Below are 135,395 nucleotides of genomic sequence, written 5' to 3'. Positions count from 1 at the left end.
GACCTAACCCAGACCTAACCCAGACCTAACCCAGACCTAACCCAGACCTAACCCAGACCTAACCCAGACCTAACCCAGACCTAACCCAGACCTAACCCAGACCTAACCCAGACCTAACCCAGACCTAACCCAGACCTAACCCAGACCTAACCCAGACCTAACCCAGACCTAACCCAGACCTAACCCAGACCTAACCCAGACCTAACCCAGACCTAACCCAGACCTAACCCAGACCTAACCCAGACCTAACCCAGACCTAACCCAGACCTAACCCAGACCTAACAACCAGACCTAACCCAGACCTAACCCAGACCTAACCCAGACCTAACCCAGACCTAACCCAGACCTAACCCAGACCTAACCCAGACCTAACCCAGACCTAACCCAGACCTAACCCAGACCTAACCCAGACCTAACCCAGACCTAACCCAGACCTAACCCAGACCTAACCCAGACCTAACCCAGACCTAACCCAGACCTAACCCAGACCTAACCCAGACCTAACCCAGACCTAACCCAGACCTAACCCAGACCTAACCCAGACCTAACCCAGACCTAACCCAGACCTAACCCAGACCTAACCCAGACCTAACCCAGACCTAACCCAGACCTAACCCAGACCTAACCCAGACCTAACCCAGACCTAACCCAGACCTAACCCAGACCTAACCCAGACCTAACCCAGACCTAACCCAGACCTAACCCAGACCTAACCCAGACCTAACCCAGACCTAACCCAGACCTAACCCAGACCTAACCCAGACCTAACCCAGACCTAACCCAGACCTAACCCAGACCTAACCCAGACCTAACCCAGACCTAACCCAGACCTAACCCAGACCTAACCCAGACCTAACCCAGACCTAACCCAGACCTAACCCAGACCTAACCCAGACCTAACCCAGACCTAACCCAGACCTAACCCAGACCTAACCCAGACCTAACCCAGACCTAACCCAGACCTAACCCAGACCTAACCCAGACCTAACCCAGACCTAACCCAGACCTAACCCAGACCTAACCCAGACCTAACCCAGACCTAACCCAGACCTAACCCAGACCTAACCCAGACCTAACCCAGACCTAACCCAGACCTAACCCAGACCTAACCCAGACCTAACCCAGACCTAACCCAGACCTAACCCAGACCTAACCCAGACCTAACCCAGACCTAACCCAGACCTAACCCAGACCTAACCCAGACCTAACCCAGACCTAACCCAGACCTAACCCAGACCTAACCCAGACCTAACCCAGACCTAACCCAGACCTAACCCAGACCTAACCCAGACCTAACCCAGACCTAACCCAGACCTAACCCAGACCTAACCCAGACCTAACCCAGACCTAACCCAGACCTAACCCAGACCTAACCCAGACCTAACCCAGACCTAACCCAGACCTAACCCAGACCTAACCCAGACCTAACCCAGACCTAACCCAGACCTAACCCAGACCTAACCCAGACCTAACCCAGACCTAACCCAGACCTAACCCAGACCTAACCCAGACCTAACCCAGACCTAACCCAGACCTAACCCAGACCTAACCCAGACCTAACCCAGACCTAACCCAGACCTAACCCAGACCTAACCCAGACCTAACCCAGACCTAACCCAGACCTAACCCAGACCTAACCCAGACCTAACCCAGACCTAACCCAGACCTAACCCAGACCTAACCCAGACCTAACCCAGACCTAACCCAGACCTAACCCAGACCTAACCCAGACCTAACCCAGACCTAACCCAGACCTAACCCAGACCTAACCCAGACCTAACCCAGACCTAACCCAGACCTAACCCAGACCTAACCCAGACCTAACCCAGACCTAACCCAGACCTAACCCAGACCTAACCCAGACCTAACCCAGACCTAACCCAGACCTAACCCAGACCTAACCCAGACCTAACCCAGACCTAACCCAGACCTAACCCAGACCTAACCCAGACCTAACCCAGACCTAACCCAGACCTAACCCAGACCTAACCCAGACCTAACCCAGACCTAACCCAGACCTAACCCAGACCTAACCCAGACCTAACCCAGACCTAACCCAGACCTAACCCAGACCTAACCCAGACCTAACCCAGACCTAACCCAGACCTAACCCAGACCTAACCCAGACCTAACCCAGACCTAACCCAGACCTAACCCAGACCTAACCCAGACCTAACCCAGACCTAACCCAGACCTAACCCAGACCTAACCCAGACCTAACCCAGACCTAACCCAGACCTAACCCAGACCTAACCCAGACCTAACCCAGACCTAACCCAGACCTAACCCAGACCTAACCCAGACCTAACCCAGACCTAACCCAGACCTAACCCAGACCTAACCCAGACCTAACCCAGACCTAACCCAGACCTAACCCAGACCTAACCCAGACCTAACCCAGACCTAACCCAGACCTAACCCAGACCTAACCCAGACCTAACCCAGACCTAACCCAGACCTAACCCAGACCTAACCCAGACCTAACCCAGACCTAACCCAGACCTAACCCAGACCTAACCCAGACCTAACCCAGACCTAACCCAGACCTAACCCAGACCTAACCCAGACCTAACCCAGACCTAACCCAGACCTAACCCAGACCTAACCCAGACCTAACCCAGACCTAACCCAGACCTAACCCAGACCTAACCCAGACCTAACCCAGACCTAACCCAGACCTAACCCAGACCTAACCCAGACCTAACCCAGACCTAACCCAGACCTAACCCAGACCTAACCCAGACCTAACCCAGACCTAACCCAGACCTAACCCAGACCTAACCCAGACCTAACCCAGACCTAACCCAGACCTAACCCAGACCTAACCCAGACCTAACCCAGACCTAACCCAGACCTAACCCAGACCTAACCCAGACCTAACCCAGACCTAACCCAGACCTAACCCAGACCTAACCCAGACCTAACCCAGACCTAACCCAGACCTAACCCAGACCTAACCCAGACCTAACCCAGACCTAACCCAGACCTAACCCAGACCTAACCCAGACCTAACCCAGACCTAACCCAGACCTAACCCAGACCTAACCCAGACCTAACCCAGACCTAACCCAGACCTAACCCAGACCTAACCCAGACCTAACCCAGACCTAACCCAGACCTAACCCAGACCTAACCCAGACCTAACCCAGACCTAACCCAGACCTAACCCAGACCTAACCCAGACCTAACCCAGACCTAACCCAGACCTAACCCAGACCTAACCCAGACCTAACCCAGACCTAACCCAGACCTAACCCAGACCTAACCCAGACCTAACCCAGACCTAACCCAGACCTAACCCAGACCTAACCCAGACCTAACCCAGACCTAACCCAGACCTAACCCAGACCTAACCCAGACCTAACCCAGACCTAACCCAGACCTAACCCAGACCTAACCCAGACCTAACCCAGACCTAACCCAGACCTAACCCAGACCTAACCCAGACCTAACCCAGACCTAACCCAGACCTAACCCAGACCTAACCCAGACCTAACCCAGACCTAACCCAGACCTAACCCAGACCTAACCCAGACCTAACCCAGACCTAACCCAGACCTAACCCAGACCTAACCCAGACCTAACCCAGACCTAACCCAGACCTAACCCAGACCTAACCCAGACCTAACCCAGACCTAACCCAGACCTAACCCAGACCTAACCCAGACCTAACCCAGACCTAACCCAGACCTAACCCAGACCTAACCCAGACCTAACCCAGACCTAACCCAGACCTAACCCAGACCTAACCCAGACCTAACCCAGACCTAACCCAGACCTAACCCAGACCTAACCCAGACCTAACCCAGACCTAACCCAGACCTAACCCAGACCTAACCCAGACCTAACCCAGACCTAACCCAGACCTAACCCAGACCTAACCCAGACCTAACCCAGACCTAACCCAGACCTAACCCAGACCTAACCCAGACCTAACCCAGACCTAACCCAGACCTAACCCAGACCTAACCCAGACCTAACCCAGACCTAACCCAGACCTAACCCAGACCTAACCCAGACCTAACCCAGACCTAACCCAGACCTAACCCAGACCTAACCCAGACCTAACCCAGACCTAACCCAGACCTAACCCAGACCTAACCCAGACCTAACCCAGACCTAACCCAGACCTAACCCAGACCTAACCCAGACCTAACCCAGACCTAACCCAGACCTAACCCAGACCTAACCCAGACCTAACCCAGACCTAACCCAGACCTAACCCAGACCTAACCCAGACCTAACCCAGACCTAACCCAGACCTAACCCAGACCTAACCCAGACCTAACCCAGACCTAACCCAGACCTAACCCAGACCTAACCCAGACCTAACCCAGACCTAACCCAGACCTAACCCAGACCTAACCCAGACCTAACCCAGACCTAACCCAGACCTAACCCAGACCTAACCCAGACCTAACCCAGACCTAACCCAGACCTAACCCAGACCTAACCCAGACCTAACCCAGACCTAACCCAGACCTAACCCAGACCTAACCCAGACCTAACCCAGACCTAACCCAGACCTAACCCAGACCTAACCCAGACCTAACCCAGACCTAACCCAGACCTAACCCAGACCTAACCCAGACCTAACCCAGACCTAACCCAGACCTAACCCAGACCTAACCCAGACCTAACCCAGACCTAACCCAGACCTAACCCAGACCTAACCCAGACCTAACCCAGACCTAACCCAGACCTAACCCAGACCTAACCCAGACCTAACCCAGACCTAACCCAGACCTAACCCAGACCTAACCCAGACCTAACCCAGACCTAACCCAGACCTAACCCAGACCTAACCCAGACCTAACCCAGACCTAACCCAGACCTAACCCAGACCTAACCCAGACCTAACCCAGACCTAACCCAGACCTAACCCAGACCTAACCCAGACCTAACCCAGACCTAACCCAGACCTAACCCAGACCTAACCCAGACCTAACCCAGACCTAACCCAGACCTAACCCAGACCTAACCCAGACCTAACCCAGACCTAACCCAGACCTAACCCAGACCTAACCCAGACCTAACCCAGACCTAACCCAGACCTAACCCAGACCTAACCCAGACCTAACCCAGACCTAACCCAGACCTAACCCAGACCTAACCCAGACCTAACCCAGACCTAACCCAGACCTAACCCAGACCTAACCCAGACCTAACCCAGACCTAACCCAGACCTAACCCAGACCTAACCCAGACCTAACCCAGACCTAACCCAGACCTAACCCAGACCTAACCCAGACCTAACCCAGACCTAACCCAGACCTAACCCAGACCTAACCCAGACCTAACCCAGACCTAACCCAGACCTAACCCAGACCTAACCCAGACCTAACCCAGACCTAACCCAGACCTAACCCAGACCTAACCCAGACCTAACCCAGACCTAACCCAGACCTAACCCAGACCTAACCCAGACCTAACCCAGACCTAACCCAGACCTAACCCAGACCTAACCCAGACCTAACCCAGACCTAACCCAGACCTAACCCAGACCTAACCCAGACCTAACCCAGACCTAACCCAGACCTAACCCAGACCTAACCCAGACCTAACCCAGACCTAACCCAGACCTAACCCAGACCTAACCCAGACCTAACCCAGACCTAACCCAGACCTAACCCAGACCTAACCCAGACCTAACCCAGACCTAACCCAGACCTAACCCAGACCTAACCCAGACCTAACCCAGACCTAACCCAGACCTAACCCAGACCTAACCCAGACCTAACCCAGACCTAACCCAGACCTAACCCAGACCTAACCCAGACCTAACCCAGACCTAACCCAGACCTAACCCAGACCTAACCCAGACCTAACCCAGACCTAACCCAGACCTAACCCAGACCTAACCCAGACCTAACCCAGACCTAACCCAGACCTAACCCAGACCTAACCCAGACCTAACCCAGACCTAACCCAGACCTAACCCAGACCTAACCCAGACCTAACCCAGACCTAACCCAGACCTAACCCAGACCTAACCCAGACCTAACCCAGACCTAACCCAGACCTAACCCAGACCTAACCCAGACCTAACCCAGACCTAACCCAGACCTAACCCAGACCTAACCCAGACCTAACCCAGACCTAACCCAGACCTAACCCAGACCTAACCCAGACCTAACCCAGACCTAACCCAGACCTAACCCAGACCTAACCCAGACCTAACCCAGACCTAACCCAGACCTAACCCAGACCTAACCCAGACCTAACCCAGACCTAACCCAGACCTAACCCAGACCTAACCCAGACCTAACCCAGACCTAACCCAGACCTAACCCAGACCTAACCCAGACCTAACCCAGACCTAACCCAGACCTAACCCAGACCTAACCCAGACCTAACCCAGACCTAACCCAGACCTAACCCAGACCTAACCCAGACCTAACCCAGACCTAACCCAGACCTAACCCAGACCTAACCCAGACCTAACCCAGACCTAACCCAGACCTAACCCAGACCTAACCCAGACCTAACCCAGACCTAACCCAGACCTAACCCAGACCTAACCCAGACCTAACCCAGACCTAACCCAGACCTAACCCAGACCTAACCCAGACCTAACCCAGACCTAACCCAGACCTAACCCAGACCTAACCCAGACCTAACCCAGACCTAACCCAGACCTAACCCAGACCTAACCCAGACCTAACCCAGACCTAACCCAGACCTAACCCAGACCTAACCCAGACCTAACCCAGACCTAACCCAGACCTAACCCAGACCTAACCCAGACCTAACCCAGACCTAACCCAGACCTAACCCAGACCTAACCCAGACCTAACCCAGACCTAACCCAGACCTAACCCAGACCTAACCCAGACCTAACCCAGACCTAACCCAGACCTAACCCAGACCTAACCCAGACCTAACCCAGACCTAACCCAGACCTAACCCAGACCTAACCCAGACCTAACCCAGACCTAACCCAGACCTAACCCAGACCTAACCCAGACCTAACCCAGACCTAACCCAGACCTAACCCAGACCTAACCCAGACCTAACCCAGACCTAACCCAGACCTAACCCAGACCTAACCCAGACCTAACCCAGACCTAACCCAGACCTAACCCAGACCTAACCCAGACCTAACCCAGACCTAACCCAGACCTAACCCAGACCTAACCCAGACCTAACCCAGACCTAACCCAGACCTAACCCAGACCTAACCCAGACCTAACCCAGACCTAACCCAGACCTAACCCAGACCTAACCCAGACCTAACCCAGACCTAACCCAGACCTAACCCAGACCTAACCCAGACCTAACCCAGACCTAACCCAGACCTAACCCAGACCTAACCCAGACCTAACCCAGACCTAACCCAGACCTAACCCAGACCTAACCCAGACCTAACCCAGACCTAACCCAGACCTAACCCAGACCTAACCCAGACCTAACCCAGACCTAACCCAGACCTAACCCAGACCTAACCCAGACCTAACCCAGACCTAACCCAGACCTAACCCAGACCTAACCCAGACCTAACCCAGACCTAACCCAGACCTAACCCAGACCTAACCCAGACCTAACCCAGACCTAACCCAGACCTAACCCAGACCTAACCCAGACCTAACCCAGACCTAACCCAGACCTAACCCAGACCTAACCCAGACCTAACCCAGACCTAACCCAGACCTAACCCAGACCTAACCCAGACCTAACCCAGACCTAACCCAGACCTAACCCAGACCTAACCCAGACCTAACCCAGACCTAACCCAGACCTAACCCAGACCTAACCCAGACCTAACCCAGACCTAACCCAGACCTAACCCAGACCTAACCCAGACCTAACCCAGACCTAACCCAGACCTAACCCAGACCTAACCCAGACCTAACCCAGACCTAACCCAGACCTAACCCAGACCTAACCCAGACCTAACCCAGACCTAACCCAGACCTAACCCAGACCTAACCCAGACCTAACCCAGACCTAACCCAGACCTAACCCAGACCTAACCCAGACCTAACCCAGACCTAACCCAGACCTAACCCAGACCTAACCCAGACCTAACCCAGACCTAACCCAGACCTAACCCAGACCTAACCCAGACCTAACCCAGACCTAACCCAGACCTAACCCAGACCTAACCCAGACCTAACCCAGACCTAACCCAGACCTAACCCAGACCTAACCCAGACCTAACCCAGACCTAACCCAGACCTAACCCAGACCTAACCCAGACCTAACCCAGACCTAACCCAGACCTAACCCAGACCTAACCCAGACCTAACCCAGACCTAACCCAGACCTAACCCAGACCTAACCCAGACCTAACCCAGACCTAACCCAGACCTAACCCAGACCTAACCCAGACCTAACCCAGACCTAACCCAGACCTAACCCAGACCTAACCCAGACCTAACCCAGACCTAACCCAGACCTAACCCAGACCTAACCCAGACCTAACCCAGACCTAACCCAGACCTAACCCAGACCTAACCCAGACCTAACCCAGACCTAACCCAGACCTAACCCAGACCTAACCCAGACCTAACCCAGACCTAACCCAGACCTAACCCAGACCTAACCCAGACCTAACCCAGACCTAACCCAGACCTAACCCAGACCTAACCCAGACCTAACCCAGACCTAACCCAGACCTAACCCAGACCTAACCCAGACCTAACCCAGACCTAACCCAGACCTAACCCAGACCTAACCCAGACCTAACCCAGACCTAACCCAGACCTAACCCAGACCTAACCCAGACCTAACCCAGACCTAACCCAGACCTAACCCAGACCTAACCCAGACCTAACCCAGACCTAACCCAGACCTAACCCAGACCTAACCCAGACCTAACCCAGACCTAACCCAGACCTAACCCAGACCTAACCCAGACCTAACCCAGACCTAACCCAGACCTAACCCAGACCTAACCCAGACCTAACCCAGACCTAACCCAGACCTAACCCAGACCTAACCCAGACCTAACCCAGACCTAACCCAGACCTAACCCAGACCTAACCCAGACCTAACCCAGACCTAACCCAGACCTAACCCAGACCTAACCCAGACCTAACCCAGACCTAACCCAGACCTAACCCAGACCTAACCCAGACCTAACCCAGACCTAACCCAGACCTAACCCAGACCTAACCCAGACCTAACCCAGACCTAACCCAGACCTAACCCAGACCTAACCCAGACCTAACCCAGACCTAACCCAGACCTAACCCAGACCTAACCCAGACCTAACCCAGACCTAACCCAGACCTAACCCAGACCTAACCCAGACCTAACCCAGACCTAACCCAGACCTAACCCAGACCTAACCCAGACCTAACCCAGACCTAACCCAGACCTAACCCAGACCTAACCCAGACCTAACCCAGACCTAACCCAGACCTAACCCAGACCTAACCCAGACCTAACCCAGACCTAACCCAGACCTAACCCAGACCTAACCCAGACCTAACCCAGACCTAACCCAGACCTAACCCAGACCTAACCCAGACCTAACCCAGACCTAACCCAGACCTAACCCAGACCTAACCCAGACCTAACCCAGACCTAACCCAGACCTAACCCAGACCTAACCCAGACCTAACCCAGACCTAACCCAGACCTAACCCAGACCTAACCCAGACCTAACCCAGACCTAACCCAGACCTAACCCAGACCTAACCCAGACCTAACCCAGACCTAACCCAGACCTAACCCAGACCTAACCCAGACCTAACCCAGACCTAACCCAGACCTAACCCAGACCTAACCCAGACCTAACCCAGACCTAACCCAGACCTAACCCAGACCTAACCCAGACCTAACCCAGACCTAACCCAGACCTAACCCAGACCTAACCCAGACCTAACCCAGACCTAACCCAGACCTAACCCAGACCTAACCCAGACCTAACCCAGACCTAACCCAGACCTAACCCAGACCTAACCCAGACCTAACCCAGACCTAACCCAGACCTAACCCAGACCTAACCCAGACCTAACCCAGACCTAACCCAGACCTAACCCAGACCTAACCCAGACCTAACCCAGACCTAACCCAGACCTAACCCAGACCTAACCCAGACCTAACCCAGACCTAACCCAGACCTAACCCAGACCTAACCCAGACCTAACCCAGACCTAACCCAGACCTAACCCAGACCTAACCCAGACCTAACCCAGACCTAACCCAGACCTAACCCAGACCTAACCCAGACCTAACCCAGACCTAACCCAGACCTAACCCAGACCTAACCCAGACCTAACCCAGACCTAACCCAGACCTAACCCAGACCTAACCCAGACCTAACCCAGACCTAACCCAGACCTAACCCAGACCTAACCCAGACCTAACCCAGACCTAACCCAGACCTAACCCAGACCTAACCCAGACCTAACCCAGACCTAACCCAGACCTAACCCAGACCTAACCCAGACCTAACCCAGACCTAACCCAGACCTAACCCAGACCTAACCCAGACCTAACCCAGACCTAACCCAGACCTAACCCAGACCTAACCCAGACCTAACCCAGACCTAACCCAGACCTAACCCAGACCTAACCCAGACCTAACCCAGACCTAACCCAGACCTAACCCAGACCTAACCCAGACCTAACCCAGACCTAACCCAGACCTAACCCAGACCTAACCCAGACCTAACCCAGACCTAACCCAGACCTAACCCAGACCTAACCCAGACCTAACCCAGACCTAACCCAGACCTAACCCAGACCTAACCCAGACCTAACCCAGACCTAACCCAGACCTAACCCAGACCTAACCCAGACCTAACCCAGACCTAACCCAGACCTAACCCAGACCTAACCCAGACCTAACCCAGACCTAACCCAGACCTAACCCAGACCTAACCCAGACCTAACCCAGACCTAACCCAGACCTAACCCAGACCTAACCCAGACCTAACCCAGACCTAACCCAGACCTAACCCAGACCTAACCCAGACCTAACCCAGACCTAACCCAGACCTAACCCAGACCTAACCCAGACCTAACCCAGACCTAACCCAGACCTAACCCAGACCTAACCCAGACCTAACCCAGACCTAACCCAGACCTAACCCAGACCTAACCCAGACCTAACCCAGACCTAACCCAGACCTAACCCAGACCTAACCCAGACCTAACCCAGACCTAACCCAGACCTAACCCAGACCTAACCCAGACCTAACCCAGACCTAACCCAGACCTAACCCAGACCTAACCCAGACCTAACCCAGACCTAACCCAGACCTAACCCAGACCTAACCCAGACCTAACCCAGACCTAACCCAGACCTAACCCAGACCTAACCCAGACCTAACCCAGACCTAACCCAGACCTAACCCAGACCTAACCCAGACCTAACCCAGACCTAACCCAGACCTAACCCAGACCTAACCCAGACCTAACCCAGACCTAACCCAGACCTAACCCAGACCTAACCCAGACCTAACCCAGACCTAACCCAGACCTAACCCAGACCTAACCCAGACCTAACCCAGACCTAACCCAGACCTAACCCAGACCTAACCCAGACCTAACCCAGACCTAACCCAGACCTAACCCAGACCTAACCCAGACCTAACCCAGACCTAACCCAGACCTAACCCAGACCTAACCCAGACCTAACCCAGACCTAACCCAGACCTAACCCAGACCTAACCCAGACCTAACCCAGACCTAACCCAGACCTAACCCAGACCTAACCCAGACCTAACCCAGACCTAACCCAGACCTAACCCAGACCTAACCCAGACCTAACCCAGACCTAACCCAGACCTAACCCAGACCTAACCCAGACCTAACCCAGACCTAACCCAGACCTAACCCAGACCTAACCCAGACCTAACCCAGACCTAACCCAGACCTAACCCAGACCTAACCCAGACCTAACCCAGACCTAACCCCGAAGACCCTAACCCCGAAGACCCTAACCCCGAAGACCCTAACCCCGAAGACCCTAACCCCGAAGACCCTAACCCCGAAGACCCTAACCCCGAAGACCCTAACCCCGAAGACCCTAACCCCGAAGACCCTAACCCCGAAGACCCTAACCCCGAAGACCCTAACCCCGAAGACCCTAACCCCGAAGACCCTAACCCCGAAGACCCTAACCCCGAAGACCCTAACCCCGAAGACCCTAACCCCGAAGACCCTAACCCCGAAGACCCTAACCCCGAAGACCCTAACCCCGAAGACCCTAACCCCGAAGACCCTAACCCCGAAGACCCTAACCCCGAAGACCCTAACCCCGAAGACCCTAACCCCGAAGACCCTAACCCCGAAGACCCTAACCCCGAAGACCCTAACCCCGAAGACCCTAACCCCGAAGACCCTAACCCCGAAGACCCTAACCCCGAAGACCCTAACCCCGAAGACCCTAACCCCGAAGACCCTAACCCCGAAGACCCTAACCCCGAAGACCCTAACCCCGAAGACCCTAACCCCGAAGACCCTAACCCCGAAGACCCTAACCCCGAAGACCCTAACCCCGAAGACCCTAACCCCGAAGACCCTAACCCCGAAGACCCTAACCCCGAAGACCCTAACCCCGAAGACCCTAACCCCGAAGACCCTAACCCCGAAGACCCTAACCCCGAAGACCCTAACCCCGAAGACCCTAACCCCGAAGACCCTAACCCCGAAGACCCTAACCCCGAAGACCCTAACCCCGAAGACCCTAACCCCGAAGACCCTAACCGGCAATGTTCTCGTACTGGCCCGTTCTCGTACTGGCCCGTTCTCGTACTGGCCCGTTCTCGTACTGGCCCGTTCTCGTACTGGCCCGTTCTCGTACTGGCCCGTTCTCGTACTGGCCCGTTCTCGTACTGGCCCGTTCTCGTACTGGCCCGTTCTCGTACTGGCCCGTTCTCGTACTGGCCCGTTCTCGTACTGGCCCGTTCTCGTACTGGCCCGTTCTCGTACTGGCCCGTTCTCGTACTGGCCCGTTCTCGTACTGGCCCGTTCTCGTACTGGCCCGTTCTCGTACTGACCCGTTCTCGTACTGGCCCGTTCACCGAGTATAAATAAATAAATTAATGAAAGTACATTAAATGAATAAATAATTTAATAATTATCCGAACAAGCGCCACCTAAGTTGGTATGATTTAAATAAGAGTCCTATTGGCAGCCTTTCTGAATAGTGTCCAATCAGAGGCTTCAAACATTCCTCCCCATTTTTGATTCGTGCAGCGCCTTCGTTTTTTTTTTTTTTTTCTAACCACGCTGTTTGACACTTTAGCTTCCCCAAAAACCGTACACGACTCTGCCAAGTTCAGTTGGTTGGCTCGTAATCTAGGCTTTGTAATACATACCTTACTCACCATTCTTGATAATTATACACCTTATTTACGTGTTATGTCCCCTCCAAAAATGATACATCGTCGATATCCTTGTGATTGTGATTCAACATTGTCGACTTCTCGACTATTCATATCTTAAATAAAAATTTTGATTGTCAACCATGCGTTTTGGCGCCTCAACTTACGCCTTATTCTTATAGGGTTCTGCCAAGTTCAGTTGGTTCGAGACTATCCGTTGCTACCTCGATTAATCAGCGCTTTATGAACGATCAAACAGTTTGATTCTAGGTGTGACACCCGTGCAGTGATTCTCCTTCGTCCGAATGGTCAATTTCTTCATAAATAATCATACTCATTCATTTAGAAGCAACCGCGCAATTTGACACGTCTCCTTACGACAATTTCGTACTGAACTCTGCCAAGTTGAACTGGTTCGTACCTACACGTCTCTGGACAGCTTACTTACTATGAGGGGAAAAAAAAAAAAAAAAAAAAAAAAAGGACTGTGCCATGAAGACGTAGTTCACGGTTGTCCATTCCTTGGCTGCTTAAAACGTTATTTTAAGATATATAACCCTTTCGACACCTTTTTCTTTGTTTTTTACATATATATATATTTCCGTAACGATATGTAGGATATCTCTAAAGAATCTACATATCTGGTTGTGTTCGTCAAGGAAGGTAGTACTGATTCTTCGATTTAATTGTTCGGCAGCACTGCTAGATAGTGCCACCAGTGTCACGATTGCGTTCGTAGCCTTAGTGCAGCACCCTCTTTTATCGACTCGGAAGTAATTGATCCACTTAAAGCCGTTAGAGGGAAAAAAAAAGAAAAAAAAAAAAAAATGGAGGAGAGAGAAATGCATCTGCTAGGAAACAGAAAAACTAACAATTTTATTGCATTCTGTTGATACGCGATAAAAGTTTACAGATTTTACGATAGTTCTAATCGATGAAGTCGTTCTAAACCGCGCAAATAGATATCCATTGACGCAGTGCGTTCAATCGTGCGTGTGCGTATACGTGTACGTATGCATGTAGATACAAACTAGGGTTATGTATTGCTACGAAAGAATGCCAACTCCTAAATTTCACTTTATATCGACGGCTAATATCTACGTACGTACGAAGATTTAAGAGGACGTATATGCGTAAAAAAAAAATTTTTAGACAGTTTAGATAAATAAAAAGGATACTTAAATTATTATTCGGCGGGAATTTCTGCGAAAAAAAAAAAAAACAATGTGTTGTTCGTTTCCCGAAAGAACATACGTACTTACGTACGTACGTACGTCCGATGCTTATAAAGACTCGACGAATATGTATGTACTTGCAGCGCCGTGTCGACGACTCCGTAAAGAGTAAGATAATTGTTACGTTGCGAGACAACGCGCTGCTGCTTACGATCCGTCGAAAAATCTCCCGCGTACCTGTAGGTATAGTCTGAGAATTCACTGTTGCGTGGAGTAGCTGTTAGCTGGAACGAACGATCGCTAATAATTGTCGCATGTTGGCAAATTTACGACAAAGATCGAGCTAAGTTCCAGAACGGAAGCGAACGCCAAAAAGATAGCGTACGTGATGAGACATACGATCCCAACGGTTCGAGTTAATTTAAATTTTCCAATTACAAGGGACACGTAAAGAACGGTGAGGGTAGAGAATAATGATGTCGCACTGTACACGAAGCCTTGCGAATTGATTTTCACGTAATGTTCCTTAGGTGTTTTCGGAAAGAACGTTGCCTTTAGAAACCAAGGTAATCCGAGACAGAGCAACACGTCGAACACGTTCGAACCGATAGAATTGCTTATCCCCATGGCTCCGTGTCCTGAAAAAAAAAAAAAGAACAAAAAAAAAGATAGAAGAGAGACGGAAGAATGATGAACCGTTCGATGGATCCCAATTCCCCGGGGGTAATCCTCGAAGCGAAGGTGCGAAAGAACGCTTTATACATCTGCGTGTGTCGAAAATACGAACGCGCGCGAAGAGCGAAACCGCGTGAGTCGTATATCTATTAGGAACGAGAGGAAAAAAAAAAAAAAAAAAAAAAAAAATCCGAGGTTGAACGAATAATTGATAACACAATCGCGACGACGCCACGTGTCGAGTTGTCGCGAACCACTCTCTGCTTTTTTTTTTTTTTTCTTTTTTACGAGAGGGCAAATTATCGTTGATAGTTAGATACGTATCTAATATTCTACGATTACATCGTTTATAGATTGCTAATCTGATTGTCGCCGCGACGAGTCGCGACGAGCCTGTGTAGTCGTCGCGTCGTCCATCGTTTCGAGAGACGTACCCGAACGAGAATTCGTTTCGACCGATGTAAGTAGGGTAGGTATGTTTTGGCGTCGGTTAGCGGGACGAACGACGAGACGAACTCGATGTTCGGAAGGATCCGAAAAAAAACTACCCGCGGACCTACCTTGATTTGCAACGATAACGCTCGACACAGCTTCTGGTACGCTCATTCCTGCGGCGAGAAAGGTCAATCCCATTATGGAGTCAGGGATCCTAAGCGTATCGCCTGAAATAATAACGATCCATTGTCACGCAACGTAAGGAAACGATGACTAATTTCGACTGGCCGTGCGTGAACGTGTGAAAAAATAATGATACTCCGAGTGACGGGAACGTCGTTATAGGGAACGTCGAAATATTCGTTCTATTGCACAGTGTTGTTTCTGTGATACGATACGACGTACCGATTACGGTGATGACCCATCCCACTATGTAGGATGTTGTCGCGATCCACACTATGCACATCGTGAAAGTCAAAGGATACCACGATCTCAACGAGTCTCTTCTACAATCGGGAATCGTAACGAGAAGTACGAAATTAATCGGCCACGTCAACACCCACCATATTCTTTCGCACGCAGAATTCGGCCACTTGGTTATGTTTACGATGTCGGCTGAAACACATACGTTGATACGTTGTTTTACGAATACGTTTCGTGCAACTAGACAGATATACCTACGTACGTGTGTTTTCTGTTCGAACGCGTAACGTTTCTCCGCGTAATAGATCGGTATCTATGCGTACGTAGAGTACGTAGGTGGTAGGTAGGTACTTACACGACTCTTCTTCGCTCGAATCGAAAAATGATACGTCCGCGTTCTTAACGATATCTGAAACGGCAGAACGAATCTTCAGAATACGAAATTACGAATATTAAAGAACGTTAAAAGGTGGTACTTAGGATGAAACGGTTCGCGCGTTCGTACCGTTGGAAATCAAAGGACTCTCTTCGGAAATGTTTTTGTACTGGTTCCTCCTGATCGATAGACGTTGAAAGAACTTGTTGATGTGGCGATTGAAGCACATTGCTGAAACGATAAACGAGAGAGATTACGAAAAAAAAAAAAAAAAAAGAAAAAAAGAAAGTGTAACGAAACAACGGAAAATCCAAATTTTATCGAGAACTATTTTAATTCCTTTCGCGTAAATAGAGTTAGTAGTAGAACGAATTGGTCGATTCGACTGATCGATTAAATTAAAAGGATTGGATTAAAGTCGGTCGTGTACCTACCCAAAATGTAGAAAATATAGAAAATAACGAGAATTAGTGCTTCGTACCATTCGATACGACCGTCTCGCAAAGTTAAAATTAATAATGCCACCGTAATTGTGTACGCGATGGCATCTCTGGTCACGGGCCACCATTCCAACCGCAATACCTAGAAATTAATCTTATTCGTATGTTTTTTCTTTTTTTTTTGCTTTCTTTCTTTCTTTCTTTCTTGTGCCCTCGCGTAGCCCGTGCGAATGAAATGAAATGCGGTCTTTCTTTCGATGAACGTGAATAATGAAACATTGTCGATACGTGTTAAGAACGAAAGGTACGCAGGATCGGAAAGTAGTCTCTCACTTGATTAGCGAATAAACCGCAACAAGCAGGAACGGCTAATATGTTGAAGACGGCAGAACCAACGATCGTGCCGACTCCGAGATCTCCTTGCGTGACGAAAGTTCCTACGACGTTGATGAACAATTCCGGACTAGAACTGGCCGCAGCCATGATAGTCGCACCTGCGACATCCTCGGTTACGCTCATGTCTGTAAGTTGAACACGTGTACTCGTTTTCGCACCGTTCTCGCATCGGAAAGCCGCTTTCCGCGCTCTGCCGATTTTAATACGATTCGTATTGAATAACTGCGATAGTTGAGCTTACTGTCACAAATTCTTTTAAGCGATGGCACGAAGAAGTCGTCGCACACGATAGCGAGTAGTAGAAACATATAAATCGCTACTACAAAGTGCACGACGATAAATCCCGATTGCCTTTGCTCTCGCGTCAGGCCATCCGAAGGAAATTCTTCGATCGCTGCTGGTATACAATTCGTCTCGTTTTTTTCGGCTCCCGTGGAGGTCGATTCGAATTGTAAGAGTTTCCGAAGCCCTTAAAGATTGAAGAAGAATATGCGTCTACTAAATCCGTACACTACCGTGTCTGCGTGCACCCATTTTTTTTATTTTTTTTTTTTTTTTTTTTTTTTTTTTTTAGATCATGACGGTGCGTAATCTATGAGACTGTATTACTGTTTTTGTTTTGTTTCTTTTTTTTTTTTTGTTTCTTTTTTCGTCCTACTCCTCGTAGGTGCCACGTACGACCTACGCGCGTTGGATTTTCTCTACGCGTGTACGTCGTCGTACAGTTGTCGAACGATTTAGCGAAGACGTCTGACGACGACGTCGTCTCGACCATCGTTCGTCGCTGGTAATTAGCAACTGGCTGTTCGTTTAATAGAACGGAATGTAGGAAATTGTTTGCGAGCTGAAGTCGAAGAGGTATAGGTACGTGCCTGCGTCGCGTCGTACGTATGTGTAGGTACACAAGGCGCTTAATTTAATAATATCGAATGCTGCGAAAGTATCGTTTCGTTTTTGTTTCTGTAGACGATGAACCGAGGGAGGAAAAGTGAGAGGAAACGAAAGGAAAGCGTAACGTGCGGGACTGAAAAGACGAGACTTACGCGTGTCCATAGTGTTATTCGCAGTTGCAGTACTGTTCGGATCGAGTATCGCCAACGTATTTACAAACAACAAATACATCATCGAAATGGCGATCATCGAAAATATTTTGTAGCCCATCGTTCGCTTGTGTTTTCGCGCCATCGCAAAATCGATATCTCTCTGTTAGCTGAAGACGTGAGTTTCGTGGTGATCGAATCGAGACGATGCGACGACGTGCCGTTTCGTTAGGATACTGATTTCGATTCGCGGAGTCGAACGATATACCGCGTCGATATTTTTCATTTACGAACATTATCGGCTTTGACTTTACACAGATAAGATATTGTACGTGAAGCGAGCCAAGACACCCCGCTACTGATAATCTTTAGCAAAAGGAAAGTTCCTGCCACCGAAACGACGAATACGTACTTACCTGCTATTTAAATAGGTAAATACCCGTTGTATCGCCTTCGACGTCGTTCGTTGCGCACATACGCCAGTCTGATTGTTAGTTGCCAGAATGCCAGTACATGCGTACCCTATGTACCGATAGAGATAGATGATACCTACATACGTAGATATTGCCTATAGGTAAGCAATCTGTACCTATCTGTATGTATGTAGTATGTACCTACACGTATGTATGTATATGTACCTATATGTTCGCAGCTATGAAACGTCCTTTTTCCGACAACCGCGAACAGCCGAATCGGAATCGTTATTCTCCTTAACGGGTATCGGCTACACCTTCTTATGCCTATTAGGCACGTCTACCTATCTATTAGATATCGTACTGTTACGTGTACATAGGTAGAGACATTATTGCTTGTCGTTCGTCGTTTACGTTCTTGTTACGACTTGCAACGAGCTGCGGTTTCTCCACTGTTTTCGTTATCGTTCCTGTAATCGTTTTAAAGAGTCACGTGCGCAGATATTACATATTTTCAATCTTGCTCGCCTATCTCGTGCTCTTACCCACTGGTCTACTTTTATTCTCCTCGCATTCGCGTCGTTCCAACCACTGTTCCCATCCTTTTCGTTATTCGATCCTTCGGCTGTATCTATACACCTCCTACCTGTGCTAAGAAGATGTCCCCTTATCGTTTAGCTATCCACCTATTACCGCGTACCGTCTAGATACAGGAGTACAAGTAGGTACGTATAAACAAGTATAACGATATGTAGGTACTGTGAATGATGAGTCGAAATATCGAGAAGAAAGGAGGGAAAAAAACGTAAAATTACCGTGGGTACATCGTTTACTTATCGACGAGTAGGTACGATCCAAATATAGGCGACATCGCGTTCAATTTTCAAGGAAGTCGCAACGACGATTAGCGCAATGACGATTTCGCATTTTGACCGCGGTACGATTCAACAGGCGCGATGCGTGAGAGATGAGAAGAGAAGAGTTAGAGGGAGGGGCGATTCCAACAAACGCTGCCGGACTTCGGAGTAGTTGTTAATGTAGTATATGTGTGACAACGGGATTGACAACATGGATACGTCTGACTTAGGAGGAGGTTCGTTCGAATATATTCTCAGTATTATCGAAAATCAATGCGTTACACGATAAATCGGGATCGTTTGATATCGGAATAGTCGGGGGGTGTGTTTCGAGGATAGTGGCAGATTCAACTGGTTAATATTAAAGAATGGATATTGAAGAATCGAACGAGATGGAGGAGACGAGGAAAGAGAAGAAAGAGGAGGAGGAGGAGAAACAGGAGGTGAAGGAGGAGATAGAGGCGCAGGAGGAGGAGGAGGAGGAGGAGGAGGAGGAGGAGGCGGAGGCGGAGGAGAACAGGAGGTGGTGATGGAACACAGGGAGAGAAGGAGGAGGAGGTATAAGAGGAGGAAAAGGAGGAGATGGTATAAGAGGAGGAAAAGGAGAAGAAGGAGAAGGAGGAGGATCAGAAGGAAGAGAAGGAGGACTGAAGATGGTGGTGGGCAAGGGGGATGGAGGAGGAGCAGAATCGGAAGAAGAAGAAGAAGGAGGAGAAACACCAGGATGAACAGCATTAGCGTTGGCGGCAACTGCGGAAGAAAAAGTAGAAGATAAAAGTTAAGAAAATGCAAGAGAAGAAGGATAAGGAAGAACGAGAGGACGGGTAGGAGGACAGGTGGGTGAGGAGGGGGATGAGGAGGAGGAGGAGGAGGAGGAGGAGGAGGTGGAGAAGGAGGAGAAGGAGGAGAAGGCAGATTCAGATGGAAAGAAAAAAGACAAAAATGAGCAACAAGTTGCGAGATCGATTGAGTCAACAGGCAAGGGCACAAGGGTTGCCGAGAAATGGTGCATTTTAAATTTAAAAATAGATCGCACACAGGTGTGTCGTGTAGCGTTGCGTATCGTTAAACTGTGATTTAGTTGTTAGTGGTCATTGCGGAATACAAACACGAGGTTTCTGTTCGAAACGAATCAGATATGAGCTACCGACTACTAAAACGTAAAGCATCGCGAGAGACATCGATAGATGTTTGTAGAACATACATTGAACGATTGTCCGACTTTGCTTTTAAAGGACGATAGAATCTTCTACGCTTTGATTGGCACATATTAATGGCAATTTTTTAAAGCATCCTAAACGTTATAGACGAAATTCAATTTGATTCTTTAACCCCTATCTCGTTCTGTCTGTCTCTGTCTGTCTCTCTCTCTCTCTCTCTCTCTCTCTCTCTCTCTCTCTCTCTCTCTCTCTCTCTCTCTCTCTCTCTCTCCCCCTCAACACCCACCCAACCACCTTCTCCTCTCAATCCCTTCTTTTCCTACTACGACTCTCCTTCCTTCCATTCCTCGTCACGTTATTTCGAGTCGAGTTTTTTCTTTCTCGTGTAACGTATCCTAATTAACCGGTGATGAAGATCTTTCGATGCTCTTACGTTTAATAAATAGTAAATAGCTAAATGTACATGGCTGTTTAGCTACGTGGCGCGAGAATCGACGTGCATGCATCGTTCTTCTTACGTTCTACGCGCCTATATCTATCGATATAATCATTTTTCTAATGAAATGATTTTACTACTGAACGACAAACTCGACGCGCGACGAAGAAACAGACGTTCGGACGGTGAGAGTAAGAACCGTGTAACTTCCGTCCCAATTTGTCGTTTCTAAAAGTTTCGGAAGGTTTTCAGACTGATTTAACGTTAACTCTAGCGTTCAACGAAGCGTTAAATCTGACGTGAAAAATCACGAAGAGATGTGGATCGTACAGAACGCAACACTTGATTGGTAAATAACTAACTAGGTAGCAAGGATTAACGATTTTTCTGTGATCTGCTGCGAACGATGCTGCGTGTGAGAAAATTGCCAATTTATTGTTTAACGACCGAGTGATTCGTGCATAATCGAAAACTGAATCGATATCCGTCATTTGTTTTCAACGAAATGAAACTGTTCGACACCGAATAGCCGAGCCGCAAGTTATATCTAGTTTATACGACGTACATTAGACATGAATGGCATCTCCTCTGCCAACTTGAATGAGAGCAATTTAACTTCTTTAGGTTGCTTAATCGGTAGGAAGTCACATCAGCTATACAGCTGTGTAACCTGTGCGAGACACCAATACGTGCACCGTTACGTCGACGGTAAGAAATCATACGAGAAAAATCAACCGAATGCAAAAATGAGAACAATGTGCGGAACTATGGCAAGGTTGGTAAATCGAACTGAAATGATCGTTGCTTGAGAACGTATACATCTGTACTTGAGTATACGCATCCATACGATCCATCTGTGCATTTAAGCGAACGCATTTTTAATTGGCTTGTAGTTGTATACATCGTACGTACGTACGTACGTATGCGTGCGTTGTTCAGCGCGAGTTCGAACTTGAGAAAATCGAAAACTACGGATATACCTATCTATCGCGGTATACAATACACCGTATACCGAATTGTTCGATAGAGACGCATTTTACTCGAAGAAACGTCGATATTTGACGTTGGTAAGATACACTTGCTTCGGTAAAATGTACGCAGATTTAGGATTATTTGTACCGAAAAGCATCAACGAGCGCCGAGTCTCTCTGGTCGATGTGAACGTAAGACTCAACGTGGAATTTCGATGAACACTTAGCGATGGGAACGTGGAAATGTTTTTTGGTCAAAATTGAAACCGATATGGGCTACTTTAATCGATAAGGCCTTTTCTGTTTGTCCTACTTGTTGTAGGTATTATCTTATAGGTACGTATACATGTACATAAGTACATAGTACTGTATTGCGTGACGAAGGTTCCGTACGAACCGACTAGAGTGAGAATCGTGCGCGTCGTCCGTCTCGCTTTTTCTCGCCTCTCTGATCGATTGATTTCGACTGGTAACACCGTTTCGTCTCGATTACGCGCATGTAGGTACCTATCTACGCGCATATATAATGCGAAAAGAGAAAATGTTGCTACGCGTTTCCTCGATCTCGTTTTTCTCTTTCTTTCTCACAAGCATAAATGAATGTTCGATTACCTCTATCCCTCTTCGCGAATGAATCGGAGTTTTGATACGTGGGTTTGAAATTCTAGCGAAGAAGACAGGCGCCGTTCGACTGTTTAACGTGAAAGGTGTGCGCGGGGATGATGTATTGGAAACGACTGTACGTTTAGCAATTAATTGTACGTACTATATATACTACTAATGTCGATTCGAGAGTGTGGAACGTTAACGACGAACGAACACCTCCATACGTTATGTACGTCGTGTTCGTGTCCACTTCGAGCAGGTATTGCACGTATTGTAATCGCATCGATGAACTCGTACGATCAACGCCACCGGCCACCATCGTCACCGGTAACCTTTACCGTTCCGAACACGATGACGTCTGCTGTGCGGATCGAAAGAAAATTCTAAGGAAAAGAACAGATTCGCTGGATGGATAACGAAGGTCGGTGAACTCCATTCCAGTCTCTGCGTCGATCGTAGGTGGTCGAAACGAACGACTGTGCGAACGACTATCATGATTCGTCCGAGGCCAACGTATGTTTCACGTTTATTATGTTCGATCGTGCTGTAACGATTATGCAGCTTCGTTACGATGAATCTGTTGCGTGAGAGGAGATTCGTCCGAAATCGATTAACGATGAAACGCGAGATTACCGATCGAAGTAAAATCGTCCCTATCGATCTGGTGTTGGAAATACGAATTTTGTTACCACTGCATCGAAGAATGTGAAACGCGAAGTTCTAAGTCTTTCATTTATCTCGTGTTTGTTAATTTTGCCATCCTCGTTTGATGTGCAGCGACGCGGCATGATGCGACGCTAACCGTCGGCGACGTTAACGAAAATCGAAATTACAGATTACGTTAACGCACCGTTCGGGACGTGTTTTGTCCCCTCTCCGTCGACCAATTTAATCACCTTATCCGGTAGTGCTATCTGTATATTTTTCTTTTTAGAACCGACAGCTACGTCGAGAACCACTCGAGATCGATTGGGGTTTCCTTCTTGAACACGTTGCGCGGGTTCTCTGTATTTGGTACCCACTGATTATTATTATTACCATATTTCAGGTATAAATTGCACACCCCCAGCGATAGAAGATTTTCCTCACGACCTTTTCGATGAGCAGCAGAGACAAGGTGGAGCTGTTGTTGTACACATAATCGTTTCGCTTTATCTATTCATCGCGTTAGCAGTAGTATGCGACAAGTTTTTCGTTCCCGCGGTGGAGAAAATTTGTCACGGTAAGAATGATTCCAAAGAAGATTCTTAGCTACCTTGATCGGCATCATTTTCGAGTACGAGTCACGTACACCTACGAGATACTTAAACCACTCCTCTTTCTATTATTTTCTACCCATCCACTGTTACGGAATGAATCGCTGCATGTAAACTTGTTGTTGGTATACATAGTGGTACGTACATAGGTGCAATAGGGTATGTAGGTACCTACGTACGTTTCTTCGAATCTTCGAACTACTTCTTATTTTTTTGTTAATTTCAGCACTTTCGATGTCCAAGGACGTGGCGGGCGCTACCTTTATGGCAGCGGCAACGTCTGCACCGGAACTGTTCGTAAATGCGATTGGCACATTTATCACTGAAGGTGACATCGGTGTCGGAACAATAGTAGGCTCGGCTGTATTCAATATCCTCGCAGTACCGGCTTGTTGCGGTATTGGCGCTGGAATGGTATGTTTCAGAGTTGAACGCGATTCCGAACGCACCGTGCGTCGCGTATCGCGACACACGCGGTCCGATGCGTCAAGACGAACGTACGAAAATGTTCGTTTTCCATTGATTTTCGTTTCTAATAGGTTGTTCCGCTGGACTGGTGGCCGGTCAGCAGAGATTGTCTCGCTTATGGCGTCACGGTCGCTATCCTAATATGTATCATACACGACGAGCGAGTAGAATGGTACGAGGCATTAGCGCTTGTATTACTCTATATCGTCTACATTGCCGTCATGTATTGGGATAAATCGTTCCAGCGATGCACACGATTCCGTACGCATAATATTGATCAATCGTTATCGGACGATCACCGACTCGCAACAGGTGAAAATTTGATGTTTTTTTATCTTGAATACGTCTATACGTACCTACTCTGTTAAAAAAGAACGTACATGTATGCATACGTATATCTATTTTACCACGCAAGTTCGACTCAGTCGATTCCGTACCAATATTTTATTGCCGAATAGCTGCCTTTGCTCGGCAGCATCTCACCTGTACGAGTTAATGCCATTTGGGTAGCTTAATAGATCATCTCTTTTCAGAGACGAGTACTGAAATTCGTTTAACTCGAGCCGATAAAGTGCAACCCACCGGTGATCAAACTGAACACACGGATGTACCGTTACAAAACGGAGGAACGAAGACGCAAGAAGAGAATCCCGATCCTAGTAAGCGAAGAGTTTTCATTTTCAAAACTACCCTACCTACGTACTACCGATACGTACTTGTTTCTTCGATTGCTCTCGTTTCGTAGTAAACGCACATTAGTGAATGTATGTACATTACGTATGTACGAAATGTCTTTCTGTCCTACGTAGATTACGAATATGAGCTACTAGTTTGGCCTGCACGCGCAGGTTGGATAAGAAAGACTGCCTGGATCATGACTTGGCCGATTCATCTGATATTCATGTGCACGATACCGGACTGCGAAAAACCGCGATTCAAGAATTGGTTTCCGATTACCTTCCTGATGTGCATCATTTGGATCGGATCTTTGAGCTACGTTGTCGCATGGATGATCACCATAATTGGTAAAAAGCTAGAGATCTAGGGCATGGACAAATATTGACATTTCTTTTTTTCTATTTTTCTTTCTCCTTCTGTACAAGCGGTCAAGATTATTCCATTTTTATAGGCGACACGTTGAAGATACCGGATTCCGTGATGGGTATTACTTTTCTCGCAGCTGGCACCAGCGTTCCGGAAGCTGTATCGAGTGTAATAGTAGCGAAACAAGGTAAAGTAACGCATCGTCAGGAATAATGATAATAGTAATGATAATGACAATAACGGTAGATAACTACCGATAAACCGATAAGGAAGAATACTATCCGTGAATTGAGCTGATAACGTCGAATTCGCACACGATAATCGAATAATAATACATGAAATTTTACGATCGATTTGTTTTGTGTTAGGACACGGCTCAATGGGTATTAGCAACTCGATAGGATCGAACACTTTCGACATATTATTGTGCCTGGGTCTACCGTGGCTAATTAAATCTTCCTTCTCACCGACGCAACCTGGAAAACATTACATCAGTATCAATTCTGGTGGACTTGAATACAGCGCCATATCGCTGTTGTCAACGTTGATGTTACTATATATCGCTTTCGCCTCGAATAAGTTTCAACTCGATAGAAAAGTAGGCCGAGCCTGTTTGTGTATGTACGCTGTGTTCCTTATATTAGCGTCGCTGATAGAGCTCAATGTATTCTTTAGGGTAAATTTGCCCACGTGCCAGAGGACGGTCAAGTGATAGGAAATCGAAAGTAGAGAAAACGTTTAATAATATTCAGTACGGTTTAGTTGATCGTCGTTCGTTTTCTCGAACTTACGAGCGACACCGTGGACCGAGGAATACTGTTTTATATTACGCGAATCTACTTTTTCTTTCGTACTGCCTCTGCGAGATCTTCCACACCTCGAGGCTTTAATATATCGTACCGTTCCTTTTTTGGTAACCTAACCCAAACCGACGATGCATACTTTTGTATCTAAACCGATCGTTACTTTATACTTTTTCTCTTCATGTTTCTCCTTTACTATCGTTTTCCTGTCTATCTTTCTTTCTATTTTTCTATCTTCCTTCCTTTCTCTCCCTCTGCCCTCTTTCTCTTTCTCTGTCCATCTATCTGTCTATCAACCCCACCGCCCCCCCCCCCCCCTCACTACCCCTTTCCTGTTCTCACAATACAACAATCGACTTACTAACTTTCCAATCCTTAACTAATAGTTCAACTATTGTACATTTTCTCTTACGCTATTGTCTCGCCACTCTTGTTACAACGGACAACGCGTAACGTTTAAGAATGGGGAAAAAAGTGAAAAGCAAACGAAACATCACGAACGCGGAGATCTTGTCTTCTGGCAAAATTAAAGATATTCGTCGCGTCGCATTCGGATGCGTGTATACGCTTCTGTGTCAACGTAAAACATGTTCGTTTAACGGAAGAAAACTAATTGTGGAAAAGTAGTTGTACGAGAACAGAGTCTAAAATTTCGATGGAAAACACCGTGAACGTAGATACGATCGAAAACTGAACGTAACAAAAATGTCCGATCGTACGTACGATAGCGTGGAAAGACTGCCGCTTTTATAGACATGTTCTCTTATGTTCATACCTATGGTGGGCATGTCTACATACATGCATACATAGATACATAGATACGTAAATAAATAGATACATACATACGTACATACGTACATACGCACATACATACGTACATACGTACATACAAACATACATACATACGTGCATACATACGTGCATACATACGTGCATACATACGTGCATACATACGTGCATACATACGTACATAGGATACGTGCATACGTACATACTGTACACATGGTATAGCCAGATGCTTGCGTTCGACTCGAGTAAAATTTTGACGATCGTTGGCGGCAGTTGATTACGATGATTACGATGATATTGAAACATGAAAATTACTATTGAAGAATATAATACGAACATGATGCGCCGAATCGTTACTGAACAGATCATCACATTTGTTTGATAAAATACATTGCGTGTGCCGAAAACTCGCTGCAAAACGTATATTTAGGTAATCTATGAACTTAACAAGTTTAATAAAGTACTGTAATAAGTTATTAAAGGGAGAAATAATCTCGTTATTATTTTACCCGCAAAAGTATTGCAATAAAATTATTGTAGTCACCTACGCGTTCTACCGCGTATAATTTGATGAGACTCAGCGTATCTAGTCCACGAATTGCAGTGATTGCGATGTAGTCGAATGCTGGCAATCATAATCTATGTTTTCGCGACCTTTGGCAAGATTTCAACGAAGGAGAGAGTCTGTGCTAGAGAACCCGAGAAGTGAATACGATCGCTACCGGGTTGCAGATTCGCTCCAGCAAGGAACAGAAACGCTTCGGATCGTGGCTGAGTGAGTTTTGGTAGAGGTAAGTAAAGTAACAAACGCTAATCGTCGGTAGACTGCCTCGTTCCCCTGACAATTATGCATGCGTACGTATGTGTACCCTTGCATAGGTAGGTAAGTATGCATGTATGTGCGTACATTGTGTATATACATACATTCATACGTACGTACGTATGTTCATACATACATACTTGCATATGTCGCTTCTTCGTTCTTTTTTCTCGAACACGACAGCGACGCGATCGCGTTCTCTTTGATCTTCAACGAGGGTGTGTTCGTTTTTCCTACGAGAAGTTATGCGAAAATTGTGTTCGTGTAAATCGGTGTCGATTAGGTAGGTGTACGTACGTATACGAAAGTAACGAAAAACTTCGATCGGAGAAAGATTTGCTGGTCCGCAAGAATAATACGGCTAGTCGATATGCATATGTGCCACTTGCGCGTTGCGTGACTGACAGTGTTCAACGTGCGACAGAGGGTGAAGCGTGAAATGAAAGGGACTAGATCGGAACAGCTGGGTCCTCCTGGGTTGAGCGGCAGTAGGTCGAGCGCGCACTAGGTCGGTAGGTCGAACAACGTGGGCGGTCATAAACGGTTCAGGAAGGGGTCAGTTGCACGTCACCACGTTGGATCCGCAATGCGGCGTTGTCGCGGAAACTGTTACCGTTGCGTTTTCTATTCGCGAAACATTCCACGTTCCCTGTTATTTAATCCCATTACCCTCGCCGACTATACCCTACAGTCTGTATACAGGTATCTTACGAATGTTGAAACGAGCTCTCCCTCTGTTAGCTTGAATAGAAAAATTTAAAAACGTTTCTTTTCTTCTCGATAATAGGAGAAACTGTATCGATCGACAGTTGCGACGAATCGCATTTACGATCAGATTTAAGAGGAAAACGATGCGATCGGCTAACGACGAGATAGAGAGTTTTCTTCTCCTTGCATGATATCGTGTCGTATGGAAGAAAGAAGAGCGAACGTGGGCGCGTTGAGAGAAGAAAACACAGTTCTACCCTGCTGTTGAGAGTTAAGCAGAGGGGTGGTGAGAGGTGTATAGAGCAGAAGATATAACCCGAGGAGAGACTCGATGCGGCAAATGCGGCGTATGCGCTGAATGCGTTGAATGCGTTGAATGCGACGTACGTAACGTCATGCGCTCTGAAAGCACCCTGAACCGCAACCCTCTGTTAGGGGACGAAGTCGCGATCAAGGTGTACGGAGCGATGTTGGTGGTACTGCGCGAACGCGGAGGCGCGCGCGCGCGTGGTACTCGCTCGCTCGCTCGCTCACTCGCACGCATACTCGGAATCTCGCAGAGAAACGAAGACACGAAGCCACGAGGAATCACGCAAACTCGTGCTTGCTGCTGAGATGGAGGGAGTCGCAGTGTATCGAAGTTGTGCAGTGTTGCTTACCACGTAGGAGGTATAACACTCGCCGTCTCTACGATAGAATATCCCTACATTTTTACAAATTTTCCGTTTCGCGTTTCGGTGTTTTTCTTTTCCCAACATTCGTTACATTTCGTCTATCTTACTGTGATCCGAACACGTCAGGAGGATTATTTAAGGAAACATACTCGTGTCCGTGTTACGACTAGAGAGGATACCTAAGTATAGAAAATCATCGACCGAAAGAAGGATCATTTTTACGTCTATGCAATCACCGACGAAAATTGGTACTGGCACTTCCTCGAGTCGAGCTCAAGATCGAAAACGACGTTTCAGGAGAGATATCTGGTTCAAAGCAAAATCGAAGAGAAGAGATTCTTGAATATTCGAAGATCCAAATCCGAATTAACATCGTCGAGCTCTAAGGAAGGTTGAAGCTTCTTGAAGGTTTTCCCTTGCATCAATGAACATTCATAGAGAGGCATTTGGTGGCAATTGGTGAACGCTACGAACGTTTAATCCAGAGGCAATAATCGTCACGCCTGCTTCTCTTCCGCAAAGAATTGATCACATATCGAAACTCATCATATCGACCATATCGACGTTCGTTTGTACGCGATGAAATGTAGCTTTTAGAAAAGACGTTCCGTGTCACGTTTTGCGAACGGTACTGTGATCGAACCTAGTGAAACGGATCGGCAAACGTTTTTCTTATCACGTACCGGAATAGTTGCGAAAAGTATCTATTTACGTTCTTGACAGTGTGCCTAAATAACGTAACATAAATTTAACGAAAGAGAAAAAGGAAATTAGTGCCTATACATATAATGTATGCGCAATAAGAAAGATCGATTCTGAAACTGAATTGAACCACTTTAATGTAGATGTACGTTTAACGAGCAAGTGATACTTGTGCACGAGGGAGTCGATTCCTTTCTACTCTATCGAAATCTGATCGTACAAATATACTAATTGTTACGGTACAGACTTGTATTAAACCAATGTTGAGCGGAAAATGGAACAGTGTCCTTTCGATTCGATCGATGCCGTATTACGATGTATAGGATTTTGAAAACGCTATTAACGATGATGCTCATGCTCCTCGAATATGAGCATTAATCTTCTACCTACGCTCTGCTCGATCGATCCATCAGGTCTTTCTATAACCGCGTTTCTCGCAAAATTTCTCTTCCTTTGAACGCATTTGAAATCTTCTCGTAGAGAAATATTTCGAGATACACAATCATGTCTCGCTTAATGCTGTGCAATCTTGGCAATACCTCCGCAGCTGGAAATGATACGAATAACAACGCTAATACGAACAGTAGCATGGAAGATGAAGATTATTATCCGCTGCCAACTATTTATCGGTAAGCACTCGTTTATCGTTTCGATAACTCTTCGCTTTTCGTTTCTTTTCTTTTCTTTTCTCGCCTTCCCATCCTCCTTCTCGAAACAACGTCGATATCTACATATTATGTACACGATAGTTGCATCGAGATCCCTGAAGTCTCGAATAATTATCGCAGTGCATACGTATGTACCTATTTCGTTTCTACGATAACGAAATGTGCAATCGCATCTGTCTCGTATTGAGATGTTTGCGTACTACTTACGTCGTCGTGCCTACCTCTTGTTTCAAAGAGAACAAAGAGAATGAAATCATTATGCGATGCGATAATCACCGAGATCAAGACCGAGTACGCAGTCTTTACTCGCTATGACTTCGCCGCTCGTTATACCAGCAACGACACTATAGAATTAAGATGAACGTTTCGTTCGATTAAAACGATTGATGCGTAATTACGACTCCTTTCTAGTTATTCGAAAATGAAAGAAAGACTGAAAGAAAACGGAAAAATAGTTCAAAGAAATAGCAGAAATAGCGGCAAGTTTATAGCGAGCAGATACTATCGTTATTATAATTGTCACAGAAGCATTACCATCGATAGAGCGATAGGTAAATGGTATCTCTATTTCTTTATTTTGACAATTATTCACTTTTTCATTTTAAAAAGTCTATTTGTTTCGTTATGTCCGTACGCCTGTGTGTATGTAAGTACACACGAAGTGGAAGCCAATTTCACAACTTTTAGAGGAAAACAATTTCTTTCTTACTTGCGAATACTAATATCTCTACTACATCTACGTACATGTAACGTTGTGCGAATTAACTTTTACACGATAAACGCTCTTTAACGTAAACTAATATTAACTTACCTAACACTCGTTAAGGAACTTTTTTTTTTATTTATTTGCAGTCTATACTCGATACGAATATCTGTAGGTAAACGTGGACTTTAACGAGAAAGATATGCGACAAACTTATAGTTAGAAAGGTCTGCGTCGTTGTATCGAGCAATTCATCGATCGTAGCCTATTAATACATTGCATATTTTATATGCGCAGCTGCCGTGCACCTATAGCAAGTCTGGATTGTATGGAAGAATTCAACGGTGGTAGCGGTGGTGGTGGTGGTGGTGGTGGTGCTGGTGCTGGTGGTGGTGGTGCTGGTGCTGGTGGTGGTGGTGGCGGTGGTGGCGTCGGTGGCGGTGGCGGCGGCGGTGGTGGCGGTGGCGTGGATACTGGTGTGCATTGCAGCAATACTGCTGGAACGAAGGAACAGCTACTGACTAACTGCATTGCCGCACAAGCGCAACGCTTACAGCATCCTTCGCCAGGTATTCGCTACCGCAACTTGGGCAAAAGCGGTCTACGTGTTTCCAATGTTGGATTAGGTACGCTGAATGTTTTCCCCCACTTTTGTAGAATCAAACAGAATCACGGTTACCCATTCGTTTCGTTTCGTTTCGTTTCGTTTCGTTTCGTTTCGTTTCGTTTCGTTTCGTTTCGTTTCGTTTCGTTTTACACCTGCACCTATGTACCTATATGTGTATTTACCTCCTAAATATAATACTTCTCCAATTGTACGTCATACGTACCTGCTACACCTACTTACCCAGCTACTCACGAATCAAAACGAATCGTGAACCTAACGTTTTTCCCACGTTCCAGCGATAATCATACCCTCGCGCATTTTACCTTCTACATTTTTATCTACTTACATCGCTCTTTCCTTCGTTCTTTTGCGGGTGTACATATCCATATCCACATCCATAAATGCTTCGTTTTACATTGTGTTCTACCACTTGTAGGTATAGGTATGCATGTCAGCTTTTTTTATGTGCGTTTACGTCGTAACAAGGTCAGAGTTGACAAGGGATCATACAGAAATACCAAGGGCTAAGGGCCTAGAAACTATAATAATAACAAGTTACTTCGGCGCCGTCGTTTGATGTTGCAAGTTGAGTTTTGTAGAAATCCTAACGTCGATCTGCAACAGGTATACCGCGATTTGAAGCATTGGTTTAGAAAATTGATTTATTTCATATGCATATACCTACGTCTTCGCGTGTCGCTTTATGCGAATAAGAACGATCGAACACGGAAAAGAAAAGAAAACATAAAGATAGAGAAGAAAGGGACGTGTACAGCGAGAAAAGTACGGTAAATGGCAAGGAAGAAACGAAAGAGATATCCTATGTATAAACGGACAACGGTGTATGGCAAAAATGGTAAATAAAAACGACACGTGTTGGAAGAGAAAAAGTAATGTCAGAATGTGTGCTTTAGCGGAAGTAAATAGTAAGACATTTTGAAGATAATTGTATCGATCAAGTCGTAAAAGAATAGTATCGAGCGCATTGTCGAGCTGTGTCCATCTTGCATAACGGAACAGTGGAGCAGGTACTTAGAAACGAACGCAAGCTGTCGAAATCGGGACGCTGCGATCGTTGAAGAGATTGGAAAATTGTCTTTGTACGCATTTGTTGCGAGAAAAGAGGTCGTTTAATAATGTTACTTTACACGTGTAGGTACATGGACGACTTTCGGCATAGGAGGTTGCAGTAGCGAGGAAGCAGCCGAGGCTGTAGTCGCCCTTGCCTACGATAGTGGAATAAACGTGTTCGATCTGAGCGAAGCCCACAGTGGTCACAGAGCGGAAATCCAGTTTGGACGAATTTTATTACGACGTGCTTGGAATCGTTCGAGCTACGTCGTTACCACCAAGATATATTGGAACACCAAGTAAGTACGACTACATAAAAATTTATATTTCGTATCTATGTATGTATATGTATGTAAAAGGTAATGGGACTTTGATCGAGGTTCTAAGAAACGAAAATTGAACGAATGATCGTTAATATAATGTGTCCAAGCGACGGGGTGGTTAATATAATATAGCGCAGGTATATCAAACATACTAATAGAAATGAAACTTCCATAGAGCGGAGGGTCGTGGATTATCGCGCAAGCACATCATTGAATCGGTGCAAGCGTCTTTGGTTAGGCTGCAACTCTCCTATATCGACATAGTAATGATTCACAAAGTCGATCCAATGTGCCCAATGGAAGGTTTGTTCTTCGATCACAAAATTACACTAATTACCTAATCATTTATACGTACACGTTCCAGACGTTTATGCACGATCTTTCTTCTATTTTTCATTTTGTTATCCATTTCTTTCTCTTTCTTTTCTTTTCATCCTTCTCTTTCTCTTTCAGAAATAGTACGCGCTATGAATTACGTGATAAGCAAAGGATGGGTAATGTACTGGGGAACATCTCGATGGACTCCTGTCGAGATTATGGAAGCTTACTCGAATTGTCGTCAATTTAACTGTGTCACACCGATTGTAGAACAAGCCGAGTATCACTTATTTTACAGGGAAAAGCCAGAACTTTATATGCCGGAGTTGTACAACAAAATTGGTAATTGATGCAGCACTTTTTTTTAACGACATCGAATAGCGACACTCGGTGCAGTATTGAAAAATCCAACAGTCCTCCGCTAAGATAATTTGTCGTTGCAGGAGTTGGTCTGATGACATGGTCAACGGTTACCATTGGCATGGTTTCTGCGAAACCGGAAGACTATGGAGTCTCTTTTTTATCGAGATCGTCTTACAAGGTAACTCGCATTGAAATATTTGTAGAGTCGACAGCGATAACAGAATTTAAGCGTAACGCGCATTGCGAATAACATAGCAAGGAAAAGAGCGGAGAGTTTTTCCTGACAAATAACAATAACGTAACGATTACATTCGCAGAATAAATATTCGTCGTTCAGTTGGACGGAGGATGAAACGCAGTCCTTGTACAAAGAGGTAGGTGTTTAAATACCTACCTACTTATTCCGTATCGCATACCGTAATAAGTAGGCAGTGAGCAGGAAGAACGCATAGGTTTCCGAATACGTAGCAATTTGTAGTACTGGCGGGTTTTCTTCCGCGTGTTTCAGCAGGAATATGGCTGGAAAGAGAAATCTGCAGATGACGAGACACGAAAATATTCGGACAAATTGCGAGACGTTTGTGCTCTCGCCGAACGACTCGGTTGCTCTTTTGGACAACTAGCCATTGCATGGTCCCTAAAGAATGAAAGTGTTCAGTGCCTTCTCCTCGGTGCATCAAATATAGATCAACTGTACGAGAGTCTGCAAAGCTTGCAGGTACGTATGTAACTCGTATAAAATATCGTAACTATGCGTCTTGATTGGTAAAGCGAAACCTCTTGATTCAACTGTTTTCTTGCAGCTAATTCCAAAATTGAATGCTAACATAATGAACGAAATCGAAAGAATTCTTGACAACAAACCCTCACGACCTCCGATGATCTCCACCTTGGCACTCAGATGACAATCAATTTGCCCCCACGGAAGTGGTGGGGGCTCCTTAGAAGATGGAGGTAGTCCAAAGAGCGAAGGTGCTAATAGCCAAGATCAAGAGCAAACCAAAGAACTAACCGGCAAATTACCTTTTTGCGAGATACAATGAAAACGAATTAACACCTTCACGTACGTTGACACTTACCTTTTGATCTTGATCGAATCGATTTGGATTAGGCAGAACCAAACACGAGCAATTCCAAAGAAAAGAAACCGAGCCAGAAAGGAATAACCCGAGGATATCTGCCTTCGCGTTACTTGCTTTTCAACAGCTGTCGGTGTGAACGTTTATGCAGAAAAGAATCGACGACAATACTTATGGTTACGATTACGACTACGACTGCATTTATACAAACACATTCGATAAGTAATGACAAGTTGCGGGTATACAACAGATGTGATCGTCACTCACGCATACCGGATATATAACCGATATATACCGTTTTGCGACTTTCTTTTCAGATAACGTACATACATACATGCATACATGCACGCGCGCGCGCGCGCACACACACATACATAGATACATACATACACACGCGCGCACACATACATACATAGATACATACATACATACATACATACGTACGTACAATGAAGAGAAGGGACAAGAATGATGCTACGCGCGATTCGAGTATCGCGTTGCACTTGTACTTGTTCGTCGAAAAGAAACGATCTATCGAGATTTTCTACAAGTCTACGAGTTGAATCTTCACCCACGGTTCACTAAAGTCAAGTGTTCATTCAAGCTATACATATACATATAGTATGATGTAGCGCCTTCGTTGCGGCTGTAGAGAACGCTATATCACTGTACCTATTGTATACATACATACGTTCCTCAACTCTGGAAAATTCACTCTGCCGTTTATTGCCATTTACCACTCGAAACTCCAGACACGCTAAATTTGTTCTAGCGTACACGTTCTTGTTCACGTGCGAAGATAACCATTGTCCGAAATCGAATGGCACATTTCATTACTGCGTTCACCATGTGCGCGAAGCAACGAAGAATGATTTCAAGGTGTGGCATCGCGTCCCGTCGCGTCGCGACGAGTCAAGTTCAATTTCTTTCATATTTGTTCGAAAATGCATGTGTCGTCTACGATTTCTCTTTGATGATAATGTTAATGCGAACGTTTATCGTCGCACTTTTCCATCTCGTATCAAAAACATTTGATAGATCGTTTTTCCATGTACATAAGCACGTATGTATAGGTTTTGACGTGCCGTTCGTTATCGAAGATTGAGCAGCCAGTGAGTTAACTAGCTGGGAGGTTTGTCGCGCAACTACGTAGATAGATTACCTACGTAGACGGATAGATAGGTAAGTAGATAGCTACGCGTAGTCGAGGTTCATAGATAAGTATGTATGTACATAAGTAGATAGAGATAGGAAAGTATTAACGGTGGTAAGTGAAAAGAATGAGGCTGTACGTGAAACGGATAAATAGGAGTTATAACACAGCTATACATAAAGGGAATGAACGAATGGATAGCCAGGATAGTGTATATGAACATGTGAATTTCAGGAATTGTAAGTTTGAAATTCATCGATCGTACTGCTCTATCATCGTGTTACTCTACACTTATTTTTCGTATCGTCGTTTTTGTTTGTGAGCGTTTCTTTAAACGAGAACCGTCCTTACAGCAACCACGGTGCTGCGACACGTTTCGAGAAATCATCGGAATCGCTTACAAATATACACACATATACATTACGTACGTATGTAGTACGTACGTATCATTGCCGCACCGATTCGAATTTCAACTGAACGGCTTAAATTATAATGCGATAACCAGCGATTTATGTATTTACTACAAATCTTTCGTGAATCTTGAATCGGTGAACGGGCGAGGGGAATGGGGGGGGGGGGGGGGGGGGGGGGGGTGTAGAAAAACCGCGAGATGTGGAAGGAAGGAAGAAAGGAAGGAAGATAAAGAAGAAGAATATGAATGAAAATCAGTCAATGGTTAAACCTTCGAAGACAAGCGAAGAAGATTAAATAACTTTGAAGAATTTCGACGACTGATAATCGTACGATTGTAATTACGCCCGACTTCTTATATAGCAGGCGCGTGTCGCACAATGGATAAAATCTCGTCGAAACTATCTCGGATAATCCGATCGAAGTAAATGTCGACAGTAACCGATATTAAATGCGCATTACGTCCCAGTTGGACAAATTACTAATTCGCATGTCGCTGTGCTGCGTTACCGTTACAGTCGATACAATTTTCCACCAAAATTTTTATCAAAATGACGACAATGTGACGATAATACATACTTGCAAGTATGCAGTGTACAAGTATCGTTTATCATGTAAAGATGACGGAAAACCACGAAAAGCTATACGAGAGTTGAAAGGACAAAACGATTGAAAGAAATTAAACTGCTAAAACGTCGAGCGTTTTGTCGTTTGGTTATTGGTCCCGAAACGAACTTTGATTCGAATCAATGAAACCGTATTAACCGTCTTTTCTTCTCGTATCGATAATAATCTATTATATGTAATCTACTATGAACTAGGAATAATGAGAAAAGTGCTAAATGGAAGAGAGAAAAAGATGGAAGAAAAAAAGAGACGTAGCCCGAGGTAGGAAGAACCTAGTAAAGTAATAGATTTAATTGTGATAATACAAACATGTTACAAACATCTGCATTACCGTTTGGCGAACGGTGAATTCTCCGATTCCAATTCGCTGTGAATCTCTGTGACGAAAGGAAACGGAGTCCGTAAATTGACTTTCGAACGCTACCGCTGCATATTTGATCATCGGTTATCTTATCTAACGAAAGACATACGTGTTATTAACTGATTACCGTCTATCGTTTACGCGATTGATTGTTATCACACAAGTGTCGCAGGAAAGCACGTAAGCAATAGTCAACAGTAATCAATCGCAATAAAGTGCGATGGACGATCGATTGAAATCGCATAGAGTTTAGACACAGTTTACCGGATCGCATATCGATAGCCGAATTACACGCATACATTCCGTATTATTTATTATCTGTATAGTAATTCTTGTGTGCTTTCCCATTTGTACATTATCAAACTTCGTACGCATCTATTTACCGATACGTACGTAACACATATGCATGAATGTAGAACGATTCGCATATTGGTGGGACCATAGGCTTAAAATGGGACCGACCTCGTTCTTCTCTATTTTTTCTGCTGCAGGCGGCATGGCGCATACGGCGCGTATGTATATCAATGCAAGATCCTCGTTAATCACGCCGTCCAAACGATGCTTTAACAAACGAATAGGTCCGTTTCTATATCATCGTTGCAATAATACTGGCAATTGCGATAATACTTGCCATGTACCATCTCCTCCCCCCTTTTTTCTTCGTTTTCAAACGAAAACTCTTCCGTTGTCTTTTGCATCTGCTTAAGTACTTATATCGAAGGAGCCTATCTCGTGCACGAAAGCTATTTCGGAAACGGATAAGAAAGTAGGACAGATCGTTTAAATACGTTTCATCTTTTTCTACCCATGCGTTCTTGATCTTAATCATCGTAAGATTATCAATCAACGCGATTTACGTGCTCTCATCGTTTGATGATTGTCCGATTCTCACGCTGAAATATTCCTTTCTAATCAAGGTGCACTCGCCAAATGCAAAAATAAATTATTCTTTATTGAGAAGATAGACCTCGATGAAATTGAACCTTATAACGGATATTGATAGGTGTATGGCCTGCTCCTCGTTCGTAATTATGTTTTCTAAACTGTGAGAATTAAGCAAAAGTGATGCGAATTGTTTATTTTCCCTGTTACCCTTCCCCTGTTTTGTCTAACAAATAGTATCGAACTGACTCAACCGTGCGTCGTTTCACCGCTTCGATCACCACGCTCCGCTCGACTGATGCGAGCATTTCCTTTGGCAGCGTGCAAATACTAGGTGTACATGTACGTACATACATGCGTGCCAGTGAACATTTTTACAATATGTATATAGAATAAACGAACACGCGCTATATTCATGCGCAATCACGGAAGGAAGAAGACCGGCCTCCTGTTTTACATGTACGCAACGTTTAATCTGAATCTTCGCTTGGAGTATGTAAACTGTTCTTCCTTTACCGACTACATGCCATCGTGCCATACGTGCTTGCTGACGATTGCACGCTTACTTTGGTAAAAAAGTACTGAACGAGAACACAGTAGGATAAAGTAGGTGCGTAGTAATATGGAATGTGTATGCTCGTTACTGTTCGCACATAGGAGGATTAACGAAGAAGAAAACGTTTAGTTCGACAAGAATGGCAAACACTAAAAATATCGTGTATAACAAAAGGCAAATGAATCCTACTTTCTTGTTCAACTTAAAATGAAACATTGCTATCACAGCGTAAAGAATAATCGTGCACGCAATCATCGAAAGTACACTGTAAGACAAAGCTCCCGAAACGATCTTCACGTTTCCTTGCATCAGACATTTTATTGTCCATGGTAAACCGAGACAGAGTAAAATGTCAAGAATATTTGCTCCTAACGTGTTGCTCATCGCCATGTTTCCGTCACCTATGTACATGTCAGAGGACTCGTTGAACGATCAACAAACTTACTTCCACCATGATCGACTAGACTAGGTAGGTACTAAATAGGTGATGATATCGAACGAAACGAGAAAGAAGATGTGAGAGAAAGAAAGTTACCTTGTTTCGACAAAATTATGATAGATGCGACTTCTGGCATATTTCCACCGGCAGCCAAAAATGTGATACCCATTATGGAATCTGGTATTCCTATAGTGTCACCGATCACCGTCATCATCCAAGAGACTAAGTAGGAGGCTATCGCGATCCAAATCACGCACATTACGAACGTTACTGGATACCAATTCGACAATCGTTCGCGTCTAACATCCGGTATCGTTACGAAAAGTAAAAACTTCAAAGGCCATATCAAGACGAACCAAAATTTCCCAATGTTTGTCCTCTCCCTTGGCCATGCGAACAAATTTCCTGTAAACAAAGGAGAACGGATCTCTTCGACTCTTTTCTTCAACATCTTCGTTGCGTTAGAAACAAAGGACGATATACCCATGTAATATGTAGGTAGATGCATAGATGTCTATTTACCTACGTAGATAAAAAAACCAAGTACCTGACTTTTCCTCTTCCGCCCGTTCTTTTGAATTCCCAAAACTTTCTCCATTATTTGTATCAGTCTGCTGCCATTGCGATCCGTCAACATTCGAATTCCCCGTTGATTCAGTGACCGCGTTGCTACAGTTATTCGTCTTATACGACCCTTCGACCGACGATTTCTCGTCAATGCTGGAAACTAATTGGTCAGGGATACTTAGTTGCGTTATCTTTCGTTTGCTTTCTCTTCTCTGCCTTTTTCGTGTTCAAATTAGAAAACTGTTTAGAAGATTAGAAGAAAGGAGTTGGAAGAAAATGAATCAAGCTGCTTACGTTTTGCTGTGGAAATGGTGTGTCCATTGGAAGAGAAACAAGCAATTTTACCGCAACAGAGTGCGATTCGTCTACTACTGAACAATAAAAATAGGTAAATAACAAGCAACACCAGTAGAATTGTAGCTTCGTACCATACGATTATTCTATCCCACGTCACTATTACTAACGTTCCAACGGAAATCACATACATCGTACAATCTCGTGATAATATTCGCCATTCTAATGGTATTGCCTGTTAGAAATGATAAGAAAATTAAGGAAAAAAAAGAAAGCGTTTGAACGATGCGTCGGTGTTTCGACTAATTCTATTGTAAGTATTAAGAAAATAAGTATGTACGAAAGGTAAAGGGGAAAGCATCGCACAGCAGAGAATGAATAAAATCAAAATCGAGGACTGATATTTCGTTGATTATAATCGGTATAAGAAGAGTGGGCGTATGTATGTATGTATGTATGTACTTACATCGATGAACGAGAATTGCATGGTCTTTCCTTTAAATTCAAACGTATTTTCACAATGACAAGCCGATAGATGATGATTATTAACGACTATAAATCCGTATTTCCAATGTTTGTGCGCCGACATGTGTACATACATACATACGTACAATACATTTGGTACATTTGTTACTTACGTGAAGAGCCATTAATGCTCCACAAGCAGGAGTTGCAAACGTGTCAAATACAGCGCTACCGACAGCCGTACCGACTCCAAGATCCGATTCGGTTAGAAATGTCCCAATTATGTTTACGAATAGTTCAGGAAAACAGCTGGCCATTGCAAGAAATGTTGCTCCGGCGACGTCGGTGCTTATATTCATAGCAATGCATATGAAATCAAGCGATGGTAAAAGATAATCGTGGCAAACCATTGCTGTCAACACGAAACAATAGAAACCGAGAAACGCGTGCAATATCACAGCTCCGTATCGGCGTTGTTCATACGTGAAGAAATCTGTAGGAAAATCCTCGATCGAACGTGGAGTACAATTTGTTATTTCCTTCTTTTGCTCCGATTGCTCTGACTCGGTCATAAAATATTGTATTTTTTCATTTTCGACTCGGTACGAAAAGTTGTATCTTAACGGTCTTGCGTAATTACTATTATTGTACGGTGGAAGTATGCTGCTCGGCAAATGATCGTTCAGAAACAGCTCTAAAATGTAAAACAGTTAACTGTTTCAACGGATCGATGAAATGAAACTACATAATATGCGTATACATAATGCGAAGAAAAATAAAATGAGATAAAAAGAATACGCTGAATGTTAATAATGAAGGACAGCCGCAAATAATATCGTTGGATTATGCCACATTTCGTATCGAAATAAACTACTGCGCTACCATACAAATTCCTATCTTATCTCGTATTATTTACACTATCGATCTCTTCGTCTATGTATGTAAATGGGGAAAGGGATAAAAAAAAGTAGAATAATATTATAAATATGCATTTATATATCATTTCAATTACTGAAGTTTAGCACTCACCGTTCGCGAGGAGCGCGTAAGTACCCGAAAAGCACATTGATAACGCAACGATCCACAAAATACATTTGGAAAATCGTACGTATATACTCATGTTGGAACGGATTAGGATTTATAAAATATCGAACTTCGATCCGAGTACTTTAGTCAAATACGTTCTACTACTTCTTAAGAAGCAGTTTGCGCATTTATGGTACATTCAACTGATTACGCTCCCTTCCTAACGACTATCCACGCGTCGCTATTATCTACTTGACCATCGTCGATATAATCACCAACACGTTGATAACAATAACGAAATCAGATTTTAAAAATTTTTACACGAGACTACCACACGCCTCGTAATTGATAAGCTCTTAAGCATATTGTGTTACAATTTGTCCGTTCGTTCATTTCGTGTATTAAAACGCTCTACGGTTACAGTAACAAGTTATTCAAAAGTTATTTTAGTATGTGAGCGGAATACGTTCGATTACGTGTACAATAGTTCAATTTTCACTTTAATTTGCATTCATTGATTCATCCATAGCACGTATGTCAAAAACCACAATACTCTTTGTGCCATCTTGTATAGACTCGTACACGTTTCGTAATATACAGACAGACAGACAGACAGACAGACAGACATACAGACCTGAGAGACAGACAGACAAGCAAGCAGGCAGGTCGATAAACAGCAAACAGACGAAAACACATATAGACAGATAGGAAGATAGAAAGAGAGACGTAGACGTACGCTTCGAGACACAAATGGTATACATGATTTTTGCACGTACTCGATATTTGTACCTAGCTACAGATCTACACACGTTCCGCATATGCAGCATGATGAACAATGGAATGGAACTTTCCAAAGAATAAACTAGATAAGATTCTTTGATACATTTCTCGCGATTACAAAGTTGTATTATTGAAATGAAGGGTAACGTATCCGAAATATATGAATTTTGCCGAAATTACTGAACCTTTTCGTTCTTTCTTTTTCTCTTTCTTTGCCGAGCTATGTATTGAAATGCGAAATTACGTATCAAGGTACAAGATTTCCAACACCGCTGCAAGGTAATTCGCTATCCCACGTCTTAGCACGCTTTATTATCGTCAATTACTTTACTATATCTTTCTTGGAGGACTTGTCCTTACCATACATGGCATCTAAAAATAATCCTAAAAATACTGTACATGTACCTAACCATTGTCTAAAAGTTAAACTATTACCAAATATCAGTATAGATCCTAACACAGTAAAAAACTTTCTAGTCGTAGTTATAATGGAACATGGAAGTGGACCAAATTCGGCAATGGTAAGAAATATAAAGTATTGGCCGAACGCTCCTGCTACAGAAAACGTAGCTATATGCCACATAGTAGAGGGATATCTATGTAAAAACTGAATAAATTCGAAAAATTCTCCAGAAAGTAGAATAGCGATACCGCTAAATATTACAGACCATGCATTCATGTTCAGCATCATGTGGCCCGACTTAGAATTATGTTCTGCCTTCATTCGTTCCTGCACGGCACTAGTTAAACCATCCATTGTTAACGACATTAACAACAACAGTTCTCCGAACGCTGCTTGTCCCTCTGTTTGCTTCTTTGTTGGACCAATATCTTTGTACATAAATAAAGCCACGCCAATGACGACTAAGAAGATGAACAAGTATTTCTTAACAGGATAGACCTACAAAATAAAAAGTAATGCATCGTAAATTAGGAGAGAGAAAGAGAGAGAGAGAGAGAGAGAGAGAGAGAGAGAGAGAGAGAGAGAGAGAGAGAGAGAGAGAGAGAGAGAAGAAAGCAGGAGAAAGATATATACCTTGTTCCCTAGCAAAACTCCAAGCACCATCACAGGAATTGGTTTACCAGCTTTTCCAATTACTTGTGTTGGATAACTGACAAACTGAAGGGCCATGTTACTGCATACCATTGCTAGTAAATACGTGAGAGCAGATATCGCATAATACGTCGTCGGAGTAGTATCCTCGCCTTGTTTCATGATCGTCAACAAACCGGTCTTAGCGAATAGATAATTAATTAAACATTGAAAAAAGACTAATGTGAACATGTACGTGAACTTTTCACTGTTATTTTCATCTCCGTATTGTCCACGCGTTATTTTTTCCTGCAGTATGCCAAAATAAAAATAACATATAAAAATACCGACAGCACAAAGCAATAACTTGGAACGTTTCGAGGAAGCCATCGTAAATAAACACGCGTGGTGTATTAGACTAGTCACTATTTTTACTGTTCCAGTATTGTTTCGTTTCTAAATCGTGATATCACAACGACAATATCAATAGCGAGAACTTTCGAAACATCGTTCGTGAAATATACCCAAACAGAGCAGGGTTAGTACGTGGCAATTTACGGTAGGTTATGTTCCACGCGAATCACACGCGCCCACATCAAACGTTCACGACCATTGATGACGTATAGAACATAGACACATTACCTACTGTATTTTTTTATCCCCGGAGTACCCGGAGAGCTAACCCTTGTACATTTACCGTTTACCATTTATCATGTACAATATTGTTTCAGCTTTAGTACTTCTCGATTCTTCAAATTCAACGATATTGCACTAGGACCGTAAAGCCACGATCGGAAAAACAGTTTCGAACGTTGTGTGTGAAATTTATTAAATACCTGATCACTTACTCGCGTTTTGCACGAGCTGAAAACTCTTCTAATTTAATGCGTTTCAGCGACCTATGTGGCCGCTTTAAGAATTTTGTTCTTCGTACATGCTGAATTAATTTAACTTATACTTTTACTTATAGTCATTCGGTAGTTTCCGTTTTGTACGTTTTATAATTTGCCGCGGCACGGTATAGATGGCTAAGCTGGGTGTACGTAACATACATACGTATGTACCTCGCATATCCTACAAGTATGTACTATACTTACCTCGCATCTGCAATTCACTACAGTTGCAGTTTAGGCTTCGGCTCCGTTCTTTGCGTCTGTGAGGAAAACGAGGAAAACAGACGCGTAGAAAGATAACTAAACTCCGATTTTTCTGTTGCCACCGCAGACGAAACGTAAAATAGATTATATCTATGTACGTCTACCTATCTTATCCGATCTTACCTTCGTTCATTCGTTTTATTGACATTGATTAGTATCGTCTGCCACTCAGGCATTCGTTGTGTTAAATCATTAATTCTGTAGTGCTCGTATGTATCTATTATTAACGATAATTACTTATTCGCCATTGTTGTTACTGATCGATTGTAATTAGTTTGTCAGTTTTTCCTGGAAAATAGATTCAGTCGCAAAATGAAGAATTTGATGCTGTCGATTCTAAAGACTAGGTTAATAGCGCCATTTATTTATGCAAATATGATGTTTACGTTTTGTTGGTCTGACACGGCGGGAAGCTTTGAATCTTGTCAATGTGGTCGTGATTCGAACAGAGAGACAATGTACAAGGAACGAGCATCTGACTTTTGTTTATCGAACGATGTTTCCCACTTGTACGAAGCGAGAGATATTAATGATCTAAAGATAGATCGTCTAAAAAATATGGTAAAAATAGAAGCAGCTACCTTCACGATCGGAACAAATGATCCGGTTTTCGTTGCTGACGGTGAAGGTCCAAAACGACAAGTATATCTCGATAGTTATTATATGGACGAGTTGGAAGTAAGTAATCGCGAGTTTTCGATATTTGTCAATGCGACCGACTACCGAACGGAAGCTGAAACATTCGGAGATTCGTTTGTGTTCGGAGGCTTATTAAAAGAAGAATTTCAAGCAAATCTGCCAATTGCCGTCGCTCGAGCTCCTTGGTGGTTACAAATAAAAAATGCGAATTGGCAACACCCAGAGGGGTCTAATTCCGACATCATGCGTACGTATTTACGTGTATATATATATATATATATATATATATATATATATATATATATATATATATATATATGTATGTGTACATATATACATACAATAGATTCTTTCGATTGAAATATCAGTCATTCTCGGTCGCAAACGATGAATGACAATATCGTTGATTCAGATAGAATGGATCATCCTGTCGTTCATGTATCGTGGAACGATGCGGTAGCGTATTGCAAATGGTTAGGTAAAAGATTGCCTACCGAAGCAGAGTGGGAAGCAGCATGTCGTGGTGGATTATCGGACAGGTTGTATCCATGGGGTAATAAGTTGATGCCGAAGGATCAATATAGGTAAAAAAAAAACAAGTGTGAAACTTGATCGAATCATGATACGTAAAGCAGTGCGTCGATCACGTGACTAAATCACTAATTTCTCAATATGTATAATGCAACGAAATGAAATGATTTTAGAGCAAACATATGGCAGGGTGATTTTCCAAATAATAATTCTAAAGACGACGGCTATGAAGCTACTTCACCAGTTACAGCATTTCCCCCGAACAAATATGGATTGCGTAATATGGTAGGAAACGTTTGGGAATGGACGTCTGATTGGTGGACGGTTCAGGCGACACAGCGTGGCGGATACATGAATCCTGTATGCACTTACCTACCGTAGCATATGCATATCGTACACACATTATGTATGGTACACTGGTATGCGACCGTAGCACGACCATAAAACTTGGCGCACTATGCGATTTACCAGTAGTAATTCTGTCATTCTGTATTTTCGTAATCGATCTATACTTCCTATACATCGCATATATATAATAGCGTCTTATTTATAGAAATAAGTTCTTCTATTTCCTTCTTTTTCACCTTTCCTTTCGCAATATTTTTTTAATACGTAATAATATGTTTTTAGACCGGTCCGTCTCATGGAACAGACAAAGTGAAGAAAGGGGGTTCCTATCTTTGTCACAAAAGCTATTGCTTCAGGTACAGATGTGCTGCGCGAAGTCAAAATACTCCTGACACATCGGCTGGAAATCTTGGATTTAGATGTGCTTTGTCTGCGTGACTTTCATTACAAAAATATGACTCCTTTTTCAAGTACAAGAGTAATTGCATATTTCTCGTTTTATATTCTTTACCTTTCTCGAAATTATTTTACCTTATTTATTTTGGAAATAATACGATTTCTATGTTATTTGTCGGGCGTTCCATTGCATTACGATTTTTTTCAAATGGTTGAAAAAATAATGTCGTAACATCACTATTATGAATTTTATGATATACATAGAATTGTTGATTCATTATTGTTTATTGATTTAAAAAATGTTCGGGAGAGGGGCGAACACTGGCTTGCGTGTATGAATACAATACAGTCATGTCAGCATTTAAACGGTTATGTATATACTTGTAATCTCGTTGTGACATTTTTTACCGGTACACCTCCCTTGCCGACGTTTTAGAACACGAAGAAGCTCGTACCGTACCAGGCATGCTGGACCAGAATCCAATGAATTAACGAGAACACTAATGTACTTACAATTAGTATGTGTATACGTATATATGTACTTTCATTGCACGTATGTGCATATTTCGGGTTTATTCGACTCTTATCGTGACATTTACCGATTTCTTTGTCGCCTCGGTTAGTTTAAAATCGTCGCATCGGGCGTCGGGCGTTGTCGGGCGTCGGCTTGTGATGGACGTAACGTAGTAACGTTAAAATTTGACGCGAGCGTATAGCCAAGGATTCATATCTATGAGTACTCGTGTTTTCAAACTCGAAAAATATATCGTTTTTAATTCCCCCGTGCAATTGCAGTTATCTAGACAATTCAGTTTGGTACAGTATTGCGGATAGTATTCGATGCAAACGATATTGTGAAATACTTCCGGTGAAAAGGCCAAAAGCGACATTCTTATGACTTAACCTATTTCCAAAGCATTGCAATAATTAAATACGTACATACGTATAAGAGTGGTAAACGATGTTTGAATCGAGTAGATGTACAACTCTACGGATGATGAAGCGATTAAGAGCATAAGAAGATACGATTGAAGTTCAAGGAAACACAAAAGTCGAAGTTGACTGGAATTGCACAGATTTGAATTACTACGCTCGATTAAGAGAAAAGAGAGCATACTGTCAACAAAGTAGAATGAATTACGGAAAGAAATCTCCTAGTATGGGCACGCCTTCAGTGTATTCGCACGTTACTACACGTAGCAGTGCGAATTTAAGATCGTCACGATCAGTACGTAGCGTCAAAACACCATGGTATCAAAAACCAATCTTGACTCACGTTTATATATTAAACATTCAAAGAGGCGCAATGTTAACAGCGATATTTGCACTAGTAAGTTCCTGATATTACAACTTCGTTTCATTTAACAGGATCTAAGCAAATTTATTACGATCAACCTTTTTCTATAGACTTTGGCAGTTTTCACAATTGGTACCTCAATATTTGATCTATATTGTCTTTCCCAAGCTGCTCCAGGTTCAACGCACTATGGATATTATATAATATCGTACGAATTTGTCTATGTTGGTAATCGTCATGGTAAGAATAACGTATAAAACTAGAAAATTTTCAACAATTAAAATAAAGGATAAAGGAATTCTTAGGCGTACATATTTGTTTATAAAAGATTTGATTGAACATTTTATATTTCAGTTCGCAATGCTCTAATCGTGTTCGCTTTATTTTCCATGCTGGGTGGAATAGCAGTCTTTGCGACATCCTTGATGTTAATAACTGCTTTGAGAAAAGAGTACGAAAGAAAAATGGTACCCTGGCTCTATTGTTTCGCCATCTTCACTGTTTTCAGACTGTTGGCTTTTGTATTCTTCAGTATAGTGAATGACATGATATTTGCCTATAACATTGTAATGTGTCTCCTATGGACGATATTTGTTTGCTTTTCTACTTATGGATGGTTAATTGTCTATTCTTTGTACGTGGAACTATGCGATCTTACAAGACTGGAAGATTTGGCACATTTAAGAGTAAGTTTGTCGTTAAATATCTAGGAGAGTAAAATTTGATTGATTGGTCTTTATCTTTTTCTCTTTCTTGTTTTTCTTCGTTCTCCTTCTGTGAACTTCTCCACATTTCTTTTTAATTATTTTAATTATGTTATTATGAAACTTGCACAGAGTATAATGAATATGTTCAAATTTTAGATCGGTACCATGCAATCGCTTAATGCATCTACCACTCATTCTATAGCTGGTTCCCGACCGACAACACCTCATAGCGCAGTATCAACAATGCCAGCTAATTAAATATGTACATTTGAGAAGATCTTTCTTACGTTTCACTAAGTTAGGAACAAAAGAATTAGAATTGATTTATGCGACTCATGGTTTATACGTCGCTTGAAAGTGAGAACAAAATGGTTTTCAGCATACACTGGAACAATGATGCTGTCTCCTGATCCGTCCATGCGTTTTAAATTCCGCCCAAATACATACGACAGATATGTTAATATATGTACAATCTCTATTGTAGAATGCTTATATAGACAAATACCGACTATTTTCATTAACGAGAAATAAGATATTATGCCTTAGAAAATAACGAATGTCAATTACTTGTATTTACACTAATTTTTATTGTACCATTTTTCTTTTTCTAGTAAAGTTTGTATCTGTACAAAAAGTAATAATTTTTTATTTTGGTTTCGACGCAAATCTGTTTCTTTTTTCTAAGCTGCTACGTTACTACTAACACTTTCAATGTTAACATAGAATTTTCCAAAACGATTAGATTCCTTAAATTAAATGTCCCCTCAGAAAGTCTCGAATAGAAGTTAAAATTATGAGATCTATCGACATTCTAAATTTCCAAATTGTAAAGTAAATTGTAACATAAAAAATTCAACAACAGAATATATAGATATTAATAAGGAACTATAATCAGATAGTAGTCAATTTTTATTAAATAGTGACAGAATGTCGATTGTAATATAATTTGCTATTTAAATGTAATAAAGATTACGTGCATATGTGGTGTAGTAGCATAATCGAGGTTAGATGGTAATGGTAAAAAAAAAGAAAATTTAGTGAAATTAAATTCACAGAAATCTTTAATGTGTTTTTATACGATTTAATAGCAAGATCCAGTCTCTTGTTTCTATTTGAAATTGTATAGATTCTGGCGAAATTGTACCAACATTCTTCGGTAAAGATTGAATCGTCAAAGATCCGTCAGGATTGTTAACTGCTTGTTAGTCGAATCGAATTAGTTTCTCTCGGTAAACGTATTACCGTGTGAAACACAACGTATACGAAAAGAATAGTTTTTCCAAGAAAAGTTAGAAGGGCTATACCTATGGCCATGAATAGCTTTGAAAATATTCTAAAGGTAGCTGTTAGTACATACATAGCGATCGCGAGGCACATTTTTCATAAAAACCTCTTGATAAGAATCATTTGAGTGATTAACTCATTTCAGTGATCGTTTTCGTACATTACCTTTGTTCTAGAGACAAAAGATTAACGAGAAAACTCGCTGAGCTGAGCGATACGATAACTCGATTACGTATGTCGTTATCGTTTACGTTTCTATTTAATGCGATCTTACTAGAAAGTTACTAAATACTTATGTATGATGTGTATGTATGAGTATCAAATACGTACGTATGTATTGTCATATATACATACATACGTACATATAGAACATAACGGTATTTTGTCCTCTCATTGGGAAAGGAAGAATAAGGTCATCGCCTGAAATCGCTGATTTATATATGTACATTGTATGTATAGCTTCATAAAGGCGATCAGGCATCGCGTGACAACGAACGTAAAGTTGCATACGAAGCTGTTTTGAAGGAATGTGTTTTAAGCGAAAGAATATGACAAGTATAACGAGTGTATTTTGCAATTTTTCATACATGTATACGTACGTACATGCGTGTATATGTATCGTGGAAAGGATAGAAAAACGATTTTATCGTCTACTTGAACATTTTATATTAAATGGAAAAAACATTGCGTCTTGAAGACTTTTTTCCATTTTCCGTCATAAGCGAGAGAAGATAAAACGAAGTATAAGACGAAAAGCACAGCGTTTAATCCTACGTTGAAAATACAAAAGCATTATCAATAACGGCAGCATTAATAGTAGCCAGAATATTGTAGAATGTGCAGGTAGTGTAGTAAAAAATCCAGGCAGAAAAAAGAATTGCAACGTAAACAAGAATGTCGTGAAAAACGGTGAATCTGCAAAAGATTCAGTACGTTACATGTCGAAAGATAAGGTAATATTGTTGTTGTTGTTGTTGTTGTTGTTGTTGTTGTATTAAATAGAAGATTATCATTTACTGAGCCTGACAATATTTAGTTTGATCAAAATTCTTATGTAATAATACGGTATTGGTGAATTACCTAGCCATCCGGAGTTTTGCGAGAGGTATCGTACTTGGATCATCTTTAAAAATATATATCCTCAGCCCGCGTACGCATTTGTACATAAAATTATCCCAGTCGAATTTCCTCATGGAAAATGTGAATAGTGCTTGATCGTTCGGACAAAGATTATCCCAAACAGATTTTGTATTGTCGTAAGAAATCTTCCAGTCTCTTGTAGCAAAATAGCTAGTGACCGCTGAGAACTTGTGCAATCTTCTGTAGATCTTGAGAATTCTACGAGAACATATCTACGTGTTTATTTGTCTGTGTTATTTTTATACGTAGGTATGCATGTACAATAGATACCTATGGTCGAGAAAGAAAACGTGTGGATAAACGATATGTATATAGATACCTAGGTTTTTTGCCAGTAAGGATCAGGGCCGCATCGACTAAGATAGCTGGTAGGAGATGTAGTAACGCCGTTAGAATGAAATAAGCGTATGCCTTTTTAACAGCAGTGAATGTATAGCACCAAACGCTGCGTACACTTGGAACTCGTTGTCCATGTTTCACGGCTAGATCCATGTACCGACCCCAGCTGATACTATTCTCCCACGAAGAATGATAATTATAGATTGGTGGCTTATTCGTTTGATTTCTGTAAATTACTCGAATCAACCAAGTGTTTGTCATATCTTTTTTAAAAGTAGAAAAAAGGAAAGAAGGAATGGAAGTGAGTGGAACGGGAAATGAAAGAAAGGAAAAGAAAAATTAGAGAAATAATTTACCCGAAGCGTCTCGTCGCGACTGCCCAAGCGGTAACGATAAGAGCGTTAACAGTATAATCAGCTGGAATCAGTTCAGCTGTACAATTTTTGTCCACATTCATAGTTCTTAACAGACCGATACCGGCTGCCGCTAGTGCACCTGTAGGGCCGTACACGTTATCCACCCATCCTTCTATGGGTTCGTTGTACGTTGAGATCACTGTTTGCACCAGACGATATTTGACAAATTTCGAATCTGTGTTTATATCGCGAATCATTCGATCGACTCGATTGCGATCTACATACTTACCTACATGTGCGAGTTAAGACTATTGTTATACCTACCTATAGCTGGTCGAAATACTCCAACTGGTAACTCTTTTACGTATTGTCGCACTACTTGCTCCGCGATACATTTAGTATAAACGTAAGTATTTGGGAAGGATCCGAGTAGTGTTTTTGCGAGAGTATTCAATTCATGATCGGTTAAATTCTGGGCCAGCTGCATAACTTTTTCTGCTGAAAAAAAAGAAACAGGAAAAAGCGGTAGTTTGTAAATGTCTAAATAGTAAAATAGACAGTAGGTATCTATGTAGAGGGTACGTATAGAGTCGTATGCGTGCATGCATACATTGTACATACGTACTAATCTCTATCTGCACATATATAAAAAAAATATTTGATGTACGTACTAACCGGATATAGGAGCTGGATAAAATTCCTCGTCAATGTTTTTGCGATCGCAGTTACTGTATACAGTTGAAACGTGTATTACGACCTGAAAGGCAATTCGAGGAAGCGTACACTTACGAGTTGACGAGAGCAATCAATCGAAAATTACACAAAAATGATTGATTTACCCGTAGATCCGGCATACGTTTGCAGAATTCCATCAGTTCCCTCGTTCCCCCGACGTTTACCATGATTGCCTTCTTCAATTTTTCATTGAATCGTACAGTGGCCGCTGCGTTAAATACTACCGAAATTTCTTGCATCAATAAATTTGCGTCTGAGGCGGACAATCCTAGGCCAGGCAATGAACAGTCGCCCGAAATTACACGAAACTTTTGTCGATACTTAGGTATCTCTCTAGCGAGACGATCGAATAGCTTTTCAAACAATTATGAAAGGACACACATTCGGCGATTTAGTGAAATTGGCGATTCATAACTCTACGTACCTGCTTAACTTGCATATTGTATAGGTACGTATGTACCTACGTATGTACATGCACAAGTACGACGGAATTACTTACAGGTTCCTGGAATATTTTTTCGAAACGTTGTTGCACGCATTCACCCTTCTTCGGCCGCGTTAGTGCGTAAATGCATTTCAGTTGAGTACACGTACGGAGTAATTTCTCGATCAACAATTTTCCCAGAAATCCAGTACCTCCTGAGAACATACGGTTGCGTTTTCGCAATTGAGAATGTAAGTAGTAAGTGATCGAAACGCAATTTGAAACTCAAGTGTAACGCGTTGTGCGCCTATAAGAAACACTGACTGAAGAAAAGAAATTGTTTGTCGTCGCATACCTGTAACCAATACGTTTCGTCCAGCGTAAAACTTTCGCACAAATGACTCGTGTTCTGTCATTTCTATCGTTCGTATTACTGCTTCCCTTAGACTTTTCCCTTATCTTATGGGGCTGTACTATTGTCGATAAGAGAATAGTCGAGATACTCGATGCAATATGTAGCGCGCACTGCGCACAATACCATGCACGTAAGATATACCTATTTAAAGTGCAGGATGTTCTTTCTTATGATCTTCGGTATGACCTTCGAAACGGTTCAGGATTCAGGAGGGGTAGGGAAAAGAACAGAAGATACGTAAGATATGTAAATGGGAGAAAGAGATGACGAACGAACAATTTGACAAGGAAATGTCTTGTCTTGAATGCAACCAAGGAGTGGGGATAGCGCTGTGTTTGACGAACGGATGGAGATACGAATTGAATGGTTGGATATAAAATACGTGTATCTAGTATGTAAAAAAAAGAAGAACTTCATTTATTAAAAATAAAGGCGTAAAGTACAAGAAAGGTACAGATATAAAATACAACTGACATCGGGCGCAACTTGCGCGAGTAAAAAATCGTCGTATAAGAATATTTGTAAAAGAAAAAAAGAGAGAGAAAGTAGGAATGAGAGAAAGAAAAGTGACAGAAGACGCACTGTATTTCGATTTCTTACAATTCTTCTGTTTGTTCCAGTTATTTGGTTGCAACGTAACAATCATTTGCACGAACCATCTATACACAGGTAGGTATACCTGTGCGAACAGTTTGTAAAGTATACGAGGAAGCGCACCGCTTTCAAACAGCCGCGGCAGTTAAAAGTTTTAATTTTTTCCTACGTCGCTTTCTTCTTGTTCCCCTTTCCCCTCTTTCATTCTTTTCAAACGTATCCTAAAAATCGGAAAGCTTATTTATTCGCTTCTGAGTAAAAACACGAACACCGATGCATCCAATGAGCGACATCGATTCGATTGAAATTCCAACGGGGGAATAAAGTTGATGCTATACACACACTAACACGCACACACGACCACGTATGCATATGGTACATAGGACATATGTATCATATACAAGTATATCCGCTACGTCGATTACCATGTACAGAATCGAAAAATGTGAAAGATAGATAACCAACATACTCTGATGAAACCATAAGCGAGAATTAACTTGAGCGCTTGATGAATCCAGTATAATCTGCGAAGGAGAAATTGATAGTGACATATTCGACGTGATATTTTCATTCGATTTGACGCGAGGAGAAAAGATACATATGTAGGTGCTATGTATGTATCTATTTTTTAATGAATTCCATACCTTTGCCATCTAACGCGTGCCTGTGGAAGAGTATCGATGGGATCCTTTATTAGATAAATTCGAATTCCTCGCATATATGTTCTAAAGTAATGATCCCAATCGACTTGAGTGACATCGCAGGCAAAATTTTCACGATCCTCTGGCGTCAACCTGTTTATTACCTCTTTGAGAGTGTCATTCGAAAATTTCCACTCTTTCGTGGTAAAGTAATTCAATACATCCATAAATTTGTGTATCCTTTTGTATATCTTTAACATTCTTTTATGAAAGAAATACATAATTAAAAAGAAGAAGAATAATGAAAAGAAATACATAGGTAAATACATAAGTAGGTTAGGAGAGAGGGATGTAATCATTACCTGGGTCGCTTTCCGAAACAGAGCATGACAGTGTCAATGAGGAGAGCCGGTAATAAATGCAAGAAATAAACGTAGAAAAAGTGAACCATCCTGTGTTTAGTGTTCCGAAAGCTATAATACCATATCGCCTTGACACTGGGAAATTCGAGACCATATTTTTCTGACATAACTTTCAATTGATCGTAGGTGATGGGATTGTCCTGTGAGACGTAATTATAAACCGGCAAGTCATACGTTTTCTCTTCTTTGGTAGTTGTGGATCTGTAGGAATACACAAAAGCCGAAAAAGCGGTAAGTAGAGATATGTAAAAGAAGAAATGGACCCGAGAAGTCCAGCATTTGATTTTGATATATTACCTTCTCCGGTTAGCTACATCCCAGGCACATGCAATGAGAGCATTTACCGTTAAATCCCCGGGTACAACATTGGCGTGGATCGAACCGTCGCAGTGAATCGAACGTAAGATGCCAGTACCTGCACCAGCCGCAACTCCCGTCGGTCCGTACAAGTTGTCGATCCATCCTCGTAAAGGTTCCCGATATGTTGATATCACTGGAAAATTTAGTTATCGTCAAGTAAAGCTCGTCTCTGCCACTGCCTCTCGCTAATACCTATTTATTTAGTCGTACACGCAATGTGCTTGTGGTAAAGAAAAGAAGAATAGGTTTTGATGCCTAATAATCGAGTCGTTATTCGATATGATTATCATCGCGCTAATTGTAAGTGAACATAGAAAGACGGCAGGTACGTATGACGTACACGTTAAGTATGTAGTTAAGTACTAACCGATCGCTGGACGAAATATTCCGACGGGAAGGTCACCAGCTTCCTTCTTGACGATACTTTCGGCTACTGCTTTCGTGAACGTATAAGTATTCGGCCACGCACCCAATAATCTGCGACAACAATCAATCTCGTTGAAAAGAGAAACGTGTTTGTTGACCGAATCGCTTCGGTCCAATTTCACTAATACTGCTTACCGCGGAGTAATTTCCTCGATAAGTTTCTCGTCTATAGATTCTATTAGTGTCACTAACTTTTCCGCTTCGATCGGTGGATCGTACACCTTCTCCTCGATGAAATTGTACGGACAATTGGCGTATGCCGTTGACACATGCACGAACGACTGAAAAATCTTTCTATTATTAGGTATCTATTATACACTTGTTACAATTAGACGAAGACATAGACGCGTATGTTCTCACTTGCCTTCAAACTCGACATTTCTTTACAAAGATCAATTATATCTTTTGGGCTTCGAACGTTGATAGGTACAGCAAGTTTCATTTTTTCGTCGAATCTGACCGTCGCTGCAACGTGAAACACGATCGAAACCTCTCGCGTTATCATAGCCCTATCCGTTTCAGATATGCCGAGACCTGGAAGGCTACAATCTCCAGCTACTGCAACGACTTGATGTCTAAATTTTGGCTGCTTTTCTTTTAATTTGGCAAAAATCTAAGTATAAAATAAAAAACAAAAAAAAATAGTAAAACTTGCTGGTGTTGCATTGATCAATTGGTTAAGACAAAAGATCGACAAAGAGGATACATAGGTAGGTATAGACAAGCAGGTAGACTAAAAACAGGTGCGAGAATATTTACCGGATCATCGAACAATTCCTCGATGCGTTCGTGTACATCCTTTCCCTTTTTCGGACGCACTAATAGATAAACGAACGAGATTCCAAAACATTCTCGAAGAAGTTTCTCTATTAATAGTTTGCCCACAAAACCAGTACCACCTGTGACGAAAATGCTTTGCCCATTGTAAAACTTCTGAATTGGAGTGAGATTCAACTCCTCCATATTTGAATCGCAACGATTCTCTTGAGGTGGGTACTCTGTTAAATTTTCGTTCAGAGTGCAACCATTTTCTGGAACTGCTACATCTTGGCCACACGGTTCCAATAATACTTCCACCATCGCTTATCGTTCGTTGTTCACCGTGCACTGTGTAGTATTTCAGAGGCGACAATATTACTAAAAAACTAAAGGAAAAAATGAGAGAGTTTTATGCGTAAATCTACGTGGCAATATTGAAAATTGCTATTCATTCCGCTGCTCGTGTTCCTGCGATAGCTACGCGAAGAGAAATTGCGTATCGTCATGGAGTGAAAGTCGATCGTGAACTTTGTCGGTATCTCTCTCGTGTTCTGAATCGAAAGACCGCTTCCATGGCAATGGAACGCGGCGCGGCGTCTTCAGCTTCCGCGATTCACTCAGCTCATTGTGATCAACTTATCGAGTAGATCGTAAGATAATGCGACACAATTAAACGAAAACGTGAAAACATGATCTGTTGATCTGTTTCAACCCCAACTAAGACTTTCACACCCGACTTAGTCAGTTCTGTATGCATATCTTTTCCTTCATCGCCTCGTCGCGTCGGTTGGCCAATTTTTGCTTCAAATTTTGCCACTAAAATTGAAACGATTTTACGAATTGTACGTACATGTATATCGTATCTGATTTTTATCGATATCTACCGAAGTGCTCTCGCGCTTGTCAATTTTTCTTCTATCTTTTCAAAAGTATAAAATGTATTTTCGAATAAGCAACATCACGATTAACTAGTTAGCCTTAATACATTAATCATTTTCAAAATCATTATCTACTCTATCGACCATCTTATCTCTTAAAGTAGCGTGATTCGAAAATGTTGTACAACATCTTTAAACTACAGATCTACCTATTGCTTTAAAATAATGACGTAACGAAATCGTTACTATGGCGACACATCGAGAATTCGACGTGCCCCCCCGCACATACAAACGCACACGCATACACACACGCGCTCACTCACGCACGCACGCACGCACGCACGCACGCACGCACGCACGCACGCACGCACGCACACACGAAATAACGGTACATTCGGATGCTGAGCTAGTATACTCCTAACGGTATTCTTCGTTAAATATTTTATTCGGCAGAAAAAATTCTAAAACGAGCAAAGCTGACATGTGCGTAAGACAAACTAAAACAACAGTTGTATTAAATAATTTTTATAATAGCAATATTTTCACCGTTATTCCCTTTGTCTATGTGGTAGGTGTCCCCTTTGATACGTTCCATTAGATAATTACATACATAAAGCTGCGGTTACAGTGGATACATTTTCTGATAAACTGATGTTCTGTCGAATATGTCTGAACTTGTCTCACTCGTACGATAAATACTTAGTTCAGATATATTCGTCAGAAAACGCATCCGCTACAACTGAAGCCTCAGTAAGGAAGGCACACAGTTTTTTTTAAGGAAAACGTCTGCTCTGCGTTTATTACGGATAATGGACCGCAAATGGCTTACGGACGAGAAATATTTAGCTTTCAGACATGGAAATTTCAGAATCACTCTTCTATTTCGATGGAGAACTTTTAATCTAGTCGTAGAAAATATGTTTGGAATTCCACGGGTTGAGTAATCGCACGCAGTGAAAGATTTGACATCGTTAGAAAAAAGAAGCGATTCAAACACTTCCCGCTATGTCATTTATTAATGCTTACTCATCTTAAGTATACCTATAATGTTTGTCTAACTGAATTGTTTATCAATAATGTTCGGTACATCTTAAAAAAAAGAAGAAAACTAAATACAGATCGAAATAGCGACAAAGTCGAAATAATGTTCGATTCGATTCGATTCGATTAGATCCGATCCGATTCGATCCGATCCGATTCGATCCCATCCGATCCGATCCGATCCGATCCGATCCGATCCGATTCGAATCGATTCGAATCGATTCGACTTGATTCGACTCGATTCGATTGGTGTGATCGAATGAAAGTGTTATAATTTCACTGACCTTATCCGATGTTTCGTGATATGAATGCCCGCACTACGCTTCTGAACTTTTCGAAGATTATTAAACCAACAAATATCATTTAACAAACAACGAACATAAGAAACTAAGAAACAATCTAACGAACGAACGGATGAACAAACGAACTGTAACCAGTACCTTGGTAGATAAGTAGTTAAACTTTCTCTTCGCGCAAATCTACCGATTCTCCTCTTATGCCACCTCGAGTCTTTTGCAAGCGATACACCTCAGAATTGTCACTCGTGCCGTTGTCGATTTCGCTTTTCCTTTCTCCTCCTTCTTCTCTTGCCCCTTCTCCTTACCCTTTGATTCTCCCTCCCCTTCTTTGACCACTCAACACGTTCGAACCCTGGTCCACCACTACCTCCCTTCCGCGACACTATTTCGTCTACTACTTCTTTTCAATATGTACTTTCTTTCTTTTATTCTGTCTACAGTCACACCTTTACATTTCAAAAACTCTTCTAACCGCTTATTTAGGTGTTTCTATGAACTTCTAAACGATATTCGTATTTAAAACAAATCGAAGCCGTATTCGTTATAAGGTTACAAAAAAAAGTGTGTAACATTTTAACAAATGAATCGTTGACTTTTTACATATTGTATAGTTATATACGAAATCCACGTTTGAAGTGACGACACGACACGAAGTAACACGAGCATCGGGCGAGTCGACGAAACACGGTCACACGAAATGATAGTTTCAAATGTAGCGGGAGAGGAAGGAACAGTAGCCTATACGTAACAAAATATTTTTGACGATAACGACAAACATTCACTACTTCCCCCGGTCGTGAAATTTAATGACGATCAATTTCTGCCAGTACCGCGAAAATCGTACGTTTGGAATTTACTTTTACACGCGCGTACACATACATTATCGATACAACGTTGAAATTGAAATAAAATACAATACTAGTGCGATAGGAATTCTTTGCCTGATTCTTACTTTTTGCCTCATCGATTTTCAATTGTTATACTTTTTATATTGATGATTCAATTGTCATCGTTATCGAATAATGACTTTCTTTTTTAAGAAATAAAACATTTTTAAAAAGTGAGCTATTTCTGTCTGCAATAATATCGATGATATTACGTAAGTAGAAATAGATACATACTTAAAATACTTTGTATTATTATACACCGATAACAAAGATAAGAATATTCGTCAACATTCAACTATACAATATGATACGTTTTGAGACAACAATGAAATTAATGATTCACCAAAATCGTAATATGCAATGATAGGATCATGAGCAAGTGTAGATCTACCTACCTAATCTACCTACCTACCACTTTTTGCTTAAACACGAACAATAACTAATCGATCAAATAAAAACATGATTTCTCTTTGGATCTTTTATTCTGTCTAACAATAAACATTCATTGTCTATTATGTATCATATTCATATTTATATTTTTCATAATATTAGATAGGATATGGTAAAAATACATACAAATAGTTTCTACAGGATTTCTTTTATTGTTACATTCTTTGCATCCAATGTCTGTAGCGCCAAGTTATGTAAATTTAAATACATCCTAAGGAAATCAAAATATTGAAAGAATAAAATTTTCTCTCGACTGTGAGGCGTTTAACAGTCGCATAGGTATATTGCTTTTGCGTGTATACATTATATTCAACGTACACATACATAGGTATACCTATGAATAAGTGCGATTTGATTTTCCTTGGGTTGCATTTTTTAAGTAAGTATACATGTATAATTTGTTCTCCCTTCCTTAGCTCTTTGCATATAAACTTAGACTCTGAAGAACAAACTTGGATCCAATGATTACTTTTGTACTTGAAGCGTTACCACCTGTTATGTACATACCTATAGATAGGTATATACATATAGTACGAGGTGGATCTATCGTTGCTCATAAACTATTGATGTATATGGTGTGTGTATATGTATATATATAATAATTACGTTTTTGTATATTTGTTTTCATACAAAAATAGATGGGATATGTATAACGGAAGTATAAAGAAATATAAGGGTAAGACTTAAACGCGGATCGTTAAGAAACGACCAGATGGAAGGCAAAATTGAATAGCAAGAGAAGAAAACGAAAAAACGAAAGGACAAGAATAACGTCTGATTGGAAAGGGGACGTGTCGGGACATCGTGAATCGTAATGTTCCTTTACTCTTAAGCTTGCGTGTATACGTGCGGACACGGGTGTAAAGCGTGGTTCGTTTCGCAATAAACAAATTAACACGTTGGTTGCCGTGTGACTCGCCTTGCTTTGATAAAGAAGTAATGTGTTAAAAGTATGATTATAGAAATAAGTATGCGGTAAAAATACATTAAAATAATTGGCAGTGAACCGGTGCGATATCTATATGCATACATGTACGTAGGTACATGTATCGTTTCTAGCAATCTACCAGTTATGAAGACGCAAAATGAAAAAACTAAGGAGAGAATGTATTCGAAATAGAAGCATCGTCTTATTGACGTCATATAAGCAACCATATTTTTAATATATTCTAGCATTCAACGTGTCGATATCTGCAATTTAACCCAGTAACTCGTACATGTGTAGTAGAAATGATTAAACTGCTATACTCGAAATGCCGGTTTTCTAAAGCTACTTACAATTCTCTAATATGCAAAAAAGGAGAGAAATTGATCGCAATATTTGTGCTGTGTTTCATGCTACGTTAGATACAATATGAAGCGTCGAAGGGTTGAAATAATAAGTTGCTTTTCTTCCGGAATGAAATTAGACCAGAGAAGGCACAATAGTATCCGAGAAGGTTTCGATCTCTTACGCAGAAACTTGAAGTAGAAAAGTTAAACGTATTTAACATGGTAATAAAAAGGTAGGTAATACAAAACAAAGTTTTGTACGCATTTACTTATCGCTTTTTTCAATATACGATAGTTACGATCACTTTTACGTAAATGTAGAAAAAATGTTGCTGTTTGTCACGATGATAGAGCTCTTGCGGAACAAAAAGTTGCAAACGATTATACGCGAGTATATTCTTCGAGAGCAGTCCGCAGACGCCAGAGGCAAGCTTTTTGCGACTAGATACGTCAGTCGTTCGTATATTTACGATTCATTTCGTGAATCTTATTAGCAAAAAATTACGAAACACGGAGTTATTAAAATGCGTGTCCTTACAATCTTTCTTATCTTTTTCTGCTCTGTCATAAATGTCAGATGTAAATGGAAATAGTTTTACAAAAATTCTTCTCGCAAACTATCATTGTCAGAAGTAAGGAAAGCACGGTTCAACGATGCTCGAAAGCAACAGTTTCGATTCAAGTGCTGACTCAATGCAATCATTTATTCGTCGATAACATAGAAAGAGTAATAATTGCTATGAGTTGCAGTCACGGTTAAAAAATTTATCGGTTATTATCTCGCATTAGTTACTCGAACGAAAAGACGAACGAGAGTTTTCGTCTCCAACCGATCCCTCTCTGAAAACATTTGTGAAGGCACTTGAAACAAGGCACACGGATATCCGTTATGTAAGATTATTCTTGTAGGCTTAAGACTAAACGTACGTATGTATATTTCTTCTGATCGCTAGAGGAGAAGAATAGATAAATAGATGGGTAAATAGAGAAGAAAAAGGGGAAGTGGGTCTCACGGCGGGGAACGGAATAGAGGGGAGTGAGTGAGTGAGTGAGTGAGTGAGTGAGTGAGTTAGTGAGTGAGTGAGTGAGTGAGTGAGTGAGTTAGTGAGTGAGTGAGTGAGTGAGTGAGTGAGTGAGTGAGTGAGTGAGTGAGTGAGTGAGTGAGAGAGAGAGAGAGAGAGAGAGAGAGAGAGAGAGAGAGCGCATGACTTTTAAGAGACGAAGCAAAATAAAATAAGTCGAGACAAGGTAGACGAACATGGAAAAAATGCGTGTTTGAACGTCACCGATGTTTCTGCGAGCGCGTGCATATGACATGTAAGTATGTATTGCGTGCGTGGCGATGCGGTGAACAAGCAAGACGTTCGCTTGAACTCAATGTTTGTTGAATACATACATACTTACACACATACAACCACAATCAAATGTTTCGTAAAAGAAGAAGAAAAAAAGGTTAAACTTTGCAAATGGCGAGAGATGTGATATTTGCGAACTTTGTCAAGACGCTAATCGATCAAAATTGATTTTCACTTTCCTCATTGGTTAAATTCCTGATAATGAAATCGAAATTGTCACGCTAACATATAGCGCGACGATCGTATGTAATACTCCCCGATAGTATTTGACGGGCGTTCATCGATTAGTAAACTCTCATTTAGAGCATAAGAATATTCGGAATCCCAGTCGCGATGAAAAATATTTTCTAACTGTTGCCTAAGATTATTCGAAGTCTGCTCGCCAATGTTTTCAAAAACAGTACCTACACCTAAAAATACAAGTCGAATTTTCACTTAGACAACAACGTATTCATTAAGAGTTTGAAATGAAAAATTGAGAAAGAGATAAATGAAACAAATAATTACCTGCGGTATTTATAAAATAGTCACCAGACCAGTTACTAGTTCCTATATACGCCGCAACGTCGGTCACCATGTACTTATTGTGATTCACCCTCGAGAAAGGTATCTTATCAAAATCGGGTGTAGTTGGGACAACGAAGCGTCTCTGAAAGAATAAACTGATGCAAATATCAGTAAGTACGATGTAAGTATGGTGCCGTGCCTCCAACGATACAAGTTGAAAGAAAGCGTATCAATGACTGCGTATTGTAGTATTGTGCATGTAGGCAAGTACATGTCCCATACTAACCACTTCGATTTTCACACCTGCATAACTGCCAGTTAACTCGATCAGCGATTTCAGAAAGAAAATCTCTGATTTACTCGAATGTTTCCAGGAAGAGATTAACAAGCGCACTTGTATCTTACGTTCGATAGCTGCGGTTCTTAAGGCGTCATCGATTATGGGCCAATACCTAAATTTTCAAATGTAAAGATCAAGATATAAATGAAGAGAAAAAGAAGCCCGAACGTGAATTACAGGAACACAATTGGAAACAGATTTGCGCGTGCGTGTGCGTGTACTTTTATCTTACTTGATCTTAGCGGTGTATATAGTTAGAGGGAAGTAGTCCATTACCGAGATATAAATAAATTTTTCTGCTTTCTTGATACAATAAAGGATAGCGTCGATATCGTTGGTTCTACCTTTAGGTGAAAACGGTGAGGGTGAACTCTGAAATATGTAACGTAATATTCAAATATTACGATGGTCCACATTTGTAATCCAAGCACACCAAGGCGATCCAACTACATCGCTCGATTTATTTCGAATCTAAACTTACTGCGATAAATGTCTGATATTTATTGTCCATAAACGTGAAATTCATTGGATTTTTCTCATTGATTTTCGTGCTAAAAGAATCAGGCCAAGAGGACGGTATCTTACCGTGTTCGGCTACGATCCAATAAACCTGCAGAACATTGCGAGAAAATGAAACGTTACGATTGCTTCATCCATGTCGCTGTATCGGCGTTGAACGTTGAATTCTTCGAAAACACACTTTAAAGCTCTTGACTTACATCGAAGATCTTGGCATAGTCGTTCGCCAGACAACTGCAATTTAAAACGACTAGACCGAGCTCTTTGACTTGTGAGAGAGACCGCCAGTCCATATTCGCTGAACCGACGTATATGTGCATTCTATCAACGATCCATAACTTGGTGTGAAGTACGCCTCCTCCAAACAATCCGGCAAAGTTTAAACTTCTTACCTGTTCACAGTGTAATCGGTCAATCTTAAAGAGGCAAGTTTTATCGATTGATATACCTATTTGATTACGTACTTTGTGAAACGTAAGTGATATCAGTGTTACTGTACAATGAAATTACGATCTTCGTTATAATATTGTTCCTATGAATCGGTACGTTTATGTGTATACGTAGGCCGTACGTATACCGTATGTACATATGCCTATGTATGTAGATATATATGTACGTATGTATATATGTATGCGTGTATGAAGTATGTTTCTATTTACTTACATACATACAGACATGTACGATAGATATCTATTTCGTATGGTCTGTTCGAAGAAACGTGTTCTTTTGTCGCAAAGTTATATATGTATATATGTACCTCAGCGTTTGCCTTTCTTGCCAAAACTTCTGTATCGACGTTTGGACTAATTTGCGACGGCATGTTTTGCGCTATTTTTAATAGTATATTTCGGTCTCTACCTGCTTCAAGGAGCAAACGCAGGATCTCTTCCCCCTGAAACAATCGATACCGAAGAAAGAACGAAATTTCGATTACCTATCTACACATTAGAGGATTGTTTTCTCTTGCGTTTTATGCCAGCGATCATTTACCTGCTTCGCGCTATCATCCGGATATACGTCTTCCCTCCTCAGAGTCCAATAAAACGACGCTATCTCTATTTTTTCTCGCGCTAGCGAGATTAATCGCGTCCAAGAGTCATACGTACTCTCGAATAGCATACTATTATCGGTGTAATTCATACCAAGTGGTAGAGTTTCTACAAAGGAGAAGTTGCAACCATTCATGCAACTCGAGTCAAAACCGAAACCTGTATTGTTCGATGCGTACTTGTCTGTGGCATGATCCAGTAACGGCAATAAGACAACCAGCACTATCAAAACTAAGATGACCGTGATCGGAATGCAACTGGGTCTACACCACCCTTGAGCTCCTCCCCATCTGTTTTGCAACACACAAACCGTTATGTTTTGCTGTTAATAATAAGTATTGTTTGCAAGGAGTACTGACTTGCCGCTCGTCATGGAATCGTCTGTATCGTGTCTTAACATGTAGCCTGATTGATCCCACAACTCCAAGTCATCGTCGGGCGCACTGTTGTTACAGTTGACTCCACTGCCACCAACGGCACCGCCAATTCCACCACGATTCGTCTCTAATCGTGCATTTTCAGAAACTGTCTGTAAGAAGTCGGATCGGGATTTTGGGAAACAAGATAAACGAGCCTATGGTATCAGGTGTAACAGCTACGGATACTTACGGATAGTTTGTGCTTCACAAACGTGGATCTACTCTTCCGATGCGGCAATAAAACTACTACATCTTGATCTTTGTCTTGTTCTTTTGCATACTTTGTATAAGATTTCAACGACGAAGCTGTTCCTTTACTCGCAGAACAAGTCGCGAGACTTACAACATCTTCATTTTTCGCTGAATATTTTGAGGACGCGACATTTTTTACATTGTTATTGCCACCGTAAGAAACGTTGTGCGTATTGTTCACCTTTCGAATCAAATACGATACGGTAAACATTAAGCGTGTCATTATTGGATAGTAGGTAAACTTTTCTATTAAAACGCTTTAGAATGTTCAACAGAAAAGTTCTGTAATCTCGAAAGGAAGATAACTCAAGAAAAGGGAGGTAGAGTAAATGGAAAAAAGAAACGACGATATGAAAAGCCATTGAAAGTATGTAAAAGTTCATGTAAACTTACTTGTACTAAAATATGACAAGCTTGGGAAGCGATTTGAAAAAGTCCATCCTGTAAATTACGCCCTGCATGTTCAACATTTTCGGAACGACTGCTCCCTTTCCAAGAGAAGAAGGACATGTCGATAGATTTGCTGTAATTTAACAGCAATCTGTTTATAAACATTTCTTCCTTTCAATTTTCGAAAACGCAAATCATATGAATATAAACACGCTGCATTCATTGCATTATATGTATAACTCTTATGTACTTATCTGCAATCTTTATCAAATTGTGTTTAATGTCGGAAAGATTAATATGAACCTACATATTTAGTCTATAGTTGGCTTCTATTTTGTTTCATACTCAGGTACGTATATTCCTTTAACTTGTAATTTGGTTGTATAGTGTCAGTAGGGAATTCTGTTTTATCGGATGAACTCCCAATGAAAAGTAACTATGCGAACGAAGAGATACGTATGTACATACGTACACACATAATGCAGATATTACGAAAGAAACGAGAAGTAGCAGACATGAAGCAAAGTGGACAAGACGCGGCGACGCGACGCAGCGATGTAGAGTTACGATCGTCATCGATTATTGCTGTAAAACAATTACACTGCTAGCTTAGAAGGTTCCACGTATAGCGAAAAATCGTACATATGTACTATTAGTGTCTAATGAGAAATCCCCTGGAAACTTCCAGGATTCCAGGAAACTTCTTATGAGACACGAATACTAGCTATTCTTATGCGATTCCATGAAGACCCAAGGAAGGGTCAGAAAATGCGACCTCTTGGGCAAATAAATGATAATATGTATTGCATACCGTTTATACTGTATTACTCCATTCGAAACATACCTCGAGGAAGAAAATGATCGGTGATATCCGTGACATGTGTATATACACACGACGTTCTAGTCGTTGCGTTGCGTCTGTTGACCTACCTATCGACTTATTTTGCGGAGCGACCAGTGTCTACCGAAAAGTCACGTTCGCTTTGCGACGGACTTGCGCTCAAGAGCTTTCTGTCAACTATATAGATTTTAACTTTCCAAACAATTATCTTTCGCCTAGCATATGTGGTATGCTTCCATACTTTTGTTTCAAACTTGTCCCGTGTTATCACTTAGATTCGTTGACTTAATCGATTCGTTCGAATTAGATTTTCAATTCAACAAATGTTTATTCACATTCTGAAGCTTTAACCAACCTCTACGCTGTTCGTACTAAACAGAAAATATTAAATTCATTATAGGTATGTAGTCATTTTCTTAAATTGCGTTCATATTCTTCTAAAGAAATTAGGTACGTAACTAATACGAAAAAAAAAATACGTTCAGCGTGCAAAAATGCATCATCTATTCGGTGAGCTGTAATTCAGAGCAAAACGATTTAATTCTGACATTATTCAGCGCGAATGAGAATTTTACGAACTACCATCGTTCTTTGACCATTCTCATTTTAATCGCAAATACACAAATCCAAGTTCTTCGCTGACATTAATGAAGAACACTATTTTCTTATTGCTTCCATTTCATTTTCAGTCTCCAGTAATTCTTCATTTCATATATTAGGTAATAAAATGCGTTAGTAAGAGTGTAGGTGCATAATAATGTACTTAAGTATTATAAATGAGTATATTGCGAAATTAAAAAATTGTATGTATATCTTTACAACTGTATCACATACACTTAAAAGAGTTCTACAACTACGACCGTAACCGCCGTCGAATGTCGATAAAAATCAAAAGAAGATAATACTGATCTTCTTGTAAACTCGTTTAAAATTATTGGAGAGGATTCATGATCATAATTTTACAACCTGAGAAAGTCTTTCGACGAGCGACGCTGTAATAAACAGTAATGAGTTCTGCGTGTGCACGTATATCCATAGTTATTTGTTGCCGCGGCAAATTTCACACATGCCTGTACATGCATACGTATCATGTAGTTTAAGGTTCATGCGTATTGCATATAATACAGGTACATATATGCGTACATATACATTATCGCCAACCAGAAAGTAATATTCTGCTCTACCACAGAAATACATTGCTAGTAACATAACCTACGATTAGCTCCATGTGTTTCTTTCAAACCTTCGATTGGTCGAATTGACAATGGATTTGAACGTGTTTGTGCGTACGTACCTATCCATATATGTATGTGTATGCAAAGAATGTATAAACCCGAGCAAAATAGAGAATGGAATGAAATCAGTGGAAACAGCGGAAACAAGATTGAACCTTCGTGTATTTTTATCGCATACTAGAAGGTTGGCAACGGTTCATTGTGATTTCAGGAAAAGTTACTACAAGTGCTAGTTATTCAAAACAAACCTTTGATTCAAAATACGTATGCATACTGCACAGATGCATACACACACATATACATATATTCTAAATATCTTACAATTTATACTACATTCAAAAACATGAAAGCATACTCTTATTTCTGTTAAATTGTGCTGCGAATCGTCAGCGTCAATCCTGTGTTTTGTATTTTTCGTATTTTTTCAACGTATTTACATCCATATACATGTATGTGTTACAGGCGAGGTCCGAACTAAGCGATTCCAGTTTTGTTTAGACAAAGTCCGAACTGCTTAGCAGTGATAGGTTAGGTCTGGGTTAGGTTTGAATAGACATTTCGAATTTTGTCAGGACAAAGCGCATATTGTCGTCCGTCGGCACTTTGTCTGCCATAGTACACGCGTACATCAGTTAATACTAAGTTGAAACAGTAGATCAGTCAGTGACAGAATCGCAAACTCATAGTCAAGAAATAGATATAGCATACTAGTGTTAGACGTGTTCGACGGTGTCTCATCGTAGTATCGTAGTGTGTAGTGTATAAGCATGCATACGTACCGTTATACACATATGTACACATAGAGCGACGTCTCGGTACTGTTCATTAGTCGCCACTGTCGCTGTCGCCATTACTATTTGCAGCCATTGCCGCCATTATTTCTGCGGGCGAGCGACCAAGCGACAAGCAAGTAAACGAATGAGAAAGCAAGAAAACGAGGAACAATGTTGTTGTACATACACAACTAATAATTGAACTTTATTTGCAATCGCCAGTGCAGGAGCGCTTCGTATCCATAATAATGACAATTGTGCCAACTCTCTGAGTCGAACATCGGCTCTCTTGAACTCTGACTAATATTAGAGAATCGAAGATAAAACGGTGTAGAAATCGTGCATTCGTATACCAGAGTAAAACAAGGCTGACGTTGGTGTTCTTGTCCTTTATTGCGTATAAATCGCGATTGTTTGCAGTGATTGTGATATGATATTAGTGATGATAAAGAGTGCGGTGTGTCGATGTTCTGTGTCGTTCGACTTCGACGCGACGAGTGATCTTCTGATTGAGAGACTTGTCGCGTCCAATTCGTTTCTTTGACCGTATCATCGTACGGATCATTTTAAAGAAAATCTAGTGCGGAAGAAGTAATATAGCGTAAAAATTGGTTGCATATGGTCTTTGTTCCATCTGAGAGATCTCTCATGTAACTATCAAGTATTTCGTGCCCTGACGGTCATTTACGAATCGTCCTGAAAGATCAAGACTTATTTACTACTTTACATAAAACTTGATCTTTAAGGGAAAAAAACCAGGAACCTCATTCCTAGAACACTATGTGATAGTTTTTCAAGTTTTATAATCCTACTTCGTTACGACGATTGCGATCAGAAACGTGCAAAGGTTAGTTTCATTGACGTTTGGTTATATGTATGCATGTACGCATGTATGTATATGTACACATGATCTGCCGTAGATCTGAAAACATAAAACATACTACACATTTTATTCTATGCGTTTAACCTGGAAATTCAGTTTTTTTTCTTAAACATACAAAATTTCTTCGTTGATCATTTTTGGGATTAAGAGATTTCAAAATATGGAAAAGACAACGTTGCATGAATGACCAATCGAACGGAGAGTTATGAAATGAATTGAGAAAATTTTTTCAACAATTTTTATGTTAATATTAAAATATTGGTATGTAAGAAATGATGCGGTTCGGGAGATGCGCAGAACAGGGCATAATATACACGTATACGCGCATCGCTCGAATCAAAGGGCATTTGATTCTACGCGAGGTTCGCGGGTAAAGGGAGAACACGTTGAACGACACGAATCCGAACACGTGTACTTTATTCAATAATGCATCTCTGTCGAAGGTTCCGTTTCTGTAGGTGCACTTTACTCTATTATTTCAAGCCATTTACACTACCCCTTATACTGTCACCGATCGCAACGAGATCTTTTTTCGTTACCTCATTCTGTTTCGGATTATCCATCGTATCGTTCGTATATTGGTGTAGCTTGTACATGGTAAAATTTCATACAAATATCGCACCGATAAAAGTGGTAGATCAATTTTAACATTGTGAGCCACGATTAGTGGATTCGATAGTTTAGTCACTATTCGTTCGGTGTCATTTTTGTGTCGAATGATTTCAAAAATTGAATAGTTTCGAAAAAACGGTATTGAAATTATGGTATGATCGGATCAGCTACTGAGCAAAAGATTGGTGTATCTACATTTATTTATTCGATATATCGTAACATGCTACGTATCCTATGTCGTTCAATCGCATCAAACAATTTTTATTACAAACAATATATTATGTACTTTTCGTTCTCTAATTTCAGATGCTGGAAGCTTTCTTTCCACGTCGAAAGGAAAGTGTCGGCCTAACCATGTTCGTATTCTTGATCTTATCATTAAATGACGCTCCCTTTGCAAGTGGTGAGTAATGAATTTTATTACTACATATAGGTAATGATAATGTTCTAAACGATTTTGTTTTCTGTTTTTATGCTAAATGGAAACCCCATGCTTTTGTCCTTTTGCGAAACAATTTTTTTAATTAATAAGTTTCTGGTCGGCATACTGTTACGTTTAAAACCAAAAGAAAAGGTTTATACTTATTTCTTTACTGCTTTGTAGTATAATGGATGTATGATTGCTTCAGGTTCCTGTGAGTTCCCAGCAAGTTGGGCCGGAGAATGGTATCAATATGGAAAACCAGTATCGATTACCATAAATGCAACCAATCTGGGTGAAAGGACATGCGTGGAGCGGTCAAAACACTCTTACATTGTATAGTAAGTATTTGACAGTGATATTTGAAATGAAATCGCTTAAGAAGTTGGGAACAGAAGATGTAAGAAAATTTGTACATATGTGTATGAAAGAGAAGGGAAGATAAAAGGCAAGCATAGAACATAGTACACAAATACTTTGGTTTGTTTCAGTGCTGATGGCTGTTATCAGTGTATCATCGTTAACGATCGGCATGAGAATGTAATTCAATTTCGCGAAGGTGAGCATTCGAACAAGTTTATTCGAATTTCATTTCTAGCGTGTGTTCCTGTAGTCTGATACTATTCCTACTTAGATAATTTATTCTCTTTCTCTTGTTAGGATGGTGTTGCAAGGACGAGGACAGTTTGGAGAACATGTGTTCAGTCATTAAATCGGACGATACGTTGTATTCTATGTTCCGAGTAAATTCTAAGCCAATACCCTGTCCCTTCAGCGGACCATCATTTACGTTTACCTACGATAAAGGGTATGGTGAATGCGCAACACCTATCAGTCTCGGAGAAAAATGTACCGATGAAAGCAAACTGCTTCTCAAATATCAAGCTTGTCCGGATCTTGACAAGAGCGAAAGTAACAGTGAGTTCTTTTGCTACTCGCCTGTCCGGGTGTGTCGCGATATCTGTTGTTTTTTGTGTTACGATATTTCATTTTACGCTGTTGATGTTAACGTTAACGTTAATGGGTCTTTTATTTATCAGCGGAAGAGTTGCAGTGCCTCGCTGTATGGAACGATGGTCGTAACAAGTATCTTGTTGGAACATTAAAAGGAAGAAGCGTATCGGGAGCCGAGAGAATGTACAGGTATCTATACGTATTTAAAGAACTTAGTTTTCTTCTCGCATCTCTCACATGACCAGTCAAGGCCTATAATATCAAGTTTATATTTGATATTTCTCTCTACTTATTCTTATTCCTTACTTTTATTTATGGAGAATAGATGCTTTTTGTACGAAGAAAAAGTGCATCATCAAGGAAAGGTATATTTGCTTGCTCAGTCTGGTGAACCGACTTGCAACGGCCTAACCACCCTTGCCGAAGGGTCGCCTATGATCAAGTTAACAAAGGGTACGACTTCTATTATCATTTGTCTAAAATAAAATGATCTGTCACTAAGCAAATTCATTTCATGTGCGCTTCACAGTTGATAAGGAACACAACAGATGTAAATATCCTTCTTGGATTACTGAACATCATGATTGGCACTCTTTGGACGGTACTAAAGAGTATCACTTTACGAACAAAAATGCAACGCTTAAAGTTCGAGATGAAGATGAAGAACAAGATACAGAACAGGCTGTGTTTCACGAAGAAAAGATTGTTTGTCATAACTTCGAACGGTCACAGCCAGTCGATGGTATACAAGGTTATAAAGTAAAATTAATTGCTCACGTTACCAGCGGATGGTAAGTAAATATTGAAGAAAATATTAAATTAATAAATATATTAAGAATAGTAAATGATTTTTAATAATTAAACATTCATCATTGTAGCGATATTGGTTATGTCTGTATGATATTTCATAAAAGAGACCACCATATTATAGAATTACAGCAATCGGGTAAGTATAAACTTCTCTATCTATTTATATCACATACACGCAAACGTACTAACATGCGCGCGCGAGTCATTTCTATTTGTCCTTTATAATATTGCTAATTTGTAGATCAAAAAGCTATAATGCCGGATGAAGCGTGTTCTCTATCGGATACATCTACGATGCCGTATACAACCTTAATAAGTAAGTTTCGTATTATGGTTACCCAAATACTGTTATAGAGACATGCTTGATGATAATAATAAACGCTAATAATGAGGCACATTTATTTAATCGTAATTATACTTGATTATTGTCTAGGTTCCTCTTCGTTGCGTCAAAGAAGGTGTCCGAATCCGGGCCGATATGTCGGCTTGGGATTAGCTTCGTTTCATTTCCCTAGTACGCCGTTTCGGCGACAACGTCGTAACGAAAAGCGCTCTTCTAGAATTATCAAAAGAAGAACCTGGAACGAAGACGCACCACAGAAGAAGAGAGATGAACAACAGCCGCATCATCATCATCATCATCACCATCATCAACATGGAGAACTGCAACAGCAACAACAACAACAACAACAACAACAACAACAGCCAGGACAGCATGGGGAGGACTGTAGAAGCGCTAATGTTGAAATAGGTTGCACCTTGTCTGACCAGAGTGAAATCGTTATAGGGAAAACATGCGATAAGGAAGAAACAAGTAACTGACTTTGTTTCTATTATTCCTATTTTCGTTCACTGACGAACTCTTTTTAGTGTACGGATATGTTACATTTTTTCCATAGCATACTATTGCCATGGAAGTTGGGAAGAAAAAGGCACTTGGTATACGATAGTGTCGGAAAAACCTGCTGAAAATTCGCTCAGCCACGGACAAACATTTTGCCTCGCTATGCGATACAATGGTAACGCAATGAAATCATCCACTGCCGACAGAGCTACTAAGACAAAATCGCCTGAGCAGCAGGAACGTTGGTTTATGAGATTGGATCGCGTTTGTCGACGAGAACTAACCGAGGACGAATGGCCCTACGAGCTTCTCAGTCAAGGTATTTCAACCAACAAATATTATCAATATGTTAGCTACTATTCTCTTTAATATTCTTCTTTTTGCTCTCTTTTTCATTTCTTTCTACGGGCGGTTGGTATCGGTACATTAATATGGTATCCTGCTCCTAATCTCGTGCAATCGTTGTTTTCTCGTTGTTATAGGTGTTTGCGAAGATGTAACAAAGGCAGCTTCCAGTTTAGCGTCACTCTTTGTCCTATCTAGGTTCTCCGTTATTGTAATCGTTGGAAATTGTGCAGTATACAAATATTTATTAAGATGATATGCGAATTTCAAATGAAACAGATGCGTGATGCACATGATACGTACGCTTTTTTGCAACGCATCTCAGAGACGGTTTAAAGACAAGGGTTGACCAATCTTTCTCCGATCTAGCAATTATTTTTCTTCTCGGGATCAAGATCAAGGATAAACAGAAATTATTGAACGAAGTGATTAAAAACACGGACAACTGACCACACGTTCATCAACTACATTTCCTTTGTTCTTTTCAACCGCGTTAGTTAACAATTGTTCATCGTTCACCGGTCGATACGATCCATAACACCCTTCTCTCTTCCTCCTTATTATTCCTTATTGCTTTACCTTGTTTTGTATTTCCTTTTTAATCAACAACGACATAAGAGAACCTTTATATTAGTATATTTTTTTAAATTTTCCTGTTATTTTATTTATGCTTCGACTGACTCCCATGCGTGTGGGGACGTACTTAGATTTTAGACATTAGGCCCGTCCGTTTCATACGACGATCAAGATTTTTCTCTGATATTACCTGTCTATAATCTGTGAAATTAAATATTTGAACGTGTATTTTTTATATAAACGTACGGTGAAAGAAATAGGAAACGTTGGCATATGCATACATGTATACATATAATAATATGCCGACCAACTGAAGATAATATTTCGAAGAGCGAAAACACGAACAACGACTATTTAATTGTGTTGACGAAATGATGAAGTTTTCGGATCACGAAGTATGCGCATATTTTCGATGAATCGGTTTCCATGCACTCTCAGCTTCTGTACATATAAGCAGGGTATGTAATGAGTTAAAACGATGCGATGTTTGAGTAATCGCGAATGAAATTGATATAATCCTATATATATTATAAAAATTTCGTTAATTTAACCCGTAATAATTGTGGTCTGGAAATACTCTTTACCTCTCAGCCAGCTACATCTTGTACATAATAATTTAAGCACTGTATAAAGACTGTTTTTAAAAGATATAGAGTTTTCTACTCGCGGTCGCGTTTATTACATATACAATAGCGTTACACTGAAACTATAATTATTGAACAAGGTTCCACGCATTTTCGTAAATTATCGATTATAAATTACTGGTAAACTCGATCTTAAACACAAAGTAAATCGAACACATTGCACGAAATCGTTAACTGTAACGAACATTGAGATTTTTCAATTCGTTTTCTTTTGATCGAACAAATATATCATGCTTAATCGTAGCAACATGCTATGCAACATGGTACTTTGTACATTTACTTTGCACAGAATAATTCATTGATCTTGTTACACTCACATCATCTGTTGCGTTCTCGTTTATCGTAGATGATATCGGTAGATCGCGATAAAGGCAAACATTAAAATACGATACACACAGAGCGCATGAATGATTGAGACTGTTCCAAAGTTCATACAAATTAGAATATATATATATACGTAAGACGCATACGTTGGTTCTAATGCATAAGATGAAGAAATTTTTAATATCAAGATAAAATCTTATTTTTATACGTATAAGACTGTTGTTCCCAGTTCGATACACGTTTGTTTTATCTTGCGTTTACTCGTTTCTCCCTTTGAGATTTTCGTATCGTTTATACTTCTATATCTCCCTCCTACTCCTCTACGCATTATCTCGACCTTTTATACATTATTTTGTATTCTCGATACTGGTATTTGTATCATTGGATAAACGTATAACGGTGCGCCCATCGACCAATTAAATTTTTTTCAATGTATTGTTATGATCTCGTATATACATATGTGCGTTAGGCAGCATCCCTTGCCTACTGTTGCGATTCGATTTTGTCAAATGGTTTATTGCGTAAAATAATTATCAACACATTTTCTAAGAATCAAAATTATGTTCCGCGCATAAGCATTACATAAACTACAGTGTTATTGTCATGTTTTTTTCAGTAGCTACGTTACGAATGTTTTTCGATGTAACACTTCATCGAGTTTTGACATGGACATACGCAAAAATTTAGTGATCGTTAGCCATAATCAATTACGGGGACTTATCTACGTGTGTGTGAGTGAGTGTGTGTTGTGTGTGTCTGCGCGCGCGTCGCGTACGCTTTTGTAAATTTTATACGTCGAGTATGTGTGTACAAGCAGGAGTTTGTGCAGGAGGGTGATAAAATGCGTGCGTACGGGCGTGTACAGGCGTACGCACGCTCTACAGCAATCTATTTTTTGTTTATACTGTGATGTTAATGTAACAACGACTATTACGACGATGACGATGACGATGACAACAGTGACGATGGCAGTAACATTTACGGTCTAGACACGGAGAGACATAGACAAAAATGATATGGTACTAAATAATCTTTTGGAAATTAAAGATTGTACGTTTCTTGTCTCAGCGATCAAGCGTATCACCGTCGAATAACCGTGCAGTGAGTATTGTACCTTTGAAAAGGAGGAAACATTATTGAAATATAAATGCTTATAGTGGCGTTTCGAAACAAGACCGTTCCGGGCAATCGTTCGTTTCTAAACGATGAAGGTAACGAAACGGGTTTCGAGTACCTATCGCCATTGAAAGCAATCGATCCGTTGCATGGAATCAAATCGTTGATTTAAAATGTAATTTCATAGAGCGGTTGCCGCCGATCGGTAAACGTCGACATATGTACATTTAAAATGATATCGACGGCTGCATTTTGCCTAAATCATCGCGTCGATCAAATCTTTCGACCGACAACTAAAAGCTACACTGTGTGTAACATTCATTATTATATTTTGAATATGACGAAATACACATTCATGTACAGAATATGTGTATATAAAAAGATATCCGCATATCCCCCAGTTCGTATAGTATTATTAATATAAAAAAAGATATGTAGAATGTATACGGTAAGTACATATATATATATTTATGTTGTAGTTCTAGAGAAGATAAATACTTATTACATCGTTTACATAGAGCAGCATATTCGAATCGGCGACGGGAAAGAAGATGTTTACGAATTGCTACCTCGCCTATTTTGCGTGCAAGATACCGACGATATCTCTTATATAATAAGAGAATCATCAGTAGAGGCATAAAGCTGAATGAAAGGTGGAAGAGAAAAAAAGTTATTCGAATGAACACGTAAGGCGCATGAAAAGCTGATCTGGGTACTATTTACTACTACCTACATGTGTATACACATGTGTAGCGTATGGATGAGACCACGTGGACACCATGGATCGATAACTGCGCTTGGTGTTTTGACAAAGCGGTCGATCAACTCGTATACGCTTCAGGTCATTTCGAGGGTGTGTTTATAAATTCTTTTAGTTCAACTAGCAGCATCATCGATTTTGCGCCATTTCGGAAGCTTGTGTGAAATCTCTCTCCCTTTTTTTCTCTGTTCTTTTTGCTCTTTATGTCAAACTACGATATTATTTTATTCTCTCTTGACATCGTCAGTTAAAAGAAGGAATCGCATTGAATAATTTACAATTTTTACAATGACAAATTGTCGATGATCTTGTGAATAAGCGCATATCTACATCTCTATGTATGTACGAGTATGTTACCTTTAGAAATACATAGTGAATTTCTGAAATTGAGAAATAAAACGACGATAAAAGTTGAAATGTGGGACAATAGTAACCGAGGTTAATGGCACCGGTATATAGGAAACGTTAGTGCATCTGCGCAGATGTTCTACAGATTTATAAGGTTCAATAATTTACCATTATTACGACAATACTTTATTTAATATTGCATAGTTTTGAAACATAATCTTATTAAATCGTTTGATATAACATTTAAAGAGCATTTTGAAAATACACGACACACCACTGCCTGCTGTGTACCGTTCGGAACTGTTTAGTAACTTCGATTTTATTTGTTTCTGTTTGTTTCAGTATATAACTTTTCTTACTGATCTTACGAAATGTATAATAATTTCTTTGTTCAGAATTCCTAAGAGCATACTATATTCAAAGAGCCAGTATCTCTTTTTATCTAGTAACAGAGACTTATAATGTAATTGTCGCAATTTAAATAGTCAATACTATAGGGAAATGGATAGAATTGATAGGAAAAGGTAAAATATGTAAAATGCTTATTAAAAGGATAAATGTTGAGCAATCGAAGGACCATTCGAGAGGAAAAGGAGATAGAATTGAAGAGTAATAAAGAAAGACAAAAAGGGGTAGGAAAAACGTGTGTTGGGGGGGGGGGGGGGGGGGGCAGGAGAGAGAGAGAGAGAGAGAGAGAGAGAGAGAGAGAGAGAGAGAGAGAGAGAGAGAGAGAGAGAGAGAGAGAGAGAGAGAGAGAGATGGGTCGGCTGCGATTGTGCTGCTGACTTCGTTTCATCCCTTGGAGGAAAGGCGCAAGCGCTGGTACCTTCCTCGATACTCGTGCTACACGCCAGTAATCCGTCGAATACGAAGACAGAAAGTGCTCTTATTTTTCAAGAAACTACAGGTATCTACCTTAAACCTTTGTCACTTTCGTCTTAATCTATTAAGTTTGACTATTTCTGTTTGAATGATTCTATTTCTGTTTGCGCATTCTTTTAATCAAACATTTTCTTTTTCCTACTTGACAATATCTTTATTTTCACTAAACGCCTCTTTCTGTCTTCTTATCCGACCATTCACTCTATTCAACTTGATAGTTATACATGATTTTTCCCATCTTGACGAGTTTGTTCAGTAAAAGGGACAATACCTTACTTTGCGAAACACGCTTAATAGTCTTCTAGCATTAGCGATCGTTTGCATTCGACTGCTAATACTAACGAAAGAATATAACAAAATGAAAATTACAAATTTCAAATGAATGTGAACACAATTCTATTATGACTGAATCGTTTATAGAAACTAATAATCCAAAGTATATTTGGGAATGCTTTTCCGAAGTCGATGAACATTGCATCGTGTTACCACCGCAACGCTTGTGTCTTTCTCTTTCCATCTCTCTTTCGCTCACATACACGAACATACACATGTAAACTCTGCCTGTCTCCTCTCTTAGATTTCTTTTACAGTTTTAAAATGAACATCATTTTACTTTTATCCTCCTTTTTGTTTTCTACTTTGTATTTTTTGATTTTAAGTAAATAGTGCTTTGTGCGTGATTTCATTGAAGAATTTTGTTCGTCCGTTGTTACGTACTGTAACCATTGTTTCCAGAATAGAGATTCCGTTTCTTTCTGAAATAATTTCTCCCGCGAATAGAAGGAGGAGTATATGCTGGTTATCGTTAATTTCGTCGTTTAGTAACGACCACTGAATTATCGATTTTAACACGATATGTATATCGTGCGCACTGGTTAAACGAAAGAATATTTCTATACAGTTCGATCACGCGCTAATTAACATTTGATTAACAATAGTTGTTACGTACAGTTTTGACAACGTTGCGTATACATACTTGTTACTCTCATTTCTGCAAATACAACGAGTGTGTAATATTATATTTTCCTTGCTTACATACCAGCGCTATGTCATAGGTTTAGATGTGCATTTATCTGTTTATCGGCAATTATCTAAATTCTAAATTACTGAGAAAACGGAAGCACTGAATAGTAATTATATTTCCAACGTCTTATTGTATTTTAAGAGTATATTTATTAAAATACATGATGAATCGTCTTAGGGTTTTGCGTTATAGACGCAGACACAGCATTCAAGTAAGGATCGACGATTATTGGAACAGATGAAACTTGATTGGGAATGAGACGAAACGGATACAATACTTGATACAACCAGTATGACGGATACATATGTTAAAAAAGTGCAAAAATTGCAAATCAACGATGTAGGCCCAAACATTGCGATACACTAAGATCCATTTAGAAAAAAAGATTCGAGTGTTACTATGCATTTTCAACTTATTGTTAGTTCATGGAAAAAGTGCATTATCCATTCGTATATGTTACATTGAATGTAAGTTATTCGATAAAAAACTCGATTGGAATTGTAGTAAAAAAATTATCATCTGTGAAGCGAAAAGTAGGCACAGGGGTAAAAGGAGGAAGAGGGGGAGGAGGGGGTGGAGGGGGAGGAGGAGGAGAAGGAGGAAGAGAAGAAGGTGGAAGAGGTGGTAGAGGAGGAAGAAAAGAAGGCGAAGAAACAGGAGGGAAAGGTGGTGAAGGAAAAAAATAGAATAAGGGTGAAATCGAATAGAAGAAGGTGTATGTATACAGTAAAGTAAGAAAAAGTAAAATAAGTCCGGAAAACAGTAGAACGAGCAAGAGCAAGAAGCACCCAAGTAGACAAAGGAGTGTGTGAGAAGAAATCGCTAGGATTAAATAAAAGAGCCTCGTGACGGAGGGGCTTCGCACGGCCCTGGCGCGACTGCGGCACTGCGCCCCCACGGGGGGTTCTCTGCCAAACTCACCGAATCCTCCCTCCACTCCGGAACACAAGAATCACGTGAGTAGCAAACTAAATGAAATGTAGTACAATAGAATAAGAGAAACTGGGATAAATGGGAATGAAACTTATAATTGGTGGTTAATTTCTATTGCGATTAGGGATGTCTGGATGGTCGCGGGTCGAGTCGCAGAAGCGGTGGCAGCTCGCGGGGTAATGGGACCAATTCGGCGAGAGTCGAATCGGAACCGCAGCCGCAGTCGCAGTCGCAGTCGCAGTCGCAAGCGTCGCATTCACCTGGGGCCACACATCGACACAATGGCACTGAAAATTCGCGGGAAACTGATCTGTTGTCTCACGCAGCCTCTGCGCTCCGAAGGTTACACTTTAAAAGTGCTGGCGGAAGTCGGAGTTGTCGTGCTGTTCCAAAAGTTGTCGTCATGGGTTCAAGTACTGCTTCCGAAACTACGATCAACACTAGTACCGATAGTGCCAACACGATGCTCACAATGGTAAAATGATTGACGATTAATGGTTGAACATAGAACGAATAAGGAGAAATTCAATCTAATTGCATTATTCTATTGTAGGTGACAACAACCGATGGTGAACAGCCCGACGATAGTTTCGATTTAGTGGACATACCGTCGGAAATGTCACCTCCTGCTTCATTAACAACAGCTCCGACGTCTGAATCAATTCCTCCACCGCCGCCACCGCCACCGCCGCCGCCTCCACCTCCACCACCACCAGTTACAGATACAAAAGCATCCGAATCGTACACCTTATCGTCTATCAGTGTACCATCGGAGATTACTGCCTCTCTGGATATTAGAGCGTCGAGTACTTCAAATCTTCTCGAGGAAACCGAAACAATACTCACTGCCACCACTGCTCTCAATGAAATCAGAGTAGCCGTTTCTGGAAGGACTCCACCTCTTCCGGATCTTCGAGCGACTGACTTCTTCAGGTTCGTATAGAATACAGTTACGCAGATACTACTTTCTCCGTCCCTTTTCTGCCTTTTTCCGTCTTTTTTGCCTCTGCCTAGTCCGTCAATATAAGCCATAAGTAGATATGTCTTTTTTTCGTTCTTTCTTTCTTGTTTTCTTCCTTCCTTCCTTTCTTCCTTCCGTTGCTTGTTTGTTTCTTTCTTTCTTTATTTCTTCTTTCCTTCCTTTCTTTCTTTCTTTCTTTCTTTCTTTCTTTCTTTCTTTCTTTCTCTTTGCCCGTCGTTCTTGTAGTACGCCAGTGAGAGGTTCTATAGACGCCGGTCAGCCGGATCCAGATGCTTTAAATCCTGTATTAACGCTAATCGTCGGCAAAACGCAAGAGGGTGGCAGTAGTATCGATCGATCTTCTGATCGATCAAACAACTCTCCACCTATCGACAGCAAACACGAAGAAAGGAAACCTAGCGTGAACGTTACGACGAATCCTTTGGATATATCGTTGGTAGGAGGTCGCATATCCAACGACGGATCGTCCAATGGTCCGACTAGGACCGGTGTTAGTAAATCTCGAGGAAGAGCCGCTGGTAAGTACATCAAATCTATCAAGCCGTGATACCAATACTTTAGCGAGGACGCGTTTACGCAACATTTTGATAGGGTTGATTCATTTGGTAATTCCTACATTGTTTATTTGTTTATTTCGAGCAAACTTTTTGCTTGATCGTTACTACTTGATTACGGGATTACGGGAGATACGGAAGCCACGAGAGATACGAGTGAAAAACTGACTGAGAGATTAAAAATGAAACATGTAGAAATTAAAGACAGAAAGTGAAATGCATACGTATATACATACAAATGAAAGGGCAGGCGGACGTGTAGAGAGAACTGTTCGAAAGACGAAGGACGTGTTGTTCTCGCTAAAAAATCAATTGTTATTGTTTTCTTTCAGAATCTCATCCCCTCGTTTCGACCATTCATTCATGGGTCAGGCTCTTTTTCCCGTTTTGCGCAATAGGTATACAGTTGATTGTGTTCGAGTTGTGCTTCGAGATCTTTAATGAAACTGAGAGATCACCGTGCAATTTCACTCAATACCGAAACAGGAGGAGAGTTACCGATCGTCAAAATCTTTGAACTATAAGTAATGGATATTGTAGTGAAACGTTGCCCTATGTTGTCTGCCGACATAAGTACTTATAATATTCATTGATTCGACACAGTCGGTGGTTTCTCGGTTCGCGCTACACTTGTCTATAGTCCGTGAAACGCACTTCGCGATTACATTCGTTTCTATTTCTTACCTTACATCGTGGTTCATTTACTAGTATACTTATTACATAGTATACATACGTACTTATGACAATTTAGCTACCTTCATTAGCGTTTTACGTTCGACTTGCTGCAACTTTTTCCGTTAAGTTTTGATATCCCATTTCTCCTCTCCCTTTACGTTTTTGTTGTTTCTCTCAAAAACGATTCGGTAACTTCCCCCCCACCCTCCATCTCTAGCCTTATCCCTGTCTCTTGTGTTCATACGCTTGCTCGCTAGCTTGCTCTGTTATCCTCCTTCCTCCCCGTTCTTTCTTTCTCATTCACCGTTTCTTATCCATCATCTGGTTGCTCCTCTTCTCGATAATGATGCTGATACTTTACAATACCTACATATTATTTTACGACATGTCGCAACTCTTCGTAGGTAACATTTGAGAATACCGCTGAAATACATAACGATCAATAAATAATTGCTATCCATGAGAAGATGGAAAATTACGGAAGAACGTTCAGGGATATTTTTCGAGGAGAGGAGAGTCATTAGTTCTTTTGTAACCCAACCGACATCTCGTTGCGTCGGCATATTGTCTCAAAATTTAACAAATTCGTGCGTTTTAGTTTTTAAGAGCGCATGTTTTGTCAATACATATTTCCTATTAGTTGCTATTAGTTTGAGCGACTTGGTAGCGATAGCGCTTCGTTTGCCACTGCAGTTTCCGACAAAATTTGTCGCCCTTTATCTCGAACAAAACAATTCTCACTTATCATTGCGGATCATTTTCTTTCCGCTGCCGAAATGCACGATCTCTATGAGCAACACCGGTCTCTTATTTTCTATTTGTCCAAGCTCTCCTTCTCTCCATTCATTTTTTTCACGTTCTCGTTTCTTTCGCATTTATCGTTGATATCTGCTCTGTCTTCTCCTCTCCTACCTTTCTTTCTTGAATACATTCTAAATATAATCGATTCAAATCAAACGGCGACACTATGGCCAATTGTCTGTCTCTGTTACTTCTGTCGAAAAATGCGAATATTTTCAAAATGTCAACGGAAGGAAGGAAAATCAGAGAGCCGAGGGAAGGAGACTGCTACACGAGAAAAGAATAGAAAAGAAAAGAAAAGAATAAAAAAGAAATAAAGCGTAATTGCGAGTGGTCGAAAGACATCCTGTAGCATCGTTATGTAAAATCGTCCTTGGAGTTTTACAAATTGTTCGCACACAGGGCGCGGCGGTTTTTACTTGGAAAGAAACGCACCTCGTATGTAAAGCTTTTAGCATCTCCTAAAAAAAATTCTCTCGACACCATGCGTTTGTCAATTGAGTCGAGAGCAATTTCAATCTCACAACTAAAGTGATTCTTTTGATGCAGCTATTCATGGATGACTGTAAATGCCATAACAGAAATCGAAAAGCAGAAATGAAAGCGAAAGAAGAAAACGGAAAAGGGATGTCAAATGGTGAAGAATGAAAAAAGGTACGGCGGGAGGTGGGGGGTGGGGGGATAAGAAGTAGGAGGAGAAGGAGGTGGAAGAGGAAAATAACGAATTCAAGGTGGAATGTTCGCATAAGCGAAATCGGTTTCACATTTCTTTATTTAATTGACTGTGCAATCGATTGGTCAGAGAAAAGGGATAAAATAACAAAATAGCAAAGAGAACCGAGAAGATTGGAGTGAAGAGTAGAAATACGGGTTAGAGTAAGAATAACTAAAAATGCTTAAAGAACGAGGGAACGCGAAAACTGTGCTCAGAAGGTAAAAATAAAAGTTATAACGTGAAAAAATAGCGAATCGGTCCTCGGTCCTCGGTGCTCGGAGGTCTTTTGGTAATTCGCAACGTACGCCACAGGCGACACTATAGAACGAAGATAACGGATATTTGCTTTCTAATACCGAAAAGGAGGAAACGCGACTGGAAATAAGAGATCGACACAAGCAGCAACGATCGTGGTTCAACAACCATCTCTCTCTTTGGACGGATCAGCCGGAGCTGCAACAATACTTTTACATCCAGAGGTAGACGTCCGGCGTCGAGAAGAAAATATGAGGCAATTGCTGGATGTTGCAAACACGCTAACACTTCAAGAAATACACGATTTCGAGATGAGGTTCGTTCTTACCTTTCGTTACATTCTTATGTATCTAGATGCAATGGATGGAAGCAAATGACGCATTACACTTCAAAAGCCCGATGCAGAGCGAGCGGTTCTCATTTTCACAGATATGGCAGTCCTCATCATAGCCGATCCCAATCGGTGAAAACTCCTGGCAGTCGTTCGTCGGGCAGGCCGAACTATTTGTGTCTTCCGCAACAAAGATCAAGAGTCGCAAGTATGCCGAACACAGGTGTCGAAGAAGAATATTACAGGCAGAGACATTTCAGTATAACTGCCAAAGGAGTCGTAAACAGGGGAGACTCGTTGAAGAGCCGAAGATCTCGTTCCAACAATAGCGTCGCTTCGAGCAACTCGAGGTGAGATTATCTTAACTTGCATATTTTTTTATACGACTTTCGACAGCAGTAAGTGGTTAACTGAGTCACGATGAAAATGTATTCAACTGCATCCAACTCCATTCAAGAAAATTGAAGACCGGCGGGGGGGGGGGGGGGGGGGGGGGGGGGGGATATATATAAGATTAAGATGTAAAATTCGGATCGTTTCTGTGGTTCTACTCTAAATCGAACGCGTGAGTTTACGTGTGACATATGAATTTAAGCAACGTAGACACACGTGTTGGACCTTAGAGCAGGATCTAACCGCGACGTTCAAACGCATCGGGAGCAATCTCAGTCCCTCCTGGCAATCACCGATTCGAGGTACAACCAAGGTATTCAGGTATCGTCAGTTGCAATTGAAATAGATAATAAAACTACAAAAATAGAATAGCGAGTAAAAAAAACAAAAACAACACCGGTTTTTCAAACTCACGCGACGCGACGGCGTATTATTTATTTCACACTTCTTTCTTTCCTTCTGTTTTTCATCCTTTTGTCGCTCTCTTTCGGGGACTGGCTTTCAACGGTGGTACAGTACGGAACATCTAACGGCTTCGTACCCTGGTTCGGCACGGAATTCGGCAGCTGGCTCGTTGGCAAGTTCCCGCGAAAGTAGTGCATCACAGGGACCAACACCGTATCGCGTTCTCATGTTAGGAGCTCCAGCTGTAGGGAAAAGCTCGCTGGTTTCCCAATTCATGACTTCTGAATATCTCCACGCTTATGACACTTCTATCGGTAAGTTACTATCGTTGTCACGTATCGCTGCTGTGTCTATGCAGTGCGTAGCCTTTCTTTTCATATTTCTCTCTTTTCATCATCAAACGCGCTGCGCCTTACATTTTTCCATTACAGATGATGAATCCGGTGAAAAAACTGTTAGCGTACTTCTAGCCGGTGAAGAATCCGAATTGACATTTATCGATCATTCTTGCGCTGAAATGACAGTAAGTAAATACCACAAAGTTCATATAATTCAAGCGTCACACTGAAATCATTTACTATTCGAGCCTCCCCGAGCTCTTTTCGCTAATACAGCTCATTGACATAGAATCCACTACGTGTTGCGCAGTGTCAACAATTCAAACATTTCTTTTCGGTTTCTATCAGTAATACTAGGTAATCACTAATGAACATTTTTTCATCGTGATAAAGACACACGCGTAAAAAGCAACATTCCTCTGTTCACTTATTTTTTTACTCAGTATTTACTAGATACTCATTTCAGTTCTATTGGATCTAGTTCTATCTACCGATAACGTAAAAAATGTAAAAAAGCAGAAACTCGCGGTTGAACGCGCAACGGTTGATCACTTATCGTAAACGGTAAGCGCGTTAGATCTGAACTCAGTGAAGCATTGTGAGCAGCGATTGACGATTATCGAGCTATAACATTCGGTCAACCATGAAAAGGTGCGACAATCGATACAACCGTCTACCACATTTTTTCAATTTTTTTCTTCTTTTAAATTTAAAACACAAAATATTCCTACTATACTGTGTATTATATTCGTAAAATACTGCTGTATTACTATGTTGACTGAGCCAAAATCAAATGAATAAATTAAGCTAGAGCTACGCGGCTAGGTAAAGATATTTGTTCGCTTAACTCGGTACTTAGTAGATATTAAATTGTTGTTCGCCATCTTTGTGTATGTTTACAATTGCAATATGAATATGCTCCATTTTTCTATTATAGCCAGAAACTTGTATAGCAACGTACGAACCGCATGCATACTGTGTCGTATACTCAACGACCGATCGAGCTTCGGTACGTGTAGCCGAAGAGGTTCTGCAAACTCTTTGGCGCAGCGACCATGTATCGGCTCGAGCGGTAATCCTGGTTGGAAATAAAGTTGACCTCGTTCGCAGTCGATTGGTTTCGACTGAAGGTAAGAGGCCGATTCAGTCCCCTGCTCTCGCAGCTTGTCAACGGATAAATTTGGTTACAACAACCTTGAAGTTAACGTGCGCTACATATTTCGCGCACTTTCTTTCTGCAATATTGCTTCAAGTCAAAATCGTTTTCACGTATAAGAATCGTTAATAGATACAGTCGAGATCGATGATCCATCCGTTGCGTTCTGGAATACCCCCCTTCCCAAGTAGCCGAGACCATCATCACTTGGATGATGGTAGTAAATTTAGTAGCTTATCAAAATAAGTACGTATTATTCATGTCCTAGAAGAAGTCCCATGGGAAGCATTGCTCCTACTACTTTTCAGGGGGCTTCTTGTGAGACACGAATAGTACATCGATCTGGAATGTGTCAACAAATTATTTTACTTTGCCCTATTCCAGAAGGAAAATCTATGGCAACATCCTACGACTGCAAATTTATCGAAACATCCGTTGGAATAAATCACAACGTGGACGAACTTCTTGTTGGGTTACTGACGCAAATTCGCTTGAAGCTTGAGAATCCTGAAAGAACGAGGGACCTCTTTCGGAAAAGGTCACGAAAAAATCGTAGTAAATCACCTTTAGGATCTTGCTCAGAAAATAATTCGCCGAAAAAATATCGCGGCAGTCGTACAAGTACAAGTTTGAAGGTACGAAACTTATTGGGTAAAGTGTGGGCGAGAGATAGCAAATCGAAAAGTTGTGAGAACTTACACGTTCTTTAATTCTAATTGCAATGTCCCTCTCCACTCTACCATTTGTTTCTGTTGTTTACAATAATACTTCCGATTCCATTCTTCTAATTTCATTTATCTTTGCCTTTCTTGTTCACGTTTTTCGTCAATCTACGATCCGGTTCATTTGTACAATCGTGCGAACAACAGCTTTGAGTTTCGCGTCGCTGGGACCATAACTTCCTCCAATGATTCGCAAGCCCCATCCTTTTCGTCAGATATTTACATTTTTCGTCCTATTACCTTTATTCTTGAACACTTTTACAAACAAAAGCTTACGGAAAGTAAAAAACGATTCAGTGTTTTAAAATTGATATTGTTACTACTGCTACACGAACGATGTTCGTCGTTACAAACCTGAAGTGTTGGAAAGAAATAGATAACCACAGTATGACCATGCTTTTTACCCAGAAATATTTGCATTTTAAACATAATTACATGACTTACCTCAAAAATTTGTAAACACCTGACAAATCTTCTTTTACTCGATGAATGTACTCATCGAACAGATAAACGACTACTTAAATACTACAGATCAGTAGGTCGAGTTTACATATTTGTACTAAAATGAACGTAAACGCCGAAAAAGCATGAATACACACGAAGTGTAGATATATGTTCGTAAATACATATGTGGATCGATTATGAGTATATGTATGTATAAGAACCATACAGGTATATTTGAACGCAAGCACATGCACGCAATATCCATATTTACGCATGTTCGTACATATTCACGTAAGCATACCATTAATTTTGATTGGATCAATTGCGATCTAAATTCCTAGTTACATCCACTTATTAAATTTTCCTTTCTACCCAATACGTGGTGGCTTATATAAAAATACTATAGGTACATATAAAACTGATCGTGTTTAACCATAGTAGAAATAGCTAGTTATAGCAGTCGAATTGAATTGGCACTCGTTTCAATGTGCCGTATTTATCTCGTCAACATCAAGAAAAGAAAAAGATAACCTGCCCCCCCCCCCCTCTCTCTCTCTCTCTCTCTCCCTCCCTCTCTCTCTGTCGGTCTTTCTTTCTTTATCTGTCTTCCAAATCTGCACACGTAATTATATCTCCTTCCCTGTTTATTAGGATGCAAATTACAAAGTCACTTGCTAACACATTTTTAATTTTACACTAGATATATCGTTGTCCTATCGTAAATATAAATCAGATAAATCAGTTAGTCATGTCTTCAAGAATCATATACACATAAATGATGCGTAGTTAAAGGTAACTACTCAATTTTATTATATGATAAAAAGGAGTCGATGGATTTAGCGCAATAGTTAGTTATTCAATTGATAAGTGTGAACTTGCACAGAAATGTAAATAATTTTAACACATCATATTTTTTGATCATATTTTCTCCAAATTGGCCCTCACTATTAGAAAAATGTTTATCCTTTTGTACTCATTGTTGTGCAAAACTTATCGCCTCATTCAATTATATTTATCGGACGTTCATGCAATAATCTTTGTACTCATTAGATACTAAAGTCGATTCATTGTTTTGATAGTTTTGATGTTTTTAGTCCGACATGAAACTCTAGTAGCATAGAATGTTCTGCGAAAGTATGAAATTTCTCTATGGACTTGCGACATTCTTTTATAAGTCGTTATATCAATTTAAACCGGTGTTTTACAACGTGTCATGCTGTCCACGCGTATTGTATCTATCTTGGATTACGTATACATATGATCACATAAACATCATTATATGTACAGCAGGTATATAATTAATATAGCATGTGCTATATAATAGTAGAAAGGTAAATGAGAGAGAAGTTGAAGTATCTTCGCTAAAACAGCAATATCTTGCAATCTCTTTTTCCACCTCATATGGACATTTTTTTGCAACTTGCGACGACAATGTTACAAAACACTATTGTTACGATAATCTTCAAATTCATTTTTCAATGAATTGAAATGTATCAGAAACCTCGTGAAATTAATTATTAAGCGTTGCATCCGTTTACGAAGAATGATGATTTCTTTGACTCTTAGAACATTAACGCAGTTACTCGTTCGCCAATAGTAGCCTGCCACGTTTCGAAAAACAAAGATATTGTGTCAATAAGAACGTTGTTTCCCAGGTATATGTATGTACCAAACGGTATGTATTATATTTGAGCGCATACGACACTATACTAGTAACTAGGATAGAAAAGAATCGAATGCCTGAAATTTGAAAATCGTTCTCTTTTGTAACGTACGAAGCGAAACAAAACCTTTCTTAGTTACAATTGAGACTGCGAGTCACTCGGCGAGCATACTGGTTAATGCATGGCGATCTTAACACCCGCCCTTTCATCTTTTCAATCTTTAAATTCATTAATGAATAACTGTACACATTATTACAGATGATTACACATGTACACACGCGCACTCATACGTCTTTTCGTCTATATTTTTCGACAAAACCGTCCTCTGCTCTTCTCTTAATCGTGTCATTGGTGAAAGCGGCGACGTTAAACGCTCAAATATATTTCTGTCTTCTTTGTTTGTTATAAACGAAAATTCAGAATGAGGGAGTCATCCAAACAAAAGGACCAAATCGATAATGATTAAGATACGCAGAATAAAGAGAAAGAAACGGCGCAAGACATGCAAAAAGAATTCCCGTTTTGAGAAGAGAACGATGTTCGGTGGTGATTATCCGTCCATCTACGTAAACGTTCAATAATATTGCTTTACAAGCAAGAATCGGGTTCAATTGGAAATGCTCGAGTCAATGTTAAAAAAGGAGCTTTTTCTCGAAGGGACCGAACAGCGTCTTTCGAAAGAACGGGTCATGCATGTTGTATTGAGACAGGAAGGGCAAGACAAAATCAGTTTCGACACGCTTTTTGTTAAATATATATGTGACCAGATACCCGACAACGGATACCTAAATTGCGGACCATAGCCTATCGATCAGGCGATTTCTTCGATCGACGTTATTACATACATATATGTCCTGTACCTGTGCGATGTATTATACGTTTATCACTGTAATATCGTACTGATTTTTTTATCTCTTTTCTTTCTTTAGTGTATCGAATACCATTATGAGCATAATCCTATTATTGGAGAAAGAATTTTTTATTCAATTTTAAATTTTGATGCAAATAATAATTTGCAACTTCACCCTAGTTCTTATCGTATGATAAGCAAGAACGGCGATATCATTGAAAACGCCTACGGGACCGACCGATCGCAACAGTTAGGACATAATTCATTTTTATTTCTATACTTTTGCCTGGACGTATGTATGCATATCCACCCAGTAGATCTGATGAATATTAGAAATATCAGTTTACCGATGTCAGCTCGAAATTAGCCATCAATGAAGTTCTCCAAAATAACACGTATGGCGTCAAAAATTATTTTCATTCTTTTTAGGTTTTCTTTTGTATTTTTTTTATTAGTTAGAAATTACTGAATCGAAAAATAGAGCATCTAATCAAACTCGTTGTTCCTGAAGACAACATCATCAGTTATGGTATTTAATGATCATCGTTACTTTGAGAGATACCGATAGTAACGAATTATTAAATCTTAAATACAAACATCGCAATAGATCGAAAATGCCCGGGAGAAGATATGGTATACATACACATGACACGGAATACATGTACAATATATAATAAGTAAAATAAATACATGCCGTTTCTTTACAATTGATGTGATAGCACGTATATATGTATGTAGATGTACATATGAATGTATATATGGTAAATGTCGTTTTAATTACTTATACATAAGTTTCTACGTAAGGATACAAGATATGTACAAACCACCCGAGGTTATATATAAGCATATGTTTCGTACATACTTACGTATAGTAAGGGTAAGTACAGGTAAACAGTAATAAAAGGTGTACTTAGCTTACTCTAGGTAAATAAGGACTAAGTACTTCGTCTCTGACACATGACACAAGGCTAATTTCAGCGACCTCTATTAATGAATGACAATCAATTTAAGGTTGGTTCTCTAAAGCAGCATTGCTGAACAAAATTGGCACAGATTGTTTTAAAGTGTAAGTACGTACATACATACGTGCCGCGAAGAAAACAGTTTGCTTCTAAACTATACATATACATGCTGTTTCACCCGCTTGTTTTTCTAAATACACTTGCAAAACGAATAACCTACAATCGCTATACAAACATATAGCAAACGGATCCTTTTTAAAGAATATCCATACGGGAAGAGCTAAAAATTGATGTATTTTGATTAAATTATTAAATTATTATCCTTAGTTGCTTCGTGCTACTCAGTTACTTGCGGTTAGGATCTATGACTACATATGTATATACATGATCACTCACATCACCAGAAAAGAACCTAACCTGTGTTCTACATTTCTTTATACATACATATGTGACTTATTTTTGAAATTCCTAATTCATTTCGTTAAATATTTGTAACGACTGTTTTATAAGACAGCAAAGCAAGGTTAATATTTATAATATCATTAAAAGCTTCAAATTAAAATCGTGAAATATACTTTATTTCAGACGAATGTCTTTTGATTCATTCGATACTTGAAATTTATGGACAGTTCGAGAAGCGTGAAAACGAGAAGGGAAAGAAAAGCTTTTGTGTAAAGTGTTAGTGACATACAATTTCATGGATTTGCTGAAATCTTGTTAAATTGAGTGCAAGCTAAGAATTATGGCAAAACCTGATGCACCAAAATTCGTAACTGCAATTTTTCCTTTCAGAGGAAAAAATAACGACGAAGTATGTCATTTCTTACTTTATGCTAAAAAGTATTGTATGGTCCATTTAAATGCGACTGCATTTCTGTTGTGTTTCCGTTTGTAGCTATGCTTTAAAAAAGGAGATGTAATAACAATAACGCAAACGGATGAGGAAGGTTGGTGGGAAGGTACATTGAATGACAAAACTGGTTGGTTTCCATCTAATTATGTGAAAGAGTGCAAGACCCTAGGTATAGATTTTAAAATTAAATAGTGCATAATTAATGTTAGCTCATACATTTTATGCTCACATTTATTTATACTGGAGATGGTGGTCTTTCAACTATTAAGGCGTCACCAGAGAAAATTCTTCAAGAGTTACCTACGCATCATAAGCTTAATCGTGATATCGTATTAAAAGACATTGTTGATTCTGAAAGAGTGAATGTAGCAGAATTGCAGGGATTAATAAATAGTTTTCTACATCCTCTAGAATCGGCCAATATGTAAATATATATATATATATATATATACATATATATATTATTTAGAATACAAAAAGTTACATTACATTTATATTTGTTTAATAGACTAAGCAAAGAGGAATATAAGCAGCTTCTAGGTAATGTGCATGAAATTTTAGAAGCACATCAACGACTATTAGCTAGTTTAGAAGCAGCTATTAGTCAAGGCTGTAGTTCTAAAGTTGGAAACATATTTTTAACACTTGCACCAAGATTGAAATCTATTCATACATCATATTGTGGAAATCATCCACGAGCTGTATGTATTTTGGATCGATATAGGTACGTAGAAAGGGTTTCTTTAATTGTTTATATAAATTTAAAAAAAGTCAATATGTCTAATAAATATTGTTCGATTACAGAGATGAATTAAATAAATTTATGGAAAATGGAGGAGCAATAACACCAGGTATACTAGTGTTAACCACTGGTCTAAGTAAACCGTTTCGAAGACTGGACAAGTACTCTGCCATGCTTCAAGAATTGGAAAGATACACAGAAAAAAATCATCCTGATAGAGGAGATACTCAGCGCAGTATAGTTGTGTACAGAGAAATAGCGGTATGTACATACAAATATAACTTACTGGTTTCGACAAATTTTAATGTACATACGATCGCGCGATATTCTCTATATTACATCTCATAGGAGCGATGCGCATCTATACGAAAGCAACGCGAACTAGCACTTCAAGTGTTAACGAGTGGTATCAAAGGATGGGAAGGAGAGGAATTAAGCACACTCGGAGAAATTCTTTATGTCGGTCCTGTTACGCTAGCAAGCGGAACAACTGGATTAGACCGTCGAGATAGATACTTTGTCCTTTTTCCATCAACTCTTTTAGTGCTTAGTACTAGCCCAAGAATGAGTTCTTTCGTTTACGAAGTATGTTTAAAATCTTTCATCTTTTACAGTCTCTCCATCGTGCGCTCGCGCGTCCTAGAATACATGGATATTTTCTTTTTTTTCGTAGGGAAAACTTCCATTAACGGGCATTAATATCATTCAAAAGGAAAATATCGACGAAATAAGAAATGCTTTTGAAATTACAGGTAAGAATTAATATTGACATTTCGAGTCGAAGATGCGTAAAGAGAAAAATTAAAAAATTGAAAAAACTCAATGCTCCCTCTTATCTTTTCCTTTTTGTTGTCTCGATTCTTCCTTTAGGACCGATGATTGAAAGTATACTCGTTCTGTGTGCCACGAAAGAAGATCAGCAGCGTTGGATCGAACTCTTAATCCAGGAACAAATAACGAACAACAATCTCGTAAAATCATCGACTACGTCACGCGTGAGTTGTAATCTTCCACCGTATACTCGCCTTTCGAAATACTTTGCAAAATTGGTAAAAAGAAAGATTATACGTCCTGAGCTACTGAAGAAGTTACTTTATTTACAATATATTTTGAAGCCGGATTTTAGTAACGTAAAACTGCGAAAGCCTAATATAACAACTTATACCCTTTATCCGATGCGAACAAGTACTCGGTATCGTGAGTCCAGCGACTTCGAAACAAGTTCTCAAAGGAACGAGTCTATGGAGAAGCAACAATCTGTTGGAACGTCAACGTTGCACAAATCTACCTTGACCCTTGACGTAAAGTACGCGTTGGGTGAAGTCGTCGATCTTAGTACCGTAGGAATAGGAAAAGATTCAACGTTAACAGAATTTGCAATCGAACGGAACAGTATACGTGAAGCCAGCAAAAGTTTACCCGGTTCTGTTGCTTTTACCCACATTAAGAACGGTAACTTTGCTGTCGCCGATCGTCAGAAAGAAGAAGGAAGGGCTGGAAACGGTTATCGTATACGTCAATCCCGTTTTGCCAACTTTTCTCTTTCATTTCCAATTGATCGTAACTTCCACAGAGATCGACTTAATAAAATTGGAACGAACTGTTGGAAAAATATAATATTGAACGAAGAACAATCTGCTACCGATACTTCCATACAGCCTCCGACCGCTCGTGTGTGCAACATGGATTGTAAATGCCGTTATTTAATTTGTACTGAACAGAAGTCTGATTTTTGTGTGGATTCTAGTATGCGCTCGTCAGATTCAGGAATGGCTGATAGTTATCGATTAAATTCATCTGAAATTAATTCTTCGTGCAAATCATACACATACGCCAATAATAAGTACGATATTAACGTTTTTACGAAAAATTCGTGCAATGAAAGTGCTAACGATAAGCATAATTTCGAGGATAAGTGCATTTGTACTTCATCGTTCGATTCCAGTCTCAGAGACAGCGCGCATCTATCCGATTTGTCGAAAAATGTATCGAAATATAATACTTTAAATTCGTCGATTTATGATACAACCACCATGAGAGTTGAGAATTTTGACTGTTTGTTGCATGATGCTAATCAAATAGTAAAGGGTGGTGTAGTAATTGAAAATGCAATCGACGCATCTTCGAATATCGAAGATTTGATGCAGAGAAGATTTACACAACCGTTACCGTATGCTCATCAAACCATCGTACGCAAAGTGAAAAGAGTACCAAACATCCAACCAAATTGTCTTACCGACAAAGATGATTACGGCAGAACAAATGAAATCTATACGTCGGGGCTATATGCTCATTGGTGGCTGAAGAAATCTATACCACTTTCTGGATGCACGGACCAACAAGGCAAGCTTCCATGGCATGGCTGTTTCCTTTTTTCATTCGGTTAACATGTTTAATCATTTTGCCATTAATTGTATCTCGCTCATAATAATATAGCTGGTGTATGCTTTCGTTTTACAGCCATGTTGTGTGAAGTAAGCTTTTGCTCTGCCAATATACTAATGCTTATTTCGAGAAACGAATTCAGTATATATATCTATATATCTACCTACCTACCTACCTACCTACCTACCTACCTACCTACCTACCTACCTACCTACCTACCTACCTACCTACCTACCTACCTACCTACCTACCTATCTACCTATCTACCTATCTACCTACCTACATACATACACGTGTAAATAATCGATATAACCGAGCATGTTTATAACTTCTATTTTCTGGCTATACGACCATTCATTTCTCCAATATTCACATTTTCTTAATTTTGCTAGATCTGCAACCAATCGAACGGGAAACAACAGCAACAGCTACGTCCGATCGCGGAACATTCTCCATCTTCAACGATTAAAACACATTGGAGCATTGCCTCGTTACGTCCAGCTCCTCCAGTGTATACCTTAAGGGCATTTGGTAAAACTGAACCCGCTTTGGATTTATCGCGTGTACATCGAGCATGTAATACGAATTGAAGAATTCAAATTGTATATTTTGAAATACATTGTTAATTAGAATAGTATGTTTGCTTGTTCGTAGACGAACGACAATTCGAAGAAGATGCGATTATACTGAAAGTGATTGAGGCTTATTGTGTTTCCGTCAGTGCTAGATTCACCGTACATTCTGGAGAATCGACTCGTAGGTCATCGAATCGTGTTGATTGTTTCTTAATATGGAACGACCTTGAACGAATTTACTAAAATTTACATTTTAGCAGTGTTGGATTATGGTTCTCATAAAACACGTGATAGAACATCTTTGGTACACAACAAGGAAAACTGGGATTTTTGTAGCAACAGGTATACGTTTATACTAAACTGAATCGATTTTCAAACTCTCATTACCATGCATGTGCTAATCTAACTTTTAGGGTACTATCAGAGACTGTCAAAACATTGAAAAATCAAATGACAGACTTGCAATCACAAATGTCTTTATTGACGAAACAGCTGGACGAAGAACGAAGATCGAGACTTTCTTTGGCCGCTACGGTGAAACGTAGTATAGGTGTCGTAGATGGATCTGTGTCTTGAACTTTTCTTTTTTAAATAAATGTAATTACAGTATCGCTGTAACGATTAACAAATATTCATTACTTTTACGTATTTTCTTTGCTCTTTGCACCAAAATATGCGACCTGTGACATTTAACAATAGGAATGTTTCTAGAACAATCAACGTTCTATAGTACAATTCTGTAAACAAAATGTAATAAGGGACAAATAGGTCCTTAATTATTCGAATCGCTCCTTGCCCATTACTTTCAGTGTTCGAGGAAGTAGTTTTAAGAATGCTATAACTTTATAGATATTTTATGTATTTAGAGTCATTCGTTGTATACAAACATAGAATTAAGTGAATAGGCATAACTTCTGCAAAATTCTGATATCTTGTAGTTCAAAATGGCAGAATAAAAAATATGATTTCTTGATAAATTGTTCACATATAAAATGCATTCCATGCACTCATCTTGGTTTGTTTTTAATACGCTCGAGTTCATTTACTCTACTTCGTGCGTGTTCCAATCTATGCCATGCCATTTGTAAAACCTTTTGACTCGCGTAACCAGATCCTTCGTGCGGTTGTCCTAGAAAATATCAATTCAGATTGAGATTCAAAAAGTAGACAAGATAATCCTTTAAAACAATTAAGGGCTGATAACCTTTACCTGTCGAAACTTGGGTCAAATAATTGATTTGTTCGCTTAATTTGGATTCCACGTGACCTAAGGTTTTTAAAAACTGTTGCGTTTGTGCTTCAGCTTGTTTTAGACTAGATTTTTCTTTGCTAAGCTCCACGAAAGCTTGTCCTAGACGTAGGTAGTACAATTTACATATTTTGTAATAGTCGAAGAGTCAACGGTTGCGTTTCACGTCGCAGTTGAAATTAAAGAAACATTCATCACCTGCACTTTGGAGACATACGATAATATCCTTCTCGATCGTTTCTAAAATTTGGATTCTCTCCATCGGTGGTGTCATTGCGTTAAATAATTTGTACACCACGTTTACTCGTTGGTTTACGTATAATTGAAGAAATCAATAATGATCCGCCACCGCCCCCCACCACCATGCTATTAACAACAACTAGCAAATACTAGCAGACTAGCATGCTGCGCTCGAAATCGTCAAAACTAGTCGGAAGATGGCACTGATAGATGTAGATACTTTTTCGTTCATATACCATAGTATATATAATATCAAGTGTATAAAATTTCGTATATTTCGAAATAGTAATGGAAAAAATGTAGTAACGGAATAAAAATGGAAAATGTTTTCAAAATGATAAGGAAAAATAAGGAAGCGATGGTTAAACGATAATTGAACGACAAATATAATTGAATTAAATAGATGATGGTATTCAACCAATAACAACAACATCATCGCTGAGAAATTCGTATTGAGGTACTTCCAAATTAGTTGGCGCTGGTCCTTTTCGTATGCGTCCAGCCGCGTCAAAATGAGATCCATGACACGGACAATAAAATCCACCAGATATCATACCAGCATTAGGAATCGGTACGCAACCAAGATGTGTACAAATTCCAATTACGATCAACCATTCTGGTCTCTTTGTTCTATCCTCGTCACGTTCGGGATCTCTTAACTTCGTGATATTCACGTGTTTCTCTTGTTCTATGATGGATTGGGGACTAAAAGATATGGTCTCGAGAAACAATAAAATGAGAAAATACTATGATATTTATATATGATTCATTTCAAGATACCGGTGGTAAACGAAAACTGGTTTCCCTCGCCATTTTAAAACTGACACCTTCCCTACTGTTATATCCTGCAGATTAATTTCGATTTGTGCTTCCGCTAGAACGTCCCGCGACGGAGACATAAATAACACACATTGTACCAAATGAGATTTCGTCGCGTATAAACCTGCGACACCGGCAACTAATAATCAAGTAAAGTCATTAGTTTCCTTTGCTATCGTTGCAATTCCACGAAATCTTTTAAACTTTCTCACTTTTTTTCTTAGCTAACTTTTGCTTCTCATTTTAAACAGTTCAATAGATACTTTCTTCAGACATACCGAAAGATGCCGTGTAAGACGAAATTCTTCGTTCGTCGATCGTTTTCATTGCAGACACGTTCGAATTATGCAATGTTTCTTGACGATATTCTTGAAAATTTGCTTTCGGCAAATCGGTATGAGCGTATCGATTTCTTAAGCAAACAAAATTCGCGCTCAACCAATTTCCGAATATTCGAATCGATGCAGAATAAAGATCGCGAGTTGATATTTTGACGAGCAACATTTTTTTCAGACTCCTGGTTCAATACAACGAATCGAGATTTCTTTCCCTTATAATTGCAACTCAACTGTTCTGAAAATAATAGAATATAGATATTTACCCACCGTGCAAACATGCATGTGTACTAAGCTATATGTATGTATATAACTGGATACTGTATCTAATGGATGTTGGCAGCACTTACAATGCTAACAGTTTAGAATAAATGCTGCCAACACTCGGAGAGTTTCCAGATAGACTGGTCACTCTGTATATGCGTATGATGCTTTCGGGGTTCAAGTACATTCTCTTTTGCGTTAGTACCGAATGGTTACGAAATCTTATGACGTAGCCATATTCCAATTCCAAACTCTTTTCATTTGTCTGCTGAACGAATAGAAAGAGGTTAGATCTTCTAAAGAACACATGACTGCATAGGTGCACGTTCAGAAACACGAAGGTTTTTCTTCTTTGGATAAGTTAAAAAATAATGAGTTTGCCAACTGTGGCGAAGGTAGGGATTGGATGGTAGGTACGTAAGAATCAATCAATTGTAATTTTGCATACTTGTTAATTGTTATGCCCGAAAATACATGTGTTGCAAAGAACCTTTACTTCCATTATAAGGAATAACATTTATGCCATTTCGTTTGTTTCTCAACAGATTACACATTTTTAAATGATATAAACTTATTAATCATTTTTCTTATAGGACTGTTGTTGCTGTTATAGGTTTATACAGTTTTGTACTTTCTAAGAGAAAGGTACATGCAAAAAGGTATGAAAGTATGAAAGCGAGAGAACGTCTACGTAATACTGGTACAGCTGTATAAAGCGTCGCCCTAAGAGTTGTAATATTATAAAGATAGTAAGTGGTTGGAATTGAAACAATGGCTGGCTTACCACCGCTTGGTGAAGATCAATTAAAATTAGTACAGGATCTAGAAATAGAGATGATGTCCGATATGTACAATCGCATGACATCTGCTTGTCATCGAAAATGCATTCCGCCAAAATATGTTGAGCCAGAACTAAGCAAAGGAGAATCTATATGCCTTGATCGTTGTATCGCTAAATATCTAGATGTTCACGAACGTATTGGAAAAAAGCTCACTCAAATTTCTATGCAAGAAGACAATTTTCTAAAGAACAAGGTTACAGACCAATCAAAAACGAATTAAATAAAATGAAATATTACTTTGTTAAGAAATAGATTCATGTAAATTTGATTTATTTATGGTCAACAGCCATGATAAAAAATATTAGAATTCCATAGGAATATCAATATTATGTTCTAAGAATTGAAATTTATTTCTATAGTTTCTATATAAAACTGCAGTAAATTGTAAAAAAAAGAACACGTTTTTTTCTGTACCTAGATACACACTGGTCAATAAAATGGTACTGGTTTAAGTGTTAACGATTTATTTTGAATTGTAAATTTTCAATTAGCTATCGTAGAATATAAGATATAGAAAGACAATTTGAAGTATAATTGCAAATTGCAAGTAGAAATAAATACTTTCGAATAAGAACAGACTTAAAAAAAATTGAGCATAGCCGTGCGGTCCGCCATCAGAAGTTATCTTTATAGAGAAGAGATTGTTTTAAATATACAAATATAAATTAACTCACACGTAGAAAAATGTTTATTCATATATTAATCATTACAAACATAATGATGCAGCTTTTGGTAGCACAACAAATTATGTACAGATTTAAGTAGATCAAAGATTAACATCAAAATTACAATACACTGTGAAAAATATTTTCAGTTATCCTTTCTCCTTTGATACAACTTTAACACAAGGAGAGTCAAAATCGGGCAAATTTCTTATTCTTTCGTTGTCAAGATTTTTTTTATCACGCAAAGATACTTGAAATTTAGTTAATTACATTTCATTAGCCAGTAGTTTCTTCCTTTAATGAACGAATCGTCGCTAATGCTAATGTATGTTGGCCTCCACCTGCTACTCGTATTATTGCCTTTCCTTCAAGCTGTTTTCCTTTAACTAATGTAGGTTCTTCAGCATCCTCTTCTTCTCCTGTGCCTAACTGCCCGCTTGAACCCATGCCCCACGAATACAAATCTCCTAGACGGTTCACCGTATAAAGATGTTGCCAAAGTATATTTGAGCAAATATAAAAGAAAACAACTTACCCGATTCGGTAACGGCAAAAGATTGGGCGCTACCCGCAGCAATGTCAATGCATTTAAACGAACTCAAAGCAGGGACCGGTGTTAGTTCTTTCGCATCCGAACAATTAGATCCCAGTCCAAGACGGCCATATTCTTTGCGACCCATAACAAATACTTGACCAGAATCATCAATAGCAATAGTATGATGTTGACCACTACTGATATGTTTCCAAACTTTTCCGCTAAATGTTTTTGATAATTGTGGATGAAAATGAGTCTTAGGCTCTTTTAAACCTAAAATTATTTCATACTATTTAATGATATTCTGTAAGTAGGAGTGTATCACCCTTTGTTCTATTTAGTTTATTATTATCCTTTCCTTTATACTTACCAATTTGATAGTAGTTGTTCAAACCAAATACATATATATCTCCTGTGTGATATTCCTTAGCAAATGTACAATATGTGCCAGCCCATATATCACTGAACTCTAGTTTCTTAGTAATTTTAAATTCAACTAGACCTGGAGATAATAAAGGTCCTATACCATAACGAGTATTTCTACTAGCCGATCTGCCAGCTACTCGTCCTAGTTGACCTTGTTCTGCGCATCCACATGTATACACACGCCCATTCTCATTAAGTAACACTAAATGATCAGCACCAGATGCTATTTTAACTATCTTTATGTTAGGCAATATTTCTATTGGAAATCGTTCATTTCCTTTCAGTGTTAGACCCATAGTGCCATGGGAATCCTTAAAAATATATATCTATTAGATCTTCAATGTTACTATTTTTAGAGAAAAGTTGAGTCTAATCTATAAAATGTTAAAACAAATGTTTATACCCTAAATGAGCCCCATGCGAAAGCTCTTCCATCTTCTAGCAAAGCGGCACTGTGGGAATCACCAGCAGATACTTGAATTACTTTACCAGGCAGATGAACAGGTCCAGGTTTAGTTTCTGAACCTTCTGTTGATGTGTCTCGTCCCAAAGCTCCTTCATCATTGCATCCAAACGTTATCACTTCTCCTGTTTCTCTTAGGCATACATTATGCATACCACCAGCTGCTATAGCTACGATATCTTGATATCCAGGAATAGCAAATGGTCGTATCTTTTCGACAACCTCTTCGCCCAATCCAAGTTGCCCTACATCGCCTTGCCCGAACACCAACAAAACACCACCCGTCGAAGACTGCCTTAAGTCAGGTTTAACAACTAAACAAGAAGCATAAAATCAGGTAGAAACATTTAAATATTAGATAGATCTGAATTAAATAAATAGTTATAGCAGAAGGAATATTTCTGAAATACATGTTAAACAGAATTTCAGTTATTCATGGGTGAGAAGCAATATTTTACGCGAATTGATCGTACGGATTGAACTACATCCATGTGCATCGTGGTTCATACCATTTCGATAAAATTCTCTCAAGTTAGTAAGAAGTTCGATGCGAAAATTCATATCGCAGTAAACATTTGAGTTAAACAAGACAAAATACTCACCGGGTTGTTTCTTTAGCTGTTTCGGCTCCTTTGAACTTTTCGTAGGAGTTTCAGCAGCTCGTTTCGTTGCTTTTCTTGGCGGCACTGAAACCATATCGAGGTTATGTTTAAAAGTACGCCCCAAAAAACGTTTTTATGACTGTAACGTATCAACGAACGATCGTTTTTAATATCTCCTGTTCGTGTACGTACTGATTTCTGAACGAGATTATCGCGGAACTGGAATATACAACGCCTTACTGTCGGAATATTAGTTGGCGCCAAAAAGTTGCAACGCTGCTGAGCTTGGCGACTGTTGCGCAACTCGTAATAAGCGCTAACATCCGGCTTACACAGAAAGTGACTTTTAAATGCAGAATCCTCGTTTCCAGTGTATAGAGACTACCTATGGGTAGGTATACAGTGCATACCCCACTAACGGAATTCTTTCCCTTCTCCAATTCTCCAATGTTCTGATATCACGCGAATTTGAAAATATCATAGGACAAAATCTTGAAAATAGATCATTTCTTACTGCAAACGAAACAATGACACGTTCAGGAATTGAAGAAATTTCTACACTTTGTATTTGCCTTGTAATCTTGTTCGTTTTAGTGCGACTTGGAGCAGAATAGACAAACGATCAACGTTTTAAAATAGATAATTTGACGTAGATAGTTCATTCTAACAGTTCTACGTATGAAGTACGTAATAAGTATCCGGAACCATCATAATATGCAGCTCTTATAAAAAATGAATAATATGCCGTTAAAGCTATCCTCTACAAACTTCTCATTATTACTACTTCTAAACAGATAAACAATTGTTGATTACGTATAATGCAATTAATATACATATAGTAATTTGCCTTTTGAAAGGAGTATGTATGTATTGTATATAAATTATTCGAAAAAGATAATATGCTGCTTTATCGGCAGAAAACGAAGAAGAAAAAGAAATTATCCGTGTTCGCGAAGACAACACAGAACACAACATATGAGTCCACGGTGTCGCGTATCATTCATAGCAGCAATAAATTCATTCGTCGTGGTAGAATTTATACTACATAAACTAAATCACAAATTACTTACATAGTACGAAGCGTAAGAGGGAAGGGGTCCCGAGTTTGTGGTTGGTCCCTCTTGAATGGTAGTGCAAACCAACGAAACTGGAGGGAGTTGAGCCAGAGGGGGCCGCGCGCTGCGCGGCAGTCGAAGGCGAGACTTAGCCCGTGTAGTCGGTGTGACCGGTCTGTGACGCGAGGTTTGCTCTTGTTATCCTCTAAACGATCGAATTCCGCGTTCACATTTCATTCTTTGTATTTCTTCTCTATTGTATTTCCGTCCACTCTTGTTTTCTCTTTTTTTTTTCTTCTTTCTTTTCCCTTTTACCGTGACATTACTATTGTTGTTATTGCGTTGCTACCAGAAATAGTGCGCGCACCGCGCGAACGCGGTAAAGTTGTTTACGTGGTTACATTTGAAGAATCTTTCACTACGCGAGAGTTTGTGTGTGTTTCCACACAAGAAGAAAGAATTTAGTTTGCCAAAGGGACAAAGAACAACGGAAAATCAGACTTCAAGATCAAGAGTTTCTACGGTGGAAATAAGAATTCATGTAGAATTAAGGAGTCATGTCGAGAATACGTCGATACCGGTTTTTTCCATGCTTTCTACACATTCCGCTCTTTCTATTTGCTGGTGAGTTTAAAAACATTCTTTTTATTTGTTTTCCATACTGTCATACCTCTTATCTTCAATGAGAATAGAATTATTATTAGATACGTATCTATTATTATGAAAATGTTTGCTTTGGTCAGGCTATTGGTCATGCTAACTCCTTTCTAACGGCTATTAACAAACTATATTTAAACCGAATGAAAGAGGTCGAACAAATATTTGGCTTTGCAAATTGCGACCTGACTGGCTTACACTCACCAAACTGTCGAGCGAATCAGAATTTATTGTAGGCAGACTTAAAGGGTTGAAGAAACGTTTTCATAAACATTTCAACTACTCCTTACAACTGTTAAAATAAACCATGTTTCGCTATAAATGAGTATAACGTAGTACCGTATAAGATGAAAAATTGAGTTAAGTACCTACTATTGAGGAGGAGTAAGAGGAGATGGAGATGTTACGTAGTGATGTGGTAGATAGCTAGAAGTGGTGGGAACGGAATGATGAAGGACACTTTGTGACATTAGAAGGATATACATACATATGTACGTCGAATATAGGTGGTGGAAGAAGCCACGAACACGCTCTGTTTCCATTTCGAGGACCCGGTGAATATTCATAAAACAATCGCATGTCTCATGCAATTAGCAAAGGCAAATTTTTCCCATTCTTTCGTTTTCTTCTTCTCTAGCTTTTCCAACTACGTGTACAGTTTTCCATCATGTCTGCTATCGTTGTTGGTCTTTTGGTCTCTTGGTCTCCTTCACTCCCCGCCGTACCTTTGGCCTAACTAGAGACGAAAAATGTTGCTTTAATCAGGTCATCCTAACGATTTCCGCAGCCAGGCAACACGGATACGGATTGCATTTTGAATTACGGTAACATCGACTCAGTCAGTTTGTCATCCAATAAACTCGTACTCGTACTCGTCTGCTTCATCGTATTTTTTTGGTCAGATACGACGAGATATCGACGGATTTGTAGTATGTAGCTTTTTTCCAGCGGAAAATTTATTTTGCGCGTAGTCTGTCGATTGGTTAGTTTTTTCTCGACGGCCGCTGTTGTCGAGATTCGTTCCATCGCAAAAATTGTATACCGAAATTTGAAAAGCTGAACGAGAAAGAGGGCGGGGCAGAAAAGGAACGATTCGAGTAGTCGAATCGTTTAAACTTAAACAATAACGAGTCTTCTGCTGTGCTTGAACGTTTTTCCACGTGACACGATGGATAAGAAGAGCCACTCATACCGCGAAAACACGTTTCATTGGCTTGGAAAACATTTACTTCACAGTCCTCCATCGATACCTTCCTGTCACGGACACTACGAATGCTTGCGTATTTTCCGCAGTGTAAAAAAGCATTCAGTGCCTCGTCGATGTTGTCGCGCCTAGCGCGTTGCGCGCCGCTTCGCCTTATATTCTCAGAAAACATCCATTGGAGATTGAGTGTGTATTCGCGTTCGATTTAGTCCAATTTTAATTTGAACACCCCGTTGAGTTTGCCTTATTCTTTCGTAATTCGTCGAGAACGATGTCTCCTTACTCTTTTCCATTTATAGTCAAAGGATGAACCAAAATATACTATGTACTGTGTATAAATATTTACTTAGGCTATTAACACGTTCAGTACGAGTAATGTCATAAAACCTTAACCCATTCGAGACCGATTGCACACCGTGTGTGCAATAATAATAATGAGCAATTATCCGACTAATCGTCGAGATAAGACGACTTTTTTTTATTGAATTACAGTAATGTAATTCAAATTTTACCAAATTTCGAATGGATTAAGCGGGGTAAACGGACCGTACGTATGACGTCTTAAGACAGGATAAAGGAGAACAAACTACGCATGTCCTAGTACTTAGTAATGTGCCGATAAAAGAAGGTTGGTACGTAAAAATGATGCGCAATGGTATAGAATTTTGTTGAGGAAATGTAAGTAAGATAACAGAAAGAAATTATCCCGATAAATTTAGAAGCGGGCAGATATCCAGAGCGGTGACATACTATGCACGTTTTCCGAAGGATTCGAAGCAGAATTGAATTTCCCAAAAAACGGTCCTTTTCTGGTTCGCGAGTCGCGGTGCGATTCGATGGAGAGTTTGCACGATATCCGCGAATCGCGATAGGTAACAGAGACGCGACGCGCGACTGGAAGTCTTTTCGAAAGTTTGATTAAATTTAAATCCAGCAAGGGAGCCATACATGTGCTAGCGTGTATAAAAGCGCTGCCTCCTTCCGACAGTTTGAAATTTACGAACTGTTGTACACCATTGTGCGTTAGATTTTTAACATGAATTTGTAAATCAGTCCTGAACCTTTGAAAAAGAACACAAAGTTCAAGAAAGTTGCGTTCAGTTGAAACACGAACAGAAGTTAGTATCTATTCACTTGTACATATTTCGCATCTTTTATGGGATTACGATTGTACGAAGTACGATAACGATTGATTCTATAATGCCTCTCAGCGTAACGAGAAACTTTATGAAGCACTGTGGCAATTGCTTTATGTAGGTATTCATTAGAGTTTGCAAATAAATAGACTCGCTCAGTAATGTGATGAATTACGGTTGAAATACGGAGATGCGTTATCTGTTGCGATCGTTGATTTGAAAGTCTAATGCAAGTTAGAACGACTTTTCTGAGAGGGGTCAGAAAGTGGCGTATTCCGTTCTATCCTCTACCACCTGTTACGATACGAATCCCATAAACTCCTGCCTAGCTCTTCTGCTCGTAAACAATTGGAAGCTTTTAAGTAATTGCTACACTCGGAACACTCGCATCCCTCGCGCTTTCCTTCCGACCGTTTCTGTTCAGTCTTCGTTAGAGCGTAGTTTCTGTTATCCGATTCTTCGGCTCCTGAATTCGATTGGCCTGAATCTCGAAGAAGTCTCCAGAGATGAGAACGACGATGGTCCTCTTCCACTCGATTTTTTCCGATACTGAAGCGACCGACATGTTCCACCGGGTAAATATGTATCTAGTAGATACATAGGTACCTACAAGGTATCCGTTAGTGTGAATTTGCTCGTTCGATTTCTGATCATTGATTCACACAAATCACCAAATCAATTTCTACATTTTATGTAACATTGAAAACGTAGTGTTGCATTGTTGCAGTGTACATATATAGTTGTTTATATCCTTACAGATTACTACTATTATTCCAAGATGATTCATTTACTTTTCTTTTTACCCTTTTGCACGTACATACTTATACATATGTATCTAACTATCGTATTGGATCGAATTACCTGATTGTAGTGAACTAAATGAGAATCTCCACGACACGCGACGTGCGATGCGACACTGTACCGTTGACTGAAACGTCGACTGTAACTTCTAGTTTTCTATTCGATTTGGCCTGGTGCATTCTCTTCTTTCTTCATTCTTCCGTTATCATAAATTATTTTAGGTAAACTGCCTGTAGAACTGAATTGAAAGATTAAGAGATAGATTAAATTATTGATCGATACGGTGCATTGGTTTTTATAAAGCAATCATATATGAAGAAGGAATTTGAGATACGAGGCAAACGCGAGTGTGGCTGCGGTGTGAACACGTGTTCAGAACGTCGCGTCGCACCGCATCGTTTGCCTCGATTAACCGTTCGTTATTCGAAAACAGACGTTTCGATAATCGAAGGAATACGACGGCCTCGCGTACTCGCATCAGTGAGCAACAATACCGTCGCTTGTATTCAATGAATGCTTTGAATAATTATATGTACATACTCGCAACTAGAAAAGGTAGAAACAGCTATACAGAAAATACTGAACTCGTGAGTTGTTCCACATATTCCGACCAAGTATCAGAGCGATCCGTCGCGTTAAGCAAAAATTTACAAAGATCCATATACACGCATCCTAATTAAAGGTTCTGAACACGCATTGATTTTTAACGTGATCACCCGAATGAATTCGGGTAAAATATGTACTGTTATGTTGCTGCCTCATCTGGAAATTTCTTTGTGGCTACTGCACGCGATGCTGCACAGTGACAACTGTGTTATGCGCGTAATTCATTTCCGTATTGACAAGGGAAGAGTGAGAAAAAGATTCGAATGTCGTCGAAAAACAAGTTCTTCCACGCACAATCGTCTTTATCGTTTTTCAGAGTTTCTGAACCGAAGCGAACCGCTGTCGCTGATCGTGAGTCGCGCCGCTCTTTGAGTAAAAGAGCGTGACCGATCAAAAATTTGTGGCGATTTTACGGTCTATTGGCTTATCGATTTCGTCAGAGTCGAACGAAACGGGAACTGACATCCGACACGCGGTTTGCAACGGTATATTATGTATATAGATTTAGATAGGTATTGCGAAAACAAGAACTTCAGACAAGAAGTCCGTACATGGAATTTAAGAATATAAGTACATTTATTATCGAGTTATAGTTCACGTCGTACGATGGAGAACTTAGAAGTTGAAAAAGCAGTTTGTCTAGGATCTGTAACCCTTGTTAATAGATAAGATTCGTTTCCATGTTGTAGCGACGCAAGTTCGGTATAAAACAAGAACAAGATTTGTATGTATGTACCTATTAATTAAATGACACTGTGTTGATATAAGTGTTAGTAGAATGGAAAACAAATTGATAAACAGCATGAACAGTGGTGAGTGTAACGAAGAGGACTAACTGAGAGGGAACTGATTGCTGAGTAGAGCACGGCTCGACGGGTTGAGGTGCGATGCGATGCGGTGCGGTGCGGTGCGGTGCGGTGCGGTGCGGTGCGGTGCGGTGCGGTGCGGTGCGGTGCGGTGTGGTGCAGTGCGATTCGATAAGGTCAGAAACGAAGAGAGGATAAAAATTCTGATCGTAGTTTTACCTCTTTTGTGCAAATGTAACGATTCGCGGACGTTGAGATAAAAGAACGTTGGTCGTTTCCATCACTGTAGGGCCGATGTTCGTTTTCGCACAAGGCTTCGACCCAATTAGAGGGAAATTAATCACTGCATTGTCTGGAAAAATTACGACTCGGATGGTATTCCAGGGGTAACGGGAACTTGCGCTTCCATCCTCCGCCGAAAGTAGCAACACAGCGGTCGAGAAGTCTGCTTAGGAACGACTCGCTGACCATGATTGATGGACTTTTGAACGTTGAAAACTTTATTATCGCGTTAATTAACGCGTTTCATCCTGAATTCTCTTTGCAGTCTTAGCATCGCTTAGCGTTCCCTTTGCTTATCGATTTGTTGAAAAGCTTAAGCTCCCTAGCCTTTTAATTTGGGCCAACAAACGCGTGAATTTTCAGAAAATTCTGCTCCGAATAAACCGTCTGCAGTTTTTTACTTATGATTCCACCATTTCCTCTTTTTTTATTTCTTTTTTTTTGCACTGTTTCTGAGGAAGGATAATTAGATATTATGTAATTGAGGGATTCATTACAAATGAACATAGGCCGGTTGTAATCCATAAATTGGAAGTTCTATTTAGTTGATGGCATGGATGCCTATAATTCGAGACGATGAAATTTGAAATGATTGACGTCGCACAATTTTCCTCAAAGATTGTGAGAAATTAATCGCAGTGAAGGCAATAAATGTAAAGGTGAATAGTTGAAAATTGAATTGTTTCCTAAGTTTACCCTACGCAAGAAAACTTTGCGATAGCATCTATCCATGTACAGATAACAGAGAGACATGTAAGTTCCAATGAACCTACCTTACTTCAAGGAGAATTCGTTGGGACGATATGTTCCTTGTTAAGTCGGCTGTAATTCAGCTGAAAAGAGGTCAACCTACATATTTACTTCTTTGGCTGTTGCATTGTATTTTCACACGTTTCACTTGATTCCGGGAGAACGAACGAAACTTGGATTCTCGGAAAGTTTTCGTATTAATAAATTCATCTCGCGTTTGGAATTATAAATCACGGCACCACAGGCGCGTTTCTCCGGTCTCTATTGGAAATGTTTGAAATTCCGAAGCTTTTCGAGGGGTGAGATGGAGCGAGGCGAGGTTGTACTTGAATTGCATAAAAGTTTCTCCGGCAGAATTCTTTATTCATCCCAATAACACTACGCATCCCTTAGTTCGCTTTCGTCGAACGTTTCGTCAGAAGTTCCATAATCGATTGTTAATCCACACGTTTCATATAACTTGTTCATTGTGATTCAATAACTGACAGTTTAACGGAAAGGAGACTACATGTGTACCTATGTAGTAATTCAGTTTGCACTAAATTATGAGCAAAGAAAATGAATTTTACTCGTGTCGGGAAACTTGTAAGTACGTCACGTAAAACAGAATATGTAATATGTTTCTAGGAGACCCAATTCTTCTCATGCTCATAGGTTGGAAGCCCCCACAGTCAGTGTAGTAGGTCTGTAAACACGTAGGCACGATTTTTCGAATTTCTCGTAATTCCTAAAGTAACATAGAACAGGCTGAGTGTGCAGCTGCTGCAGCTTCGGAACAGGATTGTGCATATAGGAACATAAACTATGACAGAATATGCTGCAACCTCCTGGCGAGAACTTTAAATCCCAAATCTACGCAATTCTATAAATTTGCTGCTACACTTCTGATCCACCCTCTGGATACATACTTACGTGTTACGTCGTTGTTCGTGTGCAACAACTTTCCAATCAAATTAACGCATTTGCAGGACTAGTCCTCTAACAGCCGATTTATGTACCTTTGTTCGTTGTCTGTTTAACATCAACGTTGAATCGCCAGATTAACGACATAATCCTAGTATACTGATAAGTGGATTATGGTTAGCTTCTTCTTTCTCTGACAAAGAATGGGGAGAAAACGAAGAGAAAACGAAGAGAAACAGAAAAATGGGAAATTGAAGAGAAGAGATATTGGATGAACAAAGAGTCTATCGTAAAAAATCAATCCAGACAAGCGGAAGACTCTTGTAACCCGATTTTTTCTCCATTTCGCTGACAGAAGAATTGCCTTCGATGCTATTTACCTATGTAGTTATCATATAAGGGCAAAATTTACAAAAGCTTCTCTTCCTCCGAGCTTTTTTGCCTTTTTTTTTTCAATTGCACACCTGCCTCCGTTTTCTCGTAAGCTTGAAACTCGCTCGTAATCAGAAACGGCTGGTTTGTAATCACGGTTACGTACTTAATTCTAATTACCATCCGTCTAAACATTCCTGGAAGATGCTTAATTGTTTCTTTCAACAGCATGGATCGTCAGGCACGAAGAAACTATGTAAAAATTATACGGAAATGGAAAATCATGCGAGATAACTATCCGAGAATATTATTTGAGGCAACGCTGAATCTCGATTCGAGGAATCGAGTCAAAATTTGATTTAGGCATGCCGTTAATTGGTCGGATTAGTTTCCGTTCTGCAGTGCTACTACCAGTTACGATCCGAAAGTCCCGCAAAATTTGCTTAATTAGACGTGCAAATGAATATATGAAACTAATTGTATAATTGTTTTACACAAATTTTTACTACCTACATGACTGTCTAAAAGAATATGCAATCGTCTATTCTATTTTTACAATTAGATTGAAACGCGTTCAAGCTCGAGTTGTATTTGTCCTTGTTTCTTATTGCATTTTCATCACAATATTTTAGTTTGTCCTAGAACGAGTCGAAGACAAAGTGGCGTCGTTCACGTTTAGATCTTCGAAGTTCCTTTCAAAATTTCTTTCAAGGTTTCTTCTCTCGACTCGCTTCTAATCGATGATCAGGCACGCACGAAATCGATTGAATAACTTTGACTGTATAGAGGTCGAAAGCAGTGAAATTGAGCAGTTGCAGAATTATTTCGTTGTTTGCAATGTTTGAATGGGAAATTCCGAAAACATCGGCCAGTGCCTAAGAGTGGATGTTGGCGCGTGTCGCGTCGTGATTCACTAAACTCCGTTTACTCCATTAACGATGGGTTAACAAATTTATAGAATCGTAATGGGAGAGGGAATAATGCACGTACACAAGAAACGCGGAATGCGACAGGAGATGTCGCGTTGCGTCACTACGCGGCGTGAGACGCCAAATACGACGACCGTTTCGTTTAAACGTGTCTACGGTTTCTCTGACATCTGGATATCAGTTGAAGTCAGTCACCTACTTATGTATGTATCCTATGTAGCAATGAATGCGTGCCGCATCTGTGGATCGAGTTCCGCGGCCAAGGATTTCACATGTCCTTCATCTTCTTTATATTTAATATCAAGAAAGTCATTTGCTTTCTTTCAAACAAAGAATTTTATTATCGGAATAGTCCAAGTTTCACGCGAACAATAATTTTCATGCGTACAATTAAATAATTTAGGTTGCGATAATGAAAGATTCTACTTTAAATCGAATAGCAAAGTGTGTAGTACAGTATAATTGATCTAACTTGGTATGTAGCTAAATTGCTTGAATCGAAACGAGAATATTAATGCTAGAGAATAAAAGTAGGAATACGAGATTGAAATTGCTTACATAGTAGACGAATGAATAGTCAATGATCAAGTAGGAACATGGATTATAAACGATTGAGAATCTAGAAAATAGATGTAGCTCTCGGGACAAGAGAAAAGTGCGAAAGATCGAAGTACTTGTTCGATCTTTGCAAACAAGTTTATATATATTTGGTTTAAAGAATAAGGGGCTGTAAATCGTTGGTGAGAGTCGCGACAACAGAAGATTCTTATCTCTGTTTATGTTATGTTGTATGTAGGTATACGCATACCATCAGGCGAACGAGTAGGCTGGTGCGTGCACGATAAAAAGAGGGTTGTCGTTGCAGGTCTCCTTCATCGATTACATCTCGTTATTTACAGAGTGTCGAGCGCACTTTGTCGGTTGCGCTTTGTTGGGTAACGGTGATGTCAGGTCGCATCGACGAGAACGGATTGCGCGAGCAGGAAGTCACGTACACGAGCGTAAATCACGCTATGCGACGGAGGGATGCGACGCGACGTTCGTTTGGGCGCATCGTTTAGCTTCGGTTCGGGGGTAGAGAACGCGCCGCGTATGAGTGGTGCATATTTATGCCCACGTATCGGCACATGCACCTCGCTTTTGTCAACTCTGTTCGATCGTTTGCAGCGTTTTCTCTCAAACGAGAATTAACGAGATTGATTGAAAAGCAGTCAAAAGGAGAGAATTTGTTTGAAATAGGTAGGATTACGTCCAAAATTGAAAGTCACCTCGTATACCTTGCCTACGCTACGGTCTTTTGCTACATTTTAGTTGGTTGGATTTTATTTGAATTCTTCCATACGAAACTGCAAAGTGTGTAGTTTTTTAGTAAATCGGTCGTTTTTGATCTTGCACGATAAGCTTCGTGTATTGGAAATAATCAAATTAGGTATTTATTCACACTTGTGTAATATCCTAGGAATTGTATTGCAGGCCAGTGTACGATAGCAAATCTGTAAAAGTACGTTAAAATTGGAAGAAGACAAGTTGACTGTTTCCAACAGATAGACGAAACGAATGATGCGTCATTTAATCGAGTGCTCTCAACTTTCCGCGACTTTAGGCGAAAAATTGCCTCGTTACACGAACGAATTTAATTAAAACGGGCCAACTCGGGTAGAGAATTTTCCCCTCTGCGCGTTTCGATCTATTTGTTCGGGATTATCGAGCACCGAAGAGAATAGGGTAGTAGTAGAGAGAAAAGGAAGGGAGAGAGGGAGTCGCAGGCATACCGGGACGATTTCATTTTAATTTCGAAGCCGGAAACGTCTCGGGTAGCTCTCGTGTAACTCGACTGGTCGTCGGGGCAGTGGCCGCAAAGAAGTCAAATGAAAGGGAATTAAAAAAGCGGAGCGAAAGGAGAGGGAAGTTTTAATGGGTTCCGAAAAAAAGAGAAGCTACAGCCGAGAAGAAGTTCTCGAGAGCGAAAACAAAATTTAATTAAAACCTGGCCTGCCCTCTCGCGGCTTAAACAGTACCCGTCGGATTCGCTGCTATTAATTTCAGCGCGATGGATCCTCGCTGGAAGTTGGAAGGATCGTCGGAGAAGCGGGAATAACTAGCCGAAAGTTATCAAACCGAGAGCCGAGATGGTATCCATGGACTACGTCCGCTAGAGACATGCTATTGGTTAGCCTGGAGCTTTCTCACCCTCCCTCGACTCGTTCCTGATTCAAACAGCCCCGCGGTGAAAACATTGTTGCAAACTTTTCTACTTGCGACAGCGAGACTTATGCCGAGTGATCAGAGAAAGTGAACGAGAATAGCGATGGGGTGACGAGAAGGTAGGGTAAAGAAGAGTTCGAGGAAGAATCGAGAGTGTATGTACGCACGATGCATCACCGCGCATACTGTATAGTCGACACTACCTATGCATCGTATATACAAACAGGGACGAGACGACACTAGTAGAGGCATCGACGTGTCGCGTTGGCTTGAATACAAGTCACTCTATAGAAAAACAAAGGGTTGATATTTTTCCTGGCGTGCGGGAACGTCGATACACCTGGCTGCTATACCGATGAGAATGGATCCTGTTGGTTGAAGAAACGCGTTCAACGTGTTCCATTCCGTGTTCCGTTCGTGCATGTATACAGAGGCTCTTATAGCTTGAGCTCATAAAAGTCAATCCTCGTTTCACAAATTTCTTTCAATCGTTGAGGGCTTCAACTGGCAGTAATTGTCATTGTCAACTTCATAAATAGCCAAATAATTTGTATCGTTCAATAAACAGTAACTTTGATCGCAGAATAGATTGGATGAGTACATATAGAAAGTTTGTATCCCAGAAAGATTCATGTTAAATATGAAAGAAGTTATGAATTGAAATAAGTCATGTCACTTCCAATTTTCTATTTCACCGTACATAATTGCTTCGCTTGATTCGAAGAGAAGGAATATCTGTTCTCATTTACCATTCGCCAAACTGCGAAGGAAGGCTTTGAAAAGAGTAGATATGAAAAGACTGTCAGTGGCACGCCCACACCGCGGTGTGGGCGTCATCATTCAACCGCTGTTAGCGAAGAAACGCTGCTCAATTATCTGTCTTGTTGTGCTAATTAAGCGATGCAATATACGATCAAAGTGAAAATTGCCAAATGTCGCTAATTATCGGTAGTTGCTACTATCAATGAGCAAAACGGATCGTTTCTCGTAAATTGAACGCGATTGCCTCCCGCCAGTAAGAGAGCAATGGGCAATCGTTGCGAAAATCGTGCGAAAATCGTGCGAAAAACTCTCGCTGCAAGCAGCTTTTTGAACGTCATGCTCACCCATTTCTCGAATCTCTTGTTCTATACGAAAATCTGCTGGAAGAAAATGTCGGGTAATGCATTGCGCGTTGACTTCGCGCTAGTCATTTCCATATGTATAGTGTCATCCGGTCCCGAAATTAACATATTCTCTCGCTCGTTACAAGTCTCTCTCTCTCTCACTCTCGCCCTTCCTCCCTCCTCTCTCTTTCTCTCTTGCGTCATGCTTCTTTTTCGATAACGTTTTGTTCTTTCGTCTGCTTCTTCCATACCTCTAGTTCCCCTTTTGTTTTACTTTATTCATTTTACCTTCACATATTATTATTTACTCATGTTGCGTTGCTTCGTATTCGACGTGCGCGGCATCCAGTAATGGCCTAGTAGTTTTTCAATCGAATTTTCTTTGGAACTAGCTTTCGTTTTAATTACAATCGCGTTAGTACGTATAACTTGATTCTACTAACTTTCGTTTGAATCATTAAATAGGTATAAAATAAATCATTTCAGAATTATAAATTGAGAATCAACTGGTCGATGAAAATCGCTGCGATATTAGTGCAGCAGTACTGAGCACTGAAGTGAGCAGGTGCCTCTTCTTCGAACGATCGGTCGTCGAGAATATTTTTGATCCGGCAATTACACATCTTGCACTGGTCTTTGTTACTTACCGTTTTCTCGCTAGTTCTTTAGTTACCCTCCTGCTCTCGGCGAGTTAAAGGGAGAAGAACGATCCGCGTAGTGTGCAATGCAGTGCAGTACTTGGCAGGGGTACGTGACGCTGCATTTACATAACACCGCTGCAAATTGTCAATGCAGCCAGCTTGGAAAATAAAATATGCGCCGCTGTTCCTCGCAGAACTCGAGGAAATACATAGCGGCCACCCCAACTTGTAGGAAAGAGTCCGGGCAGGAGGGCGGGGTGACGGGGAGACGGGAAAGAGAGGACGCATCGCTTGTCCTCGGAGCACGTGGACGCGGCTGGGTGGCTGTACCCGAAGCAGCCGGAAGTGGCAGGAGAACGGGAGGTAGAGGTAGGGTATGGGGACGTGATTTAAGGGGTTGTGCAGACGAATAAATTTCGACGAGACGTAACGCGCGCGCGTTCGCAGAAAAGGCAGGTCTTGTGCAAGCTTTGCGGAAAAGTACGTCTTGCGCGCGACTTGTACGGTTTTGCGCGCGCGCGCGTCTATACGATTACCTACCAACTAGAAAAAAGAAAAACAGATCCTGCTGCGTCTTTTTTCTACGCTTTTTCGAACGAACTGCACGTTTTTGGCTTCCCATTCCTTCGCTCTTGCTTCTCATCGTATCGAGCCACTTTTTTCCATCTTTTTAATGCAAAGGCTGCCGTTTATCTTCGCTCAGCGACCGTGCATAAAAGCTGCGCAGAAGTTGCAGGCCACGTTTTGCACACCGCTGCATTTTACACACCATTGCATTTTTACATGCATGCCTGTTACGGTTCGTTGTCGTTGCCGTTGCCGCTGCCGTTGCCGCTGCCGCTGCCGCTGCCGCTGCCGCTGTCTTACGGGTCCGATCAAGCAACGTAAAGCAGTCGTCGATTTTCGACTTTTCGTCGAAGAATACTTCTTGTTCCTCTTGAGTTTGTCTGTTACCTCGCTACGAATTTCAACCTTCTCATATATGTAGATATTTACATATGCAACTAACGGAATCTGAAAAGGAAAAGTGTCTCGATCGTCGCCGTTGAAAAACAGAATGGAGTCGTGTCTCTGTCTCTATTTATCCAAGCAGTTCGTAGGATGATTCTGTTGTATTTTACTTATCTGTGCAATGTGTCGCATCGCGTAGCTTTTCAATTTCGCATGAATCGCAAATGCGTGCATGAAATCTGTCGCGGGTATAGAGAGATGCGCGCACGCTTCGTTGTTCTGTGGTTGTAGAGGGGTTCTACGCGTGGTCCCGTGGTACCGTTGTGTCTCCATACAGAGCTGACGATGCGTTTAATTAAACCGGCTGTCGCCTGTCTCTTGGCATTGTTTCTCGTCCCTGAAAAGTTCTGTACTGAACCACCGCTCTATTGTTAAGCACAAGCTCTCGTTTGCACGCACACGCTGCGCACTCTGCTCCCACAATACGCTGTTATTTGTTGCTCATTTGACGGACAACAGAAACATATCGGTCCGTGTCCCCCTCTAGTATATCTAGTTCTCTCTTTCCCCTTCAACCGTTCCTCTCCTCCGTATGCGCCTCCGTCATTTCGATGCGCAGCATCGTCGTATGTTCATAAGCATCGTTTATTAGAAAAAAGTCATGGTAAAAGGTTTCTATTAACCTCGAAGTTTATTCGAAACTCGATTAAGGATCCTATCTCAAAACATTAATATATATCTCTACATGTGTATAGGTATAGACATGTACGTGTATCGATCGAAGGAATTAAAATCGTCGCGAGCATGTGTAGATATGTTAGTAGGTTGCAAACGTATGTTCCGCGTTTCTTGCACACAGGGGCGATAGAGTAAACTTCCAGGCCGTTCGTTGCGTTTGCTGATTGCGACCCATTTTCCGTGGCGCAATTGTCGATAGAGCGAGTCATCTGCGAGAATATTTTTGACAGTGCATTGCGCAGTTCAACTGCGTGCCCGAAATGCAATCGCACCGCAGCTTTCTCTTGCTCTCTTCTAATACGATCATTTCCTTTCTCCACGAAATTATTTTTTCAATCGAACCCAATTTCCGAATTAATATGTTAATCTTTTTTTCCTAGTCACTCGTACAACGCATTCGCATTCGTTACGCTGCATTCAGCCGCGAATTTGGCTCACGATCAACGAGAATTGATAGTTAATTAACAACGTTTGTTCCAGGAAAAGGTTTCAATTAAAATCGGAATGATGACCACTGAATCCTTAAATTCCTCACTTTTTTGTTAATTACTCGCTTTGAATTCTAAGGTCATATGTGAAATAAACACCTATTTACTTTTTCAAATTTATAATAGCAGTATTACCTCGTCAGGAGCCAATCGTGCAACAATATAGATGCTTATATTAATTTTTGTAAAATTTCCTGATATTTCTTTTAAACCGATGTTTTAGTAACGGTCTCTTTTATTCGTTCACTTTGTAGGAAATTTGCGTTAGGTACGTATACCTAACTTTCTTCTCCACTCATCGTCAACCGTAATCATATTGCGTTTAAATTGAAGTATAGATAGGAGTTGTAACGTCCCAAATTTGTTACGCTCTTAATAATAATTGAAACTCCCCGTGGAGTTTCCCTCTTCTTCCCGTTTCCACTGGAAAATCATTACAAATGGAGGAGTACGTACAGTGTGGTTTGAAAAGACGATTCACTCTTCCATGATCATAAACGGGTTTGTAGTTGAGTCTCATCGTAGTTGATAAATGGGTAATTTTCTATTCTTTCTGATTTTCCAAGTGTGACTTTCAAGTACAGTTGAAGATATGTATGTGAGTGCATCACGTGTCGAGTTTATATGCGCGTTCATAACCTTTGTTTTCGTTATTGCGACTCACAGTTCCCCGATACACGTATACCAATGCTGTAACATGCTTGAAAACCTGAAAACGAGAAACTAGCCGAACCACGAAAACGAACTGCTTGTAATTGGAAAGTACCTATGCACGTATGTATGTGGGTAGGCATGTACCTCTGTGCCTATTCGATTAAGACCGGGTCGCTCTTTTACAGAGCTCTTTTGTACTCGCAAGTTGAACCGAGTCACTGCATCATGAGTGTGTATATGTATTTTCGCGACGATTTCTCGATCGTGAGACACAGTACATATTGAATGGAACTTTGTCGAATCTTTCAGAAGATGGCAATAATTCATCTGTATTTTTCTTTCACTTTCAAATTTAGTTCTGGACCTTATCGTTTTTTAAAATACAGCCAGTAGTCTGAAACATTTGCTATGTTTCACCATGTTCTATCTTAGAAATATGTATCTACAATATGTACATATAGGATTTGAAGTATCTATCGTGAGTTCAATTGACTAGAAATTTGAAAGTCAAGATCGTTCGTGAAATACATAATTGGTACCTGTTTCGGCGGATACGAGTGGTCATTCTTCTTCAGCCGGAGTTGCGACTGAAATGAAATGCGAGTCGATAAAATGGGGGTAACAATATTGCGCAATGCCACCATTGCGTAACTTCAGTACAGGGATTGCTATGAATAGAGGTTATAAGTAGATACCTACGTATAAAAATCCGATGCTTTACTCGGTCCAATTACCTTCAGATGTAAAAGATTATTAGTCCTCGTTAGGCCCGAGGACCCGTGTCGAAATAGTTAAGTAAGAAGCCATTGGTAGGTAGATACGGCTAAAGAACCGAAGCATCTTTTATTTCACGCAGACGGTAGATACTGATTGTTTTCACTAGTCGACGAGCAGTAAGTATAAGCCTGTTTTTCTGGCTTTCGTAACTTTTTCATCCACTCGCGATGCCTCTGAGTTTGACAGAACAGTATGTCATCGGCCGACAGTTTACACGGTACTGCAGAACGCAGAATGGACGGCCTTGTACCTATACGTATTGTATGTATGTGTACGCATCCTCTAATATCGGATTACGACGCGACTCTGTTCGGTCGTTGGCTGTGGTGCTCTATGTACCTACTTTTCGTGCACTGTGCACCGGATATTGATCTATGACCAATCAACGTTCGTCAAACAAAGTTCGGAAGAGATACATATGTACATTGGTTAGCAGTAGTCATTTCGTAGGCATCGCGTCGTGCATTGTGCCGATCGCGACAAGAAGAAGACGGAGGAGACGGAGATAAGGGAGAAAATACGGAGTAGGGTTGGGGAGAAGCGAAATCGGGTGGAGAGAAGCTATACAAACGTCAGAGCAAATGCAATTACCCTTCGCCTATGTAGCAAACTGAGTTAAACTTGTGACCGAGGCTTGGTCCAAATTACTTGCATCATGTATCCACGGTCATGTTCTTACATGCCACATGCTGCACGCCTGTTACACGTGCACATCCCCCGTTCCACCATCGCGATATTTTCTATCCAGGCCCTCGTATCCTCCATATACGAATTGATTCGTTCGTTGCGAAAAAAGTCCCCGAAAGGAATGCAATCTTCATCTTACACGCATTTTCAAGCCTAACACATTACTGGCCAAAGTGGTCGCACATATTAAGTAAGTAACTCGATCGACAGGTCCAGTTTATCTCTGCGCCGTCCCACGTGACTTGTCATGAGATTTGCACAGTATCTATTCTCTTCGGTATTTCTCACGCTACTTGCGCGTGCATCTACTCGATAGGCGAAGCAAACGATGACAGAGAAAGACAGATAGCCTGCAGAATTCGATCGAGATGTAACACGGCAAGACGAAAGTTTGGTAACTCCGTCTGCTGCGTTCGCAACCGCCGTGTCGTCAACTTTAGACAGCACAGGCACCTATCTCTACCACCGCTAGTCGCCATCCGACAAGATTTGCCACTTAAGCGAACCGTTCTCTTACCAAACGTTTTCTCAACACTCACGGTACAAAAAAGTTCAATAGATGCGTATCATGTAGGTAGGTAATACTTGAATAATGTATATTTAGTTCGCATTCTCGCAAACGTACACTTAGTAATCCCTTTACTAGTTTGGAAGAACATGCTGTCCTGTTTCTCTGTAGCCGTGTGTAAAGACATTTAATTTAGTATAGTTAATATTGGGCTTGAAATGCGTTTATTCGATTCGATGTAGTTGTGCAGCAGTATAAGTACATTGTAAATATCCAATATAAACACCTAGCTCTAGGTACCATCCATTTCCATGTCGATAAAGAGTTACGATCAAATTATTTCGTTGAATAGTTTGATGTTCTGTTGGTGTTAACGTACATTGCTAGGTATTTAATCTGTGAATACAAAGAAATGATTCAACGATTTCGCTGCGACCAGTTGTTGCAAGTTCGCTCAACCAACGAGAAGAGTTCACTTCCCTTGGAGGAGGAAGGGAGAAGGACAGATGCGGTCGATTTCCGATCTCCCACACTCCCACCGTCAGCTTTTGTTTCCGTCGATTAAGTGGCTATAAGCCTCCTTTACGCGCAACATTGAAATTAAACCGAGATAATGCAAGCGGGAATTGGCCGGGACTCCTGCCTGAGTTCAGTTCCAACTTTAACGAAATCTCGAGATTCAACAGCCCGCGAGACGTTGACCGTATCGTGCGATCGAAACAAAGTGGGTACCCAGCAGGTACGTGCAGAGAACAATTGGTTGGTATTCGTACCAGCTTTAACTATACCTTAGTATTAGTATGTATCTAGAATCTAGAGTGGAGCGAAACGTTGTTCACTCTGAACGATTGGAATTAAGAGCACGGAGAAATTATTGTCGATCCACGTGCATCAATATTTTTGTTCTGTTCGAACGAAGCTAGACCGTAATCGACTATTGAAAGGAAAGTTGAACGGATTTTTTCCTTTCCCCTTCTTTTCTCGAATTCTCGAATTGGTCGACGAATCTGTCGACGAATCTGTCGACGAATCTGTCGACGAATCTGTCGACGAATCTGTCGACGGATACAGTACACTAATTATGCATCACTTGAACTCTATCACAACGTATATAATCGTTTCCACGCGCTTTCGATTCTCATTCCTTCTTTTTGTTTGCGTTTCTTTTCGACAGGTAGGTTCAATTACGTTATGTATACCTACGCAATAATATAGGTACATATAAGTAAGTAGGTACGTGTACATTGTATATACGTACGCGCGCATACGAAGTTTTACTAGAGCGCAGGCCATTTATTGGGAAGTTTCTGGATTCGATTTTCCACGTCGTAATTTCGTCGAAATCATGGTGGAGGTGAGCGTTCGCAATGCATTCGGCCGACCAAACCGAGAAACGGTTTCGAAAAGCGTAAGCTCGAGCGGTACGTGAGCTGCGGTTGACGAGCAACGAGTATTTTTCTTTGGTAAAGTAACGTTTCGCCGAATCGTAAATCGCAAGCCTCGAAATTGAGCTCAAAGACGAGAAAAAAGCAAACGCGCTTTACGTATTGGATGTTTATGCGATCGCACGGTTCTTTCAATCATTCATGATTCTACGTTCTCTGTCTTTTTTCTCAAGGAAGAAAGCTATCAAGTACCATCTCCCCTTTTCTGACTTGCGTACATGTCTACCTACGTACCTTCTACGTTTGATCAATAACCGCTAATTAGTTCTGTCAATCAGTCATCATTGCATTTAGCAGAAACAGTAGTCTGTAATACGAGTTTTGTAATCTTGTAGTACGTACCTCCATAAATATCATATGTAATTTCACGGAAAAAAACAAAAAGGGACAAATGTGGTTGGGATAAGGGGGGATGGTAGGAGGAAGGGAAGTGAGGAAGAGAGAGGAAGAGAAAATAGGTTTACTCGTGTCCTCAGTGCGCATTGTTCGCGTTGATTATTATGCAGCTAATCCCGATTGATCGTTGTCGTCGATATTTGCACCGCGCTTACGTATTTGCGAAAGGGAACAGGACGATGCAGATCATTAGGGTGGGCGAGAGGGTAGGTGGTTGGTCGTGTCAGTGGTGGAGGAGGATTAATATTTAATAGACATTACGGTACAAAATAGCCAGAGTTCCCTGGGTTTCGTGCCAAACCGCGTCGCTGCCGGGAATAATTAGCGTGTTACGCCGCGGCGCGCGCCGCGATGCGATTCCGACTGACTCAATATTGACCCGCATTTAAAACCGTTAACCGAAAAGCGAAAATTATCGCAATGCGACGAATCTCTATTTACTAGTCTGTCTGTTGGAGGCACGCGGTAGAGTGGGATTGTTCAAACTCCTCGCTTCAAGATATGTATCTCAGCTCGCTCCAAGATTTTTCTTACGTTCGTTCATATTCCGAGTTACTTGTAATACGTAATTAAAGAGACAATTATTGCGTCTCTGAATACATTCGTATGAGACACTAATACCGATAGGTACAATATACCTATATACATATAGGTACAATATACCTATATATATATATAAATAAGTAGGTGTGTAGGAAACGTATCTTGGCACATGCTATTATGAGTTCGGTCAATTTTAATTGAGCAGATGAGAATGATTCGTAGGAGGTTAGAAGAGCCCCTACCGCACAAGAAACATTGCGCACGTTTTGACTTTTTCTTTGCGACTGTTAAAGATTCAAGCCAGCTACAACAAGTGGTCAAATGACTTCTGTAATAGGTATGTAGGTACTTGCCCATACTTGCACAAATTTCAATCAATTCAGCAGAAATTTCTTAGGTCAAACTGCACGTCGATATTGTCCATTTATTTATTTAGCAGCAGTTCTTCTAGCTATATTCTTCTTATTCCAAGTCAAATCGTTCGCTGATGAAATTGAAAAAAAAATATTGAACAGAAGACAAAAGGCGATGTGTTCTGTCGTGAGCGACAGTTTTAGCAAGAAACAAGATGTAGGTATTTAGGTATAAATTCACACAGTTGTATTTATTTAAGTGGTACATATTCGTCTTGCTGCCAATAATAATTGGTATGTCTCTGTCGATAAAGCGACCGCACATTATGGCTGCAGCGTGAACGCGGAATGCTAGACCTACTAGTGGTTGTCGAAAATGCACTGCCTCCGGACTCCGGAGTTTCAGAGAGAAGAGGGAATAACGCAGCGGCGCAGAATTATTGGCTGACCGGAACATAATTTTGACGAACAGCAAACAGTTAGTAGGCCACGAATAAACGTTTCCGCTCGCGGTGACGCGACGCGACGCGACGCCATAGACCATTCCGATCATCATCTAAATGAACGAACATGTCGACGGAGAAGTTTTGCCAAGAAATTGAATTATAAATTTAGCAAAGGAGATACACGAACCAAACTCGACTGTCTTGCCACCACCTGAGCCCTTCTGCATACATTATATTACGGAGAATGGAAAAGTAGCCGCCATACTCTGGGTGTAGAAAATCGCTCCCTCAGCTTTCTTTATCATTCTTACGAGCTGTTCCTCCGAATCGATACGATCAACCACCCTATTACCCTGCCCGTTATCGAAACTTGAATAATTATCTACCAAAAATCATCTTTTTAACCGCTAGACAATTTACGAATGACTTTACATACAAGTTAAGGAAGTCTAAATGCAAGGATAGGTAAAGCTACAGAGTTGACTAGACGCCACATATCTACATACTTACATATTTATTGGTACATTGTAGCGGTGAGTCTACAATCGTCGTTTTTACCAGTATCGAATAATTGAATTTATCTATACGTTTAAGGAGGTACAATATTTATTTGCGACAACCGCTAGCTTTATCCAATCAAAATTTCCTCTTTCACGAGAATAAACGATGCACGATCGGAAATGATTTACTTATTGTCAGTAAAATCTCAAATCGTGAGATTGTTCTTTCTTTCTCTTCTCTTTTGGCTGCCCTCTTATCCTCCTCTTCTTACGATTAATTTCCTCGCTACTGTTAAGATTAAAGTAGGCAACCGGTAGTAATCACTGTTGCGAATTTCCAGCTTGTTATGTAATTTATTTACATTTATCGAAGCTTCCACCAGAGCATTAATACTTATTATTACGTTTCTCCAAAGTATAAGTAGCATTGATACGCAATTAACAACTCGGTTGTCTGACTCACGTGTTCAATAATTATTAACTAGGACGACCGCTTCTGGATTCGTAGGCGTTTGACGAACGATGCAATCCCGACAAACGAACTGTTTCGTCGCCCTCATCTCACTCTTCCATCCTCTCGCTGCAACTACACAGCTAACGTTATTTCTTTCATTCAACTACGTACCTAATTTGGGAATAGAGCATGATTGTGATCTGACGCATCGGAAGAACCATTTAACCACCATAAATTTGCTTTCCATTATTATGTATCGAAAGAAAGACTTAAAATTATTTTGCCTTCTTTCAAACAGAAACAAAGTTCATTCTTAGTAGGTATCTATTGAATCGCAAATTTTGTAATTGTTAAAGCGATGTGCTGTGCGATCGGTTGAATATTCGACGCATGTCTCTTCGATTTCATGGCTTACTATTCCATGCGACATAAGCAATATTTATCCACAATTAGCGGTACCGTGCGTCGCGCGTCGATTTGTACTTCCGCGACCGACCATATTGGTTAATCGACCCCTAATCGGTCGCAGAACCCCCATTTCATTGATACGTTTGCGATGGCAATTTCGACCGCGTTTGTCGTCCGCTTCGGTCACGATTCAGTCTGCACTCGTTTTATTCTCAATTTATCATGAACAGGAATCATGGTTTTCCATAGGTATCTCTAACTTGTAGTTTTGCATTTTCGAGCTTTCGGACTAAAAAGTATACCCAAAACTTGCTTTTGGAAGAAAAGCCAGATGTACATATTATTATATGCATAATAAATGCATAATAAATATGTAGCTTTGTAGGTGAATAAACAATGCGTATAGGCGAAAACGAATGAATGTTAACCAACTCTTTGCTTGCCCATGATGGATCGTGTTCCTATGCGATTCGTCGCGTCGTTCATTCGCGATCATTCGTGCTAGTTTGTACATACATACTCGCACCATCCATCCATATCCATTCGTTTTTGTTTGCGCTCGTTCGGTAGATACCTACATACCCATAGACCCACATACGTACCTATCTATCGTTCTGGTCCAACGCAATCACTGCGGAATAACTACGCATAAACCATTGTACTTAAATACGCGTTAATCGACGAGAATTGATGTCACTCGATTGAATTTGCACACACATGTAACTACATATGTACGTCATAGTAGATCTAAATATACATACGTGTAAGTTCGAAGTACGTACATACGTACTTAAATATATGTGCACGAAGCAAGAGTATAACTGGAGTTGTGAGTATTTCTAGCGCGCTCTTGCCGATTAGCATAAGACGAGTTTTTCGTTTATGAACTTTACCTTCCAACCCAATCAAATCAATTTTGCTTCTCGACGAATACGTTCGTCCGCTCTCTGACTCGACTATAGCTCCACCTATTCAATTCGCCTGTGATAATGGAACGGATAATTTGATTCGCAGTGTTTTCACGCATATCAGACTGTAATCGCAACTAACGATGATACCGTTAACAAGCAAATGTGTCTGTTTCTGAAATTCGCTCTTGAACTAGATTCGATTGGATTTGCTCAAGTTGATTCTTGAATGCGTGGAAAGTATTCCAGGTAGTGGTCCTGTGTCGAGAAGTGGCTAAATTCAAAGTCCTTGGCAGTAATAAATGGAACAAAGCGGATTTTACAGGTACATAGGTATGCATCTGCATGCATAGAGATATTAAGATATCAAGCTACCTATGTGATATGTATGTAGTTATAACGATTGTTATTCAACACGAGCTCGTTCACGAGAGATTCGAACATTTTCGACTCTTGATAGATCTTCCGTTTCCAGCCTGTCTACGTAAGTAGAAAGGTTAATGTTCATTAAGGGGACAGTAAAATAAAAATCCAATTTGCCATTTCCGACCGATGCACTGAACCGTGAAATTGAAATTTACTTATGTTGCTTATTCGTTTCTTTCGACTTTAGTACGCTAAAAAAGTGTTCATTCGCTTGGCGATTGTATCATTCTTGATAGGTTGCTATAAAATATAATACATTTCTCGTGTATATGAAGTAATGCGCAATTAATTTGAACAAAAACTGATTTTGAGTACCTAATCAGTTGACAAAGTTTACTACGCAGGTTTCGATTCTCTCTTGGTGACATCAATAGCATGCGTGGTTGTCGTTGTCATTTAAGCGAAGAGTTTTATCACTATCAATGGCAATCGACACAATGATGGTATTCAAGGGTCCTTCCACTGGTAAATTAAACGGGGCTCATTAAGTGTTTTAGAGGATCGTGTAACATGGCTTATTCGTGAGGCGGTCTGGCTCATTGTTCTCTAAGAATGCTTCGACAAGTACAAGTACGCGTAATTCAAAGTTGAGCGAAGTGAATTATACACGACACGCACTTTGAAGCGTAGATCTTTATAGTATACCCGCGAATATTGTCTGTCGTATCTACCTGAACATTTCAATCATTCTCCTCGCTTCTATACGGAGTAAGCCATGGAAAACGAGTAAAATGAGGAGAATGTAAAAAATGTGCAAGGCAATTACTTGTAGCGTTTGTTTTATCGATGTTTGAAGGTACCTACTCGAATGTATTCATACTTGCATACCGTTAGAACTGGAGGATTTTTCTTTCAGATGATTATCGTCTCTTGTGGAACGAAAAGTGAAATATTGAAACCCGTTAGCTTACATTCCAATGATCGCGAACAAGTTTAACTTATTACGAAATGTAATGTCTTCGAATCAAAGGAAATCCTATGCGGGGTGGGGTGGGGCGGGCGCGCGGCGTTTGTTGTTTTGCTTGGTTTCCTACTTATCGCGTTACCTATGAATTTTCTCCGCGTTTTCAGAGAGTAATGCCGTTTGGGACTGCTGGATTCCCGCCAGACAATATAAATTGCAATTACGCCGGTGAAAGAGCTGGCTCGTGCACCTCTATTTACCAAGAATATTTTTCAAGGCACTCGTTGCCCGCTTTCAACCTTGGTTCGTATATTTTTGGGCTACCTTATAGCGGAGGTATGGCTTAGACTTTTCCTTTGCTTTCGTCTTCTTAGATGGCACGGAGTGGGTCCTCTTAAGACAAAGGACGTCTTAATTGCCATGAATCGGTCGACTGGAAAGCATTTATAAAAAATTAGTTGGTAAAGCTAGGTGGATTCTTTTGCAGGAATTTTTGCAGGAATTTTTGCAGGAATTTTTGCAGGAATTTTTGCAGGAATTTTTGCAGGAATTTTCGCAGGAATTTTCGCAGGAATTTTTTCAGGAATGTAGATATCATCGTATAGAATTGAGGAAAACGATGGACGGAGAGTAGGAAGCTAGAATCGAAGAAGATCGGTCTAGAGCAGTTGAAAACGTTTGCTCCTTAGGCGAATAAAATTGTCGAGTAAGTAATTTAGGATAATGTTGAAATTTATCGACGTCTCAAGACGAATCGTTGCTGGATGTTCTGAAACTGCTCCAACACGGTTCTGAATTCGGCCTGTAGGTAATAAAACATAACCGCAGTACCGTATAGGTATTTAAGATGGAACATGAGAAAGTTGATACAAAGTTTCCTCGATTTGCAAAGATTTATGTCTGAACGTATTTCGAGCAGCGCCATGTGGTATTTTCTCTCTGCAATCCCAGCACAGCGAGAAAAAGGTCATGAGAAAAACGAGCACTGGATCGATGAAGCGTTTCAATTATCGGCGCACATCCATTAGCGTCGATGGTCGTTATTTGCAGCCGACGATCGAAAGTGCCGCGCGAAAGTCTGTCGACGACGCGTGTTCCTTTTGCGAACGTTATTTTAGTGAGTAACCTCTGAGTGTCGGAAAAAGAGACGCAAAGGACAGAAGAAAAGAAGGTACGACGGATGGTAGGAGGGGTAGCAGGAAGGGAAAGAGGAAGGCAGGAAGGAGGAAAAGAAGGAAGAAAGATGGGAAGGCAAGCAGACGTTTTCGAGGTTAGACCTAACCCAGACCAACAGTGTATGTAAGCGTCAGTATACCTACATACAACGCAGGGTACTTTCAATGAAATTCCCAGCGGTGTGTCGACTTTTTTCTCGTACTTCATTTTCATATCGTATCTTACTCGTGGCATTTGTAACGCGCGATATCATTTTTCGCACCTGTCGTGTTTCACTACATGTTTGCAATTTCAATCCTAGCAATCACGATGGATGCGGTCGATGATTCAAGTTACCCAGCGGAGATTATTTTCGTTACAAGTTCGTTCGCAAGATTGTATATTTTTTGTCATAACGATCATCTTTCCGTTTAGACAGTCCTTAAAGAGGTCGTAGGCTGTCGCCCCAAAGAGTAAAACATCGATATATCTATATGTAATCGCAATTATCACGATCGAAGATCGCGTCAAGTTCATTCACCGTTTCGCAAGCAGGTACCTAATTACTCTTATTCCATTGTACAGTCTCAACGTTTGCATCTCTAAAATATACATATAGTGTGTAGTTATACAATTGGCTTGCATCGAACGGCGCGGGTGCGGCGATCACCAATGCAACAGTTTCACGCGTCGCGTCACGCCCCGACGCCAACGCATAGCACTGAGAGCGATGCTGACTGATTTCGATGCATCCTTCTTCACGATCCGATTAGAATCCATCAGTGTCCGTTTAGAGACGATCAAACTGATCACAGACTACCAATACACAGTTAAAGGATATAGCACGTTTGCGTCTGGTCATGATTATACCCGGACACTATCGACACAGGAGAAAAGCTTTTGCTGCGCCTCTCTGTTCAAGACGATCGACAATTTGATCGATACCCAAGACCACTATTTAACCTTACGTCTCAATTGTCATTGACCTTTTGCACTGAAATTCGATTATTTTATCTTGTTGTTCATATCAGACGGATTGTTATGCAACCGCGTATATCTACTTTTATGTTTGTCATAACCGTTTCATTTTCGATTCCATATGTTGGTACGTTGAAATTACTTGAAAATATATATTTACTGTACCTATATACAATAGGGAAAAAATTAGAGAACGTGAAAACGACGTCTTCCTAAATCAGGAGTTTGACGCAAATGCGGCCAAATCTTCTACGGCGTATTACGAACGAAGCGGAAAACTAGTTACTTGGCCGACGTTTCCTGCCCCGTTATTAATTGGAAAAAAGTCGAGCCCCGTTTCGCCGGCGGCGCGGCGGCACGGCGGCGCGGCGCGGCGACGTCGACATCACCTCTGCTATTCCGCCGAGAACAGCTGCGAGTGGTTCGAGCCTGGAAAAGCGAGCTCATTAAACCGATAAAATTAATTTAAACCTTGCGCTCGCGAGCGCAATCTAATTATTTTTATCGGTTCAGCGAACCGTATTATATTTGACACGCGTACAAGCCGAGAAGGGAAGAAAATTTTGTGGCGCGGAATGGATCGACGTAGACGTTGACAGAATTGTTTGCGCGTAAATTAATCCCGCGATATGTCGATGATGTTGACAGGCAAAGAACAGCATTGCAAACTGGGCTGGTTGTACGCAGCTGTACGCACCTGTACGCACCAGTACACAGTTAAGTATTATTAATTTTTTAACAATAATGCCAGTTCTATCGTGCGAACCGAGAATGGAGACAAGAATGGTAGAAGAAGCACCCTGCATGAAGTCATTCTTGACAAGCCTTCTATTGCTGCAAACAATACCTAGTACATACCTGCAACTTATCTCGTGCCGTTTACAACATTAATTTTGAAGACATCGATTTATTGTTATTATCGGCGGGCAATCGATCGTATTCGTGTACATATTCGTACGAAAATTGTCCCAGATTATTCGAGAAATCCGTGATTTACGGCGAACGAATAATTCCGCAATGGCCTCGGAAATAGATCAACCGAAGTTTAACCGACTAAGCAAGTTCGATGAACGAACGACGAAGTTCGTACTGTCCAAGAGGATGAAATAAGTTTAGTGGGGTGTGCTCGATGATCTAAAGTAACCAACGGCGAAACGATTTTCACAGAAATAGCAGACGAGGACAGAAGAAGAAATAAATGTATGAATAAATGGAGTATCTTGGAAATAGTTGCTTCTAAAATTCTTTCCAGCTAACACTGATAACAGTGAAATTTTCTCCATAGTTCATCTAGAGCGCTTGCCGGAACGTTGACGGGCTTGATCTCTTTCGCAGATCGATCGATGCGTAATTAACAGAACTGGAAACGAGACGCGATCGTATGTGTCGTAAATCTAGTCCCGCAAACTGACACGCGTCCGAGGCGCGCTCAAGATCAGATACGTCTGTCCAGGTAGAGCACGCGTTACTGATTGTGAATCGAATGCGAACACGATCATGCAAATGCCAATGATTTATTTCAGCTTCGCCTATGTATACAATACGTACATATAGGTGTTGTTAGCATAGTTCTCTGTAACGGTTAATAATTATCATGTTATTCTTATTTCTTGTTAATTTAGACCAACTAATCAACGGTATATCTAAACAGACTATTATGTAACTTGTTGAGTTATCGAAAAAAGGTATATGCATATTTTGGTAGAATTTTCAGATAGTCGAGCAATTTTTTCACTATATAGCTGAACCAATAAACATATTCCACTGGTGATCAGTGAGTGTGCAAGCTTTATAAATGAGAATTGTTTCCGTTTGCTGCTAGTTAGTCTCCTGCTGAACTACGATAAATTATTAAGAGAAGTATGTATATGTTTCTGTCAAAAAGCTGAGAATAAATGTGAAAATTGTTATGCATCGAATTGCGTGGATCTGAAAAAACATATAGCAAGATGGACAGTTAATCGGATTCGATATATTAAAATGAGAGCGCTAAAACTACATCGCTAATTAGATCAAATTGTTCTATTCGCAATATCTTTTCATTTAGTTGTAGACTTTCTTAAAGTACAATATATTTAGAAATTGATAGTTGTTCCTCGATAGGTAAGAATGATTGCGGTCTTGGTTGATTTTCTCATAAATTTAAGCCGTTTTCTCGGTTCTAAGAATTACACTGTAAATCGTATCAATTTATTTGAATCTCCGCGATGGGTAATTTACTTTCGTAAACGAAAGACGATCACCGGGAAGCAACTCGCTTAAACGAGAGTTAAATGAGCTACCGCATACCGGTACGCGTGCCGCCACGCGTGCCGCCACGCCGCTGCATCGCGCCTCGCGCCTCGCACCCCTTTTTACGTTTCACGATCAATTCACCAAACAAACAAGTAGAAAAATGCATCCATGAACGTTCTCTGCGCACTAATATGCGACTGCTGCTCGAACTCTGTTTCATATCGTAAGTGCAGTGCTTGTTTCAGCTTTAGTTTCAACCTTTCCTTTTGCCCGAGTTGCTACAGACTCTGCTAGAAACTTGTACGTCTTCCATCACGAACTTTTTTTCGTTTCTCTTTGCGCGTCTCAGCTGAACGTATGTCTTTTTAATATCTTTGAAAGATTCTAATGGCCGAACCGGCTAACGATCGTGACTTTCTTTTTCACATTCTCGAGATTGATTAATTAACTTTTAAAAAGCTAAATAAGGTCAGAGTATTGAATTCCATTGCTGTGTCCAGCAAATTTCACGCGTACATATTCTACATGTATGTACATACCCCGCGATGAATCGATGGACCATGGATGAACAATCACGCGCGCGTGCTCGTCGATGGTCACGTTTGACGATTTATCGTTACCATTACCGTGAAATATGTGCCTCTGTGGTTCGTGGAGGGGCCAAAGGAAAAGGTCATCCGGCGTGTATACACTACGATAAACTGACAGCGCGCGGTGCATTCTATTCCTCGACTCATTTTTTATTTCAACACTTGTATAGACTGTACGTCTCTGGTTTCACGACATTAGTCCCCGTTCTATTCGAAACAGCAGTGAGAGCAGAAAGCTTATATACATATATACATATACATATACCAAATGATCGATTATTACCGCTTCTTTGTCTAGTCTGTTTTACAAGCTGTTTAACGACTTTTTCCCATTTTTGTGAACGCGCCATTATTAAAAATATAGTTTTTTCTATAGTTATTCTTTAGAGCGTGCACACTGTGTTAAGAAAGTCGAATAGGTGTAACCGAGAGTGAATAAGAATCTAAAAAATAAATAAGAGTCTAATTTAAACTGCGATAAGAAGATTGTAGTCTAAATCTAAAATCTTTCTACTTATTTAGCTCGCTTTGCAGTTCGTTTGCATGAAACTGCGATGTGACGTGCGACGCAACGAATACGCACAATAAAATCAGGAAAAAAGCCAATCACGTTTGACCTAGTTTTTCCAGCTGACCGATCGAACGTTTCGCGAATAGTGAGAGCGAAAAAAAAGAAACAAAGGGAGGGGTTGACCAGGGGAGGAATAGCGGAGGATGAAAAGTGTAGTGACGGCTTCGATCGAAGCTTCCGTTACGATTTCTTTCGTAAGTCTGACGTAAATCGTGGATTCTTCAATGAAAATGTACCGCTGCCTCCCAATGTTGTCAGCCTTCCAAAATTAATACTCCTGAAGCTTGGTTTCTGAGTTTCTGAACATGTATAAAATTACAATTCCTTCAAACACTATTTTCGATATTTGAAAATGATTGTCACAAGTCACAGTACGGTTCTTTCGTCTTTTAAAAACACAACCCATCTAAACAGCTTTGTTTGTAAGTATACTACAATGAAACGTGCCGCACCTATTGATCGTTCTAAAGCGACTTTCGTCAATTATAAGCATGTACGTACAAATGCAGATATGTAAGGACCGACATGTTTAAAATTTTAACACACCACTGTACGGACATGATTTTCACAGTTTATGTTGAACTTGAAGTAATGCATCGAATTTTAAGTATTACATGGATAACGGACGACTGTTAACATACAAAAGCAGTGGAGAAACGATTGAGGACTGGACCGGAGAGTTGGGTCAGAAAGAGGGAAGGGATGAGAGGAGCCGCTGCGCGTAATTAACAAGCTCAAGCATTAAGCTCCACTCTGCGTGATGAGTCACGTAATTCAAAGCTTAATGCGCGGCCTATCTATACGACATGTATGTACATATATCTATCAAGTTGAGCTATCAGGAAGCATACACCGCAGGGTACCGCAGGGTACCGCAGGGTACCGCAGGGTACCGCAGGGTACCGCAAGGTACCGCACCTAGATGCAAGTAACCGTCGCGTCGTGCTCTTACTATCAGCCGTCTCATCGTTGTTTATCGAGAACTTCATTTTATTAAAACCTACATATTGCATCGAAATCATATCCTTGAATACCTTTTTGCACGATAAGAATAGTTTTCGTTGAATTCCGAAATAAATTTATATTGGAATGCTTTTACGCTTCGTAAAAAGTAACGATAAGCAAGACTACCAGTGAGTTTGACTAAAAGTAATGCAACTATGTTTGCAGTTACCTACCTATCTAGTTAGACGAAGAAGAAAATCTTTTCCAATCGTACGATTCACAAAGGCATATTGATACTCCCTGATTTACCTTGTCTTATCTTGTCAGCAGGGACTTTTGTCTCATATTTAAATACACGTATTCAGAAGAAAAATAAGATAACAGTTTGGTTTATTCGTTTGGACCATTCTGACGTGATTAGTTGACCGCCTACCATTCACAATTAGAGTTGGTGCTGGTAATAAAATCGCGATGCATAGGAAAACGGCGCGGCGTATTGAAAACTATTGATGATTTTCAGTTGTTTTCGCAGAGAAACCGTTCGCGAGCAACACATTCAAAGAAACAAATATTTGAAGGGTACTTTAGAAACGTATCAATTTCAGCCTCGATAGTTTCGAATGTGTTTGTTTCAATGCGTACAATATTGTGGAGAAAAGCAGAGCTTCTGTAGTTTAAAAATATCTACATATCAATTCGTTCTAGGTATTTCTTTGCTCATGGGAAAAATTTGAATTTGTTAATTGATGCGAAGACCTGGTGTAAAGATTGATAAAATTGAGAATATACGTGCGCGTTGGATATGAAATTCCGCGGTATTCGGTAAAATCGAGGTCGAGGGTTGCCGATGAATTCCAGCTAGCTCGATCGCGTCTCGCGCGCGAGAGATTCCAGCCGGCACTTTTCACGAGATTAACCGGTTAAGCAGGCTAGTTTCTTCATCGAAAACACCGACCGTACGTAAAAGTGAGACGGAATAGTAACTGACTTAATTGAATCTCACAATCTCAC

The 135,395-nt window shown here is 40.9% G+C and overlaps 17 protein-coding genes and 1 long non-coding RNA gene across 35 annotated transcripts in view; 9 read left to right on the top strand and 9 right to left on the bottom strand.

Annotated features, from left to right (window-relative positions):
- Positions 1–14,601: 14,601 nt before the first annotated feature.
- Positions 14,602–18,498, bottom strand: LOC143186026 (sodium/potassium/calcium exchanger 4). The gene is made up of 9 exons (XM_076389389.1): positions 18,247–18,498; positions 17,445–17,672; positions 17,141–17,328; positions 16,802–16,949; positions 16,497–16,598; positions 16,347–16,400; positions 15,974–16,183; positions 15,694–15,795; positions 14,602–15,096 (listed from the first exon to the last, which is right to left on the bottom strand). The coding sequence occupies exons 1-9, from the start codon at positions 18,386–18,388 to the stop codon at positions 14,759–14,761; spliced, it is 1,512 nt and encodes a 503-aa protein (XP_076245504.1). The 5' UTR covers positions 18,389–18,498; the 3' UTR covers positions 14,602–14,758.
- Positions 18,499–19,654: 1,156 nt separating this feature from the next.
- Positions 19,655–26,313, top strand: Zyd (sodium/potassium/calcium exchanger zydeco). Of its 2 annotated transcripts, none has more exons than XM_076389374.1 (8): positions 19,655–19,749; positions 23,735–23,908; positions 24,169–24,356; positions 24,482–24,722; positions 24,944–25,069; positions 25,220–25,435; positions 25,540–25,641; positions 25,823–26,313. In XM_076389374.1, exons 1-8 carry the CDS (start codon positions 19,701–19,703, stop codon positions 26,164–26,166), a joined length of 1,440 nt encoding a protein of 479 aa, XP_076245489.1. In that variant the 5' UTR covers positions 19,655–19,700; the 3' UTR covers positions 26,167–26,313. The 2 variants fall into 2 exon arrangements, with proteins under 2 accessions (XP_076245489.1, XP_076245490.1); XM_076389375.1 differs by lacking the exon at positions 19,655–19,749 and adding an exon at positions 22,366–22,416.
- Positions 26,314–30,443: 4,130 nt separating this feature from the next.
- Hk (potassium voltage-gated channel subfamily A regulatory beta subunit hyperkinetic) lies at positions 30,444–35,796 on the top strand. Of its 2 annotated transcripts, none has more exons than XM_076389372.1 (9): positions 30,444–30,579; positions 31,619–31,947; positions 33,085–33,298; positions 33,498–33,625; positions 33,776–33,982; positions 34,084–34,181; positions 34,321–34,377; positions 34,515–34,721; positions 34,807–35,796. In XM_076389372.1, the coding sequence occupies exons 1-9, from the start codon at positions 30,455–30,457 to the stop codon at positions 34,906–34,908; spliced, it is 1,467 nt and encodes a 488-aa protein (XP_076245487.1). In that variant the 5' UTR covers positions 30,444–30,454; the 3' UTR covers positions 34,909–35,796. The 2 variants fall into 2 exon arrangements, with proteins under 2 accessions (XP_076245487.1, XP_076245486.1); XM_076389371.1 differs by having other exon boundaries at positions 34,512–34,721.
- A 3,360-nt stretch (positions 35,797–39,156) lies between these two features.
- On the bottom strand, positions 39,157–41,530 carry LOC143186311 (sodium/potassium/calcium exchanger 4). Its single transcript, XM_076389883.1, has 6 exons — positions 41,011–41,530; positions 40,373–40,607; positions 40,281–40,294; positions 40,059–40,238; positions 39,608–40,025; positions 39,157–39,473 (listed from the first exon to the last, which is right to left on the bottom strand). Exons 1-6 carry the CDS (start codon positions 41,407–41,409, stop codon positions 39,157–39,159), a joined length of 1,563 nt encoding a protein of 520 aa, XP_076245998.1. The 5' UTR covers positions 41,410–41,530.
- Positions 41,531–42,596: 1,066 nt separating this feature from the next.
- Meigo (Solute carrier family 35 member B1 homolog meigo) lies at positions 42,597–44,272 on the bottom strand. The gene is made up of 2 exons (XM_076389382.1): positions 43,680–44,272; positions 42,597–43,544 (listed from the first exon to the last, which is right to left on the bottom strand). Exons 1-2 carry the CDS (start codon positions 44,064–44,066, stop codon positions 42,966–42,968), a joined length of 966 nt encoding a protein of 321 aa, XP_076245497.1. The 5' UTR covers positions 44,067–44,272; the 3' UTR covers positions 42,597–42,965.
- Positions 44,273–44,791: 519 nt separating this feature from the next.
- Positions 44,792–46,840, top strand: LOC143186020 (formylglycine-generating enzyme). 4 transcript variants are annotated; one of them, XM_076389379.1, is made up of 5 exons: positions 44,792–45,042; positions 45,133–45,719; positions 45,885–46,056; positions 46,177–46,363; positions 46,634–46,840. In XM_076389379.1, exons 2-5 carry the CDS (start codon positions 45,146–45,148, stop codon positions 46,787–46,789), a joined length of 1,089 nt encoding a protein of 362 aa, XP_076245494.1. In that variant the 5' UTR covers positions 44,792–45,042; positions 45,133–45,145; the 3' UTR covers positions 46,790–46,840. The 4 variants fall into 4 exon arrangements, with proteins under 4 accessions (XP_076245494.1, XP_076245495.1, XP_076245493.1 ...); XM_076389380.1 differs by having other exon boundaries at positions 45,116–45,719; XM_076389378.1 differs by having other exon boundaries at positions 45,108–45,719.
- Positions 46,841–47,879: 1,039 nt separating this feature from the next.
- On the top strand, positions 47,880–49,502 carry Pasi2 (Protein pasi2). The gene is made up of 4 exons (XM_076389383.1): positions 47,880–48,077; positions 48,155–48,284; positions 48,399–48,730; positions 48,908–49,502. Exons 1-4 carry the CDS (start codon positions 47,880–47,882, stop codon positions 49,007–49,009), a joined length of 762 nt encoding a protein of 253 aa, XP_076245498.1. The 3' UTR covers positions 49,010–49,502.
- Positions 49,503–50,654: 1,152 nt separating this feature from the next.
- Positions 50,655–59,176, bottom strand: LOC143186310 (uncharacterized). Its single transcript, XM_076389882.1, has 22 exons — positions 59,006–59,176; positions 56,647–57,032; positions 56,252–56,500; positions 56,023–56,168; positions 55,829–55,938; positions 55,399–55,594; positions 55,042–55,302; positions 54,683–54,940; positions 54,464–54,562; positions 54,308–54,370; positions 54,208–54,259; positions 53,919–54,123; positions 53,631–53,832; positions 53,326–53,585; positions 53,105–53,244; positions 52,710–52,958; positions 52,546–52,627; positions 52,195–52,368; positions 51,871–52,105; positions 51,495–51,740; positions 51,116–51,373; positions 50,655–50,950 (listed from the first exon to the last, which is right to left on the bottom strand). The coding sequence occupies exons 2-22, from the start codon at positions 56,965–56,967 to the stop codon at positions 50,806–50,808; spliced, it is 3,951 nt and encodes a 1,316-aa protein (XP_076245997.1). The 5' UTR covers positions 56,968–57,032; positions 59,006–59,176; the 3' UTR covers positions 50,655–50,805.
- A 3,868-nt stretch (positions 59,177–63,044) lies between these two features.
- Positions 63,045–67,251, bottom strand: LOC143186016 (5'-3' exonuclease PLD3). Of its 3 annotated transcripts, XM_076389370.1 has the most exons (12): positions 67,149–67,251; positions 66,308–66,437; positions 65,853–66,095; positions 65,603–65,772; positions 65,185–65,533; positions 64,952–65,086; positions 64,395–64,586; positions 64,157–64,285; positions 63,908–64,047; positions 63,622–63,787; positions 63,336–63,477; positions 63,045–63,238 (listed from the first exon to the last, which is right to left on the bottom strand). In XM_076389370.1, exons 2-12 carry the CDS (start codon positions 66,422–66,424, stop codon positions 63,045–63,047), a joined length of 1,977 nt encoding a protein of 658 aa, XP_076245485.1. In that variant the 5' UTR covers positions 66,425–66,437; positions 67,149–67,251. The 3 variants fall into 3 exon arrangements, 2 of the variants coding, with proteins under 2 accessions (XP_076245485.1, XP_076245484.1); XM_076389369.1 differs by lacking the exon at positions 67,149–67,251 and having other exon boundaries at positions 66,308–66,630; XR_013002979.1 differs by lacking the exon at positions 67,149–67,251 and having other exon boundaries at positions 63,099–63,238; positions 63,336–63,490; positions 66,308–66,630.
- Positions 67,252–69,476: 2,225 nt separating this feature from the next.
- LOC143185879 (uncharacterized) lies at positions 69,477–77,047 on the top strand. Its single transcript, XM_076389174.1, has 13 exons — positions 69,477–70,000; positions 70,955–71,051; positions 71,278–71,410; positions 71,561–71,628; positions 71,730–71,987; positions 72,110–72,212; positions 72,349–72,476; positions 72,553–72,814; positions 72,902–72,969; positions 73,075–73,149; positions 73,267–73,647; positions 73,733–73,996; positions 74,160–77,047. Exons 2-13 carry the CDS (start codon positions 70,955–70,957, stop codon positions 74,276–74,278), a joined length of 1,956 nt encoding a protein of 651 aa, XP_076245289.1. The 5' UTR covers positions 69,477–70,000; the 3' UTR covers positions 74,279–77,047.
- Positions 77,048–80,759: 3,712 nt separating this feature from the next.
- On the top strand, positions 80,760–90,347 carry LOC143186179 (uncharacterized). Of its 3 annotated transcripts, XM_076389681.1 has the most exons (10): positions 80,886–81,104; positions 81,183–81,562; positions 81,837–82,129; positions 82,498–82,563; positions 84,720–84,927; positions 85,041–85,292; positions 85,852–86,054; positions 86,172–86,263; positions 87,016–87,208; positions 87,619–90,347. In XM_076389681.1, exons 1-10 carry the CDS (start codon positions 81,033–81,035, stop codon positions 87,942–87,944), a joined length of 2,085 nt encoding a protein of 694 aa, XP_076245796.1. In that variant the 5' UTR covers positions 80,886–81,032; the 3' UTR covers positions 87,945–90,347. The 3 variants fall into 3 exon arrangements, with proteins under 3 accessions (XP_076245797.1, XP_076245796.1, XP_076245795.1); XM_076389682.1 differs by having other exon boundaries at positions 80,760–81,104; positions 85,852–86,263; XM_076389680.1 differs by lacking the exon at positions 82,498–82,563 and having other exon boundaries at positions 85,852–86,263.
- Positions 90,348–92,481: 2,134 nt separating this feature from the next.
- Rtgef (Rho-type guanine nucleotide exchange factor) lies at positions 92,482–97,408 on the top strand. Of its 4 annotated transcripts, none has more exons than XM_076389687.1 (12): positions 92,482–92,687; positions 92,772–92,898; positions 92,976–93,153; positions 93,238–93,453; positions 93,534–93,732; positions 93,820–94,056; positions 94,145–94,223; positions 94,342–94,466; positions 96,249–96,387; positions 96,511–96,612; positions 96,692–96,773; positions 96,845–97,408. In XM_076389687.1, the coding sequence occupies exons 1-12, from the start codon at positions 92,619–92,621 to the stop codon at positions 97,005–97,007; spliced, it is 1,716 nt and encodes a 571-aa protein (XP_076245802.1). In that variant the 5' UTR covers positions 92,482–92,618; the 3' UTR covers positions 97,008–97,408. The 4 variants fall into 4 exon arrangements, with proteins under 4 accessions (XP_076245802.1, XP_076245801.1, XP_076245799.1 ...); XM_076389686.1 differs by having other exon boundaries at positions 96,689–96,773; XM_076389684.1 differs by having other exon boundaries at positions 96,249–96,432.
- On the bottom strand, positions 96,891–98,047 carry Med11 (mediator complex subunit 11). Its single transcript, XM_076389688.1, has 3 exons — positions 97,879–98,047; positions 97,642–97,782; positions 96,891–97,560 (listed from the first exon to the last, which is right to left on the bottom strand). The coding sequence occupies exons 1-3, from the start codon at positions 97,952–97,954 to the stop codon at positions 97,439–97,441; spliced, it is 339 nt and encodes a 112-aa protein (XP_076245803.1). The 5' UTR covers positions 97,955–98,047; the 3' UTR covers positions 96,891–97,438.
- Positions 98,048–98,333: 286 nt separating this feature from the next.
- Positions 98,334–99,359, bottom strand: LOC143186309 (cytochrome b-c1 complex subunit Rieske, mitochondrial). The gene is made up of 4 exons (XM_076389881.1): positions 99,304–99,359; positions 99,018–99,256; positions 98,701–98,878; positions 98,334–98,625 (listed from the first exon to the last, which is right to left on the bottom strand). The coding sequence occupies exons 1-4, from the start codon at positions 99,357–99,359 to the stop codon at positions 98,334–98,336; spliced, it is 765 nt and encodes a 254-aa protein (XP_076245996.1).
- A 129-nt stretch (positions 99,360–99,488) lies between these two features.
- On the top strand, positions 99,489–100,639 carry Tim10 (translocase of inner membrane 10). Of its 4 annotated transcripts, none has more exons than XM_076389387.1 (2): positions 99,489–99,733; positions 99,932–100,639. In XM_076389387.1, exon 2 carries the CDS (start codon positions 100,110–100,112, stop codon positions 100,398–100,400), a length of 291 nt encoding a protein of 96 aa, XP_076245502.1. In that variant the 5' UTR covers positions 99,489–99,733; positions 99,932–100,109; the 3' UTR covers positions 100,401–100,639. The 4 variants fall into 4 exon arrangements, with proteins under 4 accessions (XP_076245502.1, XP_076245503.1, XP_076245500.1 ...); XM_076389388.1 differs by having other exon boundaries at positions 99,489–99,747; positions 99,952–100,639; XM_076389385.1 differs by having other exon boundaries at positions 99,489–99,751; positions 99,952–100,639.
- Positions 100,640–100,845: 206 nt separating this feature from the next.
- On the bottom strand, positions 100,846–103,278 carry Rcc1 (Regulator of chromosome condensation 1). 2 transcript variants are annotated; one of them, XM_076389376.1, is made up of 6 exons: positions 103,064–103,278; positions 102,872–102,955; positions 102,210–102,583; positions 101,751–102,117; positions 101,381–101,653; positions 100,846–101,312 (listed from the first exon to the last, which is right to left on the bottom strand). In XM_076389376.1, coding segments are annotated over exons 1-6 (1,290 nt in total). In that variant the 5' UTR covers positions 103,065–103,278; the 3' UTR covers positions 100,846–101,121. The 2 variants fall into 2 exon arrangements, with proteins under 2 accessions (XP_076245491.1, XP_076245492.1); XM_076389377.1 differs by having other exon boundaries at positions 103,112–103,278.
- A 719-nt stretch (positions 103,279–103,997) lies between these two features.
- Positions 103,998–105,215, bottom strand: LOC143186025 (uncharacterized). 2 transcript variants are annotated; one of them, XR_013002980.1, is made up of 2 exons: positions 105,071–105,215; positions 103,998–104,234 (listed from the first exon to the last, which is right to left on the bottom strand). It is a non-coding gene; the product is annotated as an uncharacterized LOC143186025 (long non-coding RNA). The 2 variants fall into 2 exon arrangements; XR_013002981.1 differs by having other exon boundaries at positions 104,103–104,875; positions 105,071–105,114.
- LOC143186014 (irregular chiasm C-roughest protein) overlaps positions 104,364–135,395 on the top strand; it is a 58,005-nt gene continuing 26,973 nt past the window's right edge. Inside the window, exon 1 of the mRNA XM_076389368.1 lies at positions 104,364–104,550. Coding sequence (XP_076245483.1) covers positions 104,484–104,550 — 67 coding nt within the window. The 5' untranslated portion in view covers positions 104,364–104,483. The remainder of the gene's footprint in view (positions 104,551–135,395) is intronic.

The sequence above is a fragment of the Calliopsis andreniformis genome, chromosome 12 (assembly GCF_051401765.1).
Source record: "Calliopsis andreniformis isolate RMS-2024a chromosome 12, iyCalAndr_principal, whole genome shotgun sequence".
Taxonomy (NCBI): Eukaryota; Metazoa; Arthropoda; class Insecta; order Hymenoptera; family Andrenidae; genus Calliopsis; species Calliopsis andreniformis.
Note: the sequence above shows the minus strand (reverse complement) of the source record. Positions and strands in the feature narration are given on the sequence as shown.

Excerpts from the sequence above, each read along its gene's own strand:
- LOC143186020 (XM_076389379.1), top strand. The coding sequence starts at position 45,146 with ATGAAGAATTTGATGCTGTCGATTCTAAAGACTAGGTTAATAGCGCCA. Across the intron at positions 45,720-45,884 it reads GTCTAATTCCGACATCATGC|ATAGAATGGATCATCCTGTC; the intron begins GTACGTATTTAC and ends TCGTTGATTCAG. Across the intron at positions 46,364-46,633 it reads GTGGCGGATACATGAATCCT|ACCGGTCCGTCTCATGGAAC; the intron begins GTATGCACTTAC and ends ATATGTTTTTAG.
- LOC143186026 (XM_076389389.1), bottom strand. The coding sequence starts at position 18,388 with ATGGCGCGAAAACACAAGCGAACGATGGGCTACAAAATATTTTCGATG. Across the intron at positions 17,673-18,246 it reads GAATAACACTATGGACACGC|GGCTTCGGAAACTCTTACAA; the intron begins GTAAGTCTCGTC and ends TCAATCTTTAAG. Across the intron at positions 15,796-15,973 it reads ATGGGTCATCACCGTAATCG|GCGATACGCTTAGGATCCCT; the intron begins GTACGTCGTATC and ends TTATTATTTCAG.
- Rcc1 (XM_076389376.1), bottom strand. Across the intron at positions 102,584-102,871 it reads ACAGCTAAAGAAACAACCCG|TTGTTAAACCTGACTTAAGG; the intron begins GTGAGTATTTTG and ends CTTCTTGTTTAG. Across the intron at positions 101,313-101,380 it reads TTTTGCCGTTACCGAATCGG|GAGATTTGTATTCGTGGGGC; the intron begins GTAAGTTGTTTT and ends TGAACCGTCTAG.
- Zyd (XM_076389374.1), top strand. The coding sequence starts at position 19,701 with ATGTGTGACAACGGGATTGACAACATGGATACGTCTGACTTAGGAGGA. Across the intron at positions 24,357-24,481 it reads GCGGTATTGGCGCTGGAATG|GTTGTTCCGCTGGACTGGTG; the intron begins GTATGTTTCAGA and ends CGTTTCTAATAG. Across the intron at positions 25,070-25,219 it reads AGAAGAGAATCCCGATCCTA|ATTACGAATATGAGCTACTA; the intron begins GTAAGCGAAGAG and ends TGTCCTACGTAG.
- LOC143186016 (XM_076389369.1), bottom strand. The coding sequence starts at position 66,469 with ATGTTTATAAACAGATTGCTGTTAAATTACAGCAAATCTATCGACATG. Across the intron at positions 65,087-65,184 it reads CGGATGATAGCGCGAAGCAG|GGGGAAGAGATCCTGCGTTT; the intron begins GTAAATGATCGC and ends CGATTGTTTCAG. Across the intron at positions 63,239-63,335 it reads CTATTTTATAAATACCGCAG|GTGTAGGTACTGTTTTTGAA; the intron begins GTAATTATTTGT and ends TTGTATTTTTAG.
- LOC143186179 (XM_076389682.1), top strand. The coding sequence starts at position 81,033 with ATGGGTTCAAGTACTGCTTCCGAAACTACGATCAACACTAGTACCGAT. Across the intron at positions 81,105-81,182 it reads CCAACACGATGCTCACAATG|GTGACAACAACCGATGGTGA; the intron begins GTAAAATGATTG and ends ATTCTATTGTAG. Across the intron at positions 87,209-87,618 it reads TCGATTGGTTTCGACTGAAG|AAGGAAAATCTATGGCAACA; the intron begins GTAAGAGGCCGA and ends GCCCTATTCCAG.
- Hk (XM_076389371.1), top strand. The coding sequence starts at position 30,455 with ATGTCTCGCTTAATGCTGTGCAATCTTGGCAATACCTCCGCAGCTGGA. Across the intron at positions 33,983-34,083 it reads GGAGTTGTACAACAAAATTG|GAGTTGGTCTGATGACATGG; the intron begins GTAATTGATGCA and ends TTGTCGTTGCAG. Across the intron at positions 34,182-34,320 it reads TATCGAGATCGTCTTACAAG|AATAAATATTCGTCGTTCAG; the intron begins GTAACTCGCATT and ends TTACATTCGCAG.
- Pasi2 (XM_076389383.1), top strand. The coding sequence starts at position 47,880 with ATGAATTACGGAAAGAAATCTCCTAGTATGGGCACGCCTTCAGTGTAT. Across the intron at positions 48,078-48,154 it reads TAACAGCGATATTTGCACTA|ACTTTGGCAGTTTTCACAAT; the intron begins GTAAGTTCCTGA and ends CTTTTTCTATAG. Across the intron at positions 48,285-48,398 it reads CTATGTTGGTAATCGTCATG|TTCGCAATGCTCTAATCGTG; the intron begins GTAAGAATAACG and ends TTTATATTTCAG.
- Tim10 (XM_076389387.1), top strand. The coding sequence starts at position 100,110 with ATGGCTGGCTTACCACCGCTTGGTGAAGATCAATTAAAATTAGTACAG.
- LOC143186311 (XM_076389883.1), bottom strand. The coding sequence starts at position 41,409 with ATGACCGAGTCAGAGCAATCGGAGCAAAAGAAGGAAATAACAAATTGT. Across the intron at positions 40,608-41,010 it reads GAGCATTAATGGCTCTTCAC|GCAATACCATTAGAATGGCG; the intron begins GTAAGTAACAAA and ends CATTTCTAACAG. Across the intron at positions 39,474-39,607 it reads CATAATTTTGTCGAAACAAG|GTGACGGAAACATGGCGATG; the intron begins GTAACTTTCTTT and ends ACATGTACATAG.
- Rtgef (XM_076389683.1), top strand. The coding sequence starts at position 92,619 with ATGGCAAAACCTGATGCACCAAAATTCGTAACTGCAATTTTTCCTTTC. Across the intron at positions 93,154-93,237 it reads CCTCTAGAATCGGCCAATAT|ACTAAGCAAAGAGGAATATA; the intron begins GTAAATATATAT and ends TTTGTTTAATAG. Across the intron at positions 96,774-96,844 it reads TGGGATTTTTGTAGCAACAG|GGTACTATCAGAGACTGTCA; the intron begins GTATACGTTTAT and ends TCTAACTTTTAG.
- LOC143186310 (XM_076389882.1), bottom strand. The coding sequence starts at position 56,967 with ATGGTGGAAGTATTATTGGAACCGTGTGGCCAAGATGTAGCAGTTCCA. Across the intron at positions 52,959-53,104 it reads AAAAAATATTCCAGGAACCT|CTATTCGATCGTCTCGCTAG; the intron begins GTAAGTAATTCC and ends TTGTTTGAAAAG. Across the intron at positions 50,951-51,115 it reads GCAAAACTCCGGATGGCTAG|ATTCACCGTTTTTCACGACA; the intron begins GTAATTCACCAA and ends AATCTTTTGCAG.
- LOC143186309 (XM_076389881.1), bottom strand. The coding sequence starts at position 99,359 with ATGCATGTTTGCACGGTGGGTAAATATCTATATTCTATTATTTTCAGA. Across the intron at positions 99,257-99,303 it reads ATTATTTTCAGAACAGTTGA|GAGTCTGAAAAAAATGTTGC; the intron begins GTTGCAATTATA and ends GTATTGAACCAG. Across the intron at positions 98,626-98,700 it reads CCAGTTTTCGTTTACCACCG|TCCCCAATCCATCATAGAAC; the intron begins GTATCTTGAAAT and ends CATATCTTTTAG.
- Meigo (XM_076389382.1), bottom strand. The coding sequence starts at position 44,066 with ATGGCTTCCTCGAAACGTTCCAAGTTATTGCTTTGTGCTGTCGGTATT. Across the intron at positions 43,545-43,679 it reads GAGTTTTGCTAGGGAACAAG|GTCTATCCTGTTAAGAAATA; the intron begins GTATATATCTTT and ends TTTATTTTGTAG.
- Med11 (XM_076389688.1), bottom strand. The coding sequence starts at position 97,954 with ATGACACCACCGATGGAGAGAATCCAAATTTTAGAAACGATCGAGAAG. Across the intron at positions 97,783-97,878 it reads CGTATGTCTCCAAAGTGCAG|GACAAGCTTTCGTGGAGCTT; the intron begins GTGATGAATGTT and ends ACCTACGTCTAG. Across the intron at positions 97,561-97,641 it reads TTTGACCCAAGTTTCGACAG|GACAACCGCACGAAGGATCT; the intron begins GTAAAGGTTATC and ends GATATTTTCTAG.
- LOC143185879 (XM_076389174.1), top strand. The coding sequence starts at position 70,955 with ATGCTGGAAGCTTTCTTTCCACGTCGAAAGGAAAGTGTCGGCCTAACC. Across the intron at positions 71,052-71,277 it reads TGACGCTCCCTTTGCAAGTG|GTTCCTGTGAGTTCCCAGCA; the intron begins GTGAGTAATGAA and ends TGATTGCTTCAG. Across the intron at positions 73,997-74,159 it reads CTACGAGCTTCTCAGTCAAG|GTGTTTGCGAAGATGTAACA; the intron begins GTATTTCAACCA and ends TCGTTGTTATAG.